The sequence below is a fragment of the Meles meles genome, chromosome 8, assembly GCF_922984935.1.
Source record: "Meles meles chromosome 8, mMelMel3.1 paternal haplotype, whole genome shotgun sequence".
NCBI classification, from domain to species: Eukaryota; Metazoa; Chordata; class Mammalia; order Carnivora; family Mustelidae; genus Meles; species Meles meles.
This window is the reverse complement of record NC_060073.1, coordinates 28,803,657-28,947,835: the sequence shown is the minus strand read 5'-3', so window position 1 is coordinate 28,947,835 and position 144,179 is coordinate 28,803,657. Positions and strand designations below refer to the sequence as shown.

Sequence of the window (144,179 nt, the reverse complement as noted above, 5' to 3'; positions counted from 1 at the left end):
CATGAGTCATCCTACAAAAAGCCAGTTTCCCGTGTCTTGGGGGGTTCACTAGTGATTCTTCCCTGAACCAATGTCTTAGCATGTGCCTCCAAAAACAAGCCACAGAAACCTGCTGATAAAGGGAGATCATCCAGACAGCGTGAAAGGAACAAGGCCATCATCCACAGACCTGTGAAACAACAAAACAACAACCAAAAAAGCACAAGTCAGAGAGGATAAAACCACCTTTCTGAAATCGATCACAATGAGGAAAAGAAGGAAAAGGAAGTTCAAACTAGAAATGGCACACCAAGGTCCCGAAGTACTTCTGACAGGTTTACAAAAGATGTTCCCGAGGGCTTTAGCTGGAGCCCATAGAAATGGTCAGGGTCCTGGGAGGAAACAAAGAGCCTTAGGTCGCCATCCCAGGATTAGAGGTCCCTGGGGATTCTGTGGAGCTGTGATCAAAGCCATCATGGTATCAGTCACCCTGGGCGGGAACGGGAGAAATCGGAGGTGGAAAGGGCAACTGAGTTCTTGAGTCCTTCCCCAGAGAATGCCCGCATGGAGATCACCCTGTGAAATGTGCTTTTGATAACTCAGTGAAGTTTGGGATTATTCAAGCGAAGGGCAGGCAGCTCTTCCCTTGAGGTGATGTTCTACAGTCTGGCAGGCCTCAGGGATTTTTACGGCTGATCTATGCTGCCAGCACCTTCTGTGAAAGACCACACATGTTAAGGTCAGTTGGCATGAGCATCCTTTTTGCAGAGAGGGACCACAAAATGTTCCCTGCTGCCCGCTTCGCCCCCCACCCCTGCTGTCTCCCAAGGACTGGGTAGGTGGGAACATTTGTCATGGTTGTGGCCACCCAGCATCCATTGCTTCAAGTGCATCTGGTTTACTTTGGGAAACTACCCTGTTGTGGGAGGTTTGATTGAGTCCTAAATCTAGATGCCCTCATAGCCGACAAGTGGGCACGTGGTCTCAGCTCAGTCAGTTGGATTCTCCTTCCTGAGACTTTGCTTCTTAACCAAGAACCAAATAAAAGCCTAAAGCCTATTTACTCTGGCTGGTGACAGAGTGGAAGGGTTCCCTACCAGAACTCTCTGCAGAGTTCTGCCTGGGACCTGTCTGTGTGAAACCATCTACTTCAAGCCCCCTTGGAAGCTTGTGAGTGCATCATTTGTTACCATTTGGATATTTTCATAAAGATTTTATTCATTTACTTGACAAAGAGAGAGAGAGAGACAGAGACAGAGAGAGGGCACAAGCAGGGGGTTGGGAGAGAGAGAAGCAGACTCCCTGCTGAGCAGAGAGCCCCATGCAGGACTCGATCCCAGGACTCCGGGATCACGACCTGAGCTGAAGGTGGACGCTTAATGGACTGAGCCACCCAGGTGCCCCGAACTTCTCTTTTTCTTATGTCTGTCAGAATTTGTTTCTTTGGCTTACAATTAAAGATCCCTGACTAAACAGAATATTCAAAAAGTAGGAGGAGTAGAAGGGATGTCTGGAAAGATAGTCTCTGACAACCTGCACCTGCCACATTGCCACAAGGATAGGTAGGGACGAAGATGTCCTAGGTAGGTGTCTCTCCCCACCACCTTGATTGGAGAGCAGCCTTTGACCTGCCCGGCGCCCCTGTTCTCCCCTGGCCCAGGACCTGTGCAAAGGCAGGCAGAGTAACTCCAGGAGCTCCCTCGTGCCCAGCAGTATGTTGGTGAACATCTAATGAGCTGCTTTGGGGAGGAAGAAGAGAGAAAGGCTGATTCGCAGCATTCACCAATTTTCATGGTGGGAAAACTCCCACCGTGGCCAATTTCAGGCTAGCAGTGTGCTGTCCCTGAAAGGAGAGTCAGGAAGAGTCAGGAAGAGATACAAACCATCTACACTCTGAAGTCAGCAGGAGTTATCTATTCCTCTCTCTTCGGGCTGCAGCGGTTGCATAGAAAAGCTTCCGGGAAGGGGCACCTGGGTGGCTCAGTGGGTTAAAGCCTCTGCCTTCGGCTCAGGTCATGGTCTCAGGGTCCTGGGATCGAGCCCCGCATCGGGCTCTCTGCTTGGCAGGGAGCCTGCTTCCTCCTCTCTCTCTCTGCCTGCCTCTCTGCCTATTTGTGATCTCTGTCTGTCAAGTAAATAAATAAAATCTTAAAAAAAAAAAAAAAAGAAAAGAAAAGAAAAGCTTTCGGGTAATGATCATGACTAACTTTTATTCAACATTTTCCATTGTTCCCTTCCGGGTACCATCCTAAGCCCTTCACAAGTATTAACTCTTCTTTCAATTTAATCATGACCTCTGAGGCACGTACAATTCTTGTCCTGTTTTACAGATCAGGAGACTGACAATACGAGAGAATAAGAAATTCTTCAAAATCAGAAGGATTGAAAGCTGAGGTGCCATGATCTGACCCCTGATTATTGGCTCCAAGAGCATCTCACTTAACCATAACACAGGGCTGTTAGAATTGGATTATGAAAGGCATCTGCCTTCTAGTGTGGGAGGTGGCCTCAGACCCAAACATCCTGGCAGAAATGGCAAAGATAGCATCCTCAGGTAAACTCGGCACAGGTATTTTTCCTTGAGTCCAAATTTTATTTTCTATATATACATTCTGATTATTTATGCCCCATCCACCATCAAAAGGATGAAAGGTAGCTCAAAACAGTCCTATCTAATAATTATTGAGTACCTATGTGAACCACTGATTTGTCTTAAAATTTGCCTCATCTCACAACAATTCTTTAGAGACAGGAGTTATTCTACTCATTAGCTCATTGAGAGTTGATCTACCCAAGCCCATGTAGTTAATAAATGGCCAAGCAAAGTAGATTTTTTTTTCATTCTCTTTATTTCGTTGATGTGGAACGAGGAACAGAGAAGTAATTTACCTGTATGACATCATTACACAATCCCCAGTCTTTCTGCTGCCAGAATCCATGAAGGTCATACAACCCTGGTGATAGTTCCCTCGGAGCAGACCCCGATAATGTCGCCCGAAGTCATTTTCCTAGAAAGCCATGTCTGGGTGGCTTAGGAAGTTGACTTTGCCAAGTGCCCATTGAAGGACCAACTGTATTTCCATGACTCAGAGAGCTGGCTCCCTTCTAACCATTTCTTTAGATCTACTAACCTCCTGCCATTTGCTCAGGTCCTAAGTCAACACTTCTTCCTCTGAAAAGCTCCTCTCTCTGCTAAGATCAGCACCAGGTTAAAGGAACGTGAAAAAGCGTACGAAGTTTGGTTTCTGAATAGCGGTGACTTCTGCTCTCCCATAGCTTCCCTGTGGGTTACGGGTCTGGATGGGTGAGCAGCATCACCAGCATGCAGGATTCTCCTCGTGTGTGATGTTAGCGCTGCCTTTTTGGGTGCACACCTGACCCAACCTGACGGCCTTGACAGGTGTGATATGGATGGGGTTCTCCCGTTATTGGTGATAATGAGACTTTTTCAGCGACTGTCAATTACAGTACAATTGATGTCATCAAGTAACTGGCAGCTTCTCAGCTAACTCACTGCTCAGAGTCAGGGCTGCTGAAACACTGTATGCTTTGAGGAAGTCACTGATGCTGGTTCAGGAAGGGTTACCACATCCTAGAGTGCCTGGCTTAGCTCTTCCAGCAGAGAGAGGAGGGGATGGGGTGTGGGTAGGCTATGTGTCACCTTCAGGAACGTATCTAGAGCAAAACAGTCAAGAAACAGTTTTAAACCATACTGTTCCCTGTTCTGGTTTGCATACCATTATTTTTGGAATTGCTTTCCCTGCTCTGGCAATCCGTCACCTGTAACTGGGGAGGAAAGTCAGGCAACAGAGAGCCCCAGCCACTGAGTAGCATGCCCCCTGCTTTTATGGAGCTGCCTTGTAGGTCCTTGAACTAGTCTGGGGACTGATGGTGGGGCAGTGCTTTGGGAACACCCGGGAACTGCCCAGGGTACCTCTCAACACCTCTCCTACTCCAAATAATGTATACAAAAGACACCCAGACTCAAAAAATTAAACATGGAGTTGCTGTATGACCTTGCGATCCCACATCTGGGTATATACCCCACCAAAGAATTGAAAGCAGGGAATTTGTACCCCTATGTTTATAGCAGCGTTATTCACCATAGCTCAAAGGTGGAAACAACCCAAATGTCTATTGCTAGATGGATAGATAAGCCAAATATCGTCTGTGCCTGTAATGCAATATTTATTCAGTCTTTAAAAGGGATGGATGGAGTTCTGACTCATGCTACAGCATGGATAAAGATGGTATGCAAAGTGAAGGAAGCCAGACACAAAGAGACAAGCACAGTGTGATTTCACTTCGAGGTCCCGAGAAGAGTCAAATTGATGGGGACAGGAAGTGGAACGGTGGTTGTCAGGGGCTGGAGGGAGGGGAAAATGGGGAGTTCGTGTTCAATGGGACAGAGTTAGGGAAGGAAGATGAAAAGGTTCTGAAGATGGACGGTGGTGTGGGTCACACAACCATGTGAATGTACTTCATGCCGCTGAACCGTACACTTCAAAATGGTTAAAGTGGTCAATTTTATATTATATATGTTTCACCACAAATTTAAAAAGGGAGACACGCAGGATAGCGCATGTAGTGTACTTACGAAGCATGAGCCAAATGAAAGCAAGCATGGGCATTCATTGCTGTAATGTCTAAAGTATCCTAAAATGTTAGCTAAACGTGTGCACCTTTCTTACCCTATTTAATCTTCAGGTAGGTATCGTCAGCTTCTTTTTACAGAGCAGGAAATCAAAGCTCAAAGAGGTGTACTAAGTTGCCCAAGTTCCACTATGGTGAGAGAGGGGAGAGTTTAACCTTGATCTGCCCGTCATCAAATGCAGCAAGAATTACATACTCCTGAAATGTCTGAAAAAAAGCCCCCTTCTTTCATGGCATTCATATGCCAGACAGTCAGAGGAAGCCAAATTCACTTGCCCTCTGAAACACAGGGCACCCCAATTCAGAAATACTTCCGAATCCGTCAGTAGAAGTCAACTTATCATTCGCAGAATTTAAATACACAGATGCTCTGACAAAAGTTAAGTGGAAGGAGACCTGAAGAATTTCCCTAATAAGGATGCAGCTATCTGTCATGTGTGGCTTTGGCTGGCTTGTAGAAATGAAATCACAAGACTCAAAGCACTCCGCTGTAATCAAGGGGACCACGCCTGATCTGCATCGATAATAACCACAAACCACCGGTTATTTTTCTAACCGCAGTTGGAATAACTTACTTATACCTGGCCAGGTCTCTCTCTTGGTTTGAAATGATGTGTCCGCTGCAGTATGTTTTTCTTATCAGTTTGAATATCTTGGGAATGGGTGCTTTTCCCAGGTACTGATGATGCCATGCCCACTATTTCTGTTAGGATGTACAATACAATGTAACCATGTGACTGTGGTTAAGACCACAGACTCTAGGGCCTTAACTGTCTGGGCACAGATCCTGGCTCTACCACTTACTGGTTTTATGACCTTGGGCAAGTCACTTCTCTGTGCCTCGGTTTCTTTATCTGTGATATGGGGGTAATAATAGCACGTACATCACTGGACGATTGTGACATTTAAATTCTTTGAATAAGTCGATGCATCTCAGTCCCCAAATGCCAGGGATACAGAGAAGGTCCAAGATCATTTATCATTAGAAGTGCACCCATTACTATTTCAGGAGAGGGAGAGGCAGGGAGTGGGAGATGAAGAAAGGTGGCTTTGAACCAAGCGTAAGCATCACACATTCTCCTCTGGTACCAATTACTGTGATAAATTGAAGGTGACAAGTTATTTTATGACATAAATGCAAATCAGTATCCACTTCCCTGTTATTTTCCAATGCCCTGGCACTTTAATGGTCCCCATAAGTTTGCTCCACTTGCCGCAAGTATCGGTATGTTCACAGTCAGCCAGAGAATTTATTTTTAGGTGGGGAGTGCAATGAACTGAGCCCACCGGCTGACTTAGAAAAATGATCACATTCCCATCCACAAATTATTCACAAAGCTAGTTAGCATTTGAGCTTTTGTTGGTGGAATAACACAATAAATAGAGATTTGTCAACAGGACTCATTTCCACCTGCCAGATTTGACTCTAAATATCAAGCACTCACGCATTTGTGGGTGCGTGTGTGTTTATGCGTGTTTATTTCAAAAACGAAAACCTGTCTCAGAATGTAACATTCCCCACAAATGCCAAGGCGCTGAGATCTTCTACCCCTAAACCCAGTGCCAGGGAGAAAAGAGGAGGGCTTCCTGTCCATGAGGCCAGAGGCTCTTTTCCTGTGCCTGAAACTCTACTGCGGGGATTTCAACATGAAAGGAGACAAGAAGGAGAGAACCACTATTTGTTTGCTTTTCACCATTGAGGCTGATTTCCTATCCTGCCAGTTCCACCAGTCTGTCATCTGTCATGTCATCCCTTCTCTATTGATGTTGATGGGCGGGGGGGGGGGGGGGGGTGCACGCGGGGAGGGGCAGAACAAAAAGTAAAGAAAAAAAAGAAAGAAAACAAAACCCAAGAGATAGGCAGGCTTGTCACTATCAAAAACACTGCACCGCCCCACCTGCTGCTTTCAAGCATGTTGGCATTAACAGACAGTGGAGGCTCTTAAATACACTGCTTAATTAATCTAAAATACAACTTCAGAGAGCCAGCCCCTAATTGTTAAAAGCCCTTTTATTAGGGCATAAAGATAATCACAGAATTAAGTCATTAAGAGTCATAATAAGGAAACTGGTGTACGAAATGAAAGGCGGGTTCCAATGTCATCCGACTGCCGGAGAGCTGGTGGCTGCGTTCATTCATTTACCTCGTAACCAAATATTTAGTGAGCACCTACCACCCAACTCTGGCCAGTGGGCCACCAGAATGTCCCACATTCTGAAGATCGGTAGATTTTTCTTTTTTCTTTTTTTCTTCAAGATTTTATTTATTGGAGAGAGAGAGAACAAGGGAGAGAGCAGGAGCAGAGGGGAGGGGGAGAGAAAGAGGGAGAAGCAGACTCCCTGCTGAGCAGGGACCCCCCCCCCCACTCCGTTGCAGGACTCTGGGATCCTGACCTGAGCCAAAGGCAGACGCTTAACCCACTGAGCCACCCAGGCACCCCAGTAGCTTTCTCTTTTTAATTTTTCTGCTTCATCCTGAAAATTGCTACTTGACTGCGCATGAATGAGTGTGTGTGTGTGTGTGTGTAGTTTACGTTCTGGGATGCAATCAGCAAGCAAGAGCGGGGCAAGCTGAGGGAAGCAGGCAGTGAGACATATTTTTCTTGCATGCCACAGAGAAAGGAGGCTTTGTATCGACAGCGTTCCTTAAGTGCGTTGCATTGGGCATTCCGTCTGACAAGTTGCCACTCGAGACACAGTCTTATGCCCTCCCTCATCCCCTCACCTGAAACCTGCTATTGCTTCAAACCAAGTGTTTAATTTCCCATTGTTTGAAAGAAAACGGTATGTAAAGCATGCGTTGCCATGGATGCAAAATCCAGCGATGCGTAGAGAAGCTCCGGAAGCCTGGTAACTTTGCATCCACCCAGGTAACAAGGTGCTGAGTCAGGCAGAGGTGCCACCAACCCTCCCCAAAGACACTTTCAGAAGGAAGTTCTTTACCGGCAGCCGTGCCCTGGTATATTCACCAGCCTCAAATTCTTCCTCCTGCCCAGAGACGGTGTGCCTGTTCTGGGCTTCCCTGTCTGCGGTCAAGAAAGGCATTTTCTTCTCTGTGGAATGCTTCAGGGTTCAAGTCCTTGGCTGGAGAAAGCTTGTCTGGAAAAGTTCTGGAGCAGAGCTGTTGTCACGCCCGAGGGATGAGAGCAAGGAGGTGTCGTCTGTGCACGACACTTAAGAGCGGGTAGTAGCCACTAATGCCCAACAGAATCTTGATAGCGGCACTAAGCTCAACAGCCCCAATCTCGAAATGGCCCCAACAGGGAAATGGCCCCAATACCCAACATGACAATGGAAGGCTTGTCCTTGGACCACCCAACAGCAATGCATACAACAGGATGAAACTCACAAATGACAATAGGGGAGAGAGGCCAGACCCAAGGAGGACCTGCTGTGTGATTCTATTTATATACAACTTCAAAGCAGGCAAAACTGCTGGGGGTGGGGTGCCTGGGTGGCTCAGTGGGTTAAAACCTCTGCCTTCAGCTTGGATCCTGATCCAAGGGTCCTGGGATCGAGCCCCACATCGGGCTCTCTGCTCAGCAGGGAACCTGCTTCCTTCTCTCTCTGCCTATCTTGTCTGTGAAAGAAATAAACAAAATCTTAAAAAAAAAAAAAAAAAACCAGCTCTGGGTGGATGGCAGGCAGGGTAGTGACTAGAGACTGCCATCGAGAGAAGGAAGGAGAGGCTCCAACGAGGGCTCTTTCAGGGGTGCCAGTGACGGTCCATTTCTTGACTGGGTGTAGGTTTTGTGCACTTTTTGTGTGTGTGTGTGTGTAATAGATTTCACGAAAAATACAAAGTTAAGAAGGAAAAAACCCTTAAGGTCGGCCTCGAAGCAAGCAAGGACAATTAGCTCTCTCAGCTCCGCGGGAATGTACAGTTTCCTTGCGGCCACTTAAGGGAAGGCCGCAAGGAAACTGTCAGCCTGCTCAGGGCCGGAGGGAGGCAGGCCTTTCTGCTCCCACCCGGAGGCTCAGGGGTCCTGACAGTGATGCAGGATGGATCACGGCCTCAGTTTCCTAAAGGTGCACATTCTTTTGGAGATAGGAATTCACAACAGCCCATGGTTTTTCACTTTTTCCTCTGTTTAAAATCAATGATCAGAGGCACTTCCCCGTGGCACACACATGTACACGCATGTTCACATCTTTGAAATGGGCATGTGTCTCGGTGTTGAGGAAGGGAAAGCCTTGTGCTGGTGTGACTGACCCCATTCTTCCTGTTGCAGTGGGGCAGGGAATAACAGTGTGTCTTAGATTTCCCACAGCAGAGAAGTACTCAGCTTCTGCCCTCTCGGCTTCACTAGAAGTCAGCCCTAGATCTCTCGCCCCCTCTCCTGGCCTGGCTTCAGCTTCAGAACGGCCACTCAGAAGCCCCTAAGGAGATATTTGGAAGGCAGGAGAGGAGAAGCCATTTTGCTCCTGAGGTAGTTGCTGGCAGACTCACGGCGAGATTTGAGATCTGCGGTGGCTTCTGGGCAGATCTTTGAGGGTCCCCTGCCCTGGGATAGCCAGACCAGATGGTCAGAGGCTGTGTAGGGGAGGAAAAAGTTTTACTGGACCTCTTACGGTGCCTGACTGGGTCTGAAAATTCAACGGACAGAGATTAACAGAAGAAAAGCATACAAATTTTATTGAAGGTTTACATGTACCTGGACACCTTCAAAGAGAAGGAGGACTCCGAGAAACAGTACATCTGTGAAGAACTGACAAAACAGAGGGGTCTGGGCTAGCGGAATCCAAGGTAAAGAAGTCGCTAGAAGATGAGGGTAAGTTTAACAAGGTTTATCTGGAGAGATTTCTCAGCCCCCAGTTCCCCATCTCTGGGGATCAGAGGGTCTCCCTTCCTGCTGGAACAGGGATGGCACTTTTCATTCTGGAGTTCCACAGTTCATTTGAGGGAAGAGATGGGGGAGATTGTATGATGTTCCTGCTTTGCTGGTTTCTCAGATTCCTTCAGCTTAGTCTGCCAAGGTGCCCTATCCGGGGTAGTGTGTCCTAATCCCATCAGTCACTTCTCTGATCTTTGTTCTACCATCCCCTCTCACTGCCCCCCTCAGTTCTATGAAACTTTAATTCCCTGGACCATAACCTTCAGTCATGGAGTATATTGAGTGGCCTTTGTTTTCCCCACTGTTCACCCTTTCTAGAATAATAGAAGATACACACACACACTCACACACACACACACACACACACACAGGATTCTGCCATTCTGGGGCTTAATGTCTAGACTTTGAACAGTGCCTGATCTCTGCAGCTCGCCCGAGGAGCTGGCTTCCACAACTGAGCTGTAAAACCTCTATAATCCCACCTCCGGCTCTTCCTGTGACCTCACTCCCCTAACACCCGTCCTCCCTTGCTCTCTGAGCTCTGGCCAAATGGGATCGCTTTTGGTTTTCAGTTCTTTGACTTGCCTCCTCCCGCACTGACTCTGAGACGCCACTCTCTCTTCTCCTTATCTGGAGCCTCTTACCTCAGGGCCCTCCCCCTCAGCCATCTAACAGTCACCCTTAAGCATTAATTAGTCACTTTCTCAGGGAAGCTTACAGTCTGAGGGGAGTCAGGCATTACAAATACTAAGTAGGAAGGAGGCAGTATAGGGTATCATCTGAATATGGACTGGGAAGCCTAATATAGTCTCAGACACACAAAATGCCTCTTGGTTTTTTGGTAAAAACCCAGTCCCAAAGAGAGCATTCCCTTATCTCTGGCATCCAACACCCTCCCTGGGACATGGAGGACATTCAGTAAATATTTTTTGGTGTTTAGACGCCCCTCTTCATGTGTAAATAAAGTATTTCCCTCCCAACAGATGGGACTCTGTGTTACACAGGGGATTGCATGGATTGACGGTAGAGCAGAAGAAATTCACATATTCATATACTGGGCCCTTCCTGTGCACTGTGCATGGTGCCAAGCACTTTGCCTACATTACCATCAGTTAAGCCTTCTGAGAACGCTAAGAAGTGGATGCTATTAACATCTCCATTTTACAAATGAGGGAACTGAGGCTTACAGAGTCTAAGTAACTTGGCCAAGGTCCGGGAGCTCTGCCCCAAGTCTCCGTCCCTCCTCCGCTAGTTCATAAGTAATTGTTTATGATGTCATATATCCCTCACGTGGCTGGCAAAAATGTCTCAGAAATAGCAACAGTTAATTTCCATAATAATTGTGTGAGGTTGTTTTGAATGTGTCCTGATATTCTATTTTGTCACTTTAGCAATGACAGGCTTGCATTTCTACATCGCTTAGCTAGGGCGGCTTAGTCTTGACCTCTCACCTCCCCTGGCTCTTTGAAATTGCTTCATTTCTCCCCCCTTCAAAGGCAGCCAGCCCTGCCTGGGTTAGGAGGCCACAACAATTTCCCTCCAAATCCCTCTTTTCTCAGGCTGCCTTGGGGTTACTTGTTCTTCTCTGAGAGGCTGCTCCACCCCCATTCCTCAGTGCTCTCCAGGGAGCATGGCCCGCTGGCAGAAGCAAGTGGGGAGTGCAGGTACAGGCTCTGAAGTTGAATTACCGGTTCGAATCCTGGCTCTGCCACTTACGGTGTGAACGTGTGTTAAGTTACGCTGGGCCTCAGTTTCCTCCCCTGTAAAATGCAAATGAGACTGGTATCCACCTGATGGGGCTGTTGAGGGGACTAAAGGATGAAACCAAATGCTGAGGGAATTAAACAGTGTGACAAAATGCACAAGGTGCTTAGAGCGATACCTGACCCACAGCAAATGCTCCACAAATGTGAGCATTTCTCAGTGTCCATGTCTCATACCTGAGAACTTGAAACAGAACATCAGCACCTTCGCCTGTGTTCCACCTGCAACCCCAGACCTCGTCTCTGCTTTGTGTTGTTCTCTTTCTCCCAGTGATCCAGAAGCCAATACCCCCTGGGCTGTTTCACGGTGAATTCAGGGAAGCTTGGCTCCCAGGAAAAAGGATCCCTGTACCCCCCTGTGAGCCCCTGGCACCCACCCTTTCTGGGTGGAAGGTTTTCTTCCACACACAGCAGAGCTAACCTCTTCTCTCACTTCTTACCAGGGCTCCCATGGCAGAGAAATTCATTCCCCCTTCTAACTGAATCACAGCTTTAATAAAGCTATTGTGTTTGATCACAGGCTTAGGTAACAGTAATATAACATAATAAGAGAAGATCATTAAAGTTCTATAAAGCGAGTTTTCAGCTCCTTCATTTCCAGTGTCCTAGAGCCTTAGATAAGGGATAAACATTTTTTAATCAAAATCTAAATAACAGTAAACCTCACTTTTCATTTCATTTCAAGTATTTTTCCAGTTAAGTATGGGGTGTTTTCTAATTTCCTGTGTAGATAAGATGAACTATAAAAGTTGGTTGTTGATATTTTTTTTACTTTTTCGGGGCACTTTCCTGACTGCAATTTCAGCACATGTCTTTGGGAAGGTTGTCCGAGAAATGAGCTGAGAATGATTACAATTCTGGAGACTGATCTGTAGGAGAATAAGAACAAATCAGCACTGGGAGGAAAAATACTTATTGGAAAAATAACTGGGTACGTAGCTCAGGAAGACTGAGGAGAAGCAGACATTTTATGTTTGCAGATTTTTTTTTAAAGATTTTATTTATTTATTTGACAGAGAGAGATCACATCACAAGTAGACAGAGAGACAGGCAGAGAGAGGGGGAAGCAGGCTGCCCGCCGAGCAGAGAGCCTGACACGGGGCTCGATCCCAGGACCCCAAGATCACGACCGGAGCCGAAGGCAGAGGCCCAACCCACTGAGCCACCCAGGCACCACAATGGTTGCAGCATTTTTTATAAAGGAAAATAGATGCCCCCAGCTCTACCACATTCTTGCTTATATGAAAGACAGTGGTTACGGGCACAAGTCCAGAAGTCCTAGGCAGAGACTCAAGTCTTGTCTCTGCCATTTGCTTGCTAGGGGGCCTTGGACAAGGAACTCAGGTTCTGTGAGCCTCAGCCATCTATGTGAAAATGGCAGTAATAAAAGCCTAATCATTCATAAGACGATCTTGAGAAGTCAAGATGGGCAGTGCATTTCTGTACTTGACACAGTGTCCAGCACGCCAGAAATCGTGTATTTCATTATCAGAGTTTGTGGAGATAATTCTTCATGTCTCCCCCTCATTCAATAGTACCGTATATTTTGAACAATGAAAAATTTCCAGCAGAGTTGTTCAAAGGGAACTTACTTGAGACATTTTTTAACAGTCTGGGTTAAAAACAAAGACTGTATTATTTCATTCATATGTGAAATTTAAGAAACAAATTGAACAAAGGAAAAAAGACACAAACAAACAAATCGGACCCTTAATTACAGAGAACAAACCCGTGGTTGCCAGAGGGGAGGTGGGTAGGGGATGGGTGAAGCCGGCGGAGGGAACTGAGAGTACACACACCGTGATCCGCACCGCGTAGTATATAGAACTGTTGCATGATTATATTTTATGCCTGAAACTAATGCAACACCATGTATGAATTATATTTCCATAAAAAAAAAAAACAGTTTGAGTCAAAACATAAGAAACCTAAATCATGGGTAAGCCCAGGAGTAGACTAGCAAAAGGGAATTTGACACTTCATCAACATCATCATTTAAAAAAATTTTTTTCTTTTACTGTATTTTATGGACTCCAAGATGTATATTTTTCCATGTTTGGCACCTCTCAAATTGAAAAGTCTTACAATCCCGAGCATGTTTTCTCTCCCAGTACCATGTGGAACTAGCAGGGCATATTCCAGCTGATGGTAACTAAGAACTGCTGAGATAGGGTTTTAAGTATTACACTTCCTGCTGTACTGTTCTGAGTAAATAAGCCCAGACGGTCTGGCCCCCTAAATAATTTACAAGGTGAGATGGACAGTGTCTAAAGAGCACTGAAACAACTAAGTCAACATTCAAGGAAACAGGGAGAATTTGCAGTTCTTTCTTAGCAAAAAAAAAAAAAAAAAGAATTTCTTAAAATCCCATTTCGTCATTTACTTATTGTATACATATGATGAAGCTATTCGATTTCTATGAACTTGATTTTATCCGCTAGGAAAAGGGCCTAATCACATCTCTTGAAAGGCCGTGGTGAGGGACACATAGAAAGTGTGTTTTTCATGCTGCCTGTCCCCTTCTCACAGCCCCCTGGTGTCCAACCTGTCTCTCTCTCCTCCCTGATCTCCCACACACAGAGGAGCCAGACCAGTGTGACCTAAAGACTTCGGTCTTAGATGGAGCCCCCAACGTCTACTGCCTCACCTCTTGCTTTAGGTAACAACTCATAGTCCTTCATTCCTTTCCCTCTTCATGGGTTTCTGCCCCACGTCTCTGCCCTCTAGCTGCCTGGACTTACACCTCTCATTCTCATTTGCAACTCCCATACTTATTGGCAAACTGGATTTCATGAGACCCTGCGTGCTACAGAATACATACCTAATAAGCTCCACGAGGGGAAGGCCCTGAATTTCTCATTCATCGCTGAGTCTGTGGTAGCAGTTAGAGAAAGATGTGGAGGAGGGGCTCCGTGGTGGGTCCCTGGGGGCTATAGTCCAGTTGTCGACACAGCTGCATTCTTTTCTGCAGGCTCTAGAGGAGAATCTGCTTCTCTGTCTTTTGCAGCTGTTGGAGGCTGCCCACATTCCTTGGCCGGTGGTCCCTTTTCTCCATCTTCAAAGCTAGAAACAGACTCCGTCCTTCTTGCACATATCATTCCAGTTCCCTCCTCTGCCTCTTTCGTCCATTTTTAAGGAACCCTGTGATTACCTTAGACCCAGCTGGATAATCCAGGATTACCTTCCCGTTATAAGGCCAGCTGATTGCCAACCTTCATTCCATCTGCGATCTTAATTCGCCTTTGCAGAGAAACATAATGTAGTCACAGGTTCTGAGGATTGAGACATGGACATCTCTGTGGGGGTCATTACTCTATCACCTTAGGTTAGGTTTTCATTTAAAAGACCAAACATTTGGGGCGCCTGGGTGGCTCAGTGGGTTAAAGCCTCTGCCTTCTGCTCAGGTCATGATTTCAGGGTCCTGGGATCCAGTCTGGCAATGGGCTCTCTGCTCAACAGGGAGCCTGCTTCCCCCTCTCTCTCTGCCAGCCTCTCTGCCTACTTGTGATCTCTCTCTGTGTGTCAAATAAAGAAAGAAAGAAAGAACAAACATTTGGGAGAGCCTCATGGGTCATATATAAGGATGGCTAAGCACTTTGCCTAGATTCCCTACTTTTAACCTCACAATAACCCTAGAGGCAGGAACCATTATTATTCTAATTTTAAACAAGTCAGAACTAAGGATCACAGGGATTTAAAAGATCTGCCCAAGATAACAGAGCTAATCAGTAGTAGAACTGGGATTTGAACTGAGCGGCAAGCCTAGTCCCAAAGCCTTACTCTTTCTTAATGGTTAGACCATATAATTACAAGCGGTGGCAAGAACATATATAGGAGCAGATAATTTGGATGAGGAACAGAGGTTCAAGATTTAAGTTCCAGAGACTATCCTAAAATCAAAATGGTAGTTTGGTGGATGGTTTCATAATGAGCAGCCATACATCATAGTTAGGAGCCTTTTCCTTTTGACAGAAAGTCCCACCAGGAAAGCTTATCTAAAAAGGGAGGTCAAATAAAATTTAAAAAAAAAAAAAGAAATTAAAAAAAAAAAAAAAAGCACGATTAGGGCTTCAGGCATGGCTGGATCCAGAACTTGAGACAGCTTATCAAGAATCAGTTTTCTTGGAGCGCATGGGTGGCTCAGTCACTGGGTGTCTGCCTTCAGCTTGGGTCATTGTCCGGGAGTCTTGGGATTAAGCCCCACATTGGGGTCCTTGCTCTGTGGGAAACCTGCTTCTCCTTCTCCCACCACACCCCCCCCCCCCCGCCTGTATTGTTATATTCCCTCTCTCGCTGTATCTTTCTCTGTCAAATAAATAAATAAAGTCTTCAAAAAAAACAAAGAATCAGTTTTCTCAGGGTGTCTGGGTGACTCAGTCTGTCTTGGTTTTGGTTCAGGTCATGATCTCAGGGTCATGAGAATGAGCACTCCATCGGCCTCCATGCTCAGCGCAGAATCTGCTTGGGATTCTCTCCCTTTCTTCTCCCTTCCTCACTGATCCTCCCCCTGCTCAGGCTCTCTCTAAAATAAATAAATAAAATCTTACATTAAAAAAAAAAGAGTCAGTTTTCTTTTCTTTTTTTTCTTGAGTCTGCCTTCTTCAGCATTGACTCTTCAAATCCATGAGATGGTAGAAAAACAAGTCACTGTGGCCCTAGCTGCTATATCCTACCAGCTTTTAGGGGCAGTAGAAAGGAAAAGTGAATGTCTTTTTCCAAAAGTCCCAAGATAGATTGCCTTGCCCCTCACTGGCTCTGCCAGAGTCCCTGGTCCATCTTTGAAATAACTTACTACTGTGGTCAGGTGAATGCACGTGCTAATTGCTTAGTTACGTCACTTCTTGGAGTGACGGGTGGAGTCGGTATCACTAGAACCATATACACTAGGAGGAGGGAGGGAGGGATAGTTCTGACCGTAGATAACAGACTCACCTATTTATTATCTCACAGAACAAGAAGTCCAGAAGCGGGTCGTTGCAGATCGGATAAACCCAAAGCTTAACCACGGCAGGGGTCCAGGCACTTCTCTGCGATCCTTTAGGTTTACGCTCATGATCGCAAGGAGCCTTGATGTCTCACTGGCCAGCTGTGGGTCACTTGTTTAGCTTTGGGAAGGTTCATGCCCCATATCTGAGGATGGTAACATCTAACTATCTGGGAAAATCAGGTCTCTGTTAGGCAGAATGGTGGGGTGGCGGTGGTATTTTGGGTAACCAGCTGCACCTGCACCAGGTCCCTGGAGGGGAATTGGGGATTTTGGTCACCAGGAGGAGGCTGAGAGGATACTGGCTGATGAAAACAATCGATTTCTACTCGGGCTAAAGTGAGAGCAGAGAAGGTTTCAAACCCCGGAGCCCCCTCGGTGCTCGCTGGGGAATTTACAGAGTTCATAATCATATCAAGAAGTGGCATTGCCCCAGAACTTTAGGTTTATATATGGGCTGTCAGAGCCAGCATGTACCATAGGGATTTTGGGGATTGTTTGGAAAAGTAGTCCCAATGATCTGCGCCACCCTGCATACTCTATTGTTACGTGGATTTGAGCGTCTTCAGGAGGTGGAGTCTCTTCCTCCCCCCCTGGGAATCTTGGCTGGCCTCCCACTTGCTTTGACAAATATTCTACAAAGTAACACCGTGTGACATCTGTCTTTGAAGCTTCCATTTTTGCCCTCTTGGAAGCCCGCTGCCATGTCATGAGTCTGTTACCCAGCTGGAGGGCTCTGTGGAAAGAGAAGGGCATGACACAGAAAGAGGATGACAGCTTATGCTGAGAACCAGAGTTGACCCATACAGCCGCCAACCAGGTGAGTGACACCATTCTGGAACATCCAGAATGGTGTCTGAGCGACCCCCGCCAACACCTTACAGAGCAGAAGAACTGCCCAGCCGAGCCCAGACAATTCACAAGATCCTGAGACATAACGGATCATTACTGGCTTAAGCCACTGAGTTTTGAGGTGGTGTGTGGCATAGCAATGGGAAAAGGAAACAAGAATTGCTTCCATTTCATCCATTTCGCAGAGGAGGCTAAAAAAAAAAACCAAAGAAAGGGAATAACTTGGTAAGAGCCACACAGGCTGTGGTGGCAGGGGCATGGCCAGCTTCCAGGATATCTGCTTTCTCAGTTCACTGCTCTGATCGTTAAACCTGGTGTAACTATTTTCATACAGATGAAACGAGCGCATTTGCAAGCCTTGCTGATGTGCATATACTGTAGTAGCTCACACTGAGCTGGTGTTTATTATGTGCTGGCAGAGTGCTAAATGCATTATCTCATTTAATTGGCACAATGATCCTGCAATGTAGGTCTGATGCAACCCTCCATTTAAAAAAAAAAAAAAGAGAACTAAGGTTAAAGAAGATTTAAAAAAAAAAAAAGAAAGAAAGAAAGAAAGAAAAGAAACAACTTCTCACAGTTGCTTGGCTAGGGAGGTGGTAGGTGGTGGAGTCAGAATTCAAATCTAGATCTAGCAAGTTCCGAAGTGCTTCCCCCTGTAACCATCCTGGAACACAGCTTCCACTGACCCACATAAGCACTTTTCTTGACCAACCCAGTTTTTCTTTCTTGCATGATGTCTGACTCTGCATTTTCACGTCTTAAATATGCTTCCAGGTCATGCTGGATTTCAGGACGAAGACAAAATATATATGTTTGCGTCATTCTAAGACTTTCTACTTACTGGGCATTGGCTCGGGGTCACTAAGATTCCTGTTGAGGTGACAAACAAAAAAAAGTCTTGAGTTTTGATCTTTGCCAAGAGCTATAATCACGGCACTTGCCACCCTACCCCCATGCACAAGCCACCCTGCATCAGGATTCAATGGGCTCTTCTAGCCCTTAAATTACCTTGTGAAGTGAAGGATGGAAATTGTAGTATTGTGGTTTAGCAAGTATGTATGAGTCTTGCTGTGCAGGCAGAGAGAAAATAAGAAAGGGAAGAGGGGTGGAAAAGAGGGGATATGCATGAAAGAAGTTGGACAGGTGAAAGGTAGAATATTCGTCTGTTATTTGGGGCTGAGAAACCTATGGCTTCCTTCCCTCATCACCTTATTTGAATGACTGCATGACCCAGTGCACCCGGGACAGTTTTGGTCCATGCCTAGAGTGCTGCTATGACTGTCCATGGTGCTTACTATACTCTCAAGGTATTCCAACTTGGATGATAAATCATATGGTGGCCCTTTCAAGCATGTTCTAGTCTCAGCCCAAGCAGGTTTCATGGAAGAGAACTAGATACAAGATACTATGAAGGATGCCAAGGTCAACAGGGTCCAAAGAAACAGCCTCCTGACCTCAAGGAGTCGGTTGCACAGTAGGGAGGTCACGTTAACAGCTTTTCAATGTGTGAAGCCCAGTAACAATGTCACAATTTGGCACACGGGTAGGGCGCAGCAGGGGGAAGAGCTGGAGCCGTGCATTATGGGCAAAGGGAATACTTCGTAAAGACGTGGACGCTTGGAAAGGCGAAGTGTGGTTTAGGGAACCACAGAAAGCAATCGCTCCTAATGGCCAACAGTGAGGCAAGATTCTCGTCCTAAGTATTTTTCGGGAAAAGGTCATCTTATATTTGATTTCTTCCCAAGTCTCTCATTTTATGAGGTCATCTCCTGGTTACTTTATTTTATTTTTTTATTATTTTATTTTATTTAGCGGTTTTATTTATTTATTCGACAGACAGAAATCACAAGCAGGCAGAGAGGCAAGCAGAGAGAGAGAGGAGGAATCAGGCTCCCTGCTGAGTAGAGAGTTCGATGGGGGGCTCGATCCCAGGACCCCGGGATCATGACCTGAGCCGAAGGCAGAGGCTTTAACCCACTGAACCACCCAGGCATCCCTGGTTACTTTATTTTAGATAAAATAAGTTACAGTTTGGGGAAGAAGAAGAAACTGGTTGAAAGAGATAGAGAGAGAGGTAAAGATGTAATGTGTATGTAGTGTTATTCCTTGCCTGGGATATGTCCTCAAAATTGTGAGTGGTACATGCCATTATAAAGTGGCCTTTTAAAAGACCACCAGTGAAAATAGCACATGCCACATCGTGGAGAATACGCATGTATACACCTGTAGGAGACCTTTAAAAAATGCTGTATAGTTATATAAAAAGGCACAGGAACATGGGGCTTGTGATAAAAATTCCAAAAAAAAAAAAAATTTTCAGGGGCAGCATCATTCACAGTTTCAAAAAAGTTCTGTGTTAGAAACAACATCCAAAGCCTGTGAAGACAATATGCTTTGAAAAGCTGTGTACTGTGACTCAAAAAGTGGCTCCAGTAATCATAGAAACACTGTTGTCAGAGCTGCCAATGGAGTTAGTACATGATTATTTCATGAAATTGGGGAGACGAAAGCAATAGATCCCTAAATGAATATTTCATGTAATATTCAACTTAAAACATTTTTAAGTTAATACATTAAATATTACTAGTAGATATTTAACATTTTCAGCTATATCCCCAAACACTGATGCATTCAGGTTGGCTGTTAGAGCTTTTAGGGATGGTCCTCATGAGAAGATGGGGGGATTGCCTTACATTGGGGTCACCTGAGGTTAAGCATATGCAATGGCTTGTTCTATTGGGGACCAGCCTGTAGAGTTGGGGGGGGTAACAAGAGACGAAGCTGGGGAGGTGGGCCGGTGGTCAGATCAGGGATGATCTTGTGTGGTATGCCGCGTCTGCAGTAGGCAATGGAACTCTGATGAAATTTCAAAAGATCAGTGTGTCTTAATCAAATTTGCATTTTGGAAGAATTATGTTGGTGGTAATGCAGAAGGGTAAGAATATCAACTTCTGGTGGAAATAAAAGCACACTGGCAGCAGCAGCCCCACTTGTCTTGTTTTGTGGTGGCATCCTCAGGGCCTGGAAGAGTGCCTGGCTCATGGAAAGCCAGCAAACCTTGGGAAACTTGAAGAAATAAGTGAATGAACAAATGACGCACTCTGAAACTCCTATTCTTACTGCTCATCTCACCCTCATCAGTAGAAGTGGGCTCAAGAGTGTTCAGGATGGTTTTCCTACCTTTGACTCGGTGTCCCCTCTGGTTTAATGTCTTTCCCAAGTGGAGCCCCTCCTTCTAACCAATTCCACTCTTCTGATGTCTCATCAGTGTAGTCTGAATGACTACTCTGGCAATCTACCACCTTAAAACTCTTGTGCCGGGACACCTGGGTGGCTCAGTTGGCTGAACGTTGGACTCTTGGTTTTGGCTCCGGTCATGATCTTAGGATCATGAGATTGAGCCCCGTGTCAGGCTCTGTGCTAAGCATGGAGCCTCTTAAGCTTTTCTCTCTCCTTCTCCCTTTACCCCCTCCTCGTTCACACTCTTTCTCTCGAGGGGGAAAAAAAAATAAGTAAAAATTTTAAAGAAATTAAAAACAACTTTTTTATAGTTTTTTTTTCCATAGCATAGTATAGTATAGTATAGTAGAAATACAAAAAAATTTTGTAGAAAGTTTTAGGGAGCATATTTAGGGGGAATAAGTCAACCGCTACCTGTCCAGAACCCTCTACTCCTAGTCACTTCATTGTGGCATCTCTCATAATACAAATTCCTTCATTCCTGTTTGGGGTTAGAAACTGAATCAGGATATTGAGAAAATTGTCTCACTCTAGGGACTAAATAAAGTTGGATCATTATCCCAAACTGTATACAAAGGTGCCCTCCAGGTGGGCCTCGCTGTGAAAAGTGAAAACATGGAAAGATGAAAGAAGAAGTTGTATGATCTTGAGGCAGAGCGGAACTTCTTAAACAAGATGGATCTGACTCCATCAAAACATCAGATCTCCACTCGAAAAAGACACTGCTGTAGATAATGTTGATAGACCGGTGACAGATCAGAAGATATTTGCAATGTCTAAACTGACTGGAGTTAATATCTGGACGGTACAAGAACATCCTGCAAAGCAATAAGAAAACGGCAGATAATAAAAAAAAAGACAAAATCTAAACATAGATTATTTATTGTAGAAGTTTTTAGGCCCCAGATGGGGCCACTCTGCCCTCAGCCAATCCGCAAACACCAATCCAACTGTGGATTCTCTACTGATCTCCTTGTCCCTTGATTTTTCTAAATAAGGCCAGACATGTAAGGCAAGCCAGTCATGCCATGTTTCTGCAGTATTGCTTCTAACGCTCTAACTTCCTGTTGCCCAAAATCCCTCGGGAAGAGGGTTCCACTGCCTATGAGGCAATGTACTCACCCAATCCATGGATTGTTTTCCCTGGAATAAAGTTTTTGTTTTGTCATTTGACATCACATGACAAGAGTATGAAGAGCTATTCATCTTTACTAGCGACCCTCCAAAATGCATGTATAATACCACCGTGAGTTATCACTTTATTCCCATTAGGTAGCAAAACATTAGAAATTCAGGTAATATCAAATGTCAAAGACTGGATATCCAAGGTTTTAACAGTCATAGCATTTGGAGAAGAAAGGAAGGAAAGAAGAGGGAAGGGAGGGAGAAAGAAGGAGAGAAAGGGAGAAAGAAAGAAAGAGAAAGAGGGAGAGAAGAAGAAAGAAAGAGAGAAAGAGGGAGAGAGAAAGAACGAACAATGGAAAGAAAGAGAGAGAAAGGAAGAATTCTCGAGTGTCCTATTTATGTAAAGTTTAACACATACATAAACAAAACAATGGACTACTTTTTAAAGATATCTACATCTTCAAGGACATTAATCGATCACGTCAGAGAGAATTTCTGTTAGAAGAAGTTGAGGGAATGGGAGATAAAGGGGAAACAAAATAAAGTTAAAACAAAGTGAAATGAAGTAAGAAAGCTCCCTTGCACGGACTGAAGGTCCTACACAGGCCCTGCACCTGTGTAGCGTGATTAACTAGTCCATCTGCACCTGAGTTCCAAAATAAATATATAAATGGAGAGAACAAGCCTCGGGGAGATTTCCCCCCATAATCCCTGATTTACAAGGGTATTGCACTAACTGCTGAAACACAGAGTCCTTAATTAGTTCCTGTCCATAGGTGACTGCTTTTCCAACTGGAGTAAATGCAAGGCAAATTTCAGGAATTTTCTCACTCCCGAAGAGTACCGCTCTTACAGATGATGAAGTGTTTGCCCTCCCTCTTTGAAGCCCACTCATGCAAAAGCCAAGACCACCCCTATGAAAACATTTCCAAGGAGAGAAGTTAGAAAACATGATTTTGCCAAGAAAAGAATTAGCATCACCCGGGGATTAGGGAGCTGGCTTGAAGACAGTGGGGGCCGGGGGAGGTAGTCAGAGATTAACTCACAATTGACTGGATGTTCTGGGTTTTTTTGTTTTGTTTTTTAGTTTTCAGTTTTTATTGCTTTAAGCAGCATACTTCCTATGTACACCTTTAAAAAAACTTTTGTTTTATTTCTTATGACTGGGTGTTCTTTCAAGTAACTCTCTCTTCCCACATGTTAAAATGGGGGCGTCCACTATCAGGGACTTTGTAGGAAGTATCTGAAGAAAACTGAAACAAATACTGGACGGAATCTTGAATTCTGGGGCTGAATAAAATGGTGATTATGAAAATGAGGTATTTTTGTTATTTGTTGTGGCTATAGGAGTTATTTAACGCTATTAAGCAAGTAAAATACTAAATGTGTTTTATGTATTAAGCAAGTAAAATACTAATTAAATTAGCTCCAGTAGATCTAATCTGGGGTTGCCCTTACACATACCTTTTTTTTTTTTTTTTTTGAGGGTTGGGATGTTGAGGGCATTATAATATTAACAAGAAGTGAACCATTTGGGGTGCCTGGGTGGCTCAGTGGGTTAAAGCCTCTGCCTTTGGCTCAGGTCATGATCCCGGGGTCCTGGGATCAAGCCCCATATCCGGCTCTCTGCTCAGCAGGGAGCCTGCTTCCTCTTCTCTCTCTCTCTCTCTCTGCCTACTTGTGATCTCTGTCTGTCAAATAAATAAATAAAATCTTAAAAAAAAAAAAAAAAAGAAGTGAACCATTCACTTGTCAGACCTGGATGAAATGAAAGTCTCCAGAAGAGTGTTGGGCCAAGGCATCATTTCAACATTCAGCTTCAATGGGTTTTTGAGGAACAGAAAGAGGCCCAGCTTTAGAAGCTTTCTTGTTTATATTTCGGCCGGGCTGGGATTGGCTAGGGGATATATTTCAATGCACTGAATTTAATAGGATAAGATGCTGGCTAATACGATCAGCATGAGATGAGATTGAAGTGATCTCAGGGCTTGGACGGGGGTGGTTGGGGGGGGGGAATAAAACCAGTCACTAAAGTGGACAGTTTAAATATGTAAGAATGGGACCAGCTGAGGGAGTGCAAATGCCTTCTCTGAAGTAGTGAACTTGGAAATTCCACACTGTTCTCTTCCAACTTCTAGACGTTATTTTCTGAAATTAAATGTACTATGTTATGAATCTTCTAAACCCAGCTCATCTCTTTGGAACAGATAGAGGGATCTGAGTTTGAGTCCCAGCGAGGCCATCTTTGGACTGGGTAACATTTAACAAGTTTCTTTGCCTCTCTGCACATAGGTTTCTTCATCTGTATAGAGTTTTTTTTTTTTTAAAGATTTTATTTATTTATTAGTCAGAGAGAGAGAGAGAGAGAGCACAGGCAGACAGAGTGGCAGGCAGAGGCAGAGGGCGAAGCAGGCTCCCTGCTGAGCAAGGAGCCCGATGTGGGACTCGATCCCAGGACGCTAGGATCATGACCTGAGCCGAAGGCAGCCGCTTAACCAACTGAGCCACCCAGGCGTCCCCATCTGTATAGAGTTTAAATGTCTAATAATTGAAGAGCTATCACCCACATAAATTAACAGACTCTTTTTTTTTTTTTTAAGGAATACAACATTTATTTCTACAAGTTCCACACATACTCACTGGCCAGTGTCAAACGCAAGCTGCCTTGTTCTCTACAGGAGTAGTGAGGAGTATCTTTGAGATGCCTTCCAGCTGTTGCTAACCATAATGAGAAGATAGCACCAATGTCAGTAAGACAGCCCCCAAGATGATTCAAAATTCTGGGGTAACTTATTATATATAAGTTTACAAGGAATATATATTTTATTATGAAGAGTGAGGTGCTTCTGTAACAGAAACTTAAAATGTTGGAGTGGTTTTGGAACTGGGTAGCGAGAGAAGCTGGAAGGACTTGGGGGATAGTGTTAGCAAAAGCCTGGAGAGTCTTGAAGAAATTGTGAGCACAATCCTGATGGCTTTTGAGAAAGCTGTAGATGAAGGGGTAGGGAAAATAAGGGAAATATGGAAAACAGGAGGAAAACGGTCTCTATAATGTCATGGCAGGAAGTTTAGCAACACTGTCACCTGTAGGAACGTGTAAGGTAGGAAAATGTGTCTAATTAATTGCATGTTCTAGCTAAGTGGATTTCCAGGTAGAGTGTTGAAGGTGCTGACCAATGTCTTCTTCCCTATTACAGAAAAATGTGAGAAGAAAGAAAAAAAAAAAATCCTGAGAAGGACTGAAAAGAAAAATCCAGAACTTGCTAGACTTGAAAATTCTCATCTTCTCTAGAGGAGGAATAATGCTAAAATGAATAAATGGTTTCCAGTCCAAAATAAACTTTAGGATCCTGCAGGGAGCACACTGTCAAATGACGAAGCTGAGAGTGTAGCTATAAAACCCTTTGTTCGGACCTCAAAAAGATCTACAGCAGTAATTCAGAGAATCATTCAAACAACAGGGATTCAAAGAAGCTGATGGGTGTAGTGTCTAAGCAGCTTCTGCAGAGGGACTTTTAAAAGTAGAGAAGGGCTTTATCCAGAGAGACCTGTGGGTATGGCTTCTGAGGAATGGAGTGGTGCCTCAATTACTTTCATAGGAGACTCACAATATTTGAAAAGATTTATGTTAAGAGAAGCACTGCCAGCATGGACTGAAGGGGACAGAGTCAGTACAAAACGTAAAGGGACCTTTTAACCCCCTAAATTCTACTGGTAGGAAGTGGACCGATAAACTACATAGCTGCGAACATGGAAGACAGAAAAGGAAGGATGACTCAGAGAGTGGAATCAAGAGCCCAAGGAGTAAAGTCAAAAGCCATGGAGAACCATTCCCTGGCATGAGTAGGACTGAGCCCTAATCTAGGAATTTCTAACCTGTTTCCAAATGGATTTCAGGCTTGCTATAGACCAATGACTCTTTTGTGTCTCCTATCTTTACTCCTTTTTGAACAGGAGTGTCTGTACTAGTTATCTAAGCCTGCTTCACATTGTAAGTTGGATGCAGGAACGTAATTATTCAGATGAAGAGGAACTATACTTTAGGAACTGCCTTTAAGACATAAGAAGCTTCATCCCCAGCTGTACCTGATTTAAATAATAAAATTCTGGACTTTGAGCTGATGATATAATGGGTTGAGATTTTAGGGGATCTTGGGAGGAAGTAGACATATATTGCATTTAAGAGAGGTGTGAATCATTAGAGGCCAAAGGGCAGACTATGGTAGTCAGCATCAAAGATGGCTCCAAAGATTCCCACCTCTTGACATTCATGCCCTTGTGTTGTATCCTCCCACAATGAATAGGGCTGATCTCTGTAACAGATAGACAATGTTGGAACTGATGATGTGTGACTTCTGAACTTAGAGCATAAAAGACATTGCATCTTCTACCTTGCCCTCTCTTGGATCATCACTAGCTTTGCAAGAATTCAACTGCCATGTTGTGAGGATGCTCAAGCAGCCCAATAGAAAGTGGTTGGCCTTCCCGCCAATAGCCATAGCCATGTAAGTAAGCCATCTTGAAAGCAAATCTTACTTTTCTAGTTAAGCCTTTAAGTGACTGTAGCCACAAGTAATGTCTTCACTTCACTTCTCTTAAAAGATTAGAAGTTAGACCACCTAGCTAAGCCACTCCCATATTCCTGGCTCACAGAAATTATGTGAGATAATGAATATTTATTGTTTTAAGCTGTTACTTTTTGAGGTAATTTTCTATGCAATTATGGATTATATAACAAAGTTTCTATCTCTGAATGCTACCAAAGATTCATGGGGAAATCATCCCATTCTGATTTCTGTGCAGAGCAGTACAGAAGGTCTGTCTCCCTGAATCTGCCACACCTCATTTCCAGAATTTTATGAAGTCCCTTTTTAACAGTTCCATCAACTTCTAAGACCCTCTTACCATAGAGGGTTCAAAGAAAGATTGTGAAGTGTTCGATACTGAACAGCATAGTACAATCTTTTCACTTTCTGTCAGATAAAATTAAGAACAAAGAACAACAACATTATGACCAAAAAAAGATATCCATCCCTCCCCACCAAACAGCCTGGACACAAAAATGTTCTTGTTAGACATTAAAAAATGTTTTCATTGAAAAAATATTTTCTAAATGTGATAACATTATGTTTGCATAGGCTGTCATTTTCTTTTAAGCTCGGGGTGGTGGAAATAACCAAGCAAGAAACACTATTCACTAGGTATATTAATGTTGATATTCGAGTTGACATTTGTTGAATTTTTTTTTTTTCCAAATGGTGCATCAGTCCCTGATTCAAATGCAGACATAGAATTAATTTCCAAAGAAATGAACTGGAGAAAATAGAAATGTATATGGAATCAGAACAAAACAAACCTTCTGATTCCGCCCCCCACCCCAACAGCCCAATATTCTGTAGAATTGTTCTGAGGTTTAAAAAAACAAAAGATTTCAAAACTATAAATCTTTGACAAAAGCTGCACATGGATTAAGCCTACATTATACATGTGGAGACATTGAAAATTATTTTAAATGATTTCTACCCCACCCCACGTCCTGGCATTTTTGCAAAAATCACATGGAAATTCTAGCTCAAAATTATCTAAGGGAAGTCAATGGAAAACAAACACTACTGCCTTCCCCTTCATTCTGCTCAACCACACCTCAGCCTCAACCTGGACTAGTCCAAAATGCCCTTTTCCCCTCCTAAATACAAAACAAAAGCTCCAAAAAAAAAAAAAAAAAAAGATATGGTGTGGATGTAGGGGTTGTTTGTACTACCAGCAGCCAGCCAAAAATGCCTAATGTGTTAAAAATATGTTAAGGGGCACCTGGCTGACTCAGAGATGAAGCCTGCAACTCTTTATCTCAGGGGAGTGAGTCTGAGTCCAGCTCGGGGTGTAGAGATTACTTAAATAAACACATCTTTTAAAAAGTGTTTAAAAAGTCCTTCAAAGGGTCATTATATGCACTACATATAATTTGTTTTAATAACAGTAGTTAAAATCTAGCGAATACTTCCAGAAGACAGGCACCTTTACATTTCATTCACAAAGGAGCCCCATCAGGTAGATATTACCATTATTTCCATTTTACCTATTTTTTTAAGAAGTGGAGAACAGAGTGATCAATTGACGTCTCCATGGTCACAAAGCCAATTAAATTGTGGCACCAGGATTTGGGAGCCTTCAAGAGACGATCTTCCAAAACCAGCTTTTAAAATGCCACAAAAAGATCTGGCCTGATTCTTGGCGCTTCAGTAGTTGGTTAATAAATAACAGTCTTTTTCATTTCTCTTGGAACCCAGTCTGGACCTAGGTGGTCTCCTTACATAAAGGAAAATGAGTGCACGTTGGAAGTCTCACAGGACAAATCCTCTCTCGCCACCTACTTCACCTGACATCTCAGAGGAACCCAAGGCAAGCTCTCAGAAAAAGGCATAGAGGTTCCCACCCTCGAGATTCCAAGCCCCTAAGAAGCAGGAATGCAAATAGACTTTGCAAACAGACAAAGTGTAGTATTGCTTTGGATCGAAAGCGTCTGTTTGCAGAGCCTGACTCTGAAATTCCCTGAGCCTGGGAGAACAAACACAACCCTTCCCGGGGCCTTCTGAAAATCCCAGAGATCGGATACAGTCTGGTAAAAAACAAACAAACAAACAAACAAACAAAAAAACACCAGCCAGTCCAGGCACCTTGCAGAACACCTGGCGGTGTGGGCTGGGACGGGCGGCGACGGACTGTTGGGACAGAGACTGACATGCACATGTACACCTGCCTAGCAGCCTTGAGAAGTCAGGTGGACATCTCCCGGGCCCTGGGAGGCGGAGCCCGACTCCCGCCTCGGGAGCGAGCGGGAGACCTCCTCCCTCCTCCCCCTCCTTCCGCGGCTGCCAAGCGTCCCCTTCCCCGCCACCCCCTCCCCCAGCCGGGGAACGCGGAAAAAGGGCCTTTGCCACTTTAAATGACTCAGGAAGTGAAAGAAGGCCGCCGACAGGGAAAGAGAAAGCGGAACCGGGGCGGCGGGGCCAGCGGCGCGACGATCTCGCCGGGGGTAGCGCGAAGCAGGGAGGTGCGCGGCGCGGGGGCCGACGGGGGCGCGGGGCCGCCGCGCCGGAAGTGCCCGCGCCGGCGGAGGAAGCGCTGCGGGCGCTGAGCTGCCGAGCAGGCGGGAAGGCCTCTCTCTCCTCGACCCGGCAGGGTCTGGCGGGAGCAGGCGGCAGCGGCGCCGCGGCCCCAAGCCTGCCCCGAGACCCGGCGCGGCCAGTGACCGGGACGGGCGCGGAGGTCGGCAGGAAGCCGCGCGGAGCCCCGGCGCCGAGCTCCGAGGCCCAGCGGCCTGGGCCGCGTCACCGCAGCCACATGGCCTCAGGAGGGGGCGCGGCCTTCGAGGAGCTGCCGCACGACGGCACGTGTGACGAGTGTGAACCCGACGAGGCCCCAGGGGCCGAGGAAGTGTGCCGAGAGTGCGCCTTCTGCTACTGCCGCCGCCACGCCGAGGCGCACGGGCAGAAGTTCCCCAGCCACCATCTGACCCCGTACGTCCACGGCGCTGTCCAGGCCTGGACCGCCGGGGCCCCGGGGCAGGGTGACGCGAAGGAAGCAGCCGAGGCCAAGGTGGAGAATGAGCGGGACCTAGAGAGCGAGGTGGGGGAGGAGAGCGAGTCTGAGGAAGACAGTGAATCGGAAGAAGAGAGCGAGACAGAGGAAGAGAGTGAGGATGAGAGCGGTGAGGAGAGTGAAGAGGACAGTGAGGAGGAGATGGAGGATGAGCAGGAGAGCGAAGCAGAGGAAGACAACCAAGAAGGAGAATCCGAGGCGGAAGGAGAAACGGAGGCAGAAAGTGAATTTGACCCAGAAATAGAAATGGAAGCAGAGAGAGTGGCCAAGAGGAAGTGTCCGGACCATGGGCTCGATTTGAGCACCTATTGCCAGGAAGATAAGCAGCTCATCTGTGTCCTGTGCCCTGTCATTGGGACTCACCAGGGCCACCAGCTCTCCACCCTAGACGAAGCCTTCGAAGAACTAAGAGTAAGTATTGGGCATTCAGAGCATAGATCTAGAGGTCAGGACACCTGGGTTTCAGCTCACGTGGCCTTCTTGTGGCCACATTTGCTTTCACCATGACCTTAAAAAGCTAGTGTAGTCAACTTACTGACTTACCCAAAGAGGCTTACCCTCTTTGGGGTTGAACTCCTTTGAGAATCAGCTGCAAGTTCTGGACTCTGACTCAAGGAAAATATATTTACACACGAAGCCTAGTGTACGATTTCTGGAAAATTGCAAGCCTCTGGTCCCTGGATTCCAGTGAAAACATTCTTTGGGAGTGTTGACCCCATAAGCCAATTCCCACAGCATCACCGTTGTTGAGACTAGTGCCTGGACCTGGTAAGGCAGTCTCTTTGCCTCCTTGAGAATATGGGAAACTGCTTCAGCCAGATGAAACCAAGCAGATGGTTCCTTTGTAGTGAAGAGATGGTGGTTTCCATATTAAGGTCATATGTGTCCCCGGTTACCTTTAGGTTCTTCATGTGTGATAACTGTTTGGAAAGTGAGAGGTTGGAGACAAACTTAGAATGGGAATGGGAGTTCCTGTGTCCTCCATCTTTGGCAGGAGGGCAGGACCTTTGTCTCTCTTGGACCTTGCTGATCTCCTAGAACAGTGTTTGGAAAGTCGTAGACATTAATAAATATTTTTTGGGCGAACAAATTTGCAAATGATTTGCCTTTCGTTTATGGTGTGGATGTTTGTAGTCAGTGAGAGAAATTCCTGGAGTTAACCAGGGAGGAACGTTGGAGCAGAGTGACCAGTTCATTATTAGTGAATGTTGTCATATTATGAGGACTTTTGTTTCCCTAAGCAACCTTGCAGTTACTGGCATTGGGATAATAAATAGTTTGTTAACAAAAATCTCAGCACAGGAGATTGTATTTTTTAAGTTGTAAAATACACAAAGTGTATAAAATCGTATGCATAGTCTAACAAAAAATTATAAAGCAAATTCTGATGTACTCTCTACCCAGATTAAGACATAGAATATTAGTATCAATATTGAAGACCTCTGCTCTTTCCAATCATAACTATTTCCCTTCCCCATAGGAAACCATTTTCTGGACTTCTGTGGTAATATTTCCTTACTTTATATTTTTTATCACATGTATGCATTCCTAAACTTACTTGAGTTTGACACAGTTGATGTCATATTGTGCGTTCTTGTGGGTTTTGCTTCATTATTTTCAGCATTGTGTTTGTGAGATTCATCCCATAGGTAGATGTGGTTTGTTCATTTTCATTGTTGTGTAGAGTTCCATTTTATGACTACGCCACAAGTCACCTATTTTGTCCGTGATGAGCATTCCATTTCCAGATTCTGAGGTTTCTGCCTATTATAAACAATATTGGTATAGGCATTCTTGTTCTTTTCTCCTGGTGAACATCTTCATATATTTAAATGAAATGTAAACCTAGGAGTGAGATTGTTGGGTCACAGACTATGCATGTCTTAAATAGCACCAGATTTTGCCAACTGTTTTCCAAAATGGTTGTACCAGTTTGCATTGCCATGAAGAGTGTATGAGAGTTCCTGTTATTCTGTATCATCACCAGCACTTGTTATTGGAGAGTTAAAAAAAAATTTATTTTAAACATTTTTTTAAAAGAGTTTATTTACTTGACAGACAGAGATCACAAGTAGGCAGAGAGGCAGGCAGATAGGGGGGTGGGGAAGCAGGCTCCCCGCCGAGCAGAGAGCCCAATGTGGGGCTCCATCCCAGGACCCTGGGATCGTGACCTGAGCTGAAGGCAGAGGCTTTAACGCACTGAGCCACCCAGGCGCCCCGAGAATTAAAAATTTTTGTCAGTTTTGTGGATATGTATATCTTCTTGTGGTTTAAATTTGCATTCCTCTAGTTACTCAGGATTTTGTGTATCTTTTGTATCTCACCTTTTGTGAAGTGCCTCATTTAGGATTTTTTGTTCATTTTTCTTTTAGGTGGTCTGTCTTTCTCATTGACTTATATAAGTTTATTCTGACTGTTGTTTCTGTGGGTTGCAAATATCTTCTAGTCTTTTTTTTTTTTTAATTGTGCCTTGAGTAGAAGCTCTTCATGTTAATGTAGTAGAATTTATCAATAATTGTCTGTATTGTTAGTGCTTTTTTGTGTCTTGTTCCACTTAGTATTGATTTTCCCATAGTGGAAATAGGGGCTTAATTTCATTTTTTCCCCTTACAGATAGCCAATTGCCCTAGCAGCATTTATTGAAAAGCTTGTCTTTTCTACACGGATCTGCTGTGTACGTGTGTATACGCCTGTGAATGTGTTTCTTGGGTCTTCTGTTCTGTATCATTGATCTGTTAGTGTATCTCTATGTGAAAACATGTTTTCTTGGTTACCATAGTTTTGTAACATGTCTTAATATCTGGTAGAGCAAGTCCTTCTATTTTGTTCTTCTAGAAGAGTGTCTCAGCCAGTCTTGGCCTTTTACATTTCTTTGGAGCATACTATAAAGTTGTATTAAGAAAGCCTGCAGAATGTTTTTTGTATTGCCTTGAGTTTATAAATCAATATATAGAGAATTAATATCATTCCAAGATAAAGTTTTTTCATATATTTAGGTCTAAATTGCCTCATGCTAAAGTTTTGTCATTTTTTTTTTTTTTTTCTGAAGGAACTTGTACATCATTTTGAAATTTATTCCTGGATACTTAAAATTTTATAGTATTGTAAAAAAAAATTTAAAACTTTTGTTTTCTAACTGTATATAGGAAAATGATTAACTTTCGTTTATTGACTTTTGTGTTAAGATGTCTGTTAAATTCTCATAAATATTCTAATGTGTAGATTCATTCTACATACATGATCATATTATCTGCAGAGAGGGACAGTTTTTGTTCTTTCCAATCCATATATATGCTGTTTTTTTCTTGCCCTACTTTAGATAGGCCCTCCAGAATAATGTTGAATAGAAGTGATAGTGGGTATTCTGACTTTGTTTTAATTGATGAATAATTTACAACATTTCACACTTAAGTGTGATAGTGGTTTGCTTTTTTCACAGATATATTTCATCAGGTTAGGAAAATTCCCTTTAATCTTAGCTTGGGAGTTTTTCTTAATTTTGAGTGGCTACTGAATTTTGTCAAGTGATTTTCCTGCATTTATTGGGGTGTTCATTTGATTTTACTCTTTTACTAGGTTAATGTGGTGAATTATGTTAATTGAGTTTTTTAAATTTAAAAATCAGTAGTATGTTCACATGTCTCAGAAGTCTCTAGTTCACCTTTGTCTTTTTCACCTGGTTTTGTCCCCAACAACTATTAGTAACCACTTTTATTAGTTTTTTGCTCATCTTTCAAATGTTTCTTCTTGTTTTTGTACACAAAAACACGGGGTGGGGTGTGAAGTGTTTTATTTCCGTCCCTTTACGTTACTGTATTTTACAATTAAAGCAGTTTTGCATTTCTGGGATAAGTGCAACTTGGTCATGGTGAAGTATCTTCATGTTTTAAAATTTGGTTTATTAATAATTTATGTACGATTTTTTTTTTTTCATTTTTATTTATGGGAGAAATTAGCTTGTAAATTTTCTGTATGAGATTTTGCTATCAGGGTTATGTTGGCTTCGTAGTATGAGGCACAGTGTATTGCTTCTCACATACTTTCTCTCTTTTAATGCCCTGGAAGTGTTTGTATAAGATTGATTGGTATGTTTCTTCCTAGAATGATTGGTAGAACTGACCATGGAAGCTGTCTGGATCTGAAAAGAGAAAGAGAGATAATTTTTTTACTTTGTTTTCTATGGTATTTTTGGTTTAATTCAATTTCTTTAATGGCTGTAGGTCTATCCAAGTTGTCTATTTTTCCTTAGGTCAGTTTTGATAAGTTACATTTTCCCAGAAGTTTGTCCATTTTGTTTAACTTTTCAAATGTGCTAGTATAAATTTGTAAATCATATTGTCTTACTATCTTTCTTTTTTGTACTGTAGCTATCTTCTTTATTCCTGTAAGAACAGTAAGCCTGTTGGTCATAATCTGTCTTTTGATAATTCCAGTATACGAAGACTTTGTAGGTCTCCTCTGCTGTTTGTTTTTTTTTTTAAGATTTTATTTATTTACTTGACACAGAGAGGGAGAGATCACAAGTAGGCAGAGAGGCAGGCAGAGAGAGAGAGAGAGAGGGAGAAACAGGCTCCCTGCTGAGCAGAGAGCCTGATGGCGGGGCTCGATCCCAGGATGCATCCCAGGATCCTGAGATCACGACCTGAGCCCAAGGCAGAGGCTTAACCCACCGAGCCACCTAGGCACCACTCTGCTATTTTTTTTTTTGATGGTGTTTTTCATGTTTCTTCATTTCCTTTGTGTTCTGTTTGCACAGCTCTTCCTTGCCTTTGAAAAATTATTTGTGGGGATTTCCCAAGTCTTGGCATGAAGCTGTATTCTTCGAAAGAGTTTGCTTGTGCTGAGGCCTGAGAGTACAATTTGTTTGGAACCCCCTTAAACTAAATGAATTGCTTGAGATTTCATGGATCAGATTTTCAGGAGGTACCTGCCCAACTTTACAACTTCTTAAAGATTTCATTTTCAGGCTGTTTGGGTGGCTCATTCGCTCAGGTCATGATCCCAGGATCCTGGGATCAAGCCCCGCATCAGGCTCCCTGCTCCACTGGATACCTGCTAATCCCTCTTCCACTCCCCCTGCTTGTGTTCCCTCTCCCGCTGTGTCTCTCTCTGTCAAATTAATAAATAAAACCTTAAAAAAAAAAAGATTTCATTTTCATCCAGCCTTGCAGCTCCCCACCTCCTACTGTTCAGCTCTAAGGCAACACTCCCACAGTCCTCTTCAGAGGGTGAGATAGTGGCAAGTTTCATTTGTCTTTACTCTAGGATTTTACCCTGGTAGGGGTGAGAGCATCCCAAGTCTATGTGGAAAGGGTCTCTTTTAAATGTCTTACTCTGAGGGCACCTGGTCAGCTCACTTGGTGGAGTATCTGACTCTTGATCTTAAGGTTGTGAGTTCAAGCCCTACATTGGGTGTAGACATTATTTAAAAAATAAATTTTAAAAAAATGTCTCACTCTGAACATGGCATCAGCTTTGCTTTCTCTAACTTTTTCCTCTTCCACTTCACTGTGCACCCCCTGTGAAATGCACAACGCAGTTTAATGCAGATCAGTAATGTCCTCAGATCAAGAGCTGCTTCACATACTCTTCTTCTTTTTTAAAATATTTATCTATATTGAGAGAGCGAGCGAACACAAACGAGAGGGAGAAGCCCTCTCCCCACTGAGCAATGGCCCCATGTGGCACTCGATCTCAAGACCCTGAGAGCATGACCTGAGCTGAGGGTAGCTGCTCAGCCAACCGAGCCACCCAGGCACCCCTCCTGTACTCTTACTGTCAACATTGGAACAGTATTGGTAACTAAACTATGGATATTATTAGAATTTCACCAAATTTTCCTCTAATAACTTTTGTACCAGGATCCTGTGGTCACATTACTTTTTTTCTTTTTGCCTTTGATGACCTTGATAGTTTGGAAGAGTACTAGTCCGGTGTTGTGTAGAATGTCTCTTAGTTTGGACTTGTCTGATATTTTCCTCATGGTGAAACTGAAATTAATGGGGTTTGGGGGTGATATAAATTCTCTTTTTTGCTCTGCTTTTTTTACTTAGCAGTGTGTCTTGGAAATCACTCCATAGATATATCTATTTATTTATTTATCTGTTTGGTTTTTTTTTACAGCTACAAATGACTCCATTTTACGTCATTCTTAATGACGTTTTATTCTTAATTTATGATACTGTATTTTTCAACTCTAAAATGGTTATTTGGTTATTTTTTAAAGCTCTGTTTCTTTGAATCTTTTGGGGTTTGGCTTTATGTTACATTTTCATGATTCTTTTCATGTCTCATAATTTTTCATCCAATACTAAACATTGTGTTTAAAAGAACTGTAGACACTAGAGTACTGTTTTCTTTTCTCCCCCTCAGAAAGGGTATGCCGTGTATTCTATTAGGCAGCTAGGATGAGAGGCTGATTATTTTGACCCAGTAAAGATTGGTGCTTGATCAGAGCTTGGTTGCAGAGCTTCAGTTCACTCTGGTTTCATATGTTTTGAGGCCAGTGTACATTTGCTTTTTGGAAGAGAGTAAGGCTCCTAGAATATTAAAGGTAGCCCGGCATGATGATGGTAAGGGACCAGGGTCTTTGTTATGTTGCATTCATTCAGCAAGTACGTATGGAGTATTGTCCAAGGGCATGGGAGCTTCTAGCATTGGGGATATAACAGTGAGCAAAATGGAAAAAGTCCCTAGTTCTATTGGAGCTTACATTGTACTAGAAGGAAATAGAGGAAAATAAATTAACAAATAAACATGTATAAGTGTTATAAAGAAAAAACGAAACAGTACAGGGTTAGAAAGGGACAGAAAGTATCCTAGCTCTGCCACTTGCTTTTTGACATTGGGCAAGCTATGTAAGAGTTTGGCCTTATTTCCATATCTCTGAAGTGGGTATGAAGTTATGAAATGAAACAGGATTTTCATGTGGATAAGATGGTTTAGTTTGTGATAAGATACTTGAACAACGCTTAACACATTGTAAGTTCTCAATTACAATGTAAGTTAGCTGCTGTTTTTATTACTAATATGAGGAGTCTGGTTAAACATACTTTTTTTTTTTAAGATTTATTTATTTATTTGACAGAGATCACAAGTAGGCAGAGAGATCACAAGTAGGCAGAGAGGCAGGCAGAGAGAGTGAGAGGGAAGCAGGCTCCCCGCTAAGCAGAGAGCCCGATGCGGGACTCGATTCCAGGACCCTGAGATCACGACCTGAGCCGAAGGCAGCGGCTTAAACCACTGAGCCACCCAGGCGCCCTAAACATACTTTTTTAAAAAAGATTTTATTTATCCATTTGACAGAGATCACAAGTAGGCAGAGAGGCAGGCATAGAGAGAGGGGGAAGCGGGCTCCCCGCAGAGTAGAGAGCCCGAGGAGGAGGATGCGAGCTTCAATCCCAGGACCCTGTGATTGTGACCTGAGTTGAAGGCAGAGGCTTAACCCACTGAGCCACCCAGGCGCCCCTAAACATGCATGTTTAGATAGCTTCATGCCTAACTGGGCTGTGAGTGGCTGATATTGGTAGAGGAAGGCCAGATTGTTGCCAGATTTACTTAGAGTAAAGCAAACCTCAGAATGGACAGAGAACCAAGGTGACTATATGGAAAGAGGGACCTGAGGGCTGGGTCAAAAGAACCAAGGTGAACACTTTGAAAGGACAAAATTAACTCTTAGTCCTTGGAGTGACTTTTATTTTATTTTTATTTTTATTTTATTTATTTATCTGACACAGAGAGAGGTCACAAGTAGGCAGAGAGGCAGGCAGAGAGAGAGGGAGAAACAGGCTTCTCACTGAGCAGAGAGCCTAATGTGGGGCTCGATCCCAGGACCCCGAGACCATGACCTGAGCCGAAGGCAGAGTCCTAAACCACTGAGCCACCCAGGCGCCCTGACTTTTATTTTATTTTTTAAAGATTTTATTTATTTATTTGACAGAGAGTGAGAGAGCACAAGCAGGGCTGACAGTGGGGAGAGAGAGGGAGAAGCAGACTCCCTGCTGAGCAGGGAGCCTGATGCCGGACTCAATCTGAGGACCCGGGTATGGGTATGTCCTGTGATTTGAAAAGTATGTGTCTAGTGCACTGTAGAATCACTGAAGGAAAGGCAGAGTGATAATATGGCTAAGGGACAAGTGGTAGGCAGAGTTCCCAGCAAATGCTTGTGAGCATCTGTGGAGTTCTTAACATGGCTCTATTATGGATAGATCTGAAGGGTTTGAAGCCACACCCTTTGCCCTCAAGTGTGCCTTTAAGATGGTTATTTGGGGAGAAGAATGTTTGGTTAAGGGCATGGGGAACAACTGCAGAGAAGAGCTGGTGAGGGAGCACTGGTAGCGGGGTGGTTAGAAGGACCCAGGCATATGCTCCGAACAGCTGTGGCTCTAGGTATGTCAGTGCCGCATCCTGTAATGGTCCATGACTGGCTGTTTAGTCAGCTCGTAAGAAGCAGCTCTAGTAGGGGGGGCAGGAGGTTGAAGGTCTCCCAAAATGTGCCTATTTATATTATTTTTAGTTGTCTGGAGGGTTGGGTTATCTTCTAATAAAACCATGAAGCACTGGCCACAGAATGTTTCTGTGTCTTATTTATTTGTTTAGAATAAGACAAACTAAGACTAAGGTAAAGGGAATGGCTTCCTGTCAGTTGGAGCAGCCCCGTATGGTTCTGTGGAAGATTTATGAGAGAGGCCTGCAGTTCTGGGATTGCTCATGTGAGTCTACCCTTCAAAATGTACTTTCTCAAGCTGTGATAAGTCTTGAAGTTAATACAGTGAAGAGGACAGAGAGGGCCTTAACTCTCAAGGAGTTCACCCTCTAGCTGGGGAGAAAGAGGTAATTTGGGATGGTAGTGTGTCCTGTGAAATCAGCAAGCCGTAGTCGTGAGGGAGTGAGTGGCAGGGCAGTGGCATAGCAGACTGCATTTTGATGAGGTAGTCGTGGAAAGCATCTCTGAGCATATGATTTTGGGCAGAGACCTGAATTCACGAGATCTAGCAAAGATCTAGGAAAACCCTTCTTTTGTGTTGCCAGTTGAGTACTGCTTGCGCAAAGTTCAGTGATTCGTAGCAGAGACAATTGCTTTGGTTCCTGCAACTTTTCATAAAAGGGTAGTTGGCTCTTGAAGTGAGAAGAATAACACAATTCTAGGAATTGTAATGTTCTGTTAGCACAGATGACAGTACTACTCTGTGGAGGGAGTATGAGCTTGGGGGGAGGGCCTGGAGGGCTTCTGCAAGATTAAACACAGGAGAAAAGCTGTCTCATTGTGCCCTGTTCAAGTGTAGACTCTGTACAATCTTCATTATTAAAGTTATACCTTATAATCTAAAACTTAAGAAAAATTGTGGGAGGGACACCTGGGTGGCTCAGTCAGTTAAGCGGCTGCCTTTGGCTCAGGCCATGATCCCAGGGTCCTGGGATCGAGTCCCTCATTGGGCTCCTTGCTCAGTGGGGAGCCTGCTTCTCCCTCTCTCTCTGCCCCTGCTCATGTGCACTCTCTCCCCCGTCACTCTCTCTCTCTCTGTCAAATAAATAAATAAAATCTTAAAAAAAAAAAATTCTGGGGTAAGAGTGGTTAAGGCAAAAAGAATAGTGATTGTGAAGTTTTTTTTTTTAAGATTTTATTTATTTATTTGACAGAGATCACAAGTAGGCAGAGAGGCATGTGGGGAGGGTGGGGAAGCAGGCTCCCCACTGAGCAGAGAGCCTGATGCAGGGCTTGATCCCAGGACCCTGAGATCATGACCCGAGCCCAAGGCAGAGGCTTAACCCACTGAGCCACCCAGACCCCCCGTGAATGCAAAGGTTCTAAGGTGGAGGTGAACTCTGGGTATTGGAGGGGTAACAAAAAGGTCATTATGAAGTAGGGGGGAGTGAAAGAGGAGTAGGAGGTGAGGTCAGCAAGTAAGCAGTGTGTTTCGCACCTTGGTATCACATTTGTGAATCATCTGTGCAGGGCAATTCTTTAGAAAATACCTGTGACTGGCACCATCCCTGCCAGTTAAATCAAAATCTCCAGGATTTATTAGGTATTTTACAGAAGGTCCTTTTATTGAGATTCGTCTTGTGTTCATCTCATGATTAGACTAGTGTTAGTGGTTTGGGGGAGGCAGACCACAGAGTTAAGTGTGCATACTATGAAGATGACTATCACGGTTGGTGTCTGGGAGCCAGAACAGATTAATAGCTTGCACTTATTATATATTACTTATGGGTAGGCACTGTTCTAAGCTCTTTATCATATTATTAATTTGATCCTCATAACAATCCTAGAGGTCCACTATTTATTTTTTTTTTAAAGATTTATTTATTTATGTGAGAGAGAGAAAACACATGTGTGAGCACGAGCTGGAGGGGCAAGAGGGAGAGAGAATGTCAGGCAGATTTCGCACTGAGTACAGAGCCAATGCGGGGCTTAGTTTTGCCATCATGACTTGAGCTGAAACCAAGAGTCAGACACTTAACCAACTGTGCACTGAGGTGCCCCGAGGTACATTTTATTATTATGATCTCTGTTTTAAGGAGGAAGGAAACTGAGGCATAGGGAGATCACATAACTTTCCCAGGGTCATAGTTGGAAAGTGGCAGAGCTTAGCCAGGAGTCTTAACAGCTGACTCCTGAGAAAAGGTCCAAGCTTTTCCTTCTCTCTCCCCCAAGAATCCAGTGCCTTTTTTTCTCTTCCTGACCTCTTGATCAAAACAGAATGGGTCAATGGGGATTATATATTACTAGATTATTGCTTTTCAGGGTAAATTACTGATGTAGTAGTCTTATTATTCTTAAACCCCTCTGTGAATAAAGGACTGTGTGCCTGTGGCACCAGCTTTTCTTGACTACAGAAGTTGCCCTGTCTATTCATTGGTGTACCTTTTCTCCTCCCTTGCATCTGACCCAAGATTGGGAAGCCAGAGGTGAATCTGTGTCAGTGTTCAGTGTGTCTTCTGCTTGAACTTACAGTTCAGTCTGAGGTGACCAGCTCAGTTTCATATTCCTGTCCCTGTTGGTTCTTTTAATATCCAGAGCCACAGTCTACTTTTGTGTGGCATGAAGGAGCACAGGTGCTCATGGACTCTCTGAAGAGGGGACAGAAGCTATACAAGGAATGGGTGGAACAAAAGCTTTGGTTCTGATATGTGGGGTAGAGAGGAGAATGTGGTAGGAAACACAGAACTCTGGCCCTGGGGGACTTAAATCCTTTGTATGTGTGTTTTATTTTTGGTTTTGGTTGTGTGTGTATCATTGTCATAGGGATCAAGCCAACATGGCATCAAAGAAAAAATATTAATATTGATGTCCTTTACAGATGTCACAAAATGAATGAAGAATTAAAAAATCCTTCAAATATGCTAAAGCCTCAATCCATACCATACGCCAGATAACCATATTCTTGTTGAACATTAATTTTATATTAAACTCACTTTGGATGTGTTTAGCTAGTTTTTGATCAGGTGGCAGTGTAATCTGCTTTTAATTTCAGTAGAGTATTAGAGAAAACATTCATTTTAATGTTACAAGCTATAGCACATGGTTAACGTTGAAGACTGGTAGTTTAAGTTAATCTTATTTATCTGAATAATTTTTGAGCATTTGTCGTGAGCTGTGATGAATATGGAGAATAAAGAAAAGCTTTGGACATCAGGAAGCTTATAGTCTAATAGGAAAGATAGTCTTTTCAAGTGCTTATTTGTGTGTAAATAGAGGAGCAGTACAAACATCATGCTATGGGGGGCTCAAAGAAAAGAGAAATTAATTTTGGCTGAAAATATGGAATCAGGAAAGATTTTGTGGCAGGAATGGTATTCAAGGTGGACCAGATGGGTAGGATTTTACTAGGTAAATACAAACTAGACTGTTAGATAGCCCTCCTGTGTTCCCATAGCAACAGCCTATACACATTCACTGTAGCATTAGTTACAGTATACTCTATCGATGTTACTTCTTTCCATGTCCAATGTGGGTTATAAACTCTCTGGGGTCACTACTGTAAGTTACCTTTATGTTCCCAGTACCTAGCACAGTGCCTGTTGAGTAGTAGATGTACATGGAATATTTGATGAATATATGAAATGAAATATGTCATCTAGTCACAGGGTGTTGATGAACTGAAAGAGACAGTATCGCATAATCATTTAGTGTTTCAATGTTTACATTAGTTCACCTGCATCTAATACAAGGAAATAATTTGGAAAAATCCAAAATAATAGCGACTCAAACAAGATATTCATTTCTCTCTGAAATGAAGTCTGTATATAAGCAGTTTAAGGCTGGTATGGAGAAACTGTGATGTTATTAGGAATCTAGGCTCTTTCTAGCTCCACTCTGCTGCCCTTAAGGTGTAGCCCTTGTCATGGACCAAGTTGACTGCTGGAGTTGAGCCAGCACGTCCAAGTTCCAGGATAGCGGGCATAGGAAAGTGAAGAAGGGCACAGCCTCCGTTTTAAGGGAACCCCCCAGAAGTTGCACATGTTGCTGCTTATGTTTCATTGGCTAGAGTCAGTCCTGTGGCCTTATCTAGTTGAAAGGGAGGCTAGGAAACAGTCTTTTCTCTAGGCTACACTACGTCCAGCTAAAAGCTGGGGTCTGTTTCTAAGGAAAAATGGGAGAATGAATATAAAGGACCAAGCAGTCTTGCATTAGTTGGCTTTGCAATCTATGAATTCGAGTACTTATTAGCTGTGTCGTTTTGGGTAATTCACTCAGCTTCTCTGAGTCTTGGTTTCCTCACCTGTAACATTGGCATAATAATTGCTTCTCCTTGTCGGGTTATAGTGAGGAACAAAGATGGTACGTGTAAGCTTAGCATAGTGCCTGGAAGATAATAAGATGGAGCTTAGCATAGTGCCTGGAAGATAATAAACCCTCAGCTGTTGGTGGCTCATTCTTAGTACCATTATAAAGCCATCTAAGGTTGTATTCCGAGTTCAGTTCCAAACCAGTTAGTCTGGCAGCAGTAGAAGTTCTGGACACCAAGTTTCTTTGGGTGAAAAGTGTTCAGCCCCCTCTCCTTCTGCTCCTTCTGCCTGCTTTATTCTGGTGGGTAGATAGGCTGGTGAAAAAGTTGTCTTTGAGAAGAGGCTCCTGTATGTTTCAGTGTCCTGCTGGTGCCTTATGCACTAGCTAACCAAAACACAGCTGGTAGGTCTAATTTTAGGTTCACAAGTCTTGCCAGTTGTCCTCTTTAAATTCTGTTTTACATTCTGAACTGTGGGAAATTTTTATAGAAGCAGAGGGGAGGCAGGGGCGATACGCTCTTTATTTTCTGGTTAGGAAATAGCCTCCATTTTCTTTCCAGTAGGCAGTCATGGGGAGAGAGATTATAGGCACCCCTCTGTTCTCCTGTCTCTCCTTTGGGTCAGTATGACTGCTGGTGGGGTGTAACGTGTTGAGTGGTAGACTCTGACTTCACGTGCATGAAGTATGAAAATACTGGTCTTCAGCCGAAGTTATAAAACTAAGACAGTCTAGAAACTCTGTCTGCTGTTGGATTTTGAGGCTCTTTACAGCGACGAGAATATAGTAATAATAGTTATTGAGTAGTTTTAGTTCAGGTGCTTTTCACTCACTGTTTCCGTTGATCTCAGTACAACTCCCATAATACACTGTGTTACTATGATTCTCATTTTACGGATGAGGAAACTGATGTTCAAAGAGGTTGAGTTTTTTGGTAGGTCACCTAGCTAGTAAGTAGGAGGACTAGAGTTTAATCCCAGGTCTGATGCCAAAGTACATGTTCTTTCCACCACCCCCATGTTGACTCTACTCCCCCATTTAAATTATTCCCATTTATATCTAAACTTTAAAGTTGTACTAACACAGTCTTCTGATGTTTACCTTCCATATGAAAGTATTTAATAGATACTTTCTGAATATTCTAAAACTGTTTCTTTTCTACCTGAAATTTTCTTCCTAGATATTTTGCAAAGGATTTTGATTAATAAGACTGTTTTGTCATTTTTTTCTGTTCATCCCTTCTCTAGCTCACTACTTGATACTTAGTAGTGCCCCAATATGTTGTTATTCAATTAATAATAACAACAACAATGATAACTAAAACTTACTGAGAACTTAGTATGTGCCAGGTTCTGTACTATAAGCTTCCTACTTGTTACCTCATCCAATTTTTACCACAGTTCTTTGAGGTAGAGTATTTATTAAGATATTTTTATATAGTATTCGAAGTTAGTAGCATGATGATTTTTTCTTTGATTCAGTCATTCAATCAGGTAGAGTATTTGGAGCAGTAGGGAATTTATCAGTGAGTAATTCTAAATTCCTGTTTTCTTAGAGCTTATATGATATGAGCAAAACAGACATAAGGAAGTTCAACAGTAACTTATATTTCAAATGATGATAAGATAAATACTAGGAATAACAAACTAGGGGAAGGAGGAGGAGAATGACTGGGATGGGGGAAGGAGTGGGGAGCTATTTAAGGCTGTGAGGAGGAGTTGTTTGAGGTAGTGACTTGGGTAGAGTTAAAGCCAGTGATGGGAAGATCTGGGGGCATAGTGGCCCAAGTGGAAGGAATAACCTGTGAAGAGACTCTGAGACGAAGTGAGCTGCCTGGAGATAAAAAGGATGGCTGGAGGATAACTTAGTAAGGGTGGAGATGAGGCAGTAGTAGTTGAGGTCAGATTACCTAGTAGATCGTGATGAGGACTTTGGATTTCATTCTGAGTAGCCACAGACTATTTAAGCAAGGGAGGGAGGGATGTGACTTACATTCTTAGAATTTCACTCTGGTGTCTGTGTGGAGGTGGATGGTAGGGTAGCAAGAATGAGAACAGTGCTGTTGCTTGGCCTGGGGAGTAGTACTGGTGATGAATGATGAAGAGTAGTTGGAGGTGGCATGTGTTTTTGAGTTAGCCTGAGAAAGACTTGGTGATAGGTTTCTCAGAACCAAAAATGATTTTGCCTGACATAGTTGCCTGACATAGGAATGGACTTGGAGCTGGAAAATCAAATAATGTTGGTAAAGAATTTTTTTTAAGACTTTATTTATTTATTTGACAGACAGAGAACACAAGTAGGCAGAGAGGCAGGCAGAGAGAGAGAAGGAAGCAGGCTCCCCACCAAGCAGAAAGCCCGATGTGGGGCTCGATCCCAGAACCCAGGGATCATGACCTGAGCTGAAGGCAGAGGCTTTAACCCGCTGAGCCACCCAGGCGCCCCTTGGTAAAGAATTTTTATACGTGACATGGTGATAAAGAAATTCAGTTTCGTTTTCTTTTGACAAGGCCTTAGCTTTCTGATTTGATTCCTTAGGAGGACTTATATATTCTGTCTTTTGGGCCTTTTCCACTGTTTCCTGTTTGCAGGTTTTTCCCTAAAAAACCTTTTTTGTAAAAAAATTGGTTTTTTTTTTTTTAAAGCCTGTTACCAACACAAGGCCAGTGGAATAGGAAAAAAACCAGAACAGCCAGCCAGTATTCTTACAGAATGCAGTATCTTCTGATTTTTTATAATACAGAATTCAATATTTAGGAGCCAGTTTAGGATGTTTAAGTGATTAACATTTACAGTTCTACCGACAAATTACTGTTCTTTTGGTGCCCAGCTGGTTATTGGCCTTAGACTAGACTAACTCCCATAAACCTACAGAGATACTTCTTGCCAGGAGACAAAAGTCAAGAGACACTTCCTGTTCTGATGGTGTTTTCACCTACCATATTCCACCTTTGTTTCCGTTCCTCAAAGATTTTCAAAGGACGTTTACATTAAAATGAACTGTACTACTTTTTTGTTTTGGGGGTAAATGGATGGACATACGTTTATGAGGTGTTCTTAGCCCCTTTGAAGAGAGACATCCCAGGTTTTTGGAGTTCAAATACAAGAACCCTTAGAGGTATAAAACCTTCAGAGTGTTACTTCCGGGGATAGCAACTTCAGATGTCTGCAGGGAGCGGAAAGGTAATGGAAATGCAAGAAGCAAACCCGGGTAACCGTGGCAAACTGGAGAGAGCGTGCCTGGTGTAAAGTGGGTAGCTGCCAGCTTAGCTTCTGCCAGTTGCTGCCATTGGGAACGGGAGCCCAGTATAGTCCGATCTTTCAGATTTTCAAAAGAAGCTAGAAATCTTTCCTGTTAGGTCATATCTCCTGATTTTTAAATGCTGGCAACTCATTTAAAATTCCCAGTATGCTGTGTGGGATAACACTCTACAAGTCCAAAAAAAAAAAAAAAAAAAAAAAAAAAAAGTTCTGTAGGCTGCAGGCTATAAATCTGTAGATTCTGATTTGGTCCATTTTCTTTCTTCACAGATTGAGAAATAGAAATCCAAAGATACAAAATGACTTTTCCAGGCTCACTTAGATAGAGACGGAAGTAGGAGTAGAGCCTGGGTCTTTTTTCTCTGGATGCAGTTGTCTTAACATGGAAAGTTAAACTGTTTTGGTACTCAGAGGAAAAGTAATGTCTCTTTCCCGAGAAAAATGCATGTACATTCTAAATTTTGTATACAATTTTAGGGGTTTTAAACTCCCTGAAATCTGTACATAAACACCAGGTAAAGGACTCTCTCTTGCACCTGCTGGCTCATATGTTTGCAGTGTAAAGGGAACAGTGCCCCAGTATTTATTTAAGCAAACTCACGTAGAGAGGCACTGTAGAAGCTGTAGGTCAGTCCTCCCTTGCTCACTCCCACCTTTATGTGTTCTAAATCTTAATTAGACAGTAGGACCACCTTTAGCTAAGTCCAAGACCCTTCCTACTCCTGTCTGCAATACCAGTCCCTCCAATCATTTCTTTTTTTTTTTTTTAATATTTTATTTATTTATTTGACAGAGAGAGATCACAAGTAGGCAGAGAGGCAGGCAGAGAGGGGGAAGCAGGCTTTCTGCTGAGCAGAGATCCCGATGTGGGGCTCAATCCCAGGACTCTGAGATCATGACGTGAGCTGAAGGCAGAGGCTTAACCCACTGAGCCACCCAGGCGCGCCCCTCCAATCATTTCTTTTAGGTCTTTTACATACTTATATAGATAGCACCCATGGAGAGTAACAGTTTTGCTTTTTTTTTTTTTTAATTATATTTATAGTAGGTATCCTTTTGCAAGTTAAAAAAAAATCATTATGTCTTGCCTTGTATACAGGCACAAAACAGATCTACTTCATTCTTTTTATTTGCTAGATTATATTCCTCACTATGCTAATTCCAGAGCTTACTTAGCCACCCGCTGTTAATGGATATTTAGAATGTTTCTAGTTTGTTTGGTGCTACAGACAGTGCTACCATGAATATTTCTGTGCATGCCTCCTTGCCACAGGAGCTGGGATTTCTTTAGGGGATAAAGAGAGAAATGGACTGGCCAGGTATGTGATTTCAAAAGTAGCTTCATCATTTTGTATCAGCAACATATGGAAATCCCTAGTTTCTCCAAAGCCCTTCATCAATTGATATCCGATCAGAACTTTTTTTCAAGATGGATAAGAAATATCTTAATTGCTAGTAAGTTTGAGCATTTTTTACATCTTTTAATATGTATCTTAGCCATTCTGCATTTCTGTTATGTTCGGATTTCTTTTAGGCTTATTTGACTTTTTCTTATTTATAAGAATTCCTTTCTGTATTTCCTTATGTATTGTTGACACCAGCCTCTTCTTTTGTATATATTGTAAATCTTTTTCATTTGGATAGTTCTGACCCTGGTTTTGATCCTGACTGACTAGCTTTGTGATTTGGCGGGCATCATTTGACTTCCACAGAGCCATTGTTGACCAGTGTAAAGTGAGAATACACCACCTCTTAGTTACTGTGTAATTGCGAATTGCCAGTGTGTATGAGCCCTGTGATTTGTAGGTTTCTCATTTGATTTCCATGAGCCATTTTCTCAGCTGTGAAGTGTGAATACCCTAAGTTTTTAGGTTTATCCTGAAATGCCAGTGAAAGAGCATCTAGAAGTGCTTTGGAGAATAAAGAATAAAATTTCAAGTGTAAGGCATTTTGTCCTTTCTTTGGCTTTGTTATGACTCGTCACTAGGAGTTGGCTTTTGTGAAGCATGCTACATCTTCACAGATTAATCAGACTCTGAGAGGTGGGTGTCACAACATAGCACTTGTTTCTTTTTATTCCACACTCTTTCAGGGCAGGAAAGAGGTGTGTAAATAAGATATGTTTACATTGAACTCCTGTGTTCTTGGAAGGTATTGGGTGGGATGGAGGTCGAGAAGAGTGGTATCAGGAGACTCGGAGTTCACCACCCATAGTGCTGGCCACAAGGGCTGACACAGAACCTGAACATTTATGGAACCAAATGTCTATAAGGTTAGAATTAGACACCCTTTGTTACTGTCATGGTCCACCTCTCAATTAGAACACAGGTTTCAGAGGCAATTGTTCTATTCCACCACAATAGGGAAGTATGAGGGTGTAATTTCTGACCCTGGTTATTACCTTTTGGCTGATGACTGCCTTTTCAGACAGATAATTCACTAAAACATGATAACCACCCTTTGCTCTGGGGACTCTCAAACTCAGAGACCACCTTAGACCTAGATAACCCTGCACCCCTGCCCTATGCTGCATGCTTTAGAGGGTCCTTCCTATAGAGGGCCGTGCCCGTCCCCTTCTGGACTACTCTCCAAGTACCCAGAACCCAAGAATTACCAGGCAAAATGTCTTGAACCTGCTTTTGAGGCCTACAGAGCCTTTTTCTGAGTCTGTCTTCCCAAAGATGGATCAAGCCATTAGACTCTCCCCCTGATGTGTGCATTACTAGGTCCCAGGTGTGGCCAAGGATGACTACTTAGTACACCCACAGCTGAGGTGTACTAGTGTGACATTTGTATATAAGGCTTCTTGAGGTGCAGAAAGTGTGTGGGGGAAAGAAAGGAGGTGAATCTGGGGCCAGGGTCTTCCACTTAATACTTTTGCTCCAGCCCTGCAGCTATTGGAGGCAGGTCTGCCCAGGGAAGCCTCTCTTTTCTGACCGTCTACTTATTTGACGAGTACAAAAAAACAAAAAAACACTGAGAATGTTTTCTTCACCACCCATTTAGACACTGAGTATAGCTGACTCAACAGAGACAGCTGTTAATCTCAGAATAATTCTCAAAGCAGGGGTACGGGTTGGAATGGGTGAATTTCCTGAAGGGAGAATATCATTGCATCGTCTTCTGTCTCTCCCCTGGGTAGGCAGTGCTGCTGATGCTTGGTGAAAAGGAGGGAGGATTCTGCTGACACACTGTAATTTTAAAAAAGAAGGCTAAGGTTTCCCTTATCTCTCCACACAAGGCACATCTGCCTGCAAACATGCTGTCTGCTTCTGAGGGATGCCTTCGTCGTTCTGTTTCTTTTCTGAATGTTTTAAGGCACAGTTTTGGTGCATTCCTTTCTGTTCTCTAGAGCCAGGGGGGAAGTCATAATATATCAGGGCTCTTGCTGAAGAGCTTAAAATGGGCGCTGGCAGCTGGGATGTGGGGGAAGAGAGCTTTCCAGAGACAAGTGACCTGCTTGTTCAGCCAATGAGAAGCAGGTTACAGAAATGATATCACCAGACAGGCTTTATTGTCTGATCATCTCATAAAAGCAGGATTGTGTCTGGCAACTTAACCCTCTTTTAGGTACATCAGGTCTCACCCACTCTCTGGTATGTGACCTCCAGATTCTTTTTCCCAGCTGTCTGCTATGAGATCACAGAGATTAAAGATTTAAATTGGTGATGAAATTTGGAGAGTTGTAAACCACTATTTTAAAACTACAAACTATTAAAATTTAGAACCCCTGCTAGAATGGGAATGTCAGCTGTGCTGTTTGGAGAGCATATCTGAAGCAGATACCCATCTAGTCACGTTACACCAGGCTTTTGCTGGTTAGACTTGGGAGAGAAAGGGAGTTAGAGGGAAAACAAGACTGAGCCTTTAGTCTATTTTAATCGACATAAAGGGTCTTAATAAGAATTTCCTGTTTTAGAGGAATTGGAATTGGTTCTGCAAATTTGGAAAATCATACTGATTCTGAGACCAGTTTTGAGTAACACGTATTTGTGGTGTTTGTTTATATTGTACCTGTTGATTATCCTTTCCTCCATAAAAATGTCAGTCATTTTACTTCTTTGTGCTTCCTTATCATCATTGGTAAGATGCAGATGATGATCCTACCAGATCCTACACAGGAGTAGAGATAAGAAAATAAACTAATTTATATGATTTTGGAATGTGCTACACATATGTATCCTAATTAGGTCATTCATGTCTTAAGATTGTGTACTCATTCATTCATTTGTTCAGCAGGCTTTTTCAAACCCTTCTTGATGCTGGGCACAGATACAGAGATAGAAGCTATAGTTCTTACTCTTAAGGGGTTTAAAACATTTTGAGGCAGATAGACAATAAAAATAAAAATGTCTCAGGAATCTGTTGCATATACCATGTTCCAGGTCCTTTTCTGAGTACCTTAACGTGTATTAGTTCATTTAATCTTACCATAACACTGTGAAGTAAGTACTGTTATTAGCTTCGTATTACAGATAAAGAAATAGAAGCATAGAGAGGTGAAGTGACTTGCCTAAGATCACGCAACCAGTGGTAGAGTTGGGACTTGAATCCAGGCTGTGTGGCTCTAGAGTGTGTTCTCTGAATCTCTGTTTAGCAGTGCAGTAGTTACTAGCTGTATATAGCTTTGGAGCACTTGAAATGTGATTTGTCTAAACTGAATAGTGTATATGTGAAATACGCACCGTATTTCAAAGACTTAGTATGAAAAATGTATCTGATGTCTCATGTTGAAATCACATGTTGCAGAGATAATATTTTGGATATACTGAGTTAAGTAAAATCTATTAGAATTAGTTTTCACTTTATTTTTGTGGCTACTAGAAAACTTAAAATTACTTGTATGACTTGGATTTGTGGTTTACATTTCTCTTGGACTGTTCTACTCTAAATTGTTATAATACAGGGGCACCTGGGTGGCTCAGTAGGTTAAGGGTCTGCCTTCTTCCGCTCAGATCATGATCCCAGGATCCTGAGATTGACCCTGCATTGGGCTCCCTGCTTGGTGGGGAGTCTGCTTTTCCCTCTCCCTCGGTTGCTCCTCCTGCTTGTGCGCACACATGCTCTGTCTGTTTCAAATAAATAAAATCTTAAAAAAAAAAAATCGTTGTAATGCAATAATAATAAGAGAAGACATTTGTTGAGCACTTCCTATGTGCCACATACTGGGCAATACCTTGGCACTGTTCCAGTTAAGCCTCAAAATAACCCCATTTATTATTCACATTTTATAGAAGGGACAGGCAGTTTTGAGAAAGTCTATAATTTACCTAAGGTTAATCCACTAGTTAATGACAGATCCCAAATTTGAAACCTTATATGTCTGACTCAAAAACCTGTACTCAACCAGTACACCGTAATACCATTTCCAATTAAATCTTGGGGCATTTTCTTTGTTTTTATTTCTATAAGAATGTTTAATACTGCATACTTCTATATTTGGTATGTAGAAGTTTAAGTTGAAAATCATTAGGACATAAAATGGACACCCTAGATCAAAATCTCTTTTCAGAGCCTCAGCTCTCATTGAACAGTCAACAGTGAACAGTTGAACCCTGAGATGAAGCAGTGAGTCAGCCTGTGTGAATGGCATTTAATTTTCATTCAAGTAGTTCTCTCAGGTCACTGGGCAATTTATGCCCCGACCCTCTTTGTCCAGTAGAGAGAGGAAGAGGGGCAGTACTGCTTTCCTTAGTCATTTAGTTCTTTTGGCTAATAAGAAGAAAAAAATTGCTTTCCATTTCATTGTCCCATGAAATGCTGTTTGTGTTTGAGAGAGCATCAAAATGCTGTCTAATGATCCCTGTCTTTTCTTTCTTTCAGAGCAAAGACTCAGGTGGACTGAAGGCAGCTATGATAGAGTTGGTGGAAAGGTTGAAGTTCAAGAGCTCAGATCCTAAGGTAAGTATTGTTTTGGAATTGATTGGGTATTGTGTTTCATTCTCCTTGAGCTAGGTGTGAGGGATATTAGTGATCATCTATCTGAACATCGCACCAAGATCTAATTAAGCCTACCTATCAAAAGCCATGTTTTAATATGCCTGGAGATAAGTCATCTGTTTTTTCCCTTCTCTGTGACTTAGAACGTATAATTATTGTTTTCCCTGAATTGCGGACAAGTGCATTTTTAATCCTCCTGTAACGGGCCTTTGAGACTACTGACTTCTGTGTCCATTAAACTCAGTCAAAGGCATCCAAGGTACTGATCATCTTAATGGGGTCTGGAACAGGCTCCAGACCCATCCAGTTGGTGTTCAGCACTAGTGTCTTGTCTCTCTCCTACTTACAGGAGCCAGTGGCCACTGTGTATGCTTTTGTCTTCATGACCTGGAGTGTGGTCTGGGAAATAGTTTCAGCTTCCTGGCTTTCCTTGAAATATGTTGGGAGCTATAAGACTGATATTCTGGGAGACTCCATACCAGGGTGGGGGTGGACTGGGATCTGAGCATAACACAGCTTCCCTTCTCCTACTGGGAGACCTCCTGTAGCACTATTGGGTATTGGTCCCAGCTGGCTCTGCCTGAGAGTCAAAGCCTCTCACAATCAGATAGGGAAAGGAGCACAGATTTGTTTGACTTTTTGTATTCCCACTCCATCCCCTTTTTTTTTTAAAGTCCTTTATATGGGGAAAAGACTAGCATTTCTTGAGTACTCACTAAGAGAGCCAGACACTGTTCTAGGAGCCTTACATATCTTTTTTAAAAATTGTGGTAAAATATAAATAATGAAATTTACCACTTTAGCCATTTTTATTTTTTTAAAGATTTTATTTATTTATTTGACAGAGAGAGAGAGAGAGATCACAAGTAGGCAGAGAGGCAGGCAGAGAGAGAGAGGGGGAATCTGCTGTTTGCATTAGGCTGGGAACCGAACCCCAGTCTCCCGGGTGGCAGGCGAGAATTCTACCACTGAACCACCAGGGCTAACCATTTTTAAATGTGTAGTTCAGTGGCATTAAGTATTCGTATTGTGTCCAGCCATCATTACCACCACCGTACCACCGTCCATCTCCAGAACTTCTTCAGTCATTCCAAACTGAAACTCTCTGCCCACTAACTTCTTTTCCCACCTCTGCTCTTACATACTTGTGATTTTTGTAACAACCTGGTAGAGTAGCTTATTATTCCCATTTTATCGATAAGGACATGGAGGCTTAGAGAGGTAGGGCCGTTTGCCCTGACTGTAGTATAATTTAGAGCTGGGATTCAAATTGACTTCACTGCCTGTGCTCTTTCTTTTATGTCTCATTGCAGACCAAGCACGGTTCATCTCCTTTCTACCATCTAATCACCTTGTGCCCCAATTTTCTAATCTGAAGCACGATCGAGGCAGACCCACGATGACAGGCTTTACAAAAAGTGGCTTCAGTCTTCATTCTACAAAATAACTTTCTCTTCATACAGCATTGAAAGCATTGGGACATTGGTCATATCTGTTGTCTTCTGGTGTAGTTAGAACTCCAGAGATAGAGAGTATCTTGATAGAAAAAAGTTGGTATAACCTTTATCAATTTTCTTAGCTCAAAGTAAAGATGCCTGGTATAACTAGTTTTCCTTTAGTGAAGATGAACTAGTTAATTATTAAGGATTACTGAAAGCTTTTTTTTTTTTAACTGAGTTTTTCTGGTTTCTGGGGCAAAACAGCTATCCTGAAGGAGACAACTGTATTTTCTGTTTCTGCCCCACCCATATGCTTGTAGGCAGTGAAGAGCAAGAGGATGTATACAGATTACACTGAGTGGCTTCTGTGCATGATGATAATACAGGTAAAGTGCTTCGGGGTCCTTTATGAATGCATAGAGTGCTTCTAATAGGAAACTTGCCAGAGGTGAAAAAATAGAACGATCCCATGAGAACAGCTCCTAGAAGCCTCAGGATTTTCCCATGGTGCATCATGAGCTAAAGAATATTTCTTAGGACCAGACTTGATCTTGGATATGTGCATACACACTCATCTCTTTTCTCTTCACTTTATCTTGCTCTGGAGTATTTCTACCAGTCTCCTTTATTTTCAGACCCCGTTCTGGTCTGCCCTATGCATATACTGTGTACCTGGAGCCAGGTTGAGGAAGGACTGAGGTAATTGCAGAATGACTGCGAGATCACAAACAGAGCTGGGGAGTGGGGTGGTGGAAAATGGGACACTATATACATAATTTTTGCAACAAATAATTGTCTTCCAAGGGAAGTTTTTAATCTGTTCTGCTTTCTCTCAGAACTCCACCATCTCTTTGTTAAGTTGGCCTATTTAAGAAGGGCAGAATCTCTCAGGCTTTATGACCTGTTATTTCCAGATGCAGGAGCTTTTCATAGAAACACTGATTTGAGTCATGAAGCACTGAGCACTATCTCTGCCTCACTTCCTCTAGATTTCCCTAAAGCATCACAAAACTTCATTAGTCCAGACATTGAAATCTATTGGGGACTGAGTTAATTTTTACCTCTGAGTTTTGTCAGAGAGGAGTGGAAGATGACTAGATTAATCATTTTTTAAAATTAGGAAATAATATATGCTTATAGATTAGAAAATACAGATATCCATAAAGGAAAAGTCAAGTGACTTTTCCCCCAAGCTAACCACTATTAACAATTTGGTGTGTAACCTTCTAGACATGTTTCCATGTGGAAATATACTTCTAAGATATTTTACAAGAATTATACTGCACCTACGGTTTTAGTACATAGAATATTTTGGACATTCTTCTGTGTCATTGATTATTAATTTTTCTTAATGAGAAGCCTCATTTTGTCCAAAATATTTGTCAGATGCTCTTTTTTCTTCCAGACCAGTTGTTCTTAACCTTTAATGTTCATAAAAATCACGTGGAGGACCTCTAAACTGCAGAGTGCTGGGCCCACCCCCACAGTTGCTGATTCAGTGGGTCTGGGGTGACTAGAGGCTGTGCTGACCCTGGTGATCTGGTGATGTTCCTTCTCTTTTGTTTTGATTTTTTTTTTTCATTCCTTTCAGTAAATAATCAGAAGAGCCCCTGTAAATAAGTCTAGAAGGAGCAGGGGAGAGAAAAGTTATCCTGAGGCTGCCTGAGAGGGCAGGGTTCCTGCAAGGCTCAAGAGAGTGAGAGGAGTTCTAGTCGGGATTTACGAGGATGATCAAGGCTCATGCCATAGGACAGGAGTGCGTTGAGTTATAAAACTGGAGGAATAGCAGGAGACACCAAATCCCAGCCACTAGGGGTGAGCCTGCGGACAGGAACAGAGCCAGTGGTGGCTGGGAAATAAGGCACAGGTTAAGTTGTGTACATGCATGTTGCTATGGTGAGCCCTGTTTTAAAGGATACGTATCTCCAGGGATCTAGAACTTTCTATATAACGGAGAGAGTATTTTTTTTTTAAGATTATTTATTTATTTATTTGACACAGAGAGAGAGAGATCACAAGTAGGTGGGGGGGGGTGGGGGGAGATGCAGGCTCCCTGCTGAGCAGAGAGCCTGGTGCAGGGCTCGATCCTAGGACCCTGAGATTATGACCTGAGCTAAAGGCAGAGGCTTAACCCACTGAGCCACCCAGGCGCTCCTGGAGAGAGTATTTTTAATACCAATCTTTATTTTATTTAATTGAAAGTAATCTTTTAAATAATAAGACATTCCAATGTATGTGATATGGTCCAGTTTATAAACATATTTTTTTTCAGTCATACTTTTCAGAAACATTTATTGTACCAAGTAGGGTTTTTGTTTGTAGGTTTCTTACATTTATGCTAGACTTTAGGAAAATTAAAAGATGTAGTTAATCAGGTATGTGTGTATGCATGTCTGTGTCCATTCCCGGGATTTTTAAGAAATTGAACGTATTCTGGGTTGTTTACAACTCTCCTGTGAAGTGACTGTGCAGTTATCTTTCTTAGTATACCCAGAGGAAACTGAAGCTCAGAAAATGCATTGATTCCTTTCCCTTCTTTCCCCCTGCCCAGCCTCTCAGAAAGCATTGAACCAAAAACATAACATGCTAAACTCAATCCAGCTAATATCTCATTATGCAGTTAATAACAGCCACTCTATTAGTATTGATTCCATCTAACATGTGCTGTTCCTTGTTTTCCTATGGCTTATGTGCTCGAAACGAACAGAAACACAACTGTGTATCATGAAATCATACTAATGTTACGAGAAGTTATTCTCAAGAAAAGTGCCTTAAACTCAAGTCAGGTGGCTCATATTATTCTGTCAGATTGGAGTGGGATTAAAGATGGGACTTAGCCATACTAACACTGCCTAAAACAGATCGAGTTTTTTTTTCCTGTATTCAGTTTCTAAAGGTGTTCTTACTTAAGTTTAAAACCAGAGAATTGTCTAACAACATGAAATTAAATAGATCTGAGAGTTGTTTTATTTTTATTTAGCATTTACATAGCATTTTATAACTGCAAGAGAACTTTACAGTCCATTTTAGTAGCTGATATCATTGACATGGAACATAGCCCAGTCCTTCACTCTCCTGTGCTAATCAGACTCTTGTTAAAATGATAGATTTTAGGGTGCCTGGGTGGCTCAGTCAGTTAACTGTGTACTTTTGGCTCAGGTCATGATCCTGGAATCAAGCCCTGTGTCAGCTTCCCCACTCAGCCGGGAGTCGGCTTCTCCCTTTGCCCCTCTCCCTGCTTGTGTTTTCTCTCTCTCTCTTAAATAAATTGAATAAAATCTTAAAAAAAAAAGAAAATCTTTAAAAAATAATAAAATTTTTATAAAAAGACTCATTAAAAAATGATAGGTTTTGCATGTACAAAGAGTAATGGATATAAGCAAAACCTATTTGAATTCTTGTTGTTAGTGTCCTGTTGTTTCCCAGGGGGAAGCCAGGCCTCATGCTGTCCTTGCCTTGCCCCAGGACAGAAGCGTTCACTAGGACAGTGTTTATGCACCCAACTGAAGCAGAGAATCGAGCTACTTCAGTTATCAAGTTGATTCATTTGAAAGTGTTCCTTTGGTTAGAAAGTTATTAGAATTATTGACCTATTTATAAACTTTTCCTAAAAAAAGAAGTTGTAAATAGCATTCTTGAAGGGCATGCTTAAGTGTTTTACCTCTGTACCCTCAAGCTCTAGTCTGGTGGGTACTAGGTGATGTAATAGTAATAGATATGCATGGTAATAAACGCGCATTATCCGGTACAGTAACACTGTGAAAGGAAATATTATTTTTCCTGTTTTATGGAGGAGCAGTCCAAGGTTTAGAGGGGTTAAAGAGCTTGCTGGTAAGTGACGGGACTAGGACTTCACATGTGTCATACTTCACGTTCTTCCCCTGACCACGATTGTTGAACCCATGGATGAGTAAATATAGAGGTATGTGCTGCTCTCCTTAGCAGTATGACTCTTTACTGACAATTTTCCCCTCACATTCTCCCTCTACCTGCCTTTACTGGATACTGCAGCCCGCAGTCCCAGGGTCCAGGACCAGAGAATGGCCTTTTCCGACAGACAGTATGGGGAAATGGGGAGAGCCGTGACAGCCCAGAGCATTTAGCACTGGCTAAATGAAGAACCGAGGCTGGTGCTTTGGTAGTTTCCCGTTAGTGATGGAAGACAGCAGATGGGAGGTTAAAGCCTCTGCCTTTGGCTCAGGTCATGATCTCAGGATCCTGGGATCGAGTCCCGCATCGCACTCTCTGCTCAGCGGGGAGCCTGCTTCCCTTCCTCTCTCTCTCTCTGCCTGCCTCTCTGCCTACTTGTGATCTCTGTCAAATAAATAAAATCTTAAAAAAAAAAAAAAAGACACCAGATGGGAAAGTACCTGTGGTGTCTCAGGCCCGAGCCATGCTCTGAGGCATGGTATCTGCCAAGGACCAGGTGCGGCCCCTTCTCATCCTCTGTAGACACTTGGGCGATAGAAAGAGGAGAAACAAGCTCTTTGCCCTCCTTCACCATCCCCCTGCCTTTGTGAAAACAAAATGAAACAACTTCCCATTCTCCCCATCCCCCAATTATAAAAGTAATACATGCCGTCTGTAGACAACTGTGGGACAAACAGACATGTATATAGAAGAAGAAAAGAAATCTGCTACCTGAAGTCATTTGTAAACTTTGAGTACCTCTTTTTTCAATTTAATCTTATTTAAATTTAATTAATTAACATATGGTGTGTTATTAGTTTCAGAGGGAGAGTTCAGTGATTCATCAGTTGTATATAGTACCCAGTGCTCATTCCATCATGTGCCCTCCGCAGTGCCCATCACCCAGTTACCCCATCCCCCACCCACCTCCCCTCCAGCAACCCTCAGTTGGTTTCCAGTAGTTAAGTCTCTTATAGTTTGTCTCCCTCTCCGATTCCATCTTACTTTATTTTTCCTTCTTTCCCCTAAGATCCTCAATTTTGTGTAATAAATTCCACCTATGAGTGAGATCATATGATGATTATCTTTTTCTGACTTACTTTGCTTAGCATAATACCTTTTAGTTCCATCCACATGAATACCTCTTTTTTTAAATGCAGATTCTTGAGCCTCACCCAGAACATCTAATTTGGTACTTCTGAGACTGCTTTTTTAGTATACAGCCTTGATGATTCTGATGCACATGGTCAATGCATCACACTTTAAGATACATCTATGAGAAAACTGGTTAATATCATGGTGCTTTGCCTTTCAAATAGAGAATTAGTATTCTCTCTCTAGATAATTATTGTTCTATGTGTGTGTGTAAGTATATATACAATTGGATAGCTGTATGTATTTTTGTGTGTATAGACATGCATACATAGTTTGTATCCTGCTTTTTTTCACCTGACATCATCCCTTATAAACATTTTTATCATTTGAATCCACTTCAGTCTTTGAACTGCAGCTTGGAAAACTAAAATCCTGAAGGCCAGTCTGCTGTTATTACCATTATCCAATATGGCATTTCTGTTTTCTTCCTAATAGCATAAGCACGCTCTGAAGTTTGTTTTCCTCAGACATGCCAGTCACAGTCTAAGATTATTTGGGTACAGTGGAAATTTAGTTAATGCAAAGTCAGACACACAGTCCTGAAGTCAGCCCCCAGCTGTCCCTTTGACAGTGTTCCCACCGCCCGCCACCCCCAGGGTGTCTCACAGGATGGGATTAAATGAATACATGGAGGGCTCAGTGGGAAATCTGAGGCCGTCTCCCATCCCCCACCTTACAGCAGAGGAAACTGAGGTGCCTGGAGAGAAGCGTTCCTACCCAAGGTGACGTGACCCAGGCAATAAGGGCAGAGCTGAAGCAGGTTGATGGTTTTTAGGACTACAGTTCTACAGTTCTGTAGTTTTCTCAATAAAGAGAAGTTTTCTCTTTGGCAAGAATGTAGAAAAATTGGAAGTGGTACAGTCACTTTGGCATTTCCCCAGCAGGTTAAACATAGAGTTGCCATATGACCTAACAGTTCCATTTTTGGGTATATACCCAAGAGACATGAAAACTTGTCCACACAAAAACTGGACCCCAGTGTTCATAGCAGCATGAGGCGTACTACCCATACTGTGGAAGCAAGCCAGCAGATGACCGGGTATGTAGGAGCTGGTCTAGCCATACAGCAGGCCCCTGTCTGGCAGGAAGGAAGCACAGTGCGGATACATGCTTCAGGAAGGCTAACCTGCGAAAATGGTGCTCAGTGGAAGAGGCCGTTCCCAGAAGACTATATACTGAGTGATTCCATTTGTGTGACATGTCCAAAATAGGCAGATTTCTACAGGTAGGAAATAGACTCATTTCCTGCGGCTGAGGAGATGGAGAGATGGTGTGGGAGTGACTGCTAAAGGCCATGGAGTTTCTTTTTGATGTGATGAAAATAAAATGTTCAGACTGATCATGGGGTGATTGCACAACTCTGGGAATATACTAAAAACCACTGAATTGTGCACTTTAAATGGGTGAGTTACATGATACAAGAATTACATCTCAGTAAAGTTACTGAGAGAAGGTGAGAGATTTCCTTCTGAATCACTTTTGTTAGCTCTTCACTTAAAGTTCCTCAGAAGGTTAAACAGAGTGGCCATGTGACCCAGTAATTCCATTCATCAGTGAATAGTCTGTCTTTCTCCTTTCTTCCAGGCAGGGATGAGGGGCAGAAATCCGATGTTACCTGTCAGGGAGAGGCAGTATTCTACCCTTACTACTCTTGTGGGCTCTGGATTAGATCACACCTGGTCAAATTACCTCCAGTGTTGACCACCAGTTCTGCCTCAGGCAGATCCTGTGCTTAATCTCTTCAGGTCTCAGGTTTTTCATTTCTTTTCAGCTGTGAAAGGGGGATAATAGTACATGCTTCACAGGGTCATTAGGAAGATTAAATGAGATAATCCATTTAAAGTGCTTAGCACAGCCTCCTGTCTGGGGTGGCGGGGTGGCTGTTGCTAGCTTTCTCCTAGTCCTGAGATCCAGCCCCTCTTCCAGCATGAGGCCGGGGTCCGTGGGCACAGCAAACCCACCCCCATAGTTCAGGAGGCCTTCGGATCCTTGCAGAGAAAAAGAAGCCACAAGTTTACAACTAAGTAGATTCTGGGGGCACCTGAGTGGCTCAGTCGTTAAGCATCTGCCTTGGGTTCAGGTCATGATCCCAGGGTCCCATGGTCCTGGAATGGAGCGCGCCTCAGGCTCCCTGCTCAGTGGGAAGCCCGCTTCACAACCTCTCCCACTCCCCCTGCTTGTATTCCCTCTCTTGCTATCTCTCTCTGTCAAATGAATAGATGAAAGTCTAGAAACTAGATTCCATACTTTGATCAATTAACACTTCCCAGGATTTGTGACACTTTAAAGGACCACTGCTTCCTCTTCTGAGTGATAATAGCATACAGATAAATTGAGTTAAATCTCCAGAGTTGGAGCCCCTTGGTCTTGCTGCTTGGCTGGCTGGCTGACTCTGGGCCTTGCGTAGCTGCCTCACCTCGCCTGGGGTTAGTTCATTAGCTCCATTGCCCGTTCAAGTTAAGGCAAATATATCTGCCTTGGGAGTTTGCAGCTGTTGTCCATATATTCCCAATAGAAACAAGAAATCAATGCATAGAAGCAATTATGTTTATTGTTATGGAGCAAACTCTCTAGTTAGCAAAACTGCCTGGTGCCAAATTAAAAGAAAAATAAATTAAGAGTCACAAAAGAAATTAAGTGTCACATTTAAGAGACACATTAGGAGATATGTCCTCACTTTAAACACCACTGAGATTCTTGTTCTCTTCCTGCTTCCCCTTCCTGCTTCTCCTGCAGCTTTACCTTTTGGCCATCCTCTTTCTACCGCGGCACCAGAGCTCTTAATTGAAGTACTGTACAAATCAGCTCTAGGCATTTTGAGACTAGGGTAGGCATGGTTTCTGAGCTGCCTGGTGTGCTGGAGCATTGTTAGAAAGCAAAGGGATTGAGCTTTTAAACAGCTTAATAAAATTAACACATTGTGATGTCCTTCTCCCCCTGCTCCAGCTCCTGTCTACACTGACAGGAGCCTTGGTAATACACTCTCTGCCAAAGCTTGAAAGGCTTGTTACATGAGCAACATGGACAGGGGAGTGGAGCTGTCAGGACTCCCTCAGAGCAGCCACGCTTCACGTTGCCAGTGCAGGATTGTATTTGACAGTTAATTTAGGAGCCTGGGTGCCTACATATAAAACTTATTGTGATGATAGTGATAAAAACCACCCAGACTTTTATTTAAGGGCCTCCTTCTCTCCTGTCTCCCTTCTTTCCCTTTCCTGCTTAACCTCTCATTCAGCTCAGAAATAAAACTCAGTCTGTTCAAGGAAAAAGGTGTTTTCTTTGATAACTTAAGGCTAAAGTTACAGAGGCAACTCTCAGTCTACCTCAGGTCTGTATGTAGATGCTTGTTTGTGTATATAAATGGCAAAATTTGAGAATCACATCTCTCCTGACTCCATTTAGCCAAAGGACAAAATCCATCTGTAGCTACGGAGAATGTCCATTCAACCCAGTGATTTAGTTGATGACTATGCTTTGTTGAATGGCTTCTGTTTACTTCTGTGGCCAGCGAAATAGAGTCTTTGATAGCTCCTTACTTCCTAAGTCAACCTGATGAGTTAGACATTATAATCTCCATTTTACAGATCAAGAAACAAAGATTGAAGAGGTTTATTGAGTTGTCTAAGGCTAATGATGCCAATAAATTGCCTTTCTATGATTGCTATATAGAATTGTTAGTAGTTGTAGGAGATAACTAACTTTTACCTATGGAAGATGGGTTGGGAATAGTAAAACCAATAGAGCGTTTTGTTCAGACTTTCAGGGAAAAAAAAACTATTGAGTATGGCATGCTTTCTTTTACTTCTATGATGGAAGAGCTCAGATGTTGGAATCAGATGACCTGAGTCCTCTGGTACTTACTATCTGTCCCTCTTGATTTGTCTGAGCCTTTAGTGTCATCCATAAGCTAGGGTAATCATATTACACTTTTATTACTAAGTACCCTGAAAATGGGAAATTTTGAGGAGGAGATAAAAAAAGTAATGGAGGATTGGGCACATGGATGGCTCAGTTGGTTAAGCATCTGCTTTCAACTTCAGGTCCTGATCCCGGGATGGAACCCCACATGCGGCTCCCTGCTCAGCAAAGAGGCTGCTTCTCCTTCTGCCCCTAACCCCACTTGTGCTGTCTCTCAAATAAGTAAATGAAATCTTGAAGGAAGGAGGGAGGGAGAGGGGATGGTTAGCATGGCCTTTGGGGGCCCAAAAAGTATTTTAGCAACTGTAGTTAGTTAACAAGCCCTGTGGTTCTTAGGTAAGCAGGTTGTTAGGTGCTCCAGTAGCTAACAGTAATAGGGTTTTAGTCTGCAGAAGAGAGACATATAATAGAAGCAGGTTGGGAGGTTAAGGAGCGGACTATACCTACAGACTCCACATGACAGCTGAGGGGCAGAATGTGATCTATCAGTCCTGCACTCTGTGCTTTGCCTCGGTATGGTTGAAGTAGACTGTATCTGATCGTATCAAACTAGAAAAGGCAAACATTGCTCCTTGACAGCCTGTGGCCATTTACTAAGACTGAGGCAGGGAGCCTCTGGTTGACATCCTTAGTCTTCATGCCTAGGTTCTATGAGAAAGTCCTTCCTGTGTTCCTTTGGGAAATTAAAAATCTGCTCTCCCAAGATTGTGGGCTTGCTTTCTTTAAGAAAACTAATTGGGGAGTCTTTATCTGTGAACGCTCAGTGGGTACCATGTGAAAAGCACACAAAAAATGTCCGTGGTTCCTGTTATCTGGACCAGCAGAATAGTTCTGCTGATGCTCCTATGTGCCCAGAGAATACTGAGTGCTTTTTATGTATTATTTTGTGTAAATGTCACAAGATCTGTGAGAATGATATTACTACCTCTGTTTGACAAATAAAATTTTCACCTTTCTGAGCTTCAGAAGCATAGAGTTACAGCAGAGTCAGCACTCACACCTCTGTCTCCACCACAACAGACTCCCTGAGGTTTGCCATTTGGGCAGCTGCAGCAAGGAAGACTGACACCCGCACCCCAGCGCCCTTTCCTGAGCGTCCCTGATGGTGCGCGTTGTTCGGTTTCGATAGTATACAAGTAGCTGCGGCTTTGCAGGGCAAGTGTTCGCATGGAGAAGTGGAGTGAAGGTGGAGGGGCGAGTCTTGTTCTAAAATTACTCTAATCTTCAGCAGGTAATACAGGCGTGCTTTGTGTGTTCAAATCTAAAATGCTTAAAAATAGTATGATTTCTGTTTAGTTGCCCCTGAAACTTTCCATGTCAGTTCCTACCTCCCACTTCCTGCAGGATAATTTCTGAAGCACAAGCTGTCTTTCTGGCTTATGCGCAGGTTAAGATGGAAGAAGAGCAAGAAAACAAGGTGAAATAGAAGTTCGCACTCTTCTTCCTGTTACAGGCCCTGGGTGTCTCTGGGGACTCCTTCTACTTTCACATTTCTGTAGGGGAGGTCACCCAGAATTATTTTCCTGTTCACTCAGGAAGAGTGGTGCTCAGAAGTCTGTGATTGCTTTCTTTATTGCCACCCCGGGGTCAGGTAAGAAGATAAGCACCCAAAGCACAAGCAGTTGTATGGATTCAAAGGGAGCCTCGCATACCTGTTGCACTTTTCTCTGGTGAGTCCAGTTCAGTGCCATGGCACGGGGTTCCACATCAAGTTGTCATGGCAATAGAGTCATAGCCGCTGATAGCGCGAACAGGAGGGGATGCGGGGATGCTCAGCAGGGATGCCCCCACCATAGCGACTAGATCTCCATCTCTCACAGGAAGGGCTGATCTGCTGTCGGCTGTGACCATGGCTCTCTCAGACGGCTGGGGGCGCACAGTCACTCTCCGCTTCCTAGCTGATTAGCAGCTTCAGTTCAAGTGTTTGTTAAGATCCTTCCAGTACAAAGCCTTTTGGAGACAGTCCTGAGCCTCCAGTGCTGCGCGTCTGTGTGCACACGCTTGTTGCGTGTACGTGTGTATTCATATTTGTATTTGGGGATGGAAAGCCATGAAAGGGAGGAGATTCAGAAGAAGCATACTACGGGTTCATACGCATGAAGTTATTAAAGAACAGGAGTAGTTAGGCTCAAGGACCAAACATTTATAGTCTTAGGAAGAAGCACTCTGGCAGAAATAGAGGAAGGCTGGAGTATTCTGACTGAAATATGGGGCTCCTACCTGAGTTGAAGGTACAGGCCAAACCAAAGACGATGTAAGATAAAGATAGGATCTAAAGACCATGGAGGAGATTGGGGGACCACCCGGCATCTCTTTGGGACTTACGGTTTTATTCAGCAAATTAGAGGTGTGAGTGACAGTGGGAATGAGCTGAAAGGCCCTGGGGCAAGGGGGCAGGTGGAGCTAAAATGGAGCACTTGGGTCTAGAGACCAGGTAGAGATGTCTAGTGGAGAATAGTGGAAGAGAATGCAGAGAAGGGGGTGTTCATAGACACAAGGGCAGGCTTCTTCAGCCAGTGTGGTGGAGAGGCAGATGTGGGACAGCTCCTGACGGTTTAATGTATTGACCGCCATTTTGTGCAAGAGCTCAAGCAGAGGTGTCACTTCTCCTCCAGATGCTAAGTCAGGAGACTGTTCCTGGTGGAAAAAGTAAAACTTACCTCCAGAATTTAGAGTCCGGGTGATTTCCTAAACCGTGGTGGTGTTAAGGGGGAAGGCAGGAAATAGGACAAGATCTAAAGGGAAGACATGGAAGAATAATATTGTGGATAAAAGGAAGCTTGTGTAGTCAGACTGTGTGGGTGCGCGTTCCAGCTCTGCCACTAACTCTATGTATGAATTTGGGCATACCATAAAATAGGTTTTTCTATTTTATGAATATTTTCTATTATTTATGAATATCTATTTTCCATTCTATTTATGAAAAACCATAAAATGGGTTTTTCACCCCATCTGAACCTCAGTCTCTTCATTTATAAAATTGATAGAATAATAATTGTTACCACTGGGTACCGTGACGACTGAGGTAACACATGTGGAATGCTTATGGTAGGACCTGCTGTCTGGGCACTCAGAAAAGGCAGCAGTGCTAACAGTGAGGAGGTGGGAGAGGACTCAGTTTGAGCCTTCATAGTTCGAGTAATAGAAGAATATCCAGGCAGAGACACACATCAAAAGGAATTGTGGGGCTGGAGGCCTGGAGAGAAAAATCCAGGTGTAGGAGCCATCTCTGTGGAGGGAGGAGTTGAATTGTAAAACTGGGATGAAATTACTTTGGGGGAAGGTGTGGAGAGGAAGTGGTTTGGGCCCCAGAGGACATTGGACAGTGTCTGGAGGTGAGGGGTGATGCTGCTGTCACCTTCTGTGTAGAGGCCAGGGGTGCTGCCGCATATTTCACAAGGCCCAGGACATTTTCCCTATATCAAGAACTATCTGCTCCAAGTATCTGTAGTGCTGAGGTTGAAAAAACCCTGGTTAGAGGAGTTTTTCCAACCACAGTCACCTAGAGAGAGTTTGTAAAATTGTAGGAATGGAGCTGATAGACAGAAAGCCAGAGAAGGCCAGGCTCACAGAAACCCTGGAAGGAAATGAAAGACTCAGCGGCATCAGTAGTGCTAAATGCTACAGACAGGTGAGTAGTGAGATTAAATAGAGTTGGCGACCCGTAGACTCTTCGCTGGTGTTTATGACAGCAGACTTTATGTGACCTTCCAAATAAACTTGGTGGTTAAAGGTAGGAGAAAGGGTAATTGCTTGATAGAGTAGCATCATCAAAGGAAAAAGGTTATTTTATTCTCTTTACACTCATTTTGTGTCACCTTTAGAATTTCTAAGGCAGATTTCTCGTCCCCCAAAGCCCCTCTTGTTTTGGCGACAGTTGTGATTAGAGACAAATCCAGACTGGTAAATTAATTGCTCCAAGAATGCAAAATTTATGCAGTTGTATCATTTTAGAGATAAAAGGAAAACTGGCTTTTCATTTTTAGTAGCTCAGGAGCCTGAGGCTCTGAGAGATTCAGTGATTTGCCCCAAGTCACATAGCTGATTGGTTCCAAAAGACAGGACTGACTTAACACTCAGGGCCTCTGACTTCTCATCCTGAGAGTGCTCCTCTGTGGAGTTGCTTTCTGGTGGTGTAACACTGCTTCTCAGGCGCTCAGTTTCCTTTTCAGTAGCAGGATGCACTGTGGAGTGGTTGTCAGAGCACTGACCTGGAGCAGGGCTGACCTGAGGTGAATCTTTGCTCCATAGCTTACCTGCTGCATGACACGGGCCAGGTGACTTCGTCACTGTGGGCTTCAGTTTCCCTAACATAAAATGAAAATATCATTACCTACCTGAATGTTAGATGAGAAACACATATGTAATAGCCCTGGCACAGTGCCCACACAAGGTGGCTCTTGATATTTTCATTTCATTATTCATAAGGCCCTGTCTTTGTCACAGATTAGAGGACAAAAGAATGTCCAGTGACGGAATCAGGCCAAAGTTAGGTATGCCTTCTCTTTTCACACAGCGTTGCTCCTAACTCCATCTCCCACTTGATCACACGAGCTGTAGCCCACAGTGGTTAGCGCCACTGTGCTTGTATAATGTCCTGAAGCCAATGTCCCTCTAACGTACCGTAAGGATGTCCATTTCTCATTGATGAGCCTGGTAGTTCTCTAAAGTAAGTGGCTTCATACTTCGGTCACTTATTGGATCACCTAGTTAGATGTTCTTTAGAGTTTTTCAAGACACTAAAATCTGCTCTTCTGAGGGGCCTCAGGATGACTAAAGCTCCCATAGGAGAACCTTCAAATGACAGCAGCAGCGTGTGCTAAGTGCTTGGCTCTTATGAAAGCCATTATTTTAATGGGCTTAAGTTGAAAAGGGCTTTAAAAAAACCTTGATTTATTATAGAAAACGGAAATCAGATTAGGAAGAAAGGGTCTAGTATTAACTGGGAAGGCAAAGAATGAAAATGTTGGCATGCTTGAGATGAAGGTTCAAGTAAAGGAACCACCTGGCCCTTTGGATGCTCACTCCACCTCCACGTGCCCCTCCCCCACCTTCTCTAGGCTCCATTTCAGGGGCTATTTAGTTTTCTCTTTTAATTGTATTAACTTTTTTTTTTTTTAAAGATTTTATTTATTTATTTGACCGATAGGGATCACAATTAGGCAGAGAGGCAGGCAGAGAAAGATAGAGGACGAAGCAGGCTCCCCGCTGAGCAGAGAGCCCGATGTGGGGCTTGATCCCAGGACCCTGGGGTCATGACCGGAGCCGAAGGCAGATGCTTTAACCTACTGAGCCACCCAGGCACCCCTAATTGTATTAATTTTTAATGGACTTTTTAAGAGCAGTTTTAGATTCAAAGTTGAACAGAAAATACTGAGTACCCATATACTTCCTGCCTCCACACACTTAGCCTCTTCCGCTATCAACATCTCACACCAGAGTGGTAGATAAATTTGTTATAATCAATGAACCTGATTTCAGGTTGACTGATAATAACTCCTCATTATCACCCAAAGTCCATAGTTTACATTCGGGTTCACTTTTGGTGTTATATATTCTGTGGATTTGGACAAATGTGTATGTTATTTACCATGATAGTATCATATAGAGTATTTTCCCTGCCCTAAAAAGTCCACTGTGTTCACATATTCATCTTTCCTTCCTCCTAGACTTACGACATCTACTGATCTTTTTGCTGTCTCCATAGCCTTTCCAGAATGTCACATAGTTGGAATCATACCATGTGTAGTCTTTTCTTTTTTTTTTTAAGATTTATTTATTTGACAGATCACAAGTAGGCAGAGAGGCAGGAGAGAGAGAGAGAGGAGGAAGCAGGCTCCCTGCTGAGCAGAGAGCCCAACTCGGGGCTCAATCCCAGGACCCTGGGATCATGACCTGAGCCACCGAGGCGCCCCTGTGTAGCCTTTTCATATTAAATTCTTTAATTTAGTGAGAAGCATTTAATGTTCCTTCATGTCTTTTCATGGCTTAGTAGCTCATTTCTTTTTAGTGTTGAATAGTATTTCATTGTGTAAATGTATCTCGTTTTATTCATCTATTCACCTAACTTCAAGACATCTTGGTTGCTTCCAGGTTTTGGCAGTTATGAATAAAGCTGCTGTAATACCCATGTGCAGGTTTTTGTTTCAACACACATTTTCATCTCCTTTGGGTAAATACCAAAGAGCTTAATTGCTGGATCATATGGTAAAAGTATGTTTAGTTTTGTAAGAAACTGCCTAACTATCTTCTAAAAGTGGCTATACTGTTTGGCATTCTCATCAGCACTGAATGAGAATTCCTCATGCTCTAAATCCTTGTCAGCTTTTGGTGTTGTCAGTGTTTGGAATTTGGCCATATTAGTACATGTGTAGTGGTACTTCATTGTTGTTTTAATTTGCATTTCTCTAATGACAAATGATGTACATCCTTCCTGTGCTTATTTGCCATCTGTATATCTTTGGTGAGATGTCTGTTCTGGTTGTTGGCCCATTTTTAAATTGGATTCTTTATTTTATTATTATTTTTAAGAGTTTTTTGTGGGGCGCCTGCGTGGCTCAGTGGGTTAAAGCCTCTGCCTTCGGCTCAGGTCATGATCCCAGGGTCCTGGGATCGAGCCCTGCATTGGGCTCTCTGTTCAGCAGGGAGCCTGCTTCCTGCTTCTTCTTCTCTCTCTGCCTGCCTCTCTGCCTACTTGTGATCTCTGTCTGTCAATAAATAAATAAAATCTTCAAAAAAAAAAAAAAAAGTTCTTTGTGTATTTTGGAAACAGTGCTTTATCAGATGTATCATCTGCAGGTATATCCAGGGCTAAGTCTATGGCTTATCTTCTCATTCTTTTAACTGTGTCTTTCACAGAGAAGCTTTTAATTTTAATGAAATCCAGTTTATCAAGTATTTCTTTCATGGATAGTACCTTTGAAATTGTATTTAAAAAGTCATCACCATAACCACAGTCATCTAGATTTTCTCCTGTATTATCTTTTAGGAGTTTTATAGTTTTGCATTTTACATTTAGGTCTATGATCACTTTGAGTTAATTTTTTGGTGAATGATGAAAGTTCTTTGGCTAGGTTAACTTTTTTTTGCACATGGATGTCCAGTTGTTGTAGCACTGTTTGTTAAAAACTCTTATCCTATTGTATTGCCTGTGCTCCTGTGTTCAGGATCAATTGACTACATTTATGTGGGTCTATTTCTAGGCTCTGTATTCTGTTCTATTGATATTTTTGTTTGTCCTTTCCTCAGTTCCACACTATCTTGATTACTGTAGCTTTATAGTAAGTCTTAAAGTTGAGTAGTATATTCTCTGTTCTTTTCCTTTGATATTATGTTGACTATTCTGCATCTTTTGCCTCTCCATGTAAACTTTAGAAACATTTTTATCAATATCCACAAAATAACTTGCTGGGGTTTTTATTTGAGTTGTCGTATACCTATGGATCAAGTTGGGAGAACTGACATCTGATAATATATAGCATTTTATCCATGAATATGGAGTATCTTTATATTTATTTAGTTCTCCTTTGATTTCTTTCATCAGAATATTATAGTTTCCCTCATTCATATTTTCTTAGGTTTATACCTAAGTATTTCACTTTGGAGGTATTAATGTAAATGGTATTGTGTTTTTATATTCAAATTCCACTTGTCATTGCTAGTATATAGGAAAGTGATTGACGTTTATATATGAACTCTGTATCTGGCAACCTTGCTGTAATTGCTTATTAGTTCCAGGAGGGTTTTTTTGCTGGTTCTTTCAGATTTTCTCCATAAACATCTATGTTATTTGTGAACAAAGACAGCTTTATTTCTACTTTCCCAGTCTATAAACCTTTTATTTCCTTTTTTTTTTTTTTGTCTTATTACACTACCTAGGACTTTTTAGTATGTTGAAAAGGAGTTGTAAGAAGGGACATCCTTGCCTTGTTCCTGATCTTAGCAGGAAAACTATAGATTTTCACTACTGGTTTGTTTTTTTTTTTTAAAGATTTTATTTTATTTATTTGACAGAGAGAGAAATCACAAGTAGGGAGAGAGAAGCAGGCTCCCCGCTGAGCAGAGAGCCCGATGTGGGGCTCGATCCCAGGACCCTGAGATCATGACCCGAGCCGAAGGCAGAGGCTCAACCCACTGAGCCACCCAGGTGCCCCTTCACTACTGGTTTTTTTTTTGTTTTGTTTTGCCTTTTGTTTTTTAAAGATTTTAATTTTAAGCAATCCCTACACCCAGTGTGGAGCTCGAACTCACAACTCCAAGGTCAGGAGTCACATGCTCCATCAGCTGGGGCAGCCAGGCACCCCTGTAGTTTTTTATTACAAAGTGTGATGTTAGCTGTTGATTATTTATAGATATTTTTCGTGAAGTTAACAATATTTCCCTCTAGTCCTGGTTTGTTGAGAGTTTTTATCATAAATGGATCTTAGGTTTTATCAAATGATTCTTCTGCATCTATTGATATGATAATGTGATTTTTTCTTCTTTAGCCTGTTGACATGATAGATTATATGAACTGATTTTCAAATGTTGAAGCAGCCTTGCATACCTGGGATAAATCCTGCTTGGTCATGGTGTATAATTTTTTGTATACACTGGTGGATTCAATTAGCTAATATCTTATTCAGGATTTAACTTTTTCTTTGAATTTCATTTCTTTTAAAAATTACTCTTCAAGAAAAAATAAGTGTTATACATTATTACAGAAAATTTGGACTGAAAGTGGAAAAAAGCGCTCAATCCCATCACTCAGAGGTAATCACTGTCCAACATTATGGTGTATTTCTTATAGTCTTTTTTAACAGAAATGTTAATAACAGCAACAGTAAATATTATTACTTCTTTGGGTAGATACAGAGGTAGAGACCTCATGATGCTGTATTTACATGCAGTGGGGTAGTGAAAGGAGATAAAGAGGATCACATGACTGCTTTTGCCTGCATTTTCTGATGAAGATGAGAAAATTGGCTTAAGGAAGAGATTAAATGCTCACTTCAGTAACCTTTTCTTTTCTGAATACCCCCACTGTAAAAGCCAAGCAAGAGAGGCTTCTAACCAGGTTGTCAGGAAAATATTTGACTTCACTCAACAATGTTAGTAATGGAATGTAGTTCATAGTTCGTGAACTATTATTATTTTAGGTTAAAATACAACAATTTCTAGGTTGCTGGATAATTTTCCAAGCCTTAGGAATGAACATTGGTTTTATTCACAAATAATGGCTATTCTCCTCATACACGAAAGATACTGAAAAAGGACTTTGTCCTCGTTGATGAAGCTCTTCCCTCACCTGCCCTCACTGGAGCCTGATAGAGATTTGGAAAGCGCTGTCTTGGAGCAAAATGCCAGAATACATACGAGAGGCTGTACAGAAGCCTTAACTTTGAGATTCCCAACCTGAAAGTTTCCATGGACACTGGCATGCTGGGAAGGTACTGTGCTGGTGGGAGTGAAGACAGCTTGTCGCATCTGAAAAAATTGCATTTCCTGCTTTTAAATTTTTCTGTTTTAGAATAGTGGCCGTTCAGAAGAGGAAAGGGGGAGTAAAAGTGTACTTCTTGACATTTGGGGAGGTATTTAGAGTCTTCACAAACTATTTCATACAGTTCACAGTTTAAGATCATTTTTGGAGTAGCCTCCTTTAAACTTACTCACAGGGAATCTGGCTAGTAGAACAAGTATTTCTGAACTCTTCAACCAATGTGGACTCAGAGGGCTTTTCTTTTATGTGGCTTTCTGCTCCTGACCCTGTTCCATCTTTCTCAGTTCATGTCAGCCAACACTTTTCTGGAACAAATCTTTCTTAAGGTATGATGCTTTCTAGCTAGTATGCCTTTTGTTGTTGTTGTTGTTGTTGTGTTGTTGTTTTTAAATAATCTGCCTATAATAGAAAACTAAATAAAACCTTCATTTCCTATAAGCCAGCTAACTAGGAGTTAATGGATTATAATGCATGTCAAGCACATTGAATGGTGTTGTTTTTAAGTACAAGCTCTTAATTCAAGGTTTTATGTGTTTAATTATGTATGTGTAAAGTGCCAGTCTGTATGCCTCTTGGGTCCATCGTAGCTTGGAAATACTAACTATAAGAGCATATAGAAAGTAGCATGGGATGAAACTTAACTCTTCAGATGTTCATCCTTTATCCCAGGATTCACTTAGGAGGGAATAACATCTCAGTGGGGATAATAGAGCTACCTGTTGACCAAGGAAACGTCTCAATTAAGAAGAAATAAGTTTGAAGGACCTGAAGCAGGCGGAAAGGGATCATAACGGGCAATATGTAGCACAGAGTATGCTGGACTGGACGAAAGGAAAGCTGGTTTCTAAGCTTGACTTTATTACTGCACATGTGTGTATGTATGTGTGTGTGTCCTATAAAGTGGGAGGTTGAACTCAGCTCTAATGAGAACAGTCAGATCTTCACTAGCTAGTTATGACTGTTCACAAATAAGCCACTCAATTTTTCAAATTATAATGTTATGTTTAGGTAATTTTAGTAAAGTGCTATCTTTAAGTAATAATGTAGATTTTCATCTTAACGCAATGATAGCAAAGATCTATCAACTGGCTCGTACCCTAGGACTTCAAAGTGTCATCAACTTAGGGGCCGGCTGACCAAAGGGAGGCAACTCCTGTTAGGGTTTCATTTGTGTAGGGGACCCAGCTATTGCAGGAAGATTTTCCTGGAGACCACTACCAGTGCCCAGGAATTACTTCAAGGAGGAGGGAGCGATTTTTCTTTTAACCAGAGTACTTCTACTTTCGGTTCTGTTGTGTTTTAGGGTTCTACATTAAGATTTTATTTAGGGTAAGTGAAGCTCTGTGGCTCTAAAAAAGTTTAGCCGTGGGGCGCCTGGGTGGCTCAGTGGATTAAGCCGCTGCCTTCGGCTCAGGTCATGATCTCGGGATCCTGGGATCGAGCCCCGCATCGGGCTCTCTGCTCCGCAGGGAGCCTGCTTCCTCCTCTCTCTCTCTGCCTGCCTCTCTGCCTATTTGTGATCTTCTCTCTGTCAAATAAATAAATAAAATCTTTAAAAAAAAAAAAAAAAGTTTAGCCGCGCCAGTTTTATTGTTCTGTGATATACCCAGCCTTCTCTTGCCTGCATACGTAGAATTTTCTTTTTACTAACACTGTATGTAGTACAGTCAGGAATATGAGACTGTCATTCTGACCTTTGAGGAGCTGTAGGATAGAGGCCGAAGAAATTCTAAGAAACCTACACAGAAATGATGTCAGTGGCTCTCAGGTAGCAGGGGCTGATGGAAAGGGTCTGCTGCTCTTGGAGAACTGTGCAGTTTGTAGCAGGATGGAGTTTTGGTGGCAGGGAGGTAAAATGAAGCCTGAAAGGGAGTTTTGAAAGCTCTTTCACTCCTGTCATTGGTAAGTCTATTCTTCAGAGTACTGAGCCGACTACATGCCAGCTTCCCCAGGGAGTCTGTCTTTTGGCCTTGGAATTTGAATGGAAGCTATGACCCAAATATGTTCTTAACCATTTTGAACTACATTGGGGAATATCTTTTTGTTGATTAGTAAAGAAAGGGGGTGAAAAGGATACAGGTTTTGGAGAGTAGATTATTCTGGCTTCAGTTCTTATTTGTGGCCTGATCTGTATGAGCTAAACTGTACAAAATAAAGGTTGAAAAACCTGTGTAAAACAACGAGAAATAGAGAATTGGATTTTTTTTTTTTTTTTTTTTTAAAGCCCCATGATTTAGTCACCTACTGCAGTCTGGCCATACCTTTCCTGACTGACGTCCGCTTCTGACCTGAACCACATGTGTGTGTGAGGGCTGGTAAAATAACTTATGAGTCCGTTTTTATTGTGTTCCCCATTTTCAGTCACTTGCAACTATTAAAGAGATTTTCTCAGGCATTCAGAAAAGTTCATCTCTTAGCTAAAATTTCCTAGGTTTAGTCTCGAAGAGAAGGTGTCAGGTCTTTATAATACCTAATTTATTTCCAAGTTCGAGATCCATTCATAAAAGGTCATCATAAAGCATAACAGCCTTGAAATTAAGACACTAAAAATAAAAAGGAATTACATAAACACAAATCACAGTTCTCAATCTGATACAGATTTGCAGAGACATTAATAACATTTAACACTCCCCCTCCCCTTTTCTTTCACACCAGGGAGAGTACCTGCAGAGAGTATAATGAATTCCTGAGGGCTTATGTCACTTAGTCACTTGATGTGTGAACAGAGACGTGTCCTACGGGCCTTATTTTGTATGGACGTTCTTATGGCAGTGTTACAAAAGCTGCTTAAAGTATCAAGGCTCTTTCAGTTTTTAAGAGGCTAATTAAATATGGCCCCATCATCCCCTCTTCTGTAGACTTTCTCTTCCTCAGTCTCAGTTTTAGCTTTTCCCAGTTTGGCTTTCCTTCCCGGAGACTGTTCTAGTAAATGGAGCAGGAAGATTGGTGGCCCCTGCATCTTCTACAGGTGTCCTGCCGCTGCAGCTCTTCCCTTCTCTGTCAAGGAAAGGATTCACCTTAATGACAGCTGCTTTCTCTTTCAGCTCTAAAATTCTCGCATGGCCTTTCTCCTTTTGTCCACTGTGCCGCCCTTTCCCTTTACCCTGCCGTAGTTACTCACCATACAGAGTTGTTTGAAAATATTCCTAACATGCATGTAGTTGGGAAGAAGCATAAGTAAGTGTAGTTACTGGTAGGATACAGAGTTTAGAAGTTCTTATTTTGGTAGTTTCTCACTTTGTTTACCTTATGCCCCAGCCAGATAGAACCTATAGTCATATTTTATTTGATCTGCTCAGTGGTTGCTACAAAATAAATCAATAATATATTTTTACTTATCAAAGAATAAACATTTTAAGGCTTGACATGATCTAATATTGGTGAATGTATAAAGAAATGCCTGTTTGCACACATTCTTGAATGTAATTGGTACATCTTTTTTGGAGGGCAGTTTGGCTGTATCAGTATTTTTCGAGTATGAAATAAATGGACTCAGTGACTCTAGAAGTCTTTAAAAAAACTCATATGCGAATATTTAGAGATATATCCAAGGATGTTCATTACAATGTTGTTTGTAATAGCAAAAATCTGAAAATATCCTGTATTTCCATTGAGAAGGAAAATATTTAATGTTTATGCTTTATCTTTTTATTTTTTATATATTTATAAATATTCATATTTGTATATATCCACCTCAGGTAGACCTTAAAAATAATATGAGTGAAGTTGATCTGTATGTACTAACATACTTTAATGGAAAAGCAAGACCCAGGACCTAATGTTCACTATGACCCATTTATTTATTTTTTTTTTTTTTAAAGATTTTATTTATTTATTTGACAGACAGAGATCCCAAGTAGGCAGAGAGGCAGGCAGAGAGAGAGGGGGAAGCAGGCTCCCGGCCGAGCAGAGAGCCCGATGTGGGGCTCGATCCCAGGACCCTGAGATCATGACCTCAGCTGAAGGCAGAGACTTTAACCCACTGAGCCACCCAGGTGCCCCGTCACTATGACCCATTTATATAAAAACCAACATAATTGTCTGTATACATATATGTGTATAACTAGAAAGAAAAATGGCTGGAAGGATATATACCAACTGTTAATAGTAATTACCCTCCAAAGAGAAAAATGGTATCCAGATGGAGAGAGAAGAATTTCATTTTTTATAATCTACACTCACCTATTAAATTGTTAGAAAGTAATTAGGTATTGCTGGTGTAAAAATGAACAAAAGGAAGAGCAAAAAGGGAAAGATAAGAAATTACTTCTTAAAGACTAAAAAGGCAAAAGGATTACTAAGAAATTCATCAACAGTATTATGGGAACATTGTTTAGAGGATATTCCCCAAATTTCAGGACCATGTAGGAACTGGGTGGTTTATATTTTGGCCAGGGCTGCCTGGTACTTACTGCTACTTATAGTAGCAGCTCTATCTTCCATTTCTTTGTAAGTCCAACTTATTATTTTTACTTGTTTGTGTTCTGCAGGTAACCCGGGACCAGATGAAGGTGTTCATACAGCAAGAATTTAAGAAAGTTCAGAAAGTGATTGCTGATGAGGAGCAGAAGGCCCTACATCTGGTGGATATCCAGGAAGCAATGGCCACCGCTCATGTGACTGAGATACTGGCAGACATCCAGTCCCACATGGACAGGTTGATGACTCAGATGGCCCAAGCCAAGGAACAACTTGATACCTCTAATGAATCAGCTGAGCCAAAGGCAGAGGTAAAGGAGAATGCCTACAATTTTTAGTAGCAGGAGAAACAGTAGGAAACTGACTGTTGTGTTTGTTAGCTCTGGAAATTCTCTTTTGTGGTCCCTAAACGTGAATGAATTGAAAACTTAGGGTGTAGGTGTTTAGACTGGTGTGTAAACCAGTGTGGAAGTATTGGCTGCTAGGGCCTGCACCCAGCAATTGGGTCTGGCAAAATATTTGTCTACCATGACTTAAAGGAGTATAGCCAAAGGAGTATAGGGCAAATACTAATCACAGTTAAGGAAGGAAGCCAGAAATTAGAGCCAGAGAAGAAGGCAATTGACAGATTCCAAGTTGTGAAATGAGCCTATAAATAAAGTCATCATAGGGATGAGAGCAGGGTGAATGAGAATGTCAGGAAGTGGCGCCTAAAGCAGGCCAGAATGAAAGGCTTTGGACGATTCTGTGAGTAGTGAAAAGGTGCCTCGGCCTGGTTTTTATGTGGAGCCAGCTGCATAAATTGGGGGCATAACTGTTAGATTAAAGGAGGCATGTGGCGCTGGAAGGATCAGAAAAGGTGTGAATGAAAGATACCAGGTGAATGTTGAATCACTACAAATATATCTGTATTCATTGTTATTTCCTAACAGGCAAAAAAAGTCTTACGCATTTTACCAAACAGCATTTTCAGGCATTTAGAAAGTAATTCTAAAATAAAATTTAAGATAGCTATTTAAAAAAATATATTATAGAACCTATATTTCAGCCACTGGGGAGAAGCTTTTTTTCACAAGGTTTCATAGTGTTATGTTGAAAATTCTGGTCAAGCTTACGCCAGAAGGGTAGGCCCTTCTAGAAGAAAACCTAGGGGAGTCCTGCGGACTCTCCAGGACTGCTACTGACTCACCGGGCTTACTGTTTAGCTAGCAGTCTTGCCTTGGCCCAGGAGAGCCTGGGTGTACAGAATAAATACAGAATAAGTGAGCCAGCGGAAGAGCCAGGTTATCATTCAGGAGACAGGTATTGTCCAAGCCATCCTGACAGAAAATGTCAGAGACCATTGGACAGTTATCTGCTTCACTCATCCAGAGTTCTTGATTAATTTTCATCAGTGTGTGAAAAGAGTAGAATAAGTCTTGTTCTTTTCATTTTATCCTCCGCAGAATTCAGAGAGTATGTGCCTAAATAAGTTTCTAGATAGTCAAGAGAGCACTTTATATTCATCATTTCATTTAACCCTTATATCAGCATTCATTATCTCTGTTTTACAGATGGGATGTTCAGATGCAGAGAACTGCAGAGACTCTGAGCTAGTGTCATTTAGTTAGAAAACAGCGAGGATTCAGATTGAAGTCTGGGCTATCCCAATGCCTATGTTGTTTTCCCTACTACGTGCAGTATGTCAAGTGTCCATTTGTATATGTGGGAAAAATGACAAGAATCAGTGCCCTAGACAGCTTTGCATTCCTGAGACCTTTGATTTTACTTTTTTTTTTTTTTTTTAAGATTTTTCATTTATTTAGCTTTGTGGGAAAGAGAGCACGTGTCAGGGGAGGGGACAGAAGGAGAAGCAAACTCCCCGCTGAGCAGGGGGTCTGATGTAGGTTTTGACCCCAGGACCCTGGGATATGACCCAAGCCAAAGGCAGATCCTTAATTGACTGAGCCACCCAGATGCTCTCCTGAGAACTTTTATAGTGTGGAGGTAGTCACTGTGTGTCTTAAACAAAAAATTCAACCAGAGTTAACTCAAGGGATCAGTGGCATAACTCTGTCCCAAATTCCCCCCAAATCGGAACTCCACATTTATTATTATTAGGTTTTTTTTCAAAAATAAAGATTTATTTTTGAGAGATAGCCTCCTCTATTTTCATTTCAATTAATGAATTTAGTCCCTCCCCAGTATTTAACCATCCTCTAACCACTTTAGGTGCTCAGTTGTGCTATGCTTGTTAACTGATGGAATTACCCTTAGGGATGCAAAATTGACAAGGCCTAAGGACCAGGCTGTGGACAAAATAAGCTATTAAAAACAAAATATAGCATTCAGCTGGCTAGAGCTTTTACAAAGAGCTGTTCTCATCTAACAGCCTCTCGTTCCAGCTAATCTGGTAACTTATCGATCAGAGAAAATCTCCAGTACCTCTCTTTCACTCAGCAGAAGAATTCTTTTTCTTTCTTTTGCACATTATGGATTTTTTTTTAATCGCCTGCATTTCAAACTTGGCCAAAAGATTCTTCCCCCCAACATTTTATTATGAAAATTTTTGAACATATAGCAAAGTTGAAAAGAGTCTACAGATTACACCCATATACTTCCACCTAGATTCTACCATTAACATTTTAATATACTTGAATCATGATTTATACATAGCCATCTTTCCAGCCTTCCACTCTTCAGTGCATCTTATTTTTTGATGCATTTAAAATCAGATTGCAGCTTCTGATTCTGAACAAGATGAGTAAACATATTTTACTTTATTACTTCTACTAATCACAGCAAAAATTCCTGGACAGAATATCTATCTATCTATCTATTTATTTATTTATTTGTTTGTTTGTTTGTAAAAGATTTTATTTATTAGAGAGGGAAAGAGCATGAGTGGGAGACAGGGCAGAGGGAGAGGGAGAAGCAGACTTCCTGGTGACCTGGAAGCCAGCGCAGTGTTCAGTCCCGGGATCCTGAGATCATGACCTGAGCTGAAGGCAGATGCTTAACTCACCAAGCCATCCAGGCGCCCCTGGACAAAATATTTAAATCACCTTCTAGAAGACTCCCCAAAGTGAGAAAAGATGGTCCTGCCCAGGGATTTTGGAATTTGAGGAATTAATGGCAGTGAGTTCCCTTGGATTTTTCTTGCTTCCTGTATATCCTGGCCTGGGTGCCTTGCAAACTGGAAACTATAATGAGCATGGACAGAAAGAAAATCTCCAAGAAAAGTCTGCTCTCTTTAGCCAAAGAACTAGGAAAAGGGCAGTTCAGCTATAGAGAAACCTTTTGACCAATCCTGCTTATTCTGGAGACACACACCATGAATATAGCTATACCCCTTCCCAGCCCCAGCTGGCTTTGCAGTAGTGGAGCCAATGGGGTGGATACCTATTTTTTTCTTTTTTTAAGACTTTATTTAGTTATTTGAACAAAGCACAAGTAGGCAGAGCGGCAGACAGAGGGAGAGGAAGAAGCAGGCTCTTTGTTGAGCAGCGAGCCCAATTCGGGGCTCAATCCCAGGAACCCTGGATCATAACCTGAGCCAAAGGCAGCCGCTTAACCAACTGAGCCATCCAGGCGCCCTAGGAAACCTACTTTTTTGTCTTCTTCTGCAGTAACGAGTTATCATTCCTTTCCCCTGGAGCCTTTAGGTAAATGTCTGATTTCTGTTATCATCCCTGCCCATCTCAGTAGTCAGTGGTGTCTGTCTCCCTTGCAGCCTAAAGGTAGAACTCTTCTACCCCTTGCCCTGCAGTGTCAGGAAAGAAATAGTATCCCTCCCCTTTGGAGACTGTAGATGGAGCTCTAACTCCTCCCTCCCACCCCTACCTTAACTAGGCAATATACCTCCCCAGCTGGGTCAGTGGGTAGAACTTTATCTTGCACTCTTTCCTATAGTAATGAGTTGGGCCCCTCCCACTCCCCAGCCAGCACTGTGGAGATGGTAGTATGGAATTTTGTCATCTTAGGGGGGCAGATCAGAATAGCACTGCAGAATCTTTTAAACTGAATTGACATTTGAACCCCAATCCACAAACCTGATCCAGGACATGTGTTCTGCTTTCTTTTTCTTTCTTCTTTCTTCTATTTTAATTTTAATTTTTATTTCATTTTGTTTTATTTATTGTTTTAAATTGAAGTATAGGTGACCCACAGTGTCTCATTAATGTAATAGGACATGTGTTCTGAATTTAAATAGGTTGACTTCTTGCTGGAATAAAAGATTTAAATAGGAACCGGCTTCTTAAATACTGAGAATGTTCAGGATACAGTCCCAAATCAGTCATTATACCAAGAACCAATAGATCTCAACTCTAATGAGAAGAGACTAACTAATGAGAAGAAATGCCATCACAAAGAGGACACAGAGTATAGAATTATCAAACAAGGGTTTTAAAGCTACTATTTTGAAAATGACTTAGCAATAACAAACTCTGGAAACCCATGAAAAATTAAAAAAATCTCAGCAAAGAAATAGGAGATATAAAGAAGGACCAAATGAAAATTTTAGAACTGGAAAAGATAACTGACATAAAAGATTCACTAGATTGGCTCAGTGGCAGATTGGGGGTAAGAGAGGAAAGAATTGGTGAATTTGAAGATAGAGATCCTATCTGAACAACCAAGAAAAAAGATTGAAAATTAATTGAAATTGAGTTTTAAGGACCTGTTGGACAATAAAGATCTAACATACATGTCACCCATGTCCAGTAGGGGAGGAAAAGGCTTGCGGTGCTGAAAAAATTGAAGAAATAATGACTTAAAACTTCTAAAATTTGGTTGAAAGACAAACCTAGAGATTTAAGAAGTTGAGTGAACCCAAGCAAGATAAATTCTAAGAAATCCATGCCTAGACATATCAAAATCAAAGTAGTGAAAAGGAAGGACAAAGAAAAAGTCTTGAAAGCAAAGTTGTCAGAGAGAAATGACACAATTAGCTATGGGGAACAAAAATGTGAATGAATATAGCATATATAAGATTTGCTCTATATCTATTGAAATGATTACATGGGTTTTTTTCATTATTTGATTGTTAATGGCTGATTATATTGGTTAATTTTACAGTATTAGATCAACATGGCATTCTTGATATAAACTCCCACTTTGTCATTATATATAATTTGGGTTTAATTCATTAATTTTTAAAAAAGATTTTTATTCATTTATTTGACAGACAGAGGTCACAAGTAGGTAGAATGGCAGGCAGAGAGAGAGAGAGGAGGAAGCAGGCTCCCCGTTGAGCAGAGAGCCCGATGTAGGGCTCGATCCCAGGACCCTGAGACCATGACCTGAGCTGAGGCAGAGGCTTTAACCCACTGAGCCACCCAGGTGCCCCTCAATTCATTAATTTTTTGTTTTATTTTATTTTTTTTTTTAAGATTTTATTTGAGAGAGAGCAAAGAGACAGAGTACAGGCGGGGCGGGGGAGGGGAGAGGGAGAAGCAGGGAGTCCACTCCATTCTAGCACCCTGGGATGGTGACCTGAGTCAAAGGTAGGTGTTTAACCAACTGAGCCACGCAATTGCCCCTCAATTCAGTAATTTTTTAAAAAGATTTTTAGGTCTGTGTTCAATGAGGGATAGTCATCTGTAGTTTTTTAGGTTTTTTAAAGATTTTATTTATTTATTTATTTGACAGAGAGAGAGGAAGATAGCAAGTAGGCAGAGAGGCAGGCAGAGAGAGAGGGCGAAGAAGCAGGCTCCCTTCTGAGCAGAGAGCCTGATGCGGGGCTCCATCCCAGGACCCTGAGATCATGACATAAGTCGAAGGCAGAGGCTTAACCCCCTGAGCTACCCAGGCACCCCTGTAGTCTTATATTTTTATAACATCATTGTCAGGCTTTGGTATTAGGGTTAGCTGGCTTCAGAAAACAAGCTGAGAAGTATTCCCTCCTCATCTGTTTTCTGGAAGTTTATGTACAATTTGTGTTATTTCTCCCTTAAATATTTGGGAATATTTGCAGCAAAATCATCTGTCCTGGAGTTTGTGAAGGTTTTTGATAACCAATTTAATTTCTTTGATATAGAGCTATTCAAATTTTGTTTGATCTCATGTTTATTTAAATTTTAATTGTATTTAAATTGTTTTATTTGTTTAAATTGTATTATAATTTTCAAAGAATTTGTTGGTTTCATTTAAGTTGTACTTTTTAGTGTAAAGTTGTTCATACTGTTTTCTTGTGATTTTTTTTTTTAACTGTCTATAGCATCTAGAATAACCCATCTTTCGTTTCTGATATTGGTAATTTGTGACTTTCTCCTTGCTTTCCTTGACAGTCTAATTACCATTTTAATATTGTTAGTGTTAAAGAACTTTTTGATTTGCTAATTTTATCCTTTTCCATTCTGTTTAAATGTGCTCTTCCTTTTTTTCTGCTTATTTTGAGTTTACTTGTTCTTTTTTCTAGCTTTGTAGATGTTTGCTTTTACTACTTTTTTATGTCAGCTGTCAAAGCTGTACTTTTCTCTCTAAACACTGCTTTAGTTGAGTCCTAAACTTTGGCAATGTTTTATTTTCACTATCATTCAGTTTGAAATATTATTCATTTACTTTGAGTTTTTTTCTCTTTACTCATTGATTATTTGTGAGTGTCTTGTTTAGTTTCCGAGTACTAGGGATTTTCTTACATGTTGTACTATTGCTCATTTTTAATTTTTTCCATTGTGATCAGAGAACATGTTTTGAATGGTTTCAAGCTTTTAACATTTATTGAGATTTGTTTTATGGCCCAGCATATAGTCTATCTTGGTGAATGCATATGTGCACCTATTTTATAGTCTGGGGTATAGTGTTCTGTTAAATATCAATTTGGTTTTCAAATAACTTACATTTTTACCGATTTTTATGTATACTTCTGTCAAGTGCTGCGAGGTGTTAAATTTCTAAGGATGTTTAAGGACTTACATATCTCTCCATTTAATTCTATCAACTTCAGGTGTCTTGAAGGTCTCTTTAAGCAAATACATACTTATGATTGTTATGTCTTTCTAATGAACTGACTCTTTAATCATTATGAAAGTCCCTCTTTTTCTCTGATAATACTGTTTGTCTTCATGTCTATTTTATCTAACATTAGTAGAGCCAATCCAGTCTTACGCTTGCTGTTCTCATGGTATGTCCCCATCAATTTGTTTCTGATCTATCTATTGTTAAAGTGTGTGTCTCTTAGGCAATGTATGGCTAGGTTCTTATAATTTTTTATCCATTCTGATAATCTCTGCTTTTAATTGATGTGTGCAGTTTATTAACATTTAATGTTATTAATATGGTTAAATTCAGGTCAGCCATTTTATGATTTGTTTTCTGCTTGTCCTCCTATTTCTGTTCCTCTTGTCTTTTCCTGCTTCTTTTAGACTTGAAAACAGTTATTTGAATTCCATTTTAATATATTTTTTGGCCTTTTAGCTCTATTACATTGTTCTTAATTCGTAACGGTTTCGATGTGGATTGTAACATATGTATTGTAATATATATAACATATACAATATACATATAAGTCCTTAAATTTTCTGCCTACTAAAAATTAATACAGTACCACTTCACATAAAATGTAGATACCTTGAGGGGCACCTGGGTGACTCAGTTGGTTAAGCGTCTGCCTTCAGCTCAGTTCATGATCTGAGAGTCCCGGGGTCAGGTCTCATGTCGGGCTCCCTGCTCAGTGGGGAGTCTGCTTTTCCCTTCACCCTACTTGTGCTCTCTCTCGCTTGCTCTCTGTCTCTCAAATAAATAAAATCTTTAAAAAATTGTAGATACTATTTAGGCCAATTAACACTCTTTTTATTCCCTTTTATGTTATAGTTGTTAAGTAGAAAATGATTTTAACCAATCATATGCTGCTAAGGAAGTTAAGGAAAGTATAATCATAATTTTATATCTGTATAAATATATAGTTTTTAAGCAAGTTTGTGATAATAGTTATATAACTATAAATTTAAAATCACTGAATATACACTGGAAATAGGTAATTTTATGGTATTATAAATTTTACCTCAGTAAAGCTGTTAAAAACAAAAATTGTAAATAGTCCACCTGCTGAAGTGCTATTTGCCTTTGATTTATGAAAATCATTTTAAAACCAGTCCATTAACACTTGTTTATTTTAAGAAATCTTTGGTACAGATGAATTTGATTACGCTAAGTAGAATCACAGAGCTTCTGGTTGAAGAAGTCCAGAGATTGCAAGGTTTCCTGGTCACATTTCTTTTTAAAAATGTGTTTTTAATAAATCTTTTTGGGTCCTCTTAGAGAATATAGCGTAGAAGGGGAGTTTCAATACCATTCCCACAGGCCTAATGAGATGTGGTCTTTTTCCTCTTCAAATAACTAAATAAAGTTATTTCCTTCATACTTGTTTTGGAATGTTAAAAACTTACAGACAGAGCAGAAAGCAAACACACTAAATTGATTCGGGTATTTTTTTCTTCTTTTTTCTTTTTAGTCTATGTGTTTTGTTCCTTTCCCAACTTTTTTGAGATAAAATAGGCATATATGTAAGTTCAAGGTGTACAGTGTGATGATTTTGTTATACACATACACTGCAAAATGATTATCACAGTAAGCTTAGTTAATATCTTCATCCCCTCGTGCTGTTTTTTTCTTAACATTATATTTTAAATTTTCTTCATATTACCAGAAATTGTCCAGAAACATAATGTTTGAATCCCGAATCAATGGTGCAAACTTAACTTTTACGTTATTTTAAGTTATTTCCAACTTCCTTACTGCCATTTATTACATTATAGTTCATGCCTTGTTTATAAATCAGATGTAATTACTAAGTCAAAAGTATGGATGTTTCTTAGTCTCTTGTACATATTTGTAAACTGTCCACAGAACGGTTACATCAGTGTACATTTTCATCACCAGTTTTGATAGTCTCTCATTTTTTTGCCAGAATTTTATAACTTCTTTGCCAAAGTCAGTATTAAAAAATGGTGTCTTTATTTTTATTTGCATGTCATGATACTTCCATCTTTTGTCTAGTTTTGAGAGAAAATTACTGAACTACATGAGATAATTTTTAGGAAAAGTTCAAATGAGCAAATCATTAAAAATGATAGGTGTAGAGGAGTCTGGGTGGCTCAGTTGTTAAGTGTCTGCCTTCGACTCAGGTCATGATCCCAGGGTCCTGGGATCGAGCCCTGTATCGGGCTCCTTGCCAGCAGAGAGCCCACTTCTCCGACTCTCCGTGCTTGTATTCCCTCTCTTGCTCTCTCTCTCTCTCTCTGTCAAATAAATAAATAAATAAATAAATAAATAAATGTCTTTTAAAAATGATATGTGCATACCCTAAACATATATTTTAAACTTGAGATACACATCTATATATTTCTTTGATTTTTGACTCATGGCCTTTGAGAATATGGGTTTGCTGCTTGGAGTGGAATGTTATTTTTCTGGCATAAACCACATTCCTACTGCACTGTTTATAAGGTCCAGTTTCAGGATAACATTCGAAGCAAGCTGAATGTGGAATCCTAGACTTTCATACTTTTTTTTTTCTAATATTTTGCATGTGTCTCACCTGCACCAAAGTTGACAGCAGTTTTTAAGTAACTCATCTTTATTGAATGCTTTGGAAGCATTCAGCTTAGTTTGCATGGAACCAGTGGTTCCCTCTTGCATTCACTTTTTGTTATTTAGTAAAATGTGTTGTCATAATTACAACCTCAACTGATTTAAACAGCCTTAGGACCAAAATTATTTGGTTGTGGGTGAACAGACATTTCCACTGGTGGAAGTAGAAACAAGGTGGCAAGGTACTAAAATGTAGCCTGCCAGCCAAGAGCACTGAGGACAATTGATGGAGGAATTTGGGAACATTGCTTAACCTGAGAAGTCATTTAAATAGAAGCTGGTGTTTAGCAAACTTTCAGTTTTAATATTCTCTGAAACCAAGATCCACTTGTAATGGGGGTAGAAATTAATCTTAAGTCCTCTTTGTATCTTGCCTTCCCTCCTTTCCATTTTTGAATAATTATTAATTATGGGCCTTGTGTTGTGTAAGGTGCAGTGAATAAAGAGATTAATGATACACAATTTCTCTTCTCAAGGGATTGAAATCCAAAGTATGGTGCCGTCACTTGATTTTCTGCTCTAAGTACCAACCCAGTAGTATGATTGTGGAGGACAGAGTGGGATTACTCCACTCAGTCTGTCAGTGAGAAAAAACTTCCAAGTGAGGCTTGATCTTCAAGAATAGATAGGAATCAAATAAATAAAAATCTTAAAAAAAAAAGTGGAGGGTGCCTGGGTGTCTCAGTTGGTTGAGTGGGTACCTTCAGCTTGGGTCGTGATCCCAGGGTCCTAGGATTGAGTCCCACGTTGGGCTCTCTCCTCAGTGGAGAGCCTGTTTCTCCCTCTTTATCTGCCTGCTGCTCTGCCCACTTGTGCTCCCTCTCTCTCTGTCAAATAAACAAAAATCTTTAAAAAAAAAAAAATGGATAGGAGTTAGCGTAGGCTTTCTGAGTAGGAGGGAATAGCATAGGCAGAGAGAGAAGCAGGCTCCCTGCTGAGCAAGGAGCTGGATACAGGACTCAATCCCAGGACTGTGGAATCATGACCTGAGCCGAAGGCAGCGGCTTAACCTACTGAGCCACCCAGGCATCCCAAGCATGCACACCTTTTATTAGGAAGAGCAATCTTCTGAGTGTCTGATGACCTGTTCAGAATTTGCCGGGTGTGTGTGTGTGTGTGTGTGTGTGTGTTTTCTTTCATTCGTTTATTCATTCCTCACCAGTGAAACTCTCACCCTATTCTTCCCCCATGCTTTGTGATAGTGTTATTGCTTCTGAACAGCCACGTATCTATAAGCTGCAGAAATGGATGCATGTGAAGCAGTCTTGTATGCCATCTTCTCTGTCCTTCCTCACTCTCCCTAGAGATGTTAGTAATTAATTCAGGGAAAGTACAATAATGAGCAGCATTTGTCGAACACTTACAGTATACCAGACATTTGCTTAGTGTTTTACATATTTTCTCATTTATTTTAATCTATATTGCCACCCCTATAAGGTAGGAATTAGGATCTCCACGTGGAGATCAGGAAACTGAACCTTCGAAAAGTTAAGGCAAATGTCAAAAGCTTTACTTTTGGAATTGATGAACGTAAATATGAAGCCATGTTTCGGTAAGTCAGAGAGTTCATCTCTTAACCACTGTGCCAAGACACACAGTTGTGAGGACTCACTGTAAATCACAGGAGAAAGTTTGGGTACTTTTTTCCATAAGATTCTCCTAGACAATCATGTTTGAGTATCCAAAGATAATTGAAAACTTGTGTTGAGGTTTAATTAAGTCATTGATAGTTATGTAACTCATATTAAATTTAAATTATATGATTTTTTTCTTGCTAGATTATAGTTTCCATAAGACATCCACTCGATCAAAATGCCAAGAAAATTCCCAGCATCCCTCTACCCTCCTTCCACTACTCGCCCCACTTCTCTCTCATTAGAGTGTGGATGATTAGCACCCTGACCAGTACTGTAAATCCTGATCAGTCTAGTAAATGCCCTCCTGATCCAATGTCCAGTGTATAATCTGACTTAAATCACCTTTCTGGCTATAGCTGTTCTTAGAGGCTTGGGGCCTGGCAATCTCCCTTTACCTCAACTGCACTACCAGCCCTCCAACCCACAGCCCTGCTGTCTCTGCCACAGCCCCTATCCGAGACAAACAGACACATCCCCATTCTCTAGTATCATCAAACTCAAAATTCCTTTAACATACCTTTTTTTTTTTTTTTTTTAATTGCTGTGTGTTTGCTCTTGCTAGTCCAGTGCCCTTCCCACTCATCTTCTGTTGCCATCCTGGGACCTGCTTGTCCTTCAGGTTCCAATATAAGTATCACCTTCTCTGTGAAGTGCTCTTTTCCTCCTTCTCTAGAAGCAACTGTGTTTATCAATTTCCTTCTGACTTTCAAACATTCTGTTTATGTCATTGGCAGACCCCTAACATAATTCATTTTTTATCTCTTTCTGTGCTTCTCCTGCTCCTGAATAGGAATTGCTAGATTAGGTCATTATCCTTTACCCTTACTGTTCACCTGTAGTAGCTTATGATACTGAATTGTTACACATAGTGATACTAAGCTCTATTAAGTGCATCCTGTGTCTTAGGCACTGTGCTAGATGTTTGTATGTATTAATTCACTTAATCCTCCTTTCATCCTGTGATACAGGGGCTGTTATTACGCCCATTTTACAAAGTAGGATGTTAAAGTTAAATGCGGCAAAAAAAAAACGTGACCAGGGTAACACAGCAAGTGAGTTGATGGAGTCAGGATTTGAACCTAGAGTGTCTGACTCTGGAGTTCATTCTTTATCCTGATGAGAACAATCAAATCGATTAAGTGCCCTGGGGAATTATCAACAAGTAGGAGTTACATTCTCTACTGAGACCAATCCTGAATGGCTAAAAAGAAAGGATGTAAAATACCCCATCACCAAATGAAGGAGTGAGGTCCCTTGGAAAGGGCTTCAGAATCCTTTGAAAAATTGTGTGTGATCACAAGAAGGGAGTGAAAGGACTCTGGTCTGGTCACTGGTGAAGTTAGGTTCAGAACATGCAGTACCTGCACAGATAGCCCGCACACTTTGTTTTTGTAGACAGCAAATGAGAAAAAGCGAAAAACCAGTGTTGGGCAGAAGGATGTTGGAGATCATCAAATGTCAGAGCTCTCCTTTTATAAAGGAGAAGACCAAGGTTCAGATTAATTAATTAACTTGCCCAAGGGCACATAGCTAATAAATAATAGAGTTGGACTAGAATCCCAATTTTCTGAATCCCATTTCAGTGCCCTTTTTACCACAGTGTGCCCCATATTTGAGTTGCTGTGTTCATGTTTGGAGAGAAAAATGCTAGACCAAGGCAGAAATGAGTCTTTGAAGGAAACAGCTTGATGCTTTTGGAGCTGGTTAGCTTTTGCCTAAGACCTACAGCTATTTTGGGCTCTCAGTTTGCTCAGAACTAAATGCTGCCAGCCACACAAATAAAAAGGCAAGTCTATTATTTAGGCCTCCTAGGTCTGTGCATTCACTTATCTGCTTGCAAGGGCAAATTATCAGTTGATCTCTGCTGGGCATTTCAAACATAGGATTATATTAGCCCTTGTCTTAGCCCTTGGACATCTGCTGGTTTGTCTCTGTTAAAGTAAATGCAGAAGCCTTGCTTTCAGGTAGTGAGAGGAGAGGGAGAAGAAAGAAATCTAAATCTGTCTGTACCACCATTGATTTCTAATACTGTTTCTTTCTGCTTTCAGGGTGACGAGGAAGGACCCAGGTAAGATCACATTATTGCTGCTTGTCTGTTCTCAGAACTGAAGAAGAATGATGTTTGTGGCCTTTTAATGCCCCATGAAATACGGACAACCAAAGAACAGCACAGAAAAGGGATCAGCATCTTGAGCCAGGGCTTTGAAAATCTTATTTTCTAAGATTCCCATCTCCCTTCCCACCTGTGCCATTTCCTGCCTGTAACCTTCAGATAAAGGTGGGCTGTAAAGTTTGTAATGACAGTAACTTCAGAATACCTTGTTAGGAAGAGTAGGCACTATATTTGGATGGTAATTAGGCTATCAGGTGGACTGCCTAGATAAACTTCTGCATTGTTGTTTCTTGATTGGAATTGGATTGCTTTTTTAAATGGGCTTTAGATCCAATATTCTTTGTTTCTGAGTATAACAACTTTGTGACTGACTGGAGACACTGATACTGTGAATCCTGGGTCATTGGTATTATGTTTCCTAACTTAGTTTAGGGGGAAGAAAGATGCTCCTTTCTGCTTCTGTATCACCACACGAAATTTGGAAGTGTGTTTCATTATTGCCTCAGCCTTGCAGTAAACTTCGAGTTTGGTTTCCTTAACTTTGCTGTCACGCTGCTCAGTGAGAACAGGCTCTAGAACGTGCTGCAGCTTTGCCATCCACACAGCCCAGGGGTATTTGTACAAGTACATAGTAGAATAAAACGTCCAGGTGGGTCCTGTGTCACACAGAGTCAAGGACTGTTCAGGTTGGAAGTTGTCGGAGAGTTCATTTAGGCCACTGTTATTCAAGCTTTAGTTTTAACAGAAGTGCCCCCCCCACACCTTTTTTTTTTTTTTTTTTCAAACGAGCTTTAAGTAGAACTCCAATGTGCAGAGATTTTCTCTGGCTATAGTTTGGGGCCAGATACATTGGTGAACCTTCTCTCTTCAATACAGTAAATTTTATTTAATGTATTCAATAAATTCTGCAGAATGGGTGTTCTGTAGAAACCTAGGGTTCCAGAGAACTCAGTTTGAAAATCACTCATCTAGTTCAAATTTCTCGTTGAAAGAAGGTACATGAATTGTCCAAAGTTACCTTACTGGAACCAAAATTCAGTCCTCCTTTGGTTTTATTTATAAACCAACAAAGTTTCTTCTTTTTTCCTTCTCCATCCCCACATCTTCTGCCACTTTCTTAGTGCCAAACATTATCCCACATCTGCATTTCCTGGTGCTTCTCTCCCTTGGGAACTGTGGTTCTCAGCCTAGATCTATCTCCTGTCTACTGTGGCTAAAGCCACAGGCACCCTGCATTAGAACCGCAAAGCCTCAGGAAATTTCTCCAAACTCACCTAACAGCCATTCTCAGAACAGGCTCCCTCTGAGTTGCAGTTCACTTCTTTCCTCCCTCTCTCCTTCCTTCCACTCCCTCCCTTTCTTTTCTTATGACCTACTATGCGTCAGGCACTGTATTATTCACTGGGTGTACAGTAATAACCAAGACCGACATTGTTCCTGTACCTGTGGGAGAAACAAGCATATCACCAGGCCCTTATGCTGTGGGACAGGTGCTGTGACTAAGGGAAGTTTAGGCTGCTTTAGGAAGGCTCCCAACTCAGTCTTGGAGGATAAGGGAAGGCTTACCAGAAAAGGTCATATATAAACAGGGATCTGAAAGATGAGAAGGCAGGCAAAGGAGGAGCAGGGGTAGTGTTGTTCTGGGTAGAGAACAACTTGTGCAAAAGGTCTAGACGAGAGTTGAGGAAGAAAAACAGAATCTAGAACCTTTAGGGACTTACAGGCCTTCTAAAGTGTTTGAGCTCTGTCTTGAGGCAATGGGAAAGCATGAAAGCATTGTAAACTGGAATTAACTGGAGTAGATCTGCATTTTAGAAGTCTTCCCTGCCTTCACTGGAGTAAATTTGCATTTTAGAAGTCTCCTCTGCCTGCCTTAATTGGAAGTAGATCAACACCAGAGTGTGGGAGACTAGTTAAACTAAAGTAGTGATGATGGGAGCCTAAATCCACTTCTTTTCTAGTTCTTGACCAGGTTTTTACTGTTTTGCACAGACCTTTGGTTTCAACAGACTCTAAATTATCTCCTTGGCACTCTACCTCTCCTACTCTCTAAACTAGCTCTAGCTCCTTCAAATCCAGGCCTGGCAGAGCCCTAGACCTTCTTCCCCAGAAAGAGCATTCAGACAAGACCAGTGTAATGCAGACATCTTAGCAGATATAATGTGGCTTGGAGGAACCTGACTGGGATGAACACAGCCATTTGTCTTCATGGTTACATGTCAGAGTCACATTGAGTAGAAGAATACAGGGACCTTATGAAGAGATTAGCTTGCTTTAAAGATACTATTTAGTGTAAGATGCTGGTTTTAGAGTTTAATTGCAGATACCTTCATGTCATTTTGACAAGGCAGTCGTGAAGCATAGTTTCTTTACTAGCAACCAAGATGTCAAGCTATCTCCTTCGAGCTAGGCTGTCATGGATATCAGCAGGGAATCTGTTGGACTGGGCATTGATAGAACCCTCTTTTGGTACAATGAAAGACCCCTTTTTTGGTATAATGAACCCTTTGGTACAATAAAGAGCATGTTCTAATTTGACAGAAAGAAGAAAACGGAGTCAGATTTTCTTTCTAAACTTTAAATTTATATTTGTTGGTTCCATTAGGTTTGTGTTGAACTGCCATTTGGCTCAGTTAATTCCAATTAACACTTCAGGGCAGATTGCCTTTGATCTGAAATTCTCTCATTTATGTTATACGTTTTACAATCTCAATAAGCCAAACAGAGTTTTGTTCCAGAGGCTTCTGTGTTGCTGACAGTACTGAATGAGAGTTTGATGTGTAAGGGAGATAGAAGGGAAGTGTGGGTGTGCCTGCGCAGGGGATGGAAGAGTGAATCTGGAGGCTCTGCATCCAGGTCTTTCATATTATTACACCCATGTCTCCCTTGCTGGCCTTCTTTCCATTCAGCCACTTGTCCCCCGTCTGCCCGGAAGTCCAGGGAGCCTGGGTTCCAGCCACTCCACAGGAAGGAAGGAAAGAACAAAGGGAAATAAATCCCTATGCTATGGATGCATATTTCTCTGTAGCAGAACTTGTGTCCTCCCTTCCTATCAGCCTCCCTGCCTTCTTTCCTCCTCTTGGTTCTGACTCCCCAAGCCATTTGACTGAAGCTTCCCAGTATTGAGTTGTTCGTCATGTCTGTTCCTGTCCCTGAATTTTATTGTGTAGTTGCCCTGCTAATTAATAACAATAATCAGAGCTATCATTTATTGAAGGTTTACTGTGTACAGTGTTTTATATCTCTTCTCATTTAATCCTCATGTAAAGCTTATGATATAGTCCTTATCCCACTTGTAAAATGAGGAAATTAATGCTCAGAAAGATGAACTTGCCCTAGATTCCAGAGCGAGTAAGTAGCAGAGCTAGGAGTTGAATTTCCTCTGGCTTCAGGGTTCATGCTCTCCACCACCATTTGGACTATCTGCCTTTTTCTGCCCTCATCCGCTGGTGCATTTCACTCCACGATCCGGAAGGAAAGCCAGGAGGATTCACACATAACTTCTCAGAGAATCGCTTTGCTTTTATTCCTCTAACCTGGTGGGAGGTCTTACTTGCTTTGACATTGAATTGCTAGGGCCTCTGTTTTCTGCAAGGTATAGCTCCTCTCCTTAGCCTCTGTCACTATAAAGGGTTAGTTCTTCATCTCACCATCACACAGTGCTATTTCAGGGTCAGCAGCAAAAGGAGTACTTTCAGACTCCCTGGGGTGGGGATAGCCAAGCCTTCCTTTAACCCGCAGAATTCCCTGCCTGTTGCCCCTGTGTTTGGTGGTTTACTCTTCAAATCCATGCTACAGTAACATAGACGGTAGGGATTCTTGGAGGGCATGGATGAACAGAAATCCTCATGTGTAGAACATGGATATTAACCACCATGGAGTCATCTTTTAAGAGGGTGTCTTTGAAGCCCAGAGTGATTTTTTTTTTTTTCAAGCAAAAAAAAAAAAAAAAAAAAGCAATTTACACTTTTGGCAGCAATTTTCTGTCTTCTCTGTGCTATTATGGGAGATCTTGTGTTCACTCCCTCACAGATTGGCTCCTCAACTCCTGCCGGAGCCTGCTGAGAAATAATACATATTCGAAGAGAGGGGGTGGTGTAGGATCTGCTGCCTCAAAGCTATTTTGTAGTGGGAGGAAGTCAGAGAGGGAAGGACCCTGAAACTCTTGTGCTCAGAGGAAAAAGGAGCAAGATCAATATTAAATCTTGATTTGCTATTGAGATTTTCTGTGCCTTTTTTTTTTTTTTTTTTTAACTTAGAGGAAGATGGCTTTTTAATAGTAACAACCATATTTGGGACTTCTGTAGAATTTTTTATCTTCAGAGCTGGCTTTTATTCAGGCAAAAAGCTCCTGCTGAGATCAGTGTGAATCTGACCCATGCTGAGTCTGTGATCAAACAGGCCCTGAGTTCTGAAGGAGTAGGAGCTCAAGGAGAATGAACAGACCTACCTTCTATTCCTGGTCTGCCTGAGACTGACTGTGTGACCTTGGGCTAGTCATTCAACCTCATTGCCTCTTTGTAAGCTGTTTTTATTTCCCTGTGAACACTAGACTTTCTTTCCCCTGCTCCCCACCCAGTTTTTTGGGCTAACATTGAAGGAATAGTCTTATATCACTTATGGAGTGGAAAGAATCTGCCTGTGATTCTGTAATTTAGTAGATTTTTAAAAAAAAATCTTCTTAATTTTGTTTCTTTAAAACTTTTCTTGGGGCTGTATACTAGGTACTCTCCCCCTCCCCCCAAATAATAACCATGTGTTCCTAGATAACGACATTTCTCTTCTTGACAACTTAGTTTGGAAACATAAAGAGGAATTAAGTCAGTGATACACTTAGGTTTCTTTTGTCCTCTGATTGCAAATTCCTGGTTTGGTTTTTGCATTGTCTTCATTTCAGAAGTCCTAGCTAGAAGCCAAAGAACATGGCTCTTATACTTGTGGCATGGAATGTCAGGGCTGTTTATTATACAGAAGTGGGATTCCAGCATCTAAGTTGACCTTCAGCATACAGAATCTCCTGATCACATTTCCCTGTTTCAGAACCTGGGCTGACTTTGTTTTCCCCTGCTGCTGTCAGTTGTTTATCCTCTACTCATCTAGACAAGGGATAAGGCTATGTTATGCATTATGTCACCTATCTACAATAAAAGCAACCCTCCTTTGCTAAAGTAATTGCTTTTCAGAAGTTTACCTGTGATAGTCAATTTTATTTTGTGCATTTTGGTATATAACCAGAGAATCCGTTTGCAGCTGGAAAATTCTGCCAAGGTGCCTCTAGTTTGTGTCCATCTGTCTCACACTAGAGATGCTAGCTAGGAGCAGCCTGTTTTCCAACATCTGCCTGCCTTCTCTGGCTTTGTAATGCTAAAAAGGAAAGGAGAAGAGAAGGCCCAGTAGAAGGGGTCTGAATATCACTTTGCATGCTGTGGTTTTCCTCGAAACATTTGCATATATTATCTCATTTATTTCTCTTTTTTTTTTATTTTATTTATTTTTTCAGCGTAACAGTATTCATTCTTTTTGCACAACACCCAGTGCTCCATGCAAAACGTGCCCTCCCCATTACCCACCACCTGTTCCCCCAACCTCCCACCCCTGACCCTTCAAAACCCTCAGGTTGCCCCAACCTCCCACCCCTGACCCTTCAAAACCCTCAGGTTGTTTTTCAGAGTCCATAGTCTCTTATGGTTCGCCTCGCCTCCCCAATGTCCATAGCCCGCTCCCCCTCTCCCAGTCCCACCTCCCCCCAGCAACCCCCAGTTTGTTTTGTGAGATTAAGAGTCATCATTTATTTCTCTTATCAGCCCTAATAGGTGCTTAATACGTTACCTAGAGTTGCAGAGAGGTTATATGTGCAGGAGGTGGCACAGCAAATATGTGGTAGAATGAGTGTTCAAACTCCCATCTCTGACTCAGTCATGTGGCCTCTTAATCGTGAGAGTTCTCTGGAATGAGTACGTCGGAGGTCGAGTAGGGTACAACGTCCTGTCCTGGTGTGGTGGACCCTGAAGAGCAGGAGGAGGAGGCTTTTCCGATTGGAAGCAATAGGAAGGGCACCCAAGCAGAGGGACCTAAAAGCTCAGAGGAAGAATGTCTGTGCTGTGTGGGGAATGGTGAGCCCCTGTGTGCCTGTGCTGTGGCAGGAGAGGAGACTGAAAGATGGTTGAGTCTACCTTGAGGAGGGTCTCACGTGCTTTGCTGAGGTGCCAGAAGGTTTGTACTACCCCTTTGTCCTGTCTTCAGAAGAAGCAGACAGAATCCTCAATCTTACTGGTCTCTTGCTGTAGTCACATCTTGTGATTTGTCGTGGGTGAATTGTTTGCTTTCTTTGTGCCTCAGTTTCCCCATCAAAATAGCACATCCTGTTACACTTAACAGACAAATATGCTGTGAAGCATTGAAAATGTTCTTCTTTGGGGTTTCTTTTTTTAGATGGAAAAACAAGCAACTGAGTGAAAGCAGCTAAAGAGAGAAACTGTTTGTTTGATTTGTATCTTATACCCCTATTTTGACAGCTCCTGCCTCCCTCAAATATAAAATCAGGTTTGGCAAGTAGTTATCTAGTTCCTTCCAAACTAATAGAGAAAAAGAATCCTAAAGCCTCAACATTTTCCAAATAGATTTAAGACCAAAAGTATTTTTTAAAAGCTAGTTTAAGAATTAAATCAATGTTACATTTGTCCCGGAATTAGATCTGGTGCTGAAGAGTCTGGCTGGAGCTGAGTTCCCTTCTTCCTTGTTTGTCTTCGTAGCCATTCTGGACTGGCTAAAGTCCTAAATTCCTAAACAGAATCAGTTTTAGGTAGTCCTAAAACTCCAGTCTGTGTTTTAAGAATAACTAAATTTGATGTCATTGCTTATGCCCCCTCAACTGTGGCAGCCACAGTGAAATTATTGTCAGTGGTATCTTTGTCATTTTAGGAGAAAGCTGCTGGTCTCTAGCATCTTCTCACTTCCTCCCAGTGAGCGGCAGGCAAGAGGTCAATAATTGCATTTTCCCAACAGCTTCCAAGGATCCTTCCCTTTTTTTGTAGCTCCATGTGACTGAACTGCTTTCACCTCTATACCCAGAAACCCATAGCAGGCATCTGTAACATATGCTAGGAGCAGAAGCTGGTGTGTTTCTGTATTTTGGCTTGTTTGTTTGTTTTCTTTTTTAAAGATGATGTGAAGTTTAGAGTCAACTAGTGTAGGTTTCTTTAAAACTAGAACTCCAGGAAGGTAGCTTCAAAACATTAAGAGATATGGCCGAAGGCTGAGATAAAACTTGGGTAGCCTACATGGTGAGATCTTTGCCAGAGACCAGTATTCATGTGTGTGCCTGAGCTTGTTTGGACCTAGGACCTAACTATGAGTGGTTGTACATTCATAAAAGAAATACTTTCTTATCCACAGGCACGGGTTTCAGGGAAGAAAAGCACTTTCTTATATAAATGCCTCATCCTCCACTCCCCCAGCCCCACTACCAATTGCTCCCCGTAGGTTGCAGTGTGGTTGTAAAACGGAAAAGCATTTTGTTTCCTTGGTGAGTACATGTCTCCTTCCCCTCTGGTTCCATCAATTCTATTTAAAGGAAAGTGAGATTGAGCACGAGGAACACAGCCCAGAGAAGGAGGAGCTGCGAAGAGTTGTGGTGAAGGTCAGGAGAGAAACATCTCTCAGCTGTCCCTGGCTGCTCGGCACTTCTTGGTCTAGAGGCGATGGGACCATGTGCTGTCACACCCCAGACCTAAGGGGCTGCCCCTCAGACCAGGACCGCTGACGGCTGACCATGCTGCTGGCTTTGCCCTGACTTTACGGCAGCTCAGATGCAGTGCTGCTGCCTGCTTATAGGAACTAGACCTACAAGGAGTCCTCAGAGCTTCAAAACCACTCCGTGAGCTATAGTTATTCTATTCTTCTTTTTACAGATAAGGAAATTCACATTACAAGAGGTTATATGATTAAGCCATGGTCATACAGTCAGAAAGTGAGTCCACTAGGATTAGAACCCAGATCTCTCAGGCTTAAAACTCTGTGCTTTCAACCACTGCACCATACTGCCTTTCTCAGGAGATACAAGATTCGTATCTTCCAACATCTTGTCTAGGAGTAAGTGACAAGCCGACAGGGATATGGCATTTTTATCAGGAATTCTTTTCATTTTCTTTGTTGAATGGCAAAAAGCAGTTTTCCTGAGACAGAAGTTGAGATGGAGCTTGCCAGGAAAATGCCAGAGGTGGAACGAACCAGAACTTCTCTCCCCAGACAGGTAAACATGAGTTTACTCCCTGGCTTTTGTGGAGCCAGTAGCTGCCATCGCCTCTTCTAAAAGAGCCACTGTTCACCCAGTGGCAGGTGCAGGCCAACTGTTGTTATGGCAACGGCAGGAGAGGCGAGCATGTTTAATTCCAGAACTGATAATTAACTGGGGGGTGGGGTGGGGGCAGGGAGAGAAATGGGGGGATAATTGTTTCAGGAGGGAAAACTTAGCAATTACCGGCAAGCTGCATAGTTGAAAAGGCCAGGCACAGATGCTCCAGCCCAGCGTGGCCCCTAGACTTCAGCACTCATCCCCTCTGGTTGGGAATTTTTGATAAACTGAAAGGAAGGGTCAAGTCCCCAGCCAACGAAGACTCTTAAAGGAACCAGATGAGGAAAGAAGAATGTTACACTGAAGTGCAGGAGGGTCAGAGGAATGACTGCCCTAAACGGTGTCACCCAGCCAGGAGCAGTCCAGAAATTCTGTCTGAGCTCTGCAGGAAGAGTTCATGCTGGGGAGTAAGCAAGCCTGTTTGGAGCTTCTGCTTCTGTGGATGGACTGAGGGAAGACTGGCTTTATTAGAGAGTGAGAAGGACTACTTGTAGAGATGGCGTGCTTGTTGAGGCATTTGATCATTGTGGCTGATAGTCTGTAAGCCCTCAGACATTGTAATACTGGAAGTAAGCTAGGGACGCCTGGGTGGCTCAGTCAGTTAAGCGTCTCCCTTCAGGTCAGGTCATGATCCCAGGGTCCTGGGATCAAGTCCCATGTCGGGCTCCCTGCTCAGCCAGGAGCCTGCTTCTCTCTCTGCCTGCTGTTCCCCTTGCTTGTGCTCTCTCTCTCTCTCCCCCCCTGACAAATAAATAAATAAATCTTTTAAAAAAAGAAAGTAAGCTAAGCATTCCATATGGATTATCCATCTCATTTAATCCTTTCAGCAGCCTAATACAAAGGCATTTATTATTCTCATATCTGACTTTGATATATTCAGTACCTTGCTCAAGGTCAGAGAGCTAATAAGTCACTGTACTGAATCCTATTGTCCTATTGATTTCTGTTTATAAAATAAAACCTATGTTACTCTATAGAGAAGTCATGATCCCAATCTAGAATAAAATCAGACTTAAGTAGATATAAACAATTTACAGTGAGAAGGAAAATAGTATTTTTTCTAGTGGAGGTAAGGTAAGCTGCAATGTAAAAATTATTGAATGAGATATATTGGAGAATATCCTGTCATGTGTCTGAGATCTAACACACTCTTTGCTCATAGATTAACTCTATGTCTCTAGTGCTGATCAGATGACTAAGTATGAATTATGGTTCCTTTCTAACTTGTTCTGTGGCTCAGGGTGGGTTAAGGCTTGGAAGAGGAGGTGACTTGGGGACATTGCATGCAAGTAGGCAGGCTTAGAACTCCTTTAATGAAAAATATTTTTTAAGTTTATTTTTTTGAGTCATCTCTACATCCAACGTGGGACTCAAACTCATAACCCCAAGATCAAGAGTTGCATGTTTTTCTGACTGAGCCAGACAGGTGCCCCTAATGATGTAGTTTAAGCAGATTTCCATGTTTGTATATTTTTCTTTCCTTTTTTTTTTTTTAAGATTTTATTTACTTATTTGACAGAAAGAGAGAGAGGGAACACAAGTAGGGGGAGTGGGAACCTAAGCAAGGGGAAAACAGGCTTCCTGCTGAGCAAGGAGCCCAACATGGGTCTTGATCCCCCAGGACCCTGGGATCTTGACCTGAGTCAAAGGCAGATGCTTTACAACTGAGCCACCCAGGCACCCCTTTATGTATTTTTTATTAGGGAAACAATGTCATAGACATAAGACTTTATGTCATAGACATAAGACTTCCCTTATTCTTGTGTGTGTGAGAGAGAGAGAGAAAGATGAGGGTGGGTGGAGAGGGAAAGAGAGGGTCAGGGAGAGAGAGAGTAACTGGCTGGCTCAGTCAGTGGAGCATATGACTCTTGGTCTCAGGGTTGTGAGTTTGAACCCGACGTTGGGTGTAGAGATTAAATAACAACTACAACAAAAGTGAAGAGTCTCTGTGAGAAGAGAAACAGCATTTATCCAGCAGTATCTACAGACCACCTTCTTCCTTCCAGGTTTTGTCTTTGATGCTAGGAACACAGTTTTCTTCTTTTTCTCCTCCTTCGCCTTCGTCGTCGTCTTCTTCTTAAGATTCTATTTATTCATCTGACAGAGAGCACAAGTAGAGGGAGTGGCAGGCAGAGGGAGAGGGAGAAGCAGGCTTCCCACTGAGCAGAGAGCCCAACCTGGGGCTCGATCCCAGGACCCTGGGATCATGACCTGAACTCAAAGGTAGATGCTTAACCAACTGAGCCACCCAGGTGTACCAGGAATAGTTTTCAACAAAACATTCAAGGTTCATGTCCTCAAAGAGGTTATATCCTAGAGTCTCAAGTAAAGACTGAGAAATGTAACTTGGTGTATAATTTAAAAACACATTTTAAAGAAACCTATTGGTTTCCCTCTTAAAACCAATTATAGGAAATAAAACTTGCCTGGTCCTTCTGGCTGGAAGGAAAACATGCGTAAGGTAGAATAAAAGAGAAGTATAGGTTGATAATCACTACTTAAAACTATGAGTTTCCCCTCAATTTTCCAGAGGTTTAACAAACTCTAGTAAGTTGATGTTGCCTTTGCAAGTGAAACAATTAATATCAAAATTTGGGAGTTCGATTGACACAATAATTATGCCGGAAAATGTAATTTTGTCTGCATAATAGAGGTGGGATTATTTCAAGGAGATCTCATTAATGTGCTGTTCATCAACAAAGAGCAGTGTAACCTTTCTCTTATTAGATTAATACAGGGTCATGATGCAAAAGGCTGTTGGAATAATTCTCAGTCTTTTGTTCTAAGAAAATAAATTAAGCACTGTCTAGAAGTCTGGATATGGAAATTGAAATCATTGAAGACAGAAAAACAGTGTGGCCAGTCTTACTGAAATCAACATAACCTTCTTTCCTTTCTGGAAAGTTTCATCCTTTTATCCATTTATTTAACAGATTTTACCGAATAACCAGGCAGTGCTAGCTATTGGAGCTATAGTGGAAGTCAAAACCCAAAACAGTCCTAGTTTATGCATAGCGATTGGTTTCTCCTCCACATTTCAGGGTCATATATCTGTTCTGTCTACTCAGCTCTCTGCAAGCTTGAAGAATCAGCAACCTACTTTAAAAAAATGCATGTCCCATGTGGCTATAAATGGAAATCCCCCATTGTGAGGCTTCCCACACTATATTAGACTGAACACTAATTATTTGAATTGTTGAGTTTCCCTTCTAAACTAGGGTTCCATTGTCCAGTAAGTGTGGCACATGCTGTTGGCTGACCCGCCTCTTGGACTTCCACAAGTATGGTGGTATAATGGAGAGTTTGAGAAGGCTTCTGATAATGAGTCCTCTTTGTTTAGCCCAGCATTCCCAAACTTATTGCTTATAAGACTCTTTAAACTCCTGTCACATAAGTATACTCTAGTAGCAGTGTTCCTCAACTGGGGGAATGTACTCATTCTCCACTATATGTTGAGACCTGCTGCTAAAAATTTGCCACCCAGAAAGAGGGTCTAAGAGATGTAAGGCAATATATTAGGAGTCCACGTCTTTCAGGCTGAAATCTCCCCCTCATTGTACTTCAAATAACTGGGACTTTTGAACTATTATTATTGATATAATTTATTTCCAGTACAGTTGGAAGTGGAGTTATCAGAGGTACAAACAATTGAAGCTGATAAACATTCCTGAGAAAAACCGAGAATGGGCCACTGGGATATATTTTTTAATTGACATGGGGAAAAAAAAACAACTTGGATGTCCATAATTTCATTAAAAGTAAGATATCCATCATAAATAAGTTTTTTGTTCTTTTCATCTTAATGTAACTCCTTTCACTTTTTAACAGAATGTTGTGGTACCAACGTACACCAAGCACCCAGCACATTGCCTAGTATGGAGCAGACCCTTAAATATTGATTGAATGAAGGAAGGAAGGAATGAATCAGACAATGACAAGGAGTATTACTAAATATAAAACAATGCAGAGCAAGGTCATTTTTGGTTTATTTGTACACTGACATAGTGTATAAAGTAGGTCTATCCTTTTGTCACATGATAGTGCCTCTTACATCCAGTAGCAATCATGTGCTTATCACAGGTTTGGAGGAACTAATATATATAAGAGTATTTTGCCAACTGTTAAGTGCTGCATCCAAGTTGACGTTTTTTTCACTAATGATTATGGAAGTGCTCAGCATTCTATTTCAGAAATTTCCTTGATATGACCAAGCAATAATGCCAAATGGATTATACACCAGGATCACAGTATTTTTATTTAAAGGCTGAGAGGGGCGCCTGGGTAGCTCAGTTGTTTAAGCGTCTGACTCAGGTCATGATCTTAGGGTTGTGAGATTGAACCCTGTATCGGGCTCCATGCTCAGCACAGAGTCTGCTTGGGATTCTCTCTCCCTCTACCCCGCTCATGTTCTCTCTCACTGTCTCTCAAAATAAGTAAATAAATCCTTAAAGAAAAAGAAAGGCCAAGAGAGGAAAGCATTGAAACCAAGATGTCAAGCCTTCAGTAGAACTCTCTGTCTCTCAGTTTCCTCATCAGTCATCTGGGGGCAGTGGCGCCCACTCTGTCTGTATTAAGGACCAAGTGAGATAATATATGTGAATGGTAGTATGTAAGAAATGCAAATAAGAAATGGAAATGATGCTCTGTGCCCTTCAGAAGTATAAAGCACCAAACAAGTGAAACAGGATTGAATAATATGAAGTCTTTTTATAATGGTATTTGTTAAAAACATAATTGTATTCCAACTTGAGGTTCATTTATTCATTTAAATAAGTAAAAAAAAAAAAAAGTGTTTTAAGATGAATGAATGAACATTTACCAGCAGTAATGAAGGAAACAAGAAGATTGATCTTGATTTAGCACCTTACAACTTATCAGGTGCACATAGAAATCTCATTTCCTTATTCTAATAAGACTGAGAGACGGTTTTGGTATCCTACTATTATATAATTAGCAGATTGGATGAGAGTAAATGACTTGTCTATGGTCTCCCAGCTAGAGCTGGAAGTGGTGAGAGTTAGCCCCATTTGAAGTAAGGCCTTCTTGTTTACGTTCTCTACGTTTGTTCTCACAGCTACTTTGGTTCAGAACATAACTCTTGTTATCTCCTCCCCTCTCTAGCATGCTTCTGCAATTGACTTCACCTTCTCAGTAAATGGTTTCTTCATGTCTCAGTATCAGTATTCAATATCTTTTTCTTCACATTCCATGTCCAATTAATCAGAAAATCCTGTCAGATCTGCCCCCAAATATACATCAAATCCAAGGATTTTTCACCACCACTGCCCCACCATCCTAGTCCAGTCATATACTTACTCCCCTACAATCTTCCTGCTTTTCCCCATCACTACCCTTTTCCACTCTCCGTCTTCCCCACATTGCATTCTTCACATAGATCCTAGAGTGATCTTTTAGGATACAAAGATCATATAACTTATACATTCATATTGCTCCAGTATGAGTGAAGTCATGTCTGGAATTTGCTTCAGAGTAACCTGAGGGAAAGGGAGCTTGTAAAAGTACAAGATATGGCTCCCACTTGCCTATCCCTCCCCACATACCTGCCGCTCACCCCATTGGTCACTTTAGCTGCCCTGCATTCTTACTCTTCTTTAAACAGGCACGCTGTTCCTTCTGACTCAGGGCCTCCATGCTTGTGTTCCCTTCTGCCCACATGTTCATCCCCAGATCGTCATACATCGCCTGCTCTCTCACCTTACATAGGCCTTTGCCAAAACACTACCTCTTTAGATCTCTGTTCCTTACCCTGTTTTGATTTTCTGCATACGCTTTGATTTTTACTACATGAAAATATATTATGTATTTAACATAGTATTTTCTTTCTTCCTCACTAGAAAATAAGTGTCATGAGGGTAAAAGCTTTGCTTTTTTCACCACTATATTCTCAGTGCCTGGAACATCCTAGACACAGAGTGCATTTCTTGAATGAACAAATAGCTCTGCAAAATCCATTTTCTGAGTTGTGGAGGGAACCCTGGTTTGGGATAGAGTCACTTGAGAGCCTTCTGAGTGTGTCACCTTTTCAGGTTGTTTACCTTCAGCTGTTATTTGTGGGCCTGCTTTTCTTATCCCCAAAACTGCGCAGAGTGAGGATAAGAAGGTCATAGGATTCAGAGTGGGAGGAGCTGGTGGAGAAGAAAGGAGCAGATGTATGTGCACTCTTTGAAAAGACATGGAAGAGAAAGCTTGTGTGCGTGACTTTGAGAGCCTGAGCTGCTCAAGGGCAGCACTGGTAGGGGACTTCCATGAATCTTTTTCTTCAGTGCTGCTCTGGAGCTCTGTACCCATAAGGCTTGCCAGAGACTCTTCTGGCAATGTTAACATCCTTAAGCCTAGGCCCTGTCAATCATCCTCAAACCCTGGCCTAAAGAACACTTTGCCCAAGCTAGAAGGTTCCCAAATGATCAAAATAATGTTTATGCATCTTACTTTTTGCTTAGAACCAACTGCTAGAGTATTTAGGGCGGCTCACTTACACAAGGCTACCCTAATGATGGGAAAGTCTTCTCTTGATTATGTTCAGTCTTGTTTTGTTTCTCTAAACACGCCCGTGTTTAAATGAATGAGTAACCCTGTCATTTCTCCAACCAGATCTAACCTTAATGCTCTTTGGAATGGGCAAGCCTCCTCCTCTGTAGTTAACAAATTGACTGAAAGGAACTGACCCTCCTGTCTTAAACACTGTTTGTCGACACCACCGGCAGTTAGGACTCCTTTCAGAGACTCGTTCTGCTGTCTTTCCGCCCTTGGCCAGTCAGTCTTTATGTGGTCTTAGTAGTTCCAACATCCTTCTCACATACTTCATCGAAGGGGCTGTCTTGCTCCCTTCCAGCCCACAGAAGCACTCGTCATTCTGAACCATTTCTTCTCAGAAGCTGACCAGTAAGGCGGTGAAATCTCCAGTTGCTGTAAGTTGTGTTGAAAGTTGTAGCATGAATCCTGCAGCAATGAAGGCCCTTTCCACGTAAAATAGTTGTTCACACAAAAGAAGGACGGGGGATGGTTTATTGGTGAAGAGGAAGGACTGGACTATCCTAAGAGCCTAACCTGTTGCTACTAGCACCTTCAGGTTGAGGGGAAGCGGTATAGGTGGTGGGGGTACCATTACCTCCTTCTGGAGCAGGGTCTGGAGCCAGCGTGATGGCAGAGACCGACGGTAACCCCAAGAGTTGTTTCGTGGCAGAGGCCGTCTCTCTGAAGTGTGAAGCTGAGAAAATCATGCTTTCCTGCTTCCGCTGTAGGTCCTTTCGTTCTTTCTGTACTGAATCAAATTGAAGTAAAGAGCACATGGAAGAGTCAGCCTCCCTTCGGGCCCCGCAGACATACCACCATTCTGGCTCCAGGGCCGCGCTCTGGCCCAGTGTCCCTGCCGCCCCATCTGCAGCGGCTTCTCAGGCTTCCCTCCAGCGCGCTGCTGTTTCGGAGATTCAGCTGTCTGTCTGCTTTCTAACCTGTACCACTCCTGCCTTTACTTCAGGGTCCAGCTCTGTTCTCTCTTCTTCCATGAATCCTTCTTTGAGCCTCTCTCTGGTTTTTATGGTTCATCTGTGGACTTAGCACTTTCTTCCCTGTTTTGTAATGAGGCGCGTGCTCTGTCAGGCCAACATCCTATGAGCTCCGGAAGGGCAATGTCTGTGCTTGATTTTTCTTTCTCTCAAACACACATAACAGGACTGTTACACTGCTTGCTAATGACATACACGAGCAGTATTTTGCCATGGTTCCAGACTTGGGAAATGCCTGCTGACCAGGACTCAGGAGTCCTTGACCATTCCTTAGATAATAATGCTCATGACCATAATAGCTGACACTGGTCAAAAGCTTACTGTGTGCCAGGCACTGTCCTAAGGGTGTCATGTGTCATGATTTCATTTAAGTCTTACAATAGCCCCTTAAGGGTAGAGACTCTTACCATCCCCGTTTTCCAGATGAGGAAAATAAATACGGGAAGATTTAATAATGTGCCCAAGGTCACACAGCCAGTAAGTGGCAGAGAGCTAGGGTTTGAACCAGAGCCGTCTGGATAGCCAGCTCTTTCTACTGCCTTCTCAACTCTCCATTGTAGGCTTGTACTAAAAGAAATACATTAATAAATAAACAAAAATTTTAAATATTTAATAAATAAAATTTAGTAAATGAAATTTCTCCCATGAACATCTGCTCTAATGTGGGGTTTTAACTTAATTGTTAGAGGCTAGTTTCTTGGCTGTTTTCACTTAAAGCTGCACATTTGCCCTGTCTGCTGTGCTTGGGCCTTCTGAGAAGGGCAGGGTTGCAGCAGGGAGAGCTTTGGAAGGGAGTAAATTATGCTCTCAGGACTGTGGTAGGAGAGCTGCTGGACAGATTTGGGCAGTGCTCTTTTCTTTCCTTGGCCAGTAACAGGCTGCAGAGGTGCCCTCTGACTGTGACTGCCCATTCGCTTCAGACCTGTGTGCACGTGCCTGAGGAGACTAGAGAACAGCAGCCCCTCTGAGCCAGCCTCAGGGCAAGCTGCTGTCTGGAAAAGCCAAGGCAAAGTCACATGTATCATCACAAGATATTTCCCAAGATGAACAGACTTTTTGTTCTGACTCCTGCTTTTCCAGCTGAGGCCTGGCTGTGTCCTCTTTCGTCTCTTAAAACACTCTTTCTTGAAGGCATTTCTCTTCCTTCCTGCCTTTGAGTGATAGGACTGACATCTGGGAAGAAGGAAGTGATCCCCTCCGCCAAAGGGTATATCTCCATCAGACCTGCAAGTCGTTTAAAATAAGATGTTGCGACTGGAGCTCGGAGTCAAGGTGTGGGGTGCGCAAGCCAGACTTCTGGCTCCCAGGGGACTGGAGATAAGAAGGTGAGCTCTTGCCCTGAATCAGCTGTCATCAGTCAATAAATAAGTCTTTTCCTGAGCCTTACCCAGGTGACTAGGCTTGTGATAGGATGCCAGTTGCTTACAACCAAGAGGAAATGGTGGGCAATAGTCAAGATTATAATATACGAAGACATAAGACAATAGTGAGATAATGCATCCTGAGAAAGCCAAATGTATGTTTTAGAGTCTCATAATTTTAAGAGTTCTCGGAATCAGTGTGATGCTCGGGTTAAAGAACGTGAGCTTCGAGATCAGAGGTTCTGGGCCTGAATTCCAGCTTTATCATCCAGTGGCTCTAGAACTTTAGTCCTACTACTTAAAATCTCTAGGCCTTGGTTTTCTCATCTGCAAGATGGAGATGCTGGTGGTGTCTAAAGTAAGGTTACTGTGAAGATTCATGAGATGATGTATTTCCTTTATAACAAAAATGATTTGTGGAGAGCCTTCTTTGTGCAAGGCAGTGTTGTGAGTGCATGGGGTATGCACTTGCACACACGACAGGCATTTCCTTTTCTTACTTACTGCATGCCCACCATGGATTAGCTTCAGCTCTGCTCCCTTCTCCTCTCTTCTGAGACCAAGACTAAGGAGCAACTCCTGTGTGGAAGTGCCAGCAAAGGGAAACAAGCAATGGCGAAACCGTGCACCCCCTCCCAGTAGAGCAGGGGATGGCTACTGGGGCAATGTGTGAAGTGATTTCAGATGGAGAGGAGAATCTTGGCTCAAACAGCATTGCAGTGATTCAGGTGAAAGATCTTGAAGTTCTAGGCCTGGGTAAGAACAGGGGCACTGGGGAGAAGAGAACAGTTGGGGACTGCATGGGCTAGGCCAGGGAGATGGAGAGGAGGGAGCAAATGGGTGTATTGGAGGAATAAAGGAGAAAGCTGGAGCTAAATCGGGAGTCCTGGCTTCCACACCCAGTGCGGCCACTGCTTCCGTATGTGCACGTGGACAAGTCACTGAGCCTCGCTGGGCTTCAATTTGAACATTTATAAAACGAGAGGCCTGAGTCTGATGTGGCCCCTTAGGTTCCTTTCAGCTCTATTCCTCTGTGGCTCTAAGACTCCAGGGTCTTTGTCTCAGGAGACCACAGTCTGTGGGGAGCTGTGCTGTTGGGACCAAAGGTTGGTTTGGAGAGGAAGATGTGATAACTCCGTTTTACATTCATCTCAGCCCACTGGATTATGTGTCTTTCCTCTGTGCCTCTGCTCATAGCCTTCCCTTCTCCCAGGCTTTGTTATGAATCCAAAACAGGAGATAGTTTCTTTTTCATCTCCAAAGTGGGATCCGTGGACACGCAGGGCCTTGAGGTCATGGGACTTAGGGAGCCTTGTGCACAGTGTTTCTCCAGCATCTGTGGTATGCTGGCATCTTTATATGCTTCTTCCAGCATATCTCACGTTATGTATGATAACCTCTTCACAGTGTCAGCCTGGGAGTCTCCTCAAGAAGAAGACTTATTTTCTCCTACCCCCATATATCCTCAGAATAAGAAACTTCTGACAACTCTTCCTCTCAAAGGCATGCTTCTGCCTCTCTCAGCCTTTACTTGCCCCCTCCCTTGGAAAGAGGGAAACTTGTCTGATTGGGAGATTCTGGCAGTCATTTGGTTTTTCTCTGCTGTGCAGGGATAATATGTTAACAATCACTGCATTGCAAAGACAACATGGGCATATCTTTCTCTCTTCTTTTTGCTTTCTTGGGTCACTTGGTTCAGGCAGGATGGCCAGTCCTTGCTCTTCTGCTCTCCTTTGCAGTAAGCAGATTAGGAAGGAATTGCCTCGGATGGACCCAGATAGGTCTTTGTTCCAACTTCTCCAGCAGTGACAAGATGAGTAAGTTAAGTCACTCCTTCCCTGGGATTCGGAAAACATTGACAGAGTGGCTGGAGTGGCAGGAGGCACCCCGTGTAGCCTCAGGCGCCGTCCTTTTGGTCAGCACGGCATTTACTTGAGTCTCCTTTAACAGAAGTAGCACCTTGATGGCCATTTAGCTCCTTAAGTCTTTGCTCTGCTTGTTTGAAATGAGAATACAGTGATAAGTGACACCGTGACCTTCAACAGAACACTTCTGGCATCGCATTGCAGTTGTTCATGACTTTTTGCCCCTGTCCTCGGCTTTTCCAGGGGCCAAGTGCAGCCGTGAAAGAGGAGACTGTTCTTCACTGTGCATCATAGGAAGTAGTTTATTTACAAAGCTGAGTTCCCATCAGCCAGTGTCTGCTTGACCTGGAAGCTGTGTTTCTAGGAAACGTAGTCTAGCTCTGGGTCTGGCATTTAACCACTTCACCCAGAATGCTGGGTGTGGTGCTTTTTTCATGTGGTCATTTCAGTCAAATGGCTCCTTTGACTTTTCAGTATTGACTTTATTGTGCAGTCTAAGCTCACCAAAGATGAGAGTTGTACAAAAATGAGTTTGAGGTTTTTAACCGCTTTCCTATCTCCACCACCAGGAACTGTTTTGAAGTATACTTTTTAACTGGCAGATATTTAAATCCTGATGTGATATTGGCACTTTGGTTTTAACTGTAGGCTTTGTTTAAAGTTACAGGCTCACTCACTTGAAATGGTTAAACCAGTTTGTATGCGTAGTTGTGACCTCAGTTGATTTGGTGGAAAAAGTTTAAATCCCGATCATTGTCTGCAAGAATCCTCCCATGAGGCACAGCTAGTGGGCCTTGGTTACTCTACCCCCGTATGTACCAGACATGGTGCGAGGCACAGTGGAATAAAGGACCAGCCACGGACCTCCTCGCAAGGCACTCGCTTGTCCAGTTGAGATACGGAACTCGTGAGCAGAGAATTACACTCTACGAGTATGAGAACCATGTGGGAAAATGGGTTAAGTGCTATGGGAGGCAGAGTAAAAAGATACTAGTTCTTCCTAGCAAGTTGGGAAAGTGTCACAGATGGTAACCCATTCAAACCAGCTACCTGCTCAGAGCTCCGCAGCTGGAAATGGATTGGGGAAGGTGGAGAATGGACATCACAATAGTAAGCTCTGTTCATTACAAGGGGATTTGGAGCTACGGTTCGTTCACAAGGGGAAACTGTATGCTCTGTCACTAGTTAAGTCCTTGGTCGGCATTGTGCTTTATTCACTATGAAGTGAGCTTTGCCAGCATTCATTCTTCTGGTTCTAAAAAGAGCGTGAACATAATAGAAATAGGTTTGGCCTATATTGAGGCCTTACTTGGGGGCCTGTTCAACTTGGAAATTTCATTTGTTCATTCATTCATTTATTCTCTCCCTCTCTGCAATCTAAAAGAAAGAGAGTTAGTTTCTCTTTAACAACCTCCTAGTCTTTCAACTGTTCTGTGTTGTAACTACATCTTCCTATTAGAGACTGTTGGTGAGGAGCAGAAACCCGCCCACACTAGTTCAGACCCACAGTGGGGCATGGAAAGGGCATTTCACAGAACCCGATTCAAGGAGGTATTTCTGTGCCTGGTGGAGACAGGCTGGGAACTGGTTAAGACTCTTGGGCTCCATTCTTTGTCTTTCTGTCCTTGCTGCTTCTCTTTCCTCGTGACAGAGCAGCCTGCTGTGTTTACTTCTGTCCCTCATCTTCCCTTGTAATTCTGGCATGCCCTGGCACCACTCTGGGTCTGGCTGTATAGCAGCTTTCTGATGCAGGATTCAGTATCGCCTCGTTACAGTCTCAAGAGAAAACCCAGCTAATTCACATCTAGTAATTAGCTGCCTTTGAGTTACACGGTCATACCTCACGCAGACCACACCAGTAACAAAGGGTATGTTGGGGTGGACGAGGAGATATGTGGTTTGTAGGGCTTCTCCCCAAGAAGGGGCAGGGCAGCAGAGTAAATTGGGAAAGGGAAGCAATATTGAATGAAATTCTGCTCTGCTACCCTAGAGGCAAACTATGCATAATCTAAGATGACAATTTAGTCTTTCTTAACACAGTTTTTGATAATTGGACAAAGGAATACCCCTAAGTGCCTACATCTAGTGTCTGTCACAGACAAGTTCCATTTCTCATACAGTTAATATTTCACAGATGAACAGAATAGTGATTGCTCAACCAACATGTGGCTCCTCATAGCACTCTTGTTTCTCATTTGCTGCGACCAGGCCAGGGTATATGAGAAAAACGGAATTTGAAATCTCAGGAGCTACTCCCTTATCTTGCTAATTTGGTGACTATGAACAGTTCCAACCTCTTAGACGCCGCTCCTTGATTCACAGGATGGGGTTAACTTGTTCCTTTCCAGCCTCCCTGGGTACTTTCTGAGAGCACGTGATAAATGTGCGTTGAATAATTTTACAAATAGAGCACTATACAGATGAGCTCAGTTATTAATAAATTATGTTAGCGATGGTAACAAAGATACAGTTGTTTTATTTGGCATTTAACAGAGGTGCTAAGGAATAAACCCTCTGGCATTTGCTTACCCAAAGCAGGTCATGGCTTTAGGCAAGATCCATACACACTCAAGTTTCTGGTTCTCCACCTTTATATCTCAGGGCTGTCATCAAGTACTTGGAGTTCCTTGGATGAAAGGTGGGATGAAAGGTACTAGGTGCATGGCCTCCGTCAGTGTGCGTATGTCAGCATGGCTCCTGGCCGTAATACAGGGCCTTTTGTTTTGTTCATTTTGGAGACGGTAATGTTTTAAACATTATAGTGGTGTGATGTGGGCTGTTATCTGGGGTGCTTCTTTTAATTAGATGGTGATGGTGAGGAAGAAACGTGGATCACAGATTATTTCCATTTTGCAAACAAATAAAAAAAAAAAAACTAAATAATCAGTTGAAGGTCACTCAACTAGTAAGTTCAAGAGCTAGGATTCAGTCCAGTTCTGCCTAACTCAAAATTCCGTTTTCTACTGTGTATCACTTGCCACCAGATCTGAGAGCTCAGTTTAGTCCAGTGATTTCTAATGGGGTTTCTCAAATTTCAAGAGGAGCTATGAAGATAGAAATAAAAGTCTGTGGACTGTATTTCCACAGTATTTCAAAAGTTGTAATGGGAAATCTTCCATTTAAGTATGACAGGGCAGAGTTATGTTAGCTGTTTCCCCTCCTTCTGACCTAATTTGTCAGTTATTGATTATTTAATTCATAGAAGAAAACTAATTAGACATTCAGAAATGCTGTTTGTTAGACAAAGAGTTTCCAATTCTGAAGCCCCCAGAGGGTATATAGGGGTCATTAGTGGTTAAAAGATTGTGAAATGTAGTCTGATCCAAAGACTGTAAACTGATGGGTCATTAGCCAAATATAGCCTAAGGAAGTGTTTTGTTTGGCTCAGGAAGCATTTTTTAAATCTATGAGTTACTGACCAGCATTTAAAAATTGGACAGTTCCACATAAAAAAAAAAAATAGAAAATTTTAACTTCTTTTGAAAATTCAAACGTTCTGATAATACTAGATCCATATTTTCCCATGACATTGGCCAACCTTAGGACATGCTCTTTCCAATTTACCAGTCTTCACCTGGCCCAGTTTATTCATTTCATTTGTTCACATTACCTACCAGATCCCTAGAAGCATTTGTGTCTGTGATGTCTGGGCTAGTCCAATCCCCTCAGTTTTTGCTTGGTTTTAAAGTTAAACCCATTCCCTAATCGTAATCACTCACATCTTTTGTATCCTGTACAGTTTTGTGTCTTGGTCTTTTTATGTTGCTGTTTTAAGGTCTTTCATGCCAACTTGTCTGGCTCTACTCTATCTTTGGAAACAGGAGCCACATGCTCATTATCGGTTCAGCAAACACTGTTGGCATAATTTGGGGGTCGGGAATGCAAAGAAGAGTAAGATGGAAGTCCTCACAGATCACAGCCCAGCCTTGTTTCTCTTTAATGCGTGAAAGTGGCTGTCACTTTGATAAGTACCAAGTGCATGTTCAAGGCCTATTTACTAGAATATTGTGATTGACAGAGTGGGGTTTGATGTCAGAAAGACTTAGGTCAGAGCAGTGACCCACCTTTTATTGCCCACTTAAGCAATTTATCTAAACTCTCCACCTTTAGTTTTCTGGTATTAAATGGGGATAATCTTGATGCCTGTGGGGTGAAATTCGGCTTTATTGACCTGATGTTCATAAGAGGTTAGGCATGGTGTTTAACATTTAATAACTGCCAGTGTATGCTGACTGATTACTAGGGCTAGGCATCCAGTTGGCACTCAATTAATGCTTGTTGGATTAACAAATGAGTGGGCAGAATAAATTCAGTGTGAAGAATTAAATGTGTTTAAATAGGCAAATAACTGCCAAGGACGATTTCACCAAAAGTGTCTCTGGCAGGCCTGGAAGACAACAGATTTTTGATGGCTTTGAATGTTCTGGTTTTAATGAGCCTAGAGGAAGCACGTGTTGTGGCAGAATCAGCACCCAGAGTTCTTTAAAACAGATTCATAAGCTTACCTCTGTGGAATAACATCAACCCCCAGGTTAATGTAAGTTGATACAGAGTTGAGAAGAGAGGAATAAATCTCTACTAATCTTGCAAAGTACACTTGTGAGTAGTGTCAGAACTTGAGAATTGGCCTGTAGGTTAAGACTCCCTGAAGCAGCAGGTAGACCTTATCTCTGTGAACAACCATCCGGGTTGCTAAGGCATTAGACCACCTTCCCAGAGCTACTGGGCTGCTTCCTCTCTGTTAACAGCCTTAAGGGACAGGCTGAGGGGAACTGACTTATTTACTGTGTGCTGTCACTGTCTCATTTAATTGTTACACTGATCCTCTGACACACTTTACTATGCAGATGATAAAACTGAAGCTCACAGAGATTAAGGGACACAATTCAGTTCTCCTGCAGCTTTTATAAGCAGCAGGACAAGAGTATGGTTCTTTCCGTAATTGCACAGAGCCTCTCAGAGCCAACCTCGCCATCTCAGAGTGTTCCCTGTGGCCACCAAACCCATCCTCATTCCCACTCCCAAAGGAAGCTCAAGTAAAGGCCAGCAAAGTAGATTGACTAAACTGCTCATTTTCTTCTTACCTCTACTGAGCACATGTTTAGTAAGCATCCACATTATGCCGCACACAGCTCCTGTTGCTGAGGATACAGGGCAAACAAGACAGAGGAGATGAGGTCCCTTCTCTAGGAGAATTTAACTCTAGTGGAAAGAGACCAAAAACAAACAAAAGCACTAGTAAACCACTAAATACACAAAATAATTTCAGATATCATTTTTAGGAAGTGGAATAAGGTGATTTGATTAAAAAGGACTGGGTAGAAGAAACTACTGTAGACAAGGTATTCAGAGAAGAGCTGAGGAGGCCACTTCAGAGCTGAAACCTGACTGAACAAAGGCACCAGTCAAGTAGCAGTGGGCACGGGAGCACTGCAGGCAAAGGGAACAGGAAGTTCAGACTAGACGCTGACTAGAGGCTGGCCTTTGATGAAGACCAGTCTGAATGATGATATTATTTTGCTTTATATGATTATTTTTCTGAGTATTTTGGCAAAGGGGCTAGTAATCTTTAAGTAGGCTGTGACCTATACAAGTCATGGACCTAAGTTGGCTTTATAGGAAAAGCGTGGACACAGGAGTTTACATCTGTTTCTTGGCAGAGAACCACATACCTTAGGCTCTGCCTGGGCAGTGGCACACTGCATTCAAAACTGGTAAGGACCCAGATATGGCAGGATCAGCAGGAAGCCTCCAGAAACCCTGGTCACACAGACAGATCTCAGACACCTAGGAAGGTAAAACAACAAAGAAGGAAAAAAATTATTATTATCATTATTATTATTATTGTTATTATTATTATTATTTGTAGAAAAGTATAGACTAAATAAACAGCCTAAAATAGTTTGGGGAGTAGAAGAAGAGGGAGTGCCATGAACTCAAACAAGGTTCAAGCAGAATAACTTTTAAAACATTAAAAATCACTGCCTAGACCAATGCTTCCCTAACCTAGACACCCTGCACATAGTAATAGGAATTAGAAAGCTATTTGCTGTGTTTCAAAAACATGAATGGATAATAAGGCTAGACAGGCTATCATCTGCTCCGTGCCTTTCAGGTCACTCTTTCATTGGTTTATTCATATTGCAGTAAACCCTTAATGAGTTATCCACTTGGTGCCAGGTACAATGTGAAATGCTAGGAAATTTTTTAAATTGCTGAAATAAGAATCCTTGCTGTTGAGACATTTTAACCATCTGGAGAGCAAAGAGACAAGTAAATGGATCATTACAGAGCAGTGTAATGTACCCATATAGGTGTTTATGAAGTGTTTTGAGAAGTTCACACAGTGGGACAAATCCTAGGGATAGGGTTTTGGAAAGCTTCCTAGAGGAGATCTTACTAAATCTAAGTTTAAAGGACATATATAAATTAGCCAGATAGGTCCAAGGGAATGAAATTCTTGGCAGAGGAGTGATCATACACTTATAACACGTAAGGCTTTGAATTCTCCAGAGTACTTATGCATTGTATCAGAATTATGTTGAGCTTCAAGGAAAACTCTCGTGTAAGTAGCTTAAGCAAATAGAGGTTTATTTGTTTCACATATTAAGTTTGGAAGGAGGTGACTGCTGGCTTTGGTTCAGTGCCTCATGATGTCAGTACGGCCACGTGTCTCTGAGACTCCCTGGACTTGTTGCCTTATGACTGAAAAGGACCTGCAGCTTTGGGTATCCTATCTGTGCTCAAGCATGAAACAGGGGTCAGAAAAAAGGCCATATCTATTAATCAGAAAAATAAACATATCCCCCAGGAGCACCCCACCCAAACCAGACTTATCCTTTCGTGTCATGGGCTTGGACCAGGCACATGCCCCCTGCCCCGCACTGCAGTACGGGCTTTGTGTGTAGATACTTAACCCTTCCACCCTCCAGAGTAGAAACCAGCAAGGGAACGCAAGTGAGCAGTCACTAAATCAACCCAACGGTGGTATCGGCCACACTGTTTCATTTTACTTGCTCCTCATGATAACCTTGTTGGTAGGAAGAGCAGGTGTTACCGGCTTCACTTTACAGAAGAAACTGAGATGGTGCCGTCACAGAGCAGTACCTTTATGTAGCAATAACAACACAAAAAATTAAAGCTAGTGTTGATTGTGTGTTTAGTACAACCCAGACTGTGCTAAGCACTTCACGTTGTTCTCTTCCTTCCTCCCTTGCGGTCCTGGGAGGGAGGCTGTCCTTGTTTGATAGGTGAGCAGTCTGAGGTGGGAGGAGATGTTGCCATAACTCGCACAGGATCGCAAAGCTGGCATAGCTCAGAGCCGGGACTCCAACCTCAGTTCTCCAAAATGCCAGCCCGGCGCTCTTCTTGCCTCTTCTACCTTTACACTCTCATAACTTCCTCCCTGTAGATGGAGTAAGTGTGCCATCTCATTGTCATGGCTCCAGAGCCCTTGAAGCCACCCCATGCCCCTGTTACTCTGGTTAATTTATTTGACCCACTCCTATTTCTTCATTATTGCTTTTATGAACAGAGAATCCAGCAACACATTATTTCAAATGTCTTGCCATTATGAATGCATTTCCTTTCATTGTAATAGCACCAACCATAATGAGTACATTTTGTATCCGTGCAGATGTCACTGGTGTTTTCGATGCTCCATTCTAATTTATGTTGCAAAATGAATACTTAAAGTATTGCCCAGGCTCCCATTACTCCAGAGGAAATGAGGGACACCCTGTGTGTATGCATATGTTTTTGCATTCATGCAGCAGATAGAATGTTTTGGTCAGAATGAATTGTGTGCCTGAAATGAGTCTGGCCCTTTCCTGGAAGGACACACTGGAGGTAATTTGCCATGCATGTCAGCAAACCTGTGCAAGCAGGTTTCTGTATGAATGTGTGTCTGGGCCTGCTGAAGGGGCACAAATTATAGTCCAAGTATTTTAGAAAGGGAGGATGGAAAGCTTAGCTGATTGAGGGATCCAGGTTCTGGAGTACCCCAAGATCTTCTTGCCTTCATGTGCACAGCCTACAAGGTTGCTGTTGTGCTTGGTGCCAACAGATCACCCCATCAGTCAGCCACACACTTCCATGGCTTTTTGACATTGAGGGTGAATAGTGAGACGGGAACAGAAGGTGCTCGGTTTGGGGCTAGTTGCATGAACTGATCTTTATGTTGAGACTCTGTGAGGTAGAGGGATGATTGTAGGCAGAGAATTTGAAATGCCAGCTTGTGGTAGAATGTGCCTCCTTTGTGGAAAGAGGCTGAGGTACACAGCTATCCAAGAAATGGTTTTCCCTATGTTTGAAACAATATGTGGGCCATAAGTCTCTAGACCCTGAACCTGGCTGTCAGGGATACTTGGGGTGTCTATTCCAGACACATCATTTCCAAGGCCCAGGATTGCAGTGGTAAAGGGGGATCTGGAAGGTAGTCAGTGAGACCCATTCTTAGGAATCTTCATTCATAGGTTCTGGGAACTAAAAAGGAGGTAACCTGGTGGTTTATAGAATAGGAGTCAAAATATCTATAAAATCCTACATTTTTATGTCATATATTCCAGCTAAATCTTTTAAATATCCAGGAGTTGCCCCTTAATAAAAATGGTCCACTCGGTTTAGGACTACTGACTTAGTACACACACAGATATGCACTGAGCACCGAGATGAGGGCATCTGGGAATGTTTTTCTTCTAGCAAAAAATTTCTAAAATTTGGCTTGGGGGAGAACAAAATTTTTTTTTATATCTAAGTGATCTTAAATCTCACCAGCTTCTTATTGCTGAAAAATCTATCAGAATCTAGACTAGAATTTCAGCATTTGTCCTTTTCTGTTTCACAGGGAGTGCTTTCCCCTCCAAGTCTCTGCAGCCTTAATTTTTGCTCAGGGCATCACCTGGCTCCTCTGTCAATACCCAAAAGACAGACTTGAAAGAACCAGTTTTTCCAAATCTACCTAGAAATCTAAGCCCAGATAAGACCAATGCAATAACCTTAAAGAACTTATTGTTCTTTGCTTCCTTGATGCCAAAAATCTGCTAACACTTGTCCTATACTAAAAAAGTCTACTATTTTGCAGGAGATTCTGAAGGACCAAATATACTGTTAAAACACTAAGGTATCTAGCTCCAGATTGAATTTCCGAGTCCTGTATTCTCCATTATTGCAAACTCAAATGCCAGTAATGCCTGCTGCAGCCTCTGAAAGGAAGCAGCAAGAGGCAAACACTTTCCAAGCTCTGCACACCTGGGCAGCCTGTGCCACTGTTCACCATTTGCCCAAGGGCAGCGATGTGAAGCACATTCTACTTCGCCTGAGGCAGGGTGAGTCTCTGGAAGGTGTGCAGAAACGAGAGTACAGCTGGAAGCCGCGTCCTGCAGCGGTGGCATCAAGTTTCCATGGACAGATCACAGAAGATGCAGTTTACCACAAGAGCCATTTTGAGTCAGAAATGGAGGACACCAAGACCCAAGAACGTCTGGGTCTCCACGCCACCATTAGGGTTAGAGTGAGGAACCGGGGTGAGAATACAGTATCCGCCCGGTGCCCCTTCCAGCCACTGCTACCTGCACGGTTCAGCTGGCTGGCCAGCCTGGGAGCTGTCTGCACTGCTCTCCCAAGGAGCTCCCAGCTGAAGAGAGCTCCTCCAGCCAGTGTGCCTTCAGGGGACTGTAGAACCAGAAGCAAAGCCATTTGCATTAATTCATCCGAACAGGTCTTTTGCCTCCTAAAACGTTCAAGGTTCCCACCATATGTATATATAAGTTTCTTGTCTCCAAATAGGCGTGCTTATAGTCTCCTCTGAGATGGCTGAACAGCAAGGGAGAGGACAGGCCCAGGGAGAATATGGCTCGCTCTTTCCTGAATCAAGTTGTCTGTGCTTCCACGACCATTCTTTAGTTATTGGTGTCCTTAGCCATGAAACAGATGCAACGTCTTTATGTTTTTCCTCAACAAGAAATGGCACCAACTGAATGAGAACAAGTTGATGCCATATCTGTGTATTTTCTGAAACCGTTTATCTGAAATCAAGCAGAAATTACTCCAATAGCTATCATTTATGTTGACTTGTGCCAGGTATAGCATTAAGGACTTAAATAAGGTATCTTATTTAGTGTTCACAACTGCTCTCTGACATAGGGTTTCTTGGAAGGAATCCCTCGAAGAGACTCCACTAGCCCACTTAACGTAGCTGAGTTCCCTCTTCCTTTCATCAAGTGTACAGGACAGGCCATGGTGCTGTCCACATTAGCCACGCTAGTGCCTGATGTACCAGGGGGTTAAGAGCTGCCAATGGGCGGCTCAGCACCATGCACACCCAGCCAGGGGCCCAGCCTAGCCCAGTGCTGTCTTTGGTGGCAAGAACAGTGGCTTTGCTGTGGGACAAACCTGGGCTCCAGACACGATCAGGGCACTGACCTCTCTGAGCTTCAGTTTCCACATCTGTAAAACAGGGAGTCATAATGCCTTCACAGAGATGTGGTCCACATGGGATGAGAGATTATATATAACTACCTAATATAATGCAGAGCTCACTAGATAATTTTTTTAAGAATACATAGTTGCTTAAAATGTCATTTTACTGTGTGTTAACAAAAGGCTTCCCAGGCACCCCGAAGTGTTTTGGCCTCAGCAGGAGCAGGGTTGAAAGACACAGTGTTCTGCAGTTTTCCCAAAGGCAGGTTCATTCTTTAGAAACAGTTCTGCTTTTTACGGCCTGTTTTTCCCTCCAAGGTAGGAGGTGGGCTGATGCCTTCCCTTCTGCCCTCCCTATCCTATAGCTCTTCCCCAAGAATTCTCTCACCTCCCTTTTGTGATTTCCTTAAGTGCTTTGAATGGCTACTTGACACTAGAAAGATATTCCCAGCAGGCACTCAATTTGTAATTGCTGCTTGTTGCTAGATGTGAACTTGTGGCTGACCTCTGGGAAAGCAGTGGGGACTGGAGGAGGGAGCCAGGCTCTGCTCCAGCAAAGCAAGGCGATGGGTCCCTGAGCAGCTGGCAGGCAGCCGGAGGAGTGGCTCCAAACATTTCCCTCACACCTCTTGCTACCTCTGTCCTGCGTGTCTAGAAGTGAGGTCGGCGGAGGATGATGGTGTGGGTAAACTCCCACATTCTTAGCGCCAACCAGAAACCAAAAGAGAAACATAGATAATGAGCACAGGCTGCTCGAAGTTCGTTTCCGCGGAGTCTGTGTGTTACCACGGTGAGGAGGGGTGCGTCGCTGGAGGGATCATGCATATACACCGGAGCCAGCCAGCCGGCATTGCGAGGCCTCCCACCTCGGTGCCTAGGCGGCCTCCCACTTTTTTTTTTCTTTAACCTTCTAAATAGGACTGTCTTCACCAAGGGGAAGGTGAGTGAGGTACAAGAAATGGAGGCAAATGCGAATCCCTTCTATCTTCGTTTCACAAATAGACACACAGCTACAGAGCAGGGTTGGAAGTGTTGTCACAAGACACGCCCTCGAGCAACAGCTCTCGGTCTGGAGGAGGAAAAGCCAGGTGCAGCACAGGGTTAATCCCACCCCCCGAGACTCCTGGAGGAGCCAGTAACCAGGGAAATGGGTTTCCCGTCCAGTGCCTGGTGCCTCATCATGTGCGACTGACTCTCTTGGACCTTACGGGCTGTACCCTAAAGCCAGAACTTCAGAGAGAGGCTTCTGTGCCCACCACAGTTCCCAGGCTCCCTCCTGATCTCGGTCCTGCTCCCCTTGTACTTCACTTCCTGGCCTGCCTGGACCTTCCCCAGTTTGAACTTCGTGATGAATTGGCCTGTTTATGGAAATGGCTCACTGCTTAAGGCTGCCGCTCTGCCCCTCGCACCAGCTCAGACTCCTGCCATGCCGCCATGGCAGTTGTTCGTGTGGATTTCCCTAATGAAGCCGCTTCTAGCTGGGCTGGTCTCCCCGGGCCTCCGGATTGTCCATTCGTCCCGCACCCCTGGGAGCAGTAGCTCCCCGTGGCCCTACAAGCAGCGCCAGGCTCTGTGAGCCTGAGAGGTGAACGCAGAATAGTCTCTGGAGGCTGGAGGGCTCGGCTCAGCCTCCTGGGAGGACCTACATTCGAAGGCCAGTTCTGGTCTGGGGAGGGCAAGGGCGAGGAGATGGCTGTTCGAGGCAGGGCACGAGAGGTCCTTGTTATGACTTGTTAACAGCTGTTAGAGCCGGCAGCATGAAGGAGGAGTTTATAACTGGAGCTGCCACCGAGATTTAAGGATTATCTGTGGATTTCAATGCCATTACTGTTCTTTACTGGAGGGGAGGGGAGGGGGAGTTGGAATAAAAGAGAAAATAAAGCCTCTAGTACAGAGTTCTGTTAGATTCATGGAGTCCTGCACTCCTCCTCCAGGCAGCTTTTACCTTCCTCTGGTGAGCCTGACTTGAGAGTCGGCTTTTAACCCCCAGAAAGGGTGCCCATTACAGCCATGTTGTGATGAATTCATTCCAGTTGAGATGAATAAGAGCTAAGTGGGTGATCGTCTTTCCTTTCACAGAGAGACCAGTCATTCCTGCCTTGGTTGCTAGGCCCCTACAGTTACTCTAACTCCATTTCTAAAGCCTGGTCTTCCCATCCTCTCCAGTGGGCAAGAAGAGCCATAGGATTAGCCACCAGAGTCCTTCATCCCAGTGGGACTCCAGGCACCATCAGCGATCAGACTGACATCATGTGAGCAACAACACAATGTCAAGTATGTGAGGTAAAGGATATGTTAACCTTCTTGCGGCAGCCATTTTAAAACATGCATATGCCAGATTATGAGCGTGTACCTTAGACTAGCACAGTGTTCCATCCCAGTTAGAGCTCAGTAAAGTTGGGGGGGAGTGAGACTCCAGAGATCGGAGAAGCAGTTTGGGAAGGAGAAGAGCCTTCTCTTTCCAGCTGAGCATAAAGCAAACAGTTCCATAGGCTTTGCTAAAACTCCCATCTACAGAATTGTCCTCTTTTTTAAACTTCTTTTTTTCTTTGTTGCGTGTATTTCAGTCAAGGGCCCTAAAAATAGTTCTTAGAGAGGAGTGACTTTATTGTCTCACAGCAAATGTTTTTTAATTTAAAAACAACCCCTGAAAGAATTCTCTCATCTTTTCCCCAAAGTGGTTAGCTGGAATGTTTATTTTGCTGTCATTCCCTCCCTCTACCCCTTGGCACCAGGCTGAGTGAAGACTGCAGTAGAACGTTTTAGGTAGCGAGTGGGTGAGTGGGTGGGGAAAGCCAAAGATCTGTACGCTTCTCGTTAGTTTCTCATGCGGGCGTAGAAGAGCCGTCTGATATGTGTACTATCCTGTATGCGATGGAGTTCTGATTGGGACTCAGAAGCGAGAGCCGGAGCCATCCTCTAATCCAGGAAGGAGGAAGGGAACAGAGCAAGATGGAGTGGAGATCTGATGTGTCAGGCACTGTCTTACACACTGTTTCCCGAGAGAAACAGTCACTTTGGGAGCATTTGCCATGTGCCGTATGCTTTTACGTTCATAAAGGACCTGGAATCATCGACCCCGTTTGACAGATGAGGAAACTGAGGCTCTGTGGAGAAAGTTTTGCCCAAGGGGACTCACTTAATAAGTGGAAGGACTGGATTCAAACGTTGGTTTCTCTGTCCCCTTCCTGCTCCTCTCCGTCTGAAAACCAGGGTGGAAAGTCTGACAGCCGAAAGCCATCTAGATTGTAGACAGATGCCTCTCAACTCCGCAGCTTTGGAGGGTGACTGGGCCTTATTCAATGCTAAGGGGAACATTCCCTGGTGTCCGTCAGGGTATTTGGATTATCTTGCTCTGGCTAGGCCCTCACATTGGGCCAGTGGAGAGCAATTGCTTTTCAGGTATTATGAATAAATGTTATGACATCTGATTTATGTTGAGAAGTGAGCCACAGTCAAGTTCTCCTGCAGATGGATGGGACAGGTCTGAAGTGGCAGGATGATGTCATTTGAGTGTCACAGCCGAGCTGGCTTCAGAAAAAACCAGGAGGAAGGCAGAATTTGTCTTTAATGATCTTTATGTGCTTCCTTCAGCACCCTCTGCTTAGACCCTAATCCTGGCCCTTTAAAGGTGATCATTTCTCTTTCCCTAGCAAAACTGAACCTTCTACCTTTCCCCCATCAGCTTCTAAGAGGACCGCTGGCTTACCCAGAAACTCATCTGTTCTCACGTGGCATATCGTGGCCCCACGACCTACTCTCGTCTTATAGTAGCTACTGATTTTTCACTTGGGGGCTCAGCCAGAAGTCAGTACCTCAGAACTGATAAGTTCCTCAGGTTTCATGGCTTATGGGGAGATCTTGTGAACGTGACAAAGACTGCAGCTGCCTTTTACCCGTGTCATGTGTGCCAGTGCCTAGAGCAGCCCTTTGATTCAGAACGGTGGGCTTTGTTCAGTCTTGACATTGAGTGATGGTATGTGAAGGGTGGAGAGCTTCGGCGTTCCTTCCCCTTTTGTCTCTCTGTTTCGGGCTCCCTCCTGTTTGGTGTGTTCATGTGTTTTGGGTCATCTTCTGGCCAGGCCAGCGCCTGTCTCTCATCTGACAGAACTGATGTGGAATCCGGGGACAGCCTCTGGTAAGACTGGCTGACTGTAAATTGGATGTGATATTCATCTCCTTGGCTGTCTGTGTCGATAGGGGCAGATTTCTAACGTCCAGACCTGTTAGCTGTATTGTGAGCTTTTGGAATAGTGGGGTGGGGATAGCTTTCTTACCTTCTCCATTTCCTGGGGGACTCCTAGCAAGAGTGTTTACTGCAAGGGCAGGGATAGGACAGAGTAAATAAATAGAGAACCAGGCCTCCATCCGAATGGTTTCCCTTTACAAACTTCTTCTTCGTAGTTACACTCATCTCAGAGAAGGTAAGCTGGCAGACACGCCTGTTATTAATTAGGCACAAGAAACCTCCTTAAAGTTCACTATCTCCCTAGTTCCAAGCCTTCTCACTGTCCCTAGCATAGGCCTTAGACTCTTGGACAAGTGAGTCTGACTTTGGCAAAGAAGGAGTCCTCGACTGTGCTGGGGAGTGTGTCCACTCCCTCCGGACCCCAGCATCGAACACTGGCACCTCGGCTACCCTTCCAAGCTAAGTGTCAGACTTGCACTGAAGATCCGGATCCCACTGGAGCAGCCTGATGCCTGCCTGGCCCCCGAGCAGGCTTTATAGTGAGCTGCCACTAGGTGTTAGTTTTTTCTTGCTTCTCTGAAATAGCTGTTTTTGCTGCCTTGGGGAGTGTCACCCAGAACCCAGGCTGGATATTTTAAGCACAGCCCTGGTTCACAGTTTGGCGTGCTGGCGGTGTGGTAGACGCCATATGGAGCCCTGACACCCTTTTCTCCCGCTCTTTCCTATCCACATGCCTCGCATCTTCTTAGGAGACACTTAGACATGACCCATGGAACGAAGTACTAAGAGCTGCCGGTGAGAAATGCTTTCTCCCAGGGTACCCTCTCACACGTTCTCTCCAGCCGCCGCGAAGGCCTCATGGCTCCTGAACGCGCTGAGCCGGCACACACCTTCAGGACTCTGTTCAGGCTCTTCCTTCCACCTGTCATGCCCTCCCTCTGGCCCCACATGCTTCCTGGAAAATTCCAACCCATCTGTCCACATCGAGTGGCAGCCTTTGCTGACTCCACAGGTGGAATTTATCGTCTCTTGCTCTTCTCATAGAACATTGGCTGTATTCTTTGCTTGCACTTGAGCTCCAGCTGAGTTCCCTCTGTGTTTCCCTCCCTGGCATGTCATACGGGCTCAGCCATCGTGAGGCGAAATGGAAGCAGTCGGCTTTGGGATGGGAGCAATCTAGAAACAGTTGAATCTGGTTAAGTGCCCATTACTTGGTAGTAAGGCAGCTAAACACGTGAGCTCATTGGGTATTCCTGTCCACTCTAGGAGGTACATTCTGGTATTTCCCCTGCCTCAGTTGCCGTCCAACACCCATGCGCCCATCATTCTCTGTCTCGGTATCCTGCTTGACCTTCTCCACAGTACTTCCCTCTATGTGAAGTTATCTGTTTCCTCGTTTACTAAATGTCTCCCTCACCAGAAATGAAGCTCCATGAGAACAGCGACCTTGTCAGTCTTACTCACTACAGTGACGCCGACAGCCCGTACAGCGCCTCATATACTGTGGGTGCTCAGTAAGCATTTGTTCCCTGAAACTGTGAATGAGTGAATGATACCCCATGTCACAGACAAGCAGATTGAAGCTTACAGAGGTTTAGTAGCTCAGAAGGGCCTAGATGGGAATCCTGGTGTTACTCCAGTGTGGACAATCCTAACAGATTCTAGGTGTTTTCCAAGAAGGTGTTTTCCTTTAGGTGTTTTCCAAGAAGACGGATCTTAGTGCTCCTAGGAGAAAAGTCTGCTTTTCTCCTGGTCATAGTTACTGCCTTGAAGGCCAGTCTTCCCCATCTTGCTCTTTACCTGCTAAATCCTTTCTCCTAGGCCAGTAGAGGTTGTGTGAGATCCCGTGTGGCAGCCATCAGAATGCCTCCTAAGTGCCAGGCGTGGCGCTACACACTGAGGACACAATCAATGGTGAGTGAGAAACAGGGTCAGCGCCCCAGGAGCTCAGGCAGTAAAGACATTTACAGTATTGCCACACAAAGGGGTGCGGAATCCCTGAACCCCAGGAGGCTGCAGGGACAAAGCAGGGATCTGTCAGACCACCTTCATCGCCCATTTTCTGCAGGCAGACAAGGGGGCATCATTCCAACTGAACTCACATTTTATCTTCTAGTGACATGGTGTGGGGGGGAATCGGCTGAAGCCTGTAAAGACTTTCTCTGCGTCCTAAGTAAAAGTGTGAGAGGTGGGTGCCTCTCACATCAGGACAGATAGGGTTGAAACTGAGACCGGTGTCTGACCCAGAGACCTTCTGTCCTGACCCCAGGGGGCAGTGTCTTGGTGGCAGGCCCTTTTGCAGGGCTGTGTGGCCCACAAGCACCAAATCAAGAATCTGAGGGAAACCACTTACCTTGCAGCGGGGTGGCTACAGTAATGTCACAGGCAGATCACAGTTATCGATGTGGAAGACATCTGGCTATACTTTTTTTTTTTTTTTTTTTTAAAGACAGTATTGGGATGCCTTACAGCAGGGAGGAAGTCTGCTGGTAATTGGTATCCAAACTGGAGTCTGAGTCTGCTGAGGCCTTGGATGATCTTTAGCCATCCTCAGAGGTCCCGCCTCTGCTGCTGGCAGTGAGGAGTGCAGCCAGGCTGATGGGACAAGCTCCAGGTCCCCCACCCCCATCTCTGGGAGAAGAACACAGGCCAGGCCTTGGGTGTCCTTCCAGCCCTGCCTCACTGTGGGACTTTGGGATGTCACTTCATTTCTGTGCTCCTCGGGTTTTTTCATCTGTAAAAGGGTGTGTGCATTTTGTTAGGGTTATTATTTTGAAAACCAAATGTGAAAATGTTGGTGAGGTGATGAGTTCAGAGCCTAGCTAATAATGATGATGGCACTGATTTAGTGAGTCCTTCCATGTATCACTGTCCGTTTTACACACACGGAAACCTTTGTTTAAAGAGGCAGCCGTCAAAAGCTAATGATGTACTATATGTTGGCTAATTGAACATAATAAATAAGTAAAGCACTCTACCCAAGGTCGTTTGCTAATGTGCTGGCCTGGGGTCTTGAAGCCATGTTGCTGAGTCTCACTCGTGCGCTTGTCCCACTGTCACCACCACTGCGACAGCTAACCCTGCTCTCCTACTTGCGCACCCAAGCCTCAGCTGGCGTTTCTCCTGAGGGGAGGGAGGGGAACAGTGATAAGCACCCTTTACTTCCATCTTGGAGGGGTGTCTCCCTCCCTCCATGGACCACTAGTGTGAAGCCCAGCTTGGGTTAAAGTCTTAGAACCCAAGCCTGCCTGGAGCACAGCTCACAGCTGGATTGTGGAGCGCTGAAAGTTGCCAGACGTGCAGCTGTTTTATAAGGAAGCCAGATGAGAACATTTCCTCCAGCAGATGAATTGGTTCTTCATATTTCCTTGCCTGGGAAGAGCTGGACCTGAGCTTGCTTCTGCTTTGCCCTCGGTGACACAGCGTTCCTTGGACACACCCAGCCTTTACCAGTAAGGCTTAGTCATTTGTAAGAGCAATGCTGTTTATGATACAACATTTTCATCCACCCCTCGTACCTCCCCCCACCACCCCGCCTTGTGCTTGTATGTGCCCAGTGATTGCAGTGACAGAAAAGAAAGAGAGTCTGGGCTCACCTCTAGAAATACACTGTCCATGAGATGCCTGGGCAGTATCTCCAAGATCAGCAAGCTTCCCACAGTTAGCTTGGGAAGGCTTAGAAGGTTTCTAGAACAATGATACCTTAAGGAGTCCTTTTGATAATCACTTATTCATTCAAAAAAGATCTGGGGAGGCTTCACTGGTGCCAGGCATGTTACCCGGTGCTGGTGATGGAGCCGGGGACAAAATACTTAAAGGCCCCTTAGCATCTCAGAGTAACTTCAGACAGTGACAAGCACCGTGAAGACAGCACAGCAGCCTGACCCCCACAGTGTGGGGCCAGGGCGGCTGCTCCAGACGGCTTGGGCAGGGGAAGCCTCTGAGAAGGTGACATTGAAGCTGACACCTGAATTTTAAGGAACCAGCCAGTCATTCCAAGCCAGGAGGGGAGGAGCTTCTGGAACAGAGCAGCAAATGCCAAAGCCTTCATGCAGGAACAGGCTCTGCTTATTTAAGGAGCAGAAAGAAAGCCAGTGCGGCCGGCAGGTGGCCCGAAATAGGTTAGAGAGGTAGGCAGAAGCCAAATCCTGTAGGGATTTGAGGGCCATGGGCTTTCTTCTAAGACTACAGGAAGCCATTAAAGGATTTTTAAGTGGGACAGTGGCATAATCGGTTGCACATTTAAGAAGTATTACTCTGAATGCAGCTTGAAAATGAAAACGTAGGGAAGGTACGGGTAGAAGGAGGAAGACCAGTCTGAAGGCAGTGGCAGTAGGAGGTGGTGGTGGCCATGGAGAAGCGGAGGGGATGGGTGGGGAACAGAACTTGCTCTGGACCCCATGGAATAGGGAGATGGTGCTCCTAATGTTTAGAGCACAAAAATTGTCAGTACACAGAAAGTACTGAATAAGCTGTAGGTGTTTATTGCCATTATGGACAAATGGCCTGTTACCAAACACCAAGGGAAGGGGCTCAGGAAGGAATCTTGAGCCCAGTCACATAACAGCATGATGCCTGCAGCACCTGTGTGACATCAGTGTTAGCTCTTCTCTTCTGGTAAGAAGTGGCTTTCTTGGGGCACCTGGGTGCTCAGTGGGTTAAAGCCTCTGCCTTCAGCTCAGGTCATGGTCTCAGGGTCCTGGGATTGGGCCCCGTATCGAGCTCTCTGCTCAGCGGGGAGCCTACTTCCCCTTCTCTCTCTGCCTGCCTCTCTGCCTACTTGTGATCTCTCTCTGTCAAATAAATAAAATTTTAAAAAGAAAGAAAGAAAGAAATGGCTTTCTTGGGGCACCTGGTGGCTTAGTTTGTTAAACCTCTCCCTTCAGCTTGGGTCATGATCTCAGGGTCCTGGGATCGAGCCCCGCATCAGGCTCTCTGCTCAGCAGAGAGGCTGCTTCCGCCCCCCCCCCCCCCCCCGCCTCTCTGCCTACTTGTGATCTCTGTCTGTCAAATGGATGGATAAGATCCTAAAAAGAAAAAAGAAATGGCATTCTTCAAGAAAATGGGGCTTGCAAGTTTGACAATGCATTCAGGAGCAGAGGTGTTGACTTCCAGTTAATCCTGCTGCCATCAACTCACTCTATGAGTTTTAGCCCCTCTTAGGCTTGATTTCTTCCTATAGCTATAAAATGTATGGAGCACTTTCTCATGCCATGTACCATGCCAAGCTCTCCATATATATAGATATATATGCCAGGCACTCTGTATACACTCATCCCCTCTTAGTCTTTCCTGCAGCTCTTCCAAGTAGGCACTAAATTGTCCTTATTTCCAGGTAGGAGCACTGAGCTCACAATCCCACAGCTAGTAAATGGCAAAGTTGTGGCTCAAGCCTAGGTGCTTCTCACTCTTAAATCCACATTTATAACCCTCTGTGATATAAGATAGTCACAGGAGGTCTTGAGAGTTGGTTTGCTTCCAGTTTCCAACTTCCGGACCTCAATTCAAGGTCACCGTGGGACTCAAAACTACTGAGAACTAATCTGGAATACATTAAAAAAAAAAAAAGCCTGCTATTCATATAGAGATTAGAGATTAGTGTCAAGTGTGTATTTATTTATCGATCCTTTCTCCCTCTCCCTTTGGTAACCTGTAAGATACAGCAGCTGAGGCAACAGGAAATTTGAAGTCCAGCATTTTATTAAATCTTATGTTTATGATTTCTGTGGAGGGAGACTGCTTGAGAAAGATTGGATTTCCATTATTCACTTGCCAAGAAAAAAATGAGAAAACTGGGTGGTGGGGGGAGGGGTTTCCTGAAGATGTAGGGAGCAGGGAAGGTAAGCCCTTGGACTGTTTTCTGCTTTTCAGTTCCTCCACCCCCTGGAGTGCCTGGGCTCTAACAGGGGTTTAGGAAAGTTTCCTTTCCAGCCCTCACCACAGGAGGTTGTCAGTTGGGTGAAATCCCACTGTGCTGGAGGAAGGAAGGGAGGTTGAGGAAGGCCCACAGAAAGAGAAATGTCCCCATGGCATCTTCCTCTTGAAGTTCAATGGAACCCAAATAATAACATGGAAGTTATTTCAGAGAGGAGACACACACAAACACCCCCCCCCATCCCCACAGACACTTTGCAACTGCTTAGTGTCGGCAAGGGTGTAGGGAAATGGGGCACTCTCACAATTGTAAATCGGTATAAGGTGATTTCTCAAGGGCAATTTAACAATGATATATCAAATACCTTTAAAAGTACATCTCCTTTGTTTGTTGTAGAAATAGCTGATTCTAGGACTGGGGAAGGATATCTACACGATATTAGAATGCCGGAAGTTAGGAAGTACTCAAAACAAACCCCCACGCAAACCCCACGCTGATGAGGAGGGTATGTCTGGGACCATAGGTGCTGATGAAAGGAGCTCCCAAAGGCCAAAGCTGAACAATTTCAGCAACAATAAATAGAGTAGTATTGGGTTATGACCCAAAGTATAAAAATAAACATCCATGAGTCCATAGTAATACAAGTAAACTACTGGATAAATAAAGGAGAAGAGACCGCTCTCTTATTCAGAAGAATTTACAGTAATGTATGCAAATATTCTGCCCTCCGTGATGGGGAGAACAGCTCCTCACTCCGTAGGTATGGTTTGCTCAGAGTGACTGCCTTCCAAAACCTGCAGTATGGGAAGCAGGGGAAGAGTAACTTTTCAGTGAGAAATGTTAACAAGCACAGCCTGGGCCAGGCAATCGAGGTCAAAATCCACAGTGCTAAGTCAGACTGATGGTGTCCTGGCTATGACGTGATGAGAATGGCAGGGTCCCTCTGTGGTTCCCTGTCAAAAAGCCTGTAACCATGGCCTAATCAGGACAAAAACATCAGACAAATCCCATCCAAGAGACACTCTACAAAATCCTTGCCCAGTACTCCTCAGAGCTGTCAGGGTAATCAGAAATAAGGAGTCTGAGACACTGTCCCAGCCAAGAAGAGACCAAGGAGACATGATGTTTAAATATAGTGTGGTTCTTGGGTAGCATCTGGACTGGCATGAGAGTACCAGGGCAAGACCAAGGAAATCTGAATAAAATACAGACCTCAGTTAATGCTAGCATACCATTGCTAGCATTGGTAGCAATGCTGTTGCGATTGGCTCATCGTAACAAACGTACTTGAATAATGTAAGATGTTAATAGTAGAGGAAACTGCATGTTAGGACCCTCAGTGCTACCTTTGTAATTTTTCTATAGATCTAAAGTTGCTGTTAAAAAATTCAGTTTATTGGGCGGGAAGGGGTGGTTGGGTGATGGGCATTGGGGAGGGTATATGCTGTGCTGAGTCTTGTGAACTGTGGTAAGACTGATGATTCACAGATCTGTACCCCTGAAACAAATAACACATTATGTGTTAATAAAATAAAAAAAATAAATGTTACGACCCAGGCGCTTCCCTTCCCACTCCCTTTGGAAATAGTTGAGGATGAAGCTAAAGACTCATCCACATGGGTATGTGTCACAGAGGTGTGGGTAATAAAGGAAAAGCTAGAAATAATTTAAATGTCCAGTAGTGGGTACGGTAAGTCCATACAATTCAATCAAGAACCACAATCTTACAGAAATACATTTCTTGACAAGGAAAGGTTATTTATGATTGCTAGTTGAGTGGAAAAAGCAGATTTTGAAAGAGTCTGTAAAATACATATTTTTATATATGCATGAGGGGGTATAGATAAATATACTTCAGTGTGTTAATGGTAATTATCACTGATGCATAATGCTATGGATTTTTCTTTTCATGGAAGCAGTACTTGCTTGTTACAGAAAGTACAGATCAGCAAAAAATAAAATGTTACTTTCTGAATTTAAAAGAAAAAAAAAAAAAGGCTGGAAATGATTCCATTATAAATCCAGCAGCAGTAACAGGAAACTCAGTCCTAAAGAAGGCAGTTCTGAGAGCAGATGGGAGGTTGGCAGGCTAGCAAGCCTGCCTGTTCCTTCGTTCAAGTGTCTCCCTACAGACGTGCACTGCCTGAACAGACCCTCATGCGCCCTTCCATCTTCCATAGAAACAGGCCACCACCCACTTAGCCCTTGTGGGGTACAAGAAGAGTGACCACCTGTAAAAACAGTGAACAGGTTATAAGTGCATGGAGATCAGGCTTGGCAGTGCGGTCCAGTGTGGACGTGAGAACATGCTGGAGCCCCACGCCTCCCTCACAGATGCCCACGTGGGTCGGTAAGCTGGAGAGCTGAGAGACAAACCTAGGGTCTGTTGCCTTCTCTTTCTGTAGTAATCCTGTCATTAGCTAGCATTGTTTTGTCTTAAAAAGAATTGCATGTACCTTCCATCTCATTTTATCAACCCTTGGAGGTAGGTATCACTATTTTTCAGGTGAAAAAAATTGAGCCTTAGAGGACTTAATGGCTGTCACTTATGGACTGGGTAACCAGGGATCAAAAGATACAGGCCCATGTCATACTCTTCCGACTGAGTTGAAGAGGAGCAGGGAGAGGGACCCACAACAAAAACACAAGAGCCAGCGAATTAGCTCAGCAAGTATGTAAGTCAGAAAGGAGCTGATTAGCTTTTGTCTGGTTTGGAATTTTCCTAAATTTTACTGGTAATGCAACACATCCTGATTTCCCAGAGTCACTAGCAGAAGCCAGGACTAAAACTTTAAAGTTCTCTCGTGTTTTTCTCTGTTAGCCCAGGATAAATGGAGGACATTTCAACTTACTTTATATTTAGACCTCATTTAGTTCCCTAGGCAGCAGCCCTAGGTAAGACCTGATTCCTTCCAACACCATGACCCACCTCACTGGCAAGCTGGGCTGCTGGGACAGGTCAGGGGAGGACACAGAAGGGGCAGCTGTGCTCTGTCTGGTGGAGGAGTGTCTCTGGGTTGGGGCTTGTGGTCCAGCCCCAAAGGCAGACTGACCACATGCCTCCCAGCACTGGGTGGCCACAGCATGGGATGGTGAATGGACACCGCCCATGAGCTCCTTGACAAGCCCAGCATGGCTTCATTCTTGGAGAATACTCAATCTATCTTTTCGAATCTAACCTTCCTCCCTTGTTGATACCTCTTAATTTCTCTATCCTCTTGAGTTGAATAATCCTTTTACAGCAATAATGAATTAATAAATAGCCAAAGACTCAGCAGATAGGAGTGATGCCAAATCAAATTAAGTTGTATTATATTCTCAGGAAAAGAAACTATTAAACTTGCGAGGTTGTAGTGCCTTCCACCTCATTTATGAACATCGTCTCATAAGCTGCCATCTCCGGGGAAGACATGGAAAGGCTGAGCTGCCTCTCTGTGCGGACGGGCTGAAAAACTGCCAGGCAAGGAAACACGCCTCCATCGCAGCCACTTTTTCAGCAGGTGTTCGGGGGCTGGATGGGGCGAGGAGGGGGCGCGGTGTACCCCTAACAGCGCCCGCGAGAGTCCTCATCCCACAGGACAGTGGGCCACCTGTGTGACACAGTGTGCCGGCTGCTGGCTGGGGCTCCCTAGTCCCACCCCGCCCCCCTCCCCCCTGCAGCTGCCCCGACCCCAGCCCCAGTCAGGAGTCAGGAGCTCTCAGCTCCTCAGCTAAACTTTGGGTTCTTATACCCCCTAAAATTTAGAAAAAAGTTATGTGTCTCCTTGCCCATTTTAAAGTTAAGTCCTAAAATTATATATCAAGTTTAGATGGTTGAGAAGGGTGTGATATCTGACATATTACACATGGTATGAGCTTTACATAACATTTTTGGCAAAGCTTTGGTACCACTTATTAAATGTACAGGCAAGATTTATTGTATAATCTAATTGCAAAGGTTTTTATGGTCAAACCATCCAGCCAAACCAGTCTTGCTTCTGTCAGACCCAAGTCTGATTTCATTTTTTCAACTCAAATAAACGTATTACTACATACCTCATGACAACCATCTGACTTCTGAATGTGAATTCTTGGGTCTGTGGACAGACGGGAGCACACAACCATGCCAAGAGTTTATTGACTGGGCAAAATAAATATTTCTTGCCCTGCTCTCATAGGACTCCTCTTAGAAGGATTTTAAAATTGTCCCCTGGTAAGGTTCAGGAGGGGAAGAGGTGTGTGTTTCTTTTCTGAAGTGCAGTACGGTGATTGTGAGAGTGGAAAAGTGGGAGTGGCTGCAGAGAGAACGTGTAGATGACAGGCATGTTCTTGGAAAGGTCAGTTTGAAGAAGGAGTGTATACGGAAGTTGAGGATCTGGACGTGTATTTCCTTAAGATTACACATGCCCAGATACCCCCCAAGGAAACTGAGACTCAGAGAGGTTGAGTAACTCACCCGAGGCTCCACAGCTCATTAGTGCCAGAGCAGAGATTTGAACCTATTTCAGTCTTGGTGACCTCAGAGCCATTAGATAATACAGCCTCTCTTGTCGGTAAATACCTACTACAGAGTGGGCTGTCCTTTCTTTTTTTTTTTTTTTTTTAAGATTATATTTATTTATTTAATTGACAGAGACACAACGAGAGAGGGAGCACAAGCAAGGGGGTTGGGAGAGGGAGAAGCAGGTTCCCCGCTGAGCAAGAAGCTCGATGTGGGGCTTAATCCCAGAACCCTGGGATCGTGACCTGAGCCAAAGGCAGACGCTTAGCAACTGAGCCACTCAGGTGCCCTCCCCCTTTTTAATGAAGTTTGTAATTTTAATTCCGGTATAGTTAACATGAATGGGCTGTCTTTCTAACACCGTTAGTTCATTCTCAAAACAGCAACAGTGACCTCAACACCACCACCGTGGAAAGAATTTCAGTAACATCTGAGTACTGATCCAATTATAAATCTAAATGTGGCTGGTAGATATGTCAGAGGAGGATGGTAAGTGGCTGAGGTAGAAGGCTGTTACTTCTCTTGGACAAAGTAAAGACTTTTATAGACTATTTAAGATAAAATCATACGAACACAGACCAGCTTATATACAAAGTGAAGAAGCATTCAGGAGATGCTATCTCATACTAATTACATTGTGTAACCCTCTAGGAGAGACCACACACAGGGTAACCAAAGTTCTGTGTTAATCCATTCACTTAAGATCCTTTTTCTTCTTCATTATTGTGAAAAACAGTTTGCTAGTTAATTAGGAAAATGAATGTGCTATATTTGAAGATGCTAATTGTGGGGAGAAATTCTCTCCCACACCATTTCTCTTTCCTCTTCCCTCTCTCCTTTCCTCTCTCCCTGCTCCTCCACCTCTCTCCCCCATCCCCTAGTAGGCTGTAAAGTCTACGAGGGCAACTGCTGTGTCCATCATTCATTGTTGTGCCTAGCATCATGCGTAACACATAGTAGACAATAAATGTTTGGCAAATGAAAGAATCAGTGATATGCCAGAATCCCAAGATCTCATGCTTTTAAACCATGAGATGAACTGTATCTGACCCAAGAACAGATCTCTGTGAGGGTCATGAGAAAAGATTTTTATCAATCAGGACTCCTGATCTTTTCCCCAAGCCAACGCACAAGTCTTAGAGTAGAGAACCTGGCAACTAGGAAAGCACTTAGTTTATTCTCAACTTTATTATACTCAGTTTGGGGGGAAGGGCTGTTGACCTTTTTGTGAATATGATGAAAATTATGGCCTTTCTCAAACAAAGGAACACACAGACAAAATTTTATGTACAATTTAAGTAGGTTCATGAACCCTTTAAAGTATGCATCTCAAGAATGCTGAGAAGTGAACCACAGCTTAAGGAAAGGGCACAGCCATCATGCTGGACCTCTCGTATTTGAAGGAAAATTGACACGAGAACAATAAGAGCTTGCTTTGGGTATAATACCAAAGGGGAGAACATGGCGCCAGTTCCAACTGTGCCTTGATTCTAGTGAGACACTTTCATAAAAGGCCCTTTGTTCCCTTTGGGACAGATGCCACCAAACACTGCTTTTTTTAATGACAGTCCACTGTCCAGCCCTTCCCAGCATGCACCCTTCATCCTGTGGTTGGACAACAGGCAGGAAGAGGGAATGGAAATAGGGCAGAGTTTTGGATGGTGGAGGTTGCTGAGTTGGTTCTTTTGGCTGCTGGAGTACACTTAAATTCATTTCAGCCTCTGTGTCTTGAAATGTTTTCCCCCTCAGTGGAAGTACAAGTCTGTTGCCTAGGATATGTTCCCTTAAAGTCTCTCTCAAATGGATGCAAAAAAACAGATTTTATATAGACATAGATAATTCCTTGTGAGATTAAAAAAATTCCTAGGTCATCGATGGGAGCCAATACACCCCAGGCCTTCCCTCTTCTCCAGCTCCTGTCTCTCCCGGAGGAAGGAAACTTTTCCTCTCTTCCAGACACCCCCACTTGATTACTTCAGACTTTATCCAGCCAGAACTCATCCTTGAGTGTTAAGGGCACAGACTTCACTGGTGACTGTGAGGGTTTTCTGTCTCAGCTTTATCTTCCTCATCTGCAAAGCGGGGATAACAACACCAGTCCCTACATCCTGGGGTCATAGTGAGGGGCGCTTAGCTCAGTGTCCCCGGCACACAGTAGACACTTGACCAAGCTGGCTCTCTTTTAAGGACAGGGGCCTCTAGAAGTGGAGGAGGCCTCTAGAAGACCGGGGCAAGTTTGCTACCTTCGTCCTTCTCAGCGTGCTCGCTTCTGCCCCATCCCTGTCTGGCCCTGCTTTTTCCCCACCCCAGTCCCTGGATCAGCAGGACCAAGCCAGGAAGGCTCTGAGCTTAGGCACCTGAGGTCCTGGCCATGCCTCTGGGACTCATAGCTCATGTTTTGGCCACTGAAATATCACTGACATTGTGGACGCCCTGGCCAGGGCAGTAACGACGGACTATTCCTTTCAGCTCCCTCCTTCCCTCCCTTCCTATTATTTTGATTTCTCAAAATCAAACCGTTTTTGAAAACAGCGATTTATTGAACACTTTGACTAGTCACACTAATACTTCTCTATTGTTCTTAATGCTGGTGCTAATAAACGGTGCTGTCAGTGGTTTACGCTCTAGTTGTAGGTAGAGGGGAGAGTAAATCGCAAAGAATGTATAGGGTGTGATAAGGATGATGAACGTAATAAAATGGAGAATAACCTAGGAATCCTACTTAGAATACCTTCTCTAAAGAGGTGACATTTGAATCCTGTGATTGTCCCTGGGCAGGAACTGAAACCCTGGCTTGATTCCAAGTGAGAAGCTCTGTTGGGAGTGCCAAGCCATAGCTTCTCCTGGTTTTCTCTCCTGACAATAGAGGGCTTAAGGCTAAGGGGAAGTCAAACTCCTGATTTTTACCAATTCTTTATTTTGTCAAGTAATCTTTAAAAGTATTATGACCCTCACCTGTGCCTTTATAGATAAACTCACTTACCGTGTACCAGGCCTTGTGTGTTGTACATGTATCCTCTGAGTTAATTCTCCAGTAACCCAAGCAAGTAGGTCAAAATTATCAGAATTATCCCTGTAGTCAAATAAAGAAACCAGAACTTAGAGAAGCTAAGTAACTTGCCCGTGGCCAATAGCCAACCAGTGGTAGATTTAGGACCACGATCTGGATAGGTCTGAGAACAGAGCCTGTGTCTTCGGCCAGTAGATTAGGCCACTCCCTTCTCGTGATGTCTTAACTCACCTGGTTCTCCTTTCCTCTGCAGCGGTGCCAGTGAAGAAGAGGACACATGAAGGCTTGCCATCCCCCATGGAAACTCATCCCTTTCCCCCGTGTGTATGTGACGGCGTGTATATGTAGCGGCTTCTGAGTTCTGTGAAAGCTGCCCACCAACAACTGTACTCCCACCGGATACATCCCCAGGTCCACTGCAGGCGCAGATCTCTCCAAGGGATGACCGACTTTATTGTTACTGACTGTGCTTTTCATTCTCCCGTCATGGTAGGTCAAGAAAAAGTTACCCTATGATCAACCAGAAACAGTTAATTAAGAAGCGTCCTTCAGGTAGTCCTTCAATGGCTGCTTTGAACTTACTCAGGAAAGCCAGCCCCCGTGATATTGTATACTCAAACAGCATCGTTTTAGCTGGAAGGTTCTGGAATAATCTTGAAGGGCAGTCAGAATTTTTTTCCCTACCTGCTACTAAAACCCCACTTTATTTATATTGCAGCATGGAACAGTGGGGAACACAGTAGGGCACTGTAGATAGTCTCTAAAAGTCCAGTTACACATTTGTGAAAATGTGGCTCCACGAAGTAAGATGGGTGGCGTGAAGACGGGGTGGGAGAAAGAGTTAAAAGTTCGAAATACAGGGATATTTTTAGTATATGAGGTTATCTAGCACTTCAGATCCATAATTCAGTGCTGTGGAAATGAAAAAAATGATTGAAGAGGTAGAAAGGAAATGACTTTAAAAAAAAAAAAAAAGGACCAAAGAGATCTGATTAAAAGTTGAAATCAGTATTTCTGAACTCAAATTGCCTGAATTTCCAAAATAGTCACTGAAGGATCTGACGGAACCTGAACGATTTGGGTGAATTCTGCCAGTTTTCTGGGTCTTGTTACAACGTGAAGACTGGGATGTGTATTACCAAGTGAGAATTTTCAGTGTATGTTTTTGTCACCCCCGCTCTAGCCCCCTTGGCCTCATTTGGCTTAAATGCAGTGTAGGGAGAGTTCTCGTCACTCTGGTCTGCTGAATCAAGCCCCGTCTCCCAGCAGGCACACCCACCTCTCCCTCCAGCTGGAACCCCTCTTCGCATGGCACCCACCGCAGGCCTTCAGCCCTGCCCACACCACAGGCTCTCCCCTTCTAAGTACCGTGAGCAGAGACACGCCCCGGTGGGACTTCCAGCCTTTCCCCTCCCAAGTCCCATTTCCTTACAACCAAGTTTTCTCCTCCCAAGTAAGCGGCGATTACCAGGGAATACAAACCTGCAAGTTAAAGAGCCTGCATTTTCTGGAAACATCAGTTTTACTTAACTGGTTTGGAGTCAAGGGATGACCTTATTTTTACATAAAACAGCTACATCATGAAATCGAGTGTTCATACACAAAGTTGAGAGAAAACGGGACACTTCATAGGGAATTCATATTTATAGGTGGGGTGCATGTTCCCTCTCGTCTGCCTGTAGTGCTGTTTTGGGGTTCACTTCTGAGAAGTACAGTTGGCACTATATCCAAGCAGCTGACGGAGGGCCTAGACCTCTAGTCGCCTCTGACGCAGAACTGAAGGCGCCTGAACCAGGTGGAGTCCCTGTCTTCCTGCCTACCTGCTACCTGTGTACCTGTCACACAGCGTTAGGGCCAGCTGGCATGTGCACGCGTGGTTTTGAGGCAGAAACAGTACTTACTGCAGGAACCCTATTTATATCATTGTTCAGCTCTGGGCTGGCTATAAAATTATTTCTTTGAGGGCAGGAAGCTACCAGGCGTATGTGCTTCTGGGTTAAGATTATTCTAGCTCACTAAATATGTTAGGATGTCAGTCCTGAGAGTACTTTGGGCTGTTTAAAAAAAAAAAAAAATTATATATATATATATATATTATATTATATATATATAATATATATAATATATATATAATATATATATTATATATATTATATATATATATAATTTTTTTTTTTTTTTTTTTTTTTTTTTTCCTCTCAAACCGGTGCCCAACCAATGGGTAAGACAATTTTGGTGCTTTACCTATCCACCTGCAAAGACTGGAGAATTTGGCATACCACTAATTACAACCCCCCACTGTATCCCACAGAACTACCCCTAAAGAGGGACCAGTGGCTACTCTTATAGGAGTTTAAGAGCCAGAAGATGAAGACTTTAGGATCTGGATGCTTGTGTTTGTCTCTCCCCAATAATTATTGTTTAATCTCCAAATAGCAGCCTTATCTTCACAAGGGACAGACCATTGGCTCCTCCCTACCACATTGCACGTTATTACTTAAAATCGGTATCTGGGAACCCCCAGCATGTTTGCAGTGGATATGAACGGAAATATGAAAGTATGTGCCAGTCTGTCTCAAGATATTACCACATCTGTTATCCTCAAGGAAAGCGCTTTTGCTTCTACTTAAGATTTTGGATTTGCTTTATGGGCTCCTGCTGTCTTCAGCACCTGATAAAACTTTAACCAGGGAAGCATTGAACACCACGCAGCAGCTTCTGCCCAGGCTCCTGAGTCCCTGCCAGCAGCATTTATCAGTGTAAGAACTAGGGTGCTTCCTGCTGTGACACCAGCTTCCCTCAAAGCTGGACCGTGCTGCCCGGCCTTATGCCCCAGTAGGATGAGGCTTCCCTCCTCCAGGACAGTAACAGTCAGAATGCTCAGAAGTGTGTGCTGGCTGGCTGCAGGCTCTAGGTTTGCAGAAATCCCCGGGGAGAAGTCATCAAGGGCGGCAGGTAATGAATGTCTCTGGAATGAACTGGGTCCTCACAGCAATCCCTGTCTGTTTTCCAAATTTGGATTCTCCGGAGGCTGAGAGTGGGTTTGTCCTTTGATTTGATGTCATGAAATCCAGGGCAATTCCAAGAAGTTCTCTTAGGAGTTTCAGCTCTGACAGCCCAGGAGGGGAAATGACCTGTATTGAAGACCAGCTGTGAGCCAGGCTCTGTACTTGGCCCCCATTTGTCCGATGATAGAACGGATGTGGAGTAATAGGGCCCCTTGTCTCGAGTTACACAGCGAGGAAGTACTGGAGCTCTCCCTCACTTTCTGGTGGGCTGTGGGACATCTACAGGACGGAGGGAGGGAAAGGCTTCCGTGTCCCCCACTGCAGTCTATCTATCCATAGCCAGAATCCCACTGACTCCGGATTCTTTTTTGAAGTTGCACTTCATGGCCACCGTTTGGGCTCAGAGATGGCCTCGGGGTGGCCTCACTCTTCCACCCTAGCAGGCATGTGCAGTGCACATTGCTAACTTGAGCCTGCCCCCAGGAGTTGGGGGAGCCTTTCCTTTCTGGGGCCATCCCCATAAATAAAGTGATTCTAGGCCCTCAGGAGTATAGAAGTTCTCAGAGCTAGTAAAAGCAGAGGGTGTTCTCTCTAAGTTTATCTGAAGATGTCTGGCACTGCACTCCTGCAGGAGAGGAAACCTTCACTTGTGAGCCCAGCTGGTGCTGTGCTCTCTGAGGGGGTATCAGCTCAGAGGCCAGTGGATCTGGACTTTCCCGCTGACAGCTGATGCGTCTGTGTGCGTGTGCACAAATGTACGCGTGCACGTGGATATGCACACACATAAATATATGCACGTGCACACGCAACTTAAGAACTAAGGGGAATTCAGAACAGCCCCTCATTACCTTGCATGCCCCTGCAGAGGTTTCTGCTAGCCCTGATCACGAGCATCACCGGACCGTCGGAGCTTCGGTGCTCGCTTACCAGGTACTAACGAGAAGAACAGCTCCTCCGCGTAGGTCGTCAGCCCCTAAAGCACTGAGCCCACGCGGCAGCCCTGAGGGGACTTGCACTCCGGACCTGCTCCAGGATGTCTGACGGCTTGCAAAATCTGGATGACCCAGCCATTTTGGTGACCCGGGGGTCTGCCCACTCCGGTCAGGTCTGAGGCACAGCTGCTGATTTCATGACTTGTGGTCAGGGCAGGGCACTGGAAGTCCTCTCCCCAACCTAGAAAATACTCCCTTGCCGATACTCGAAATTCCTTACTCACAGAATGGCCGCCCGATACATACTTTGTACTAAGAAAATGGGTTGCATGTTTACGGTGGGCCTAGCACATCTGGAATTCTCTATTTAAAACACAAATCTCATGATGGATGAACTCAGCCCAGCCTTAGGAGAGAAAGAAGGTCCATAGGGGAGAGTTGTGATCCCGTTACTATTGCCTCTGCCCGGCAGCATTCTGAAACCCCCACCCTAGCCCGTTCTAAGACCCGGAGGCCCAGGGGACCTGCCTGGTAGCACAGTAGCATTGGGAACTGAGAACACATCAGAAACAGCAGAGCAAGTGCCAGAGCAGGAGAAGGAAAACGAATTAAGACACTTGTGGTTATGTTGGTGCGAAAAATGCCACAGAGCCCGTGCTGGCTTGATAGGACCTTGAGGGGACAGTAGGTTTAGATTAACGGTAGTCAAACCTGACCAGTCTTTGTATAGTGACAGGCCACACTGCATGGGGGGTGGGGGGACAGCCAACGAACCCATTGTCCTCTGCCTGTCCTTCCGTGCCCAGTCACATCCCTCTGTAGCCACCTTCCCTTTTCACCCTTCACAGTAAACAAGGGAACAGTCGATCTTTCAAGGGAATTACACATTTGAGTTAATGTTTCACTCTATCATTTTCATACTGTAAATTATTTTGTAAGATTTACCGCTATCCCAGGATGTTTGGACTCAGCGCCCCTGTGCATTTGGAAATCAATAAACTATTACTGGAAATACCATTTGTCTCAAGAGTTGTGCACAAAGGAACCTGCTAGGTGTAAATATTCATGATGATCTCCACTCTTAACTGTGGTAATGCCGGAGAGGGTGGTGTTTGGTTATCAGATACAGGACACTCGTTTACTCCTGACTTCTCCAGAGCGACTTAGGAGATCTCCGGGAAGGGGCACGCAAGCACACGTAACATCATTGTTATTTAGGGATACGTTTTCTCCTCAAAGTAAAACAGTCTGTGCCCAGGTTAAAGTTTCTGAGCCAAGTTAGATTATAGCCTAAAGAACACTTGATCCTGAATGATGTTTTCAAGCGACATTAAAGCTTTACCATTTGGATTAACCAGATTTTAATTTTTATCATATTTTCTAGAAATAAAAACTCTTTGTAGAGCAAATTATGGGTAGGCCAGCAAAACCGTCGTGGTGGAATATTAGAACCATCCACTTGCTACCACTGATAAAGAGATAGAATCAAGCCGTCAGGGAAGCCATTCCGGTCCAGTTGGTCATATGAGGACCAGAGGCTGCAGGGAACCAACAGTCCTACACACGGAGGCAAAATGTAAGGCCTCACCCTGCCCCGCCCCCCCCCCCCCACCCAGCAGGTGGCTCTCCGAGCGCTGCGGTCTAGGAACCCTGCTCTGAATCACCTTTGAATAAATTTATCTCCATCAGACCTCGTTAGCCAGGGGACAGTGTCAACTTCAGAGAAACTGTCCAAGATGAGCAGAGTCCACCGCTGGAGGTCAGCCAGCGAGCTGCACGGATGGAGCTGGGGCAGCAGACTCTCTGTCTCCTGGAGCCATCATTAGACCCTCCTCCCTCCCTCCACAGTGGCCCAGACCACTTCTGCTTGATGGGGTGGGATTGCCAAGCCCTGGGGCAGCGGGAAGTCTCAGTGTTTTAACAAACCACAATGTGTTTGGAGGTTTTCTTTCCTCCTGCCTGGTGCCAGTATATCAACACCACATCCCACTGCCCTGGGCCTTTCGCATTGTATGGACTTCCCCTCTGAGAGCTCCAACTCTCTTTTTGGTTCCATTGATCTTCCCCTGGTCCAACTTACAGGTGGCCCCATTTCCTTTGTACTCCTGAAACAGTGAAATTGCAGCTCGTCTGAAATAACTCCTGGTCTTCACAAGGCACAGAGGTATCTACACCCAGCACAAAGCTAGGCTGCCCATCCTAATCAGAGAAGAAGATGTCACGGAAAAAAAAAAACAAGAAACCAAAAGACAAGTCCATTACTGGCCGTGCTGGGTATGGAGCCGTACTTGTTAAATACTGCAATCTCCAGGGTTAAGTCCTTTTGTTAATAATTCTAGCTACCATTTAGGGAGCTCTTTCTCTGGGCCAGGAGCTGGCCTCGTTTCTTTTCACGTGATCTTACTGGATTCTCGGAGCACTGATAGGACCATCTCCTATTTCATTGCATGGGAATCAGATTGAGAGAGTTAAACACTCTGTCCAAGGTCACATCCTAATAAACGGGAAGCCAGAATCTAAATCTGGCCTTTAACAGGCCTTGCAACCTCGGGCTCTTAATCTCTCCTTCCCAGCTGCATGCGGTCCTCCTTGGATTGGTGAATAAACACACACAGCATGGCCTTGGGGGCAGAGGACTTCGCCCTTCCTGTTAGACCTCGCTCTGTGCCATCTGCAAAGTACTATGTACAGTGACTGCACTTTTGGAGGGAGGGAACTATTAGAGCCATGAATAATGAAACCAGCAGGAGAGGCAAAGCCATGGCCTCTTCTGCCATAGTCTCAGAATCCCGAAAGTCAGCCACCTCTGACATTGAGTCTGTAATTAAACACCTTGAAGACGTCTGCCACAGCCTGATGTGGGGCCAGCTTCACATTCTTGGAAGGGGCCGTGGAAGGAGTGCGTCTAGAGAACAGTCTGGTTACCGAGTGCAGCCATCATGGCCACAGCCCATCGTGGACCACGTGCCTCAAAACCTCACACCAGTTCAGGGACTCAGGAGCAACCCACTCACCTGTGACCCAGCCACCCGTGAGCTTCACCTCACCTTATCTCCATAACCGGAAACCAAACAAGTGCTTTGACAGTGAGTAATTGAGCCGAAACTGGAAAAATCTGGTGCCTCTTCTAGACCCATTCAAAAGCGAGCACCAGGCTGTGTCTGGCTGAGACAAATTCCATGAAGCACGTACGGAGGAGAAAGTCCATACGTCTCCCCCACAAGCCGCTCCTCAGAAACTACTCCTGCACCACACCCAATTCTACGTGTTTGACGGTTTCCAAGCCTACAGCAGATGGAAACGTCAAGCGTGGGGAACAGACCTCTAGAGGCAACTCAGGTCAAGAAGGAAAAAAAGCAACGGAAATTTGTATGTATACCGAAGAGTTCAAAAAGCACGGTCTTTAGGGAAGCGTTTAGTGCCCCAAACAGCACACGCAGCTCAGCCCCTAACGGGGACTGTCGTATCACAGGGCAGGTTAACCAGGTTAACCAGGTTAACCACATCCAGAATGATGACCTGGAGCATCGCACCTAAAGAAATGAAACGATGCTCAGAAAAAGGCAAGAATTTGCATATCAAACATTGTAGAATTGTTTCCATCACAAATGGTAGAAAACAACACAAAACAAATACCTTTTAGGGGTGAAAAGCGATATATCTCTGACCATCCAGAGCACGTAGCTAAACAAAACAAAACAAAACATGCCCTACCTGAGGTTTTATTGTTCCTTGAGCCTCTTGTGTTTAGAGAGGTTTTCTTGTAGCTTTCTAAGTGACTTTCATGCTACAGTGCTTTGCATATAATGGCATGAACAATGGAAGTGCCAAGCTTCCAACGTGATGAATAAAACTAATAACCAGGATACAGGTCAGATTCTGTTACAACAAATACTGCTGCTATAAAGATCACTTAAGCATCCCTGTTACCTCTAAGGCCTGTCAATTGCCCATTTATTTCAAGCAATAGTCATTACAACAAAATTGGGAGTATAAGAAACAGAAACTGGACCTTCACCACAAGTTGGGTATAACGCAATTGAACCTGTAATAACAGATTCTCCCTTGTATTTCTCCGGTTCTTTGCTGCAGGAAGAATAAAGCTTGCATAGCCATACTACAAGCCTGGGAAGCTGTTTCGTAGTTGTTGCTAGGAGAACAAAACTCAGAAGCAAAGGACACACAGAGTTGTGTGACGAGCCCTCTCTGGGAATTTGGTCTCCGGGGCCACTTTTGACCTTAATCCACGCTGGAGCCATCAACCAGAGAGTCACTTGCTTCTAATAGTGATGTAATGCATATATTAAGCCCTGGAATGAAGACATGATTCATTTCCCATGGATCACTGAGCACTTTGTGGCAACCTGGCCCTGCTCTGATGACCCTAAGATAAAGAAATCCAGAAGCATGCAACTGGAACCATCCTTTCTCCCATGATGCTCTGCTGTCAGCACCGCATAACTGGAAAAGCACGTGCCGCATTGATTATATATAGAAATGATCTAAGTTAGCTGTGTTCCGTTTGGTATCCAGGCAAAGATTTTTCCATGCCTATCCAT

The 144,179-nt window shown here is 43.1% G+C and overlaps 1 protein-coding gene across 4 annotated transcripts; it reads left to right on the top strand.

The window, feature by feature from the left end:
* The first annotated feature begins 28,344 nt into the window (after window positions 1–28,344).
* On the top strand, window positions 28,345–140,637 carry TRIM44 (tripartite motif containing 44). 4 transcript variants are annotated; one of them, XR_006820013.1, is made up of 7 exons: window positions 28,359–29,444; window positions 50,845–50,922; window positions 52,721–52,786; window positions 75,351–75,590; window positions 88,538–88,557; window positions 135,934–136,169; window positions 139,554–140,637. XR_006820013.1 is itself a non-coding variant. In XM_046016296.1 (6 exons), exons 1-6 carry the CDS (start codon window positions 28,776–28,778, stop codon window positions 95,066–95,068), a joined length of 1,107 nt encoding a protein of 368 aa, XP_045872252.1. In that variant the 5' UTR covers window positions 28,345–28,775; the 3' UTR covers window positions 95,069–95,159. The 4 variants fall into 4 exon arrangements, 3 of the variants coding, with proteins under 3 accessions (XP_045872252.1, XP_045872253.1, XP_045872254.1); XM_046016296.1 differs by lacking the exons at window positions 135,934–136,169; window positions 139,554–140,637 and adding an exon at window positions 95,035–95,159 and having other exon boundaries at window positions 28,345–29,444; XM_046016297.1 differs by lacking the exon at window positions 139,554–140,637 and having other exon boundaries at window positions 135,934–137,266.
* The last annotated feature ends 3,542 nt before the right edge of the window (window positions 140,638–144,179 follow it).

Bases quoted from the DNA above. Each gene is read 5' to 3' on its own strand.
- TRIM44 (XM_046016296.1), top strand. From the start codon at position 28,776: ATGGCCTCAGGAGGGGGCGCGGCCTTCGAGGAGCTGCCGCACGACGGC. The intron at 50,923-52,720 runs GTAAGTATTGTT...ATATGCTTGTAG, and splicing joins TCAAGAGCTCAGATCCTAAG to GCAGTGAAGAGCAAGAGGAT. The intron at 75,591-88,537 runs GTAAAGGAGAAT...TTCTGCTTTCAG, and splicing joins CAGCTGAGCCAAAGGCAGAG to GGTGACGAGGAAGGACCCAG.